The sequence below is a fragment of the Nelumbo lutea genome, chromosome 7 (assembly GCF_056320005.1).
Source record: "Nelumbo lutea isolate HS-2025 chromosome 7, American lotus-T2T, whole genome shotgun sequence".
Classification (NCBI taxonomy): Eukaryota; Viridiplantae; Streptophyta; class Magnoliopsida; order Proteales; family Nelumbonaceae; genus Nelumbo; species Nelumbo lutea.
Window position 1 is genome coordinate 24,615,338 of NC_142690.1, and position 144,179 is coordinate 24,759,516.

The window sequence follows — 144,179 nt, forward strand, 5'->3', positions numbered from 1 at the left end:
TTATTTTTTATTTTTATCTAAAGAAAATCAAAACTATTAATTGTAGTTTGTAAATTGGTGGGTCCAACTATCGTCTACATCATGGGTGACTAATGATTAGAGATTCTATTAGATCTCAAATGTGGTAGATTAAGAGATTAAGAGAGAGTTAGCTACGAGTGCTCACGTTTTGGTTAACCGAATTGTGGGCTTTTTCTTTTCAAACGGAACCAGTGACATTGGTTTTTGAAAATCGATAACTGAAACCAAAGCGAAGTCGATCAATTAGAAATATATATATAATATTATATTAATAATAATAAATAATATATATTTATAATATATAATACATACATATATATTTATATATAATATATAGATAATATAAAATATATACATGAAAAATATATAATATATATAATGTATATAAATATAGTATACTGGTTGGTTCGGTTAACCACCGGTTTTTTATATTGGTTAACCGAAATCAAACCATTCCTTTGGTTTTTCCAAACCGAACCAATTGTTTCACTTAACTGGAATTTTCAGTTTGATTTTATCTTTTGGTTCGATTTTTTCAGTTTTTCTTGCTCACCCCTAGTTAGTGCATCAAGGTTATTATATTTAGTAAGAGAAGGTAAAGATATGTTTGGGTTAAAAGAGAAATTATAAGGGATTTTTTTTGTTTAAATTGTTTCATTTTATTCATAACCAGTTAAATAACCAATTCTTCTTGAATCTAAGGGGATAACTAGTATGCTTTAATTCTACCAAAAAAATAATGTGCTTTAAATTTTTTGTTTCAACTTTATTGTATCAAAAATTTATTTCAACTTCTATGTCATTTATATGAGACCGATGCCTTAATAATTTGAGGTGTGAGGTATTCACCTCACCATACTAGAGAGGCAATAGCCTCTTTATATGTTAGTAAGGCGCTTGAGACTAGGGCCACGTTTGGGAGTGTTTTTTCAATAGGTTTTGTGTTCTTATCACAAAAATCAAAAGTCAATTTAAAACTTGTATAGTGAAAGAGATATAAATGCAATTCAGATCTCCTGCCCACAAGAATCCTATCTACACCTAACCACATGACACTACAACTGTATATTGGGAACATCTCTCCATGAATGGTAACATGTAAACACAGGAAATGTTCTCAATGTGCAGTTGTAATTAGACGTGGGTAGGAGATCTGAATTCCTCTAAATGAGCTTCTATTATATATATTAAAGGAAGGTCTTGAGGCAACAACCCCCATCCTTTAGATGCTGGTATTGTAAAATTTCAATAAATAGAATCTTAAAAGAGGTTAAACTCTCACTTTTAAAAAAGTCTATCTACTCACAAAAAAGTGATAACTCCACTCTCTTAAAATTCACACGCTTAGCATTATAATCCCTAAAAAGTGGCTACTTCAGATATTATGGTAGTAGCTAAATTTTATTCAAGCACAACCATTTCAAGACTATCGATTGAACAAATAATTTAACTTAAAGATATTCAAAATATTAAATGGATAGAAAAAATAAATAAAATTCATAAAAATGACTAAGAAAATATTATTTAATACAAATGGTGTGAGTTTCATTCTTTTAGATGAAATAGTTTATTAATTGCAAACTAAATTTAACTCTTTTTTTTGGAAGCGTGACCTAATTTAGTTTAAAATTTTATCAAATAAATAGTAAATGCCAATTAAAGTGGATTGCTACTTACAAATAAGACCTCATTTAATCTCTTAAAGCATATTGAAAACAACATAAATTAATAGTGATTTTCAAACAACATAGGTCAGAATAAATTGTCTATTACAAAGATGTAAGACCCATGTTAATTTTTCAAATTAAATGATATTGTAGTTGCCCCTTAGTATGGAGTCATTCTCTAGATAAAACATGGTAAGTCTCTTGAATCAAATAAAAAGCCTAACCTAAATGTCTAATATAAATAATTTAAAATTTTGAAATAATTCAGATTAATGGTCCCATGCTCAGCATGGGGTGGTTCCTAGTTCTATAATTAAAAGTGGTCATTTGATAAAAAGAAAAAAAGAAAAAACTCCATTTACATTTACAAGAAGAAATTTTAACTTATTTCACCTCAGAGGCCAAAGCCTGAGTCTAATGCCTCTCCTTGAAGCCTTTTAAAACCATGGCATTAATAACTAACTTGGTATTGGTTTCACAAGGTATCAACTGGCTAGTTGGTAAGGTCTCCAAATGGTTGCAATGAAGACCAGATCAAATCCCATCTGCACCATGGTTCAGGTGGTTGTGGGTTTTGAGAGCCTTCAGATTTTGAGTTAACATAGGCTCCCAATAGCCATTGCAATCGTGCATTGGCAACATCGATCTCCCTTTTTCCATCACGGTGAGATGATATTCATGTACTGCTGCAATGGCTGTTGGGACTGGTTGTTATGACCCTGCGTTGGGACCAGATTGGGACTCCCAGATACCGCAATAGATAGATAGAAATCACCAGAAAAATAGAAACAAATATTTTTTTGTCTTTATTTTTGCAGTTTAGAGGAATTGCAATGCAATAACGACCTCGGTCTAGGATCTCTTACTTATACATACCCACAAAACACTATATCCATGTATCGGGAACATCTCCCCATGCATTATAACATGTAAGAGCATGAGATGTTCTCCATGTGTGGCAACAAGTCATGCATTTAGAACGATTCTTGTTTATTTCATGATGTGGAGAGGAATCATTAATGCATCACGTCTCAAACACCTAAAAATGGAAACTAATAAAAGCAATCTCTCAATGGTAGCAAGTGGCTTGAATTATGTGGAAGGTGGGGGTGAGCAAACGGTATTTATTTGGTTAAAAATCGAATCGAATAAATCAAAATTTTAAATGAAAAACTGAATTGAAAATTTGAAATTTTGGTTCAATTTTTTGTTATTTCAGTTAAAATCGAATTTCAACACTATATATATTTTAGAAAAAATTCTCAATTAGTACCCTATACTTTGGGCCTAGTGCCACTTTGGTCCTCAAACTTTAAAATGTCACAATTCACGAGTACCCAAACTTTTAAAACGTGACAATTCATTACCTGCTGTTAACTAGCTATTAATCAGCCGTTAAGCTGCATTTGAAAAAGACATAAATGCCCTTCAAGTGTTACTTAATTTTCTTTATCAACAATCTAAACATTGACAAAAACTTAACAGTCCCAAATCCTTGCCTTTTTCATTCAAGAAAGTTGGGTCATGTTTGAGTGGGCATTCTAGTGACCCCAACTTTCTTGAATAGAAGTGGCAAGGATCTGATTTTTGTCAATGTTTGGATGGTTGATAAAGAAAATTAGATGACACTTGAAGGGTATCTGTGTCTTTTTCAAATGCCACTTAACGATTAGTTAACAACGGGTACTAAATTGTCATGTTTTGAAAATTTGGGTATTGAATTGTCACATTTTAAAGTTTGAGGACCAAAGTGGTAGTAGACCCAAAGTAAAGGGTACTAATTGGGAATTTTCCCTATATTTTAATATATATTATAGTGTATATTTTAATATAATATTATATGTTAAAAATATATACTATACAATGTATATAATAAATTATATATTTTAATACATAATATAATACAATATAATATATTTTATACATATTATATATGCATTATATGTTAATATATATATAATAGATAATAAAGTTTGGCTAATTCATTTTTTTCGGTTAACCGAATTTCTAAACCTGAAAACCGAACTGAAATACCCAAAAACCAAAAAACTGAACCAAAAAAAAATCGAGACCGAAATTTTTGGTTTGGTTTTTCGGTTTTAACTGAATAATGCTCACCTCACAAATACGTCCCATTGTGCATTGGGAACATCTCCCATACTTATGAGGTCATTATGAGGCGCCCTGTGTGAGGAGTAGATCCAATTCAATGTCCACAAGCACTTGAGAAAATTCTCTCTAGAGAGGAATTGATTATTTAGGGCTATCAATGGGTCGGGTTAGGTCTATGTCAGAAAAGATTCGGACCTAGTCCATTCCAACTAGGGGTGTCAATTGGATTGGATTTGGTCCAATTCAATCCAGTCCAATGTGAATTCATTATAAACGGACCAGGTCCAATCTAATCAAATGAATGTTTTGGACCAATTTAGATCAATCCAATTAAATGTATTGACCGTCCAATCCGTTCAAATTCATTTTGATTTAGATTGCTTTCAATCCAAACCCAATCCATTAACACATATTCTTATCTTATATCAATAGACTAGATATTGGCTTAATCCAAACCAATCCAATATAAATTTGTTATGGACAGATCAGGTCCAATCTAATCTAATAAATATTTTGGACTGGATTGGTCCAATCCAATATATCTTATTAGTTCATCCAATCCGTCCAAATTAATTTTAGACTGGACGGGGTCAATCCAAAACCGTCCATTGACACCCTTAATTCCGACTCGATAAGTAAATGTCTAGAATCAATTTCGAGTTTCGACCGTATATGTTTGTTAAATGGATACATTTGAACATTATAATAAGATAATATTATAAATATGTCATGAGAAAAATATGGATCAGATTAAGGGTATCTTTGTAAACATAATTATACGGATAATCTGTTTGGGCCTTAACCGGTTTGTAACAATCAAAACCGATCCTGACCCAATTATAAATTAGGATATATAATGTAGACTGAGACCTTATATAATTGGAGCTTCATTTGGCTTTTACCTGGTCAGACGAATGCCTCTTAGCAACACTTGATTTAAAAATAAAAAAATATTATTTATTTTTGCAATTTAAACTTTAAATTTTAATACCTAAATCCTAAATTCTTCTTTTTTTTTTTTTTTTATTATTTGGTGATACACACCACTAATAAATTCCTCTCTAAAGTCGGTGCTTGTAAGAATTAAATCCACATTTATGCTAGAGCGAACCATCTAACATACCAACTGAGTCACCCTCAGTTGGCCCTAAAGCTTAAATTCAAAGGCACTGTTTGTAAATGCTTAATTTTAAACACTCATGGTAAAAAAAAATGCTTATTTTAGGTTTGGGTTACACCAATATGCGCTTATATGTGTTTGGGAAATAAGTCAGAATAAGCACTTTTTAGAAAATAAGCCTATTTTGCTTTTGCAAGAGAAATTTATGATTCAGTCCACAGAAATTTTTATGAATTTTTTTTTCGTTTTATTTACCACCTCCACGGCTCTACCTATGGTTCACTACCCCCCTCTTGAATTCATTCCTCCACTGGTCAATGTTCAACCGTACAAGCCAATAGAAGTTTATGAGATGGACTGAACAATAAAATTCCCTTTTTTCAAACACCTTTTTGAAAAAGAGCAATTGCTTATTGCACTTCTAACCCATCTTGGCCTACCATTTAATTTTCAAAATACCTATACAAGCCCATTTGAAAGAAGTAATTTTCCATGAAACACTCATAAGTCAGGATAAACACTTATTAATAAGCACTCATCCTATAAGTATTTATTTATCTAATAAGCACTTCCAGAAAGGGGTTAAATCCTAAACGCTAAACTCTAAAATTAACTACGAAAAGCATTTAATCAGATGTATCTTGGACCAGGTTCAATTCAAAACTTTTTTCATATAACTGGGTCGGATGGGATTTTTTTTTTTTTTATCAGCCAATTCAATGAAGGGTTTATGTCTGTTGTGTTTTTTTGGCCGAATGAAATTAGATTCTTATTTCCAAGTGTCAAAGCTGGAATAGCCATTCCCCATTCCCTCAAATGAGAGAGCCATTCTTCTAGGAATGGGACTCAGAATTCCATTCCGTCCAACCAAATGACTGGAATTGGAATTCAAATTCTAGACCCCTATTCCCATGAACATAGGGGTGCAAATGGATCAGATTATGACCTGATCCTATTTTTGTCAGATTTGGATAATCCTTTGTTGGTTTTTTTATCAGATCGGATAACAGAATCCAATTGAAAATCGGGTTGAATTCAAATCACTCATATCCAATCCAAAAGGATCTGGTCCAATCTGACCTATATATATGTTTATTAATATATTTATTTATAAATATGTTTATATTATATTTTTTGTATTTTTTATAAAAAACATATATATATTAATATATATGATGGAAATAATTGAAAAAAAAACTATGTATATTTTTTGTTTTTAAACTGTTTTTTTTTTCTTTTAATAATTTATTAAATTTGTCAAAATTTGAATTGGACCAGATCAGATTCAGATATCTAACATCCTTAATGGATTCAAAGTCAACTAACCATTTGTGAGATCTGATTGTACCACCCTGATTCTAATCTGATTTGACCCGATTGCATCCCTAATGAACCAAACTGACCCTAAAATATTTATTATGGTAGTTGAATCCGTAAAGTTCATCGGAACAATTGTTGATATTAACTCCTCACAATTCTGCAAGTTTTACTTGACTGAATAAAACTTTGTTTTGGGAGCTGCACCCTATTGGTGTAATTCGTAAGAGAGGAAAAATTGTGATGAGAGAGAAGGTAGAAACGATAAATATAGGATTGCAACTTGACCGGGCCCCAATTGAGCCCAACAGGGCTCAATCCATCCCAAGCTTTTGCAGGTTGGACTTGGATTTTTGGGCTTTAGGATGGGCCTGGGCCTGAATACTCAGGGAAGATCCAGCCTATGTTAGTTTAGTTAGAACGGTGAATATGCCTAGGGCAAGTTTAAAAAGGCAGTCTTCTGTTCTTTCTATTCTACTTGTATCTGATGCGTTCTTCACTGCAAACAATGCTAAGCAAGAGGATAAGAGAATCTCAAAAAAAAAAAAAAAAGTTTAAGTTAAAACATAGATTTTCTCTTATGTCCCATCTTTTGTTTGTAGACGATATGTATATTTTCTTGAAAGGCATTCCAAAGGAAAGTGATACACGTGTACAAGTTCTTAGGCATTATGAAAAAGCCTCAAGACAAATAAAAAAAGTAAAATCAACTTTTAAAAGCCAGAATCATCTTTCAACTCGAACATTCATGGCAAAATCTATTAATGGATATTCAATTTTATGAAGGTGAAGAGAATAAATAAGACAAGTGCCTCTTTGGGTGGAAGAGAAAAAATCCTTGTAAGTAGGGGTGAATACAATCAAGTTATTCACAAGTTATTGGAGTTTTATATAAAATAAGAAATAATATATATATATATATATATAGATATATATACATTATATTTATTTTTATTTTTATATATAAAAAAGCTCGTGAACTGAATAGGCTTGGCTTACTATCAAGCTTGAGCTGAACTTAGCTCAAACATATGAACTTGTTTAAATCGAGCTTGAGCACAAACTCAAGGTTTATGTTTTTTTTACCAAGTCGAGTTCGAATAATCTAATATTATGCTCATATCCACCCTATAAGTAAGGAGGTGTTAATCAAATCAATGCTTCTAACATTAGTGGTATTTGTGTAAGCACACACATATGCACATATACAAATAAGTATTAACCATATATATGATATAGTATCCACCCAAAGAAATTTTGGAGTGCAAAGGCACACAAGCAAGGCATATTTTGAAGTATGTGCCCTACTAAACTCAGCCGTAGTTTTAAAAGGTGCATACTTTTTTAAATATATTCTTTTGTTATTTTTTGTGGGCTGCTATGTGTTTTACAAATTTGTAATGGTTTATCAACTTTTAGATTATCAAAAAAAAAAAAAAAAGTTAAATATATCCTTTATGTATTAACATTTCAACAAAATATACTTATCAAAAATTCTATTAAACGATAGTCCTGTAAAGTCTTTATGAGAAATGAGCCAAGAGCACAATAAACTTTTGACTCTTCCATTAATGTTTCTTATGTGTTAAAAGTGTTTTTAAGGGTCCATTTGTTTGCGGTACAAATGTTGAATCAGGGTATTTACATACCCCGGTTTGTATTTGTGAGCGCTTGTTTGATATGTAAAAAAGTAATGATTATCAGATTAAAAATGTATTCTCCGACACTTTTGTACTCTGAAAAGAGAATATACCTAGTTTTTAGATACAAATTTGTGTTCTTTTGAAAATCAACTTTTAAAACAAACTTAAGGCATTGGAGCATAAGATAGTTGGAGCATTTAATGATGGACCCACACTTTGCACTGATTTCAAACAAACAAGATGAGTGCCAAAAAAATTTAAAATGTAAACCATATTTGCATTTATGAACCAAAAAAAGGATAAATATGCAGCGTACATATACGTTTACATTGCAACCAAACACAGCCTCAATATATGGACCTTTCTTTGAGACCACACACACCAACAAATGGCCAAAGGTATTAGATAATAGAAAGTAAGTGGAGTTTGAGGGAATCTGCTCACTTGAATAGTTTATGAGTTCAGTGTATTGTATTTGAAGTTTGTTGTATATTAAATTGTATAATAAGAGTATAAACTAGTGGTTAGATGTGTTTTGAGTTGCAACAAACTTCTTCTCTCTCTCTCTCCAATAACAATGCGATCGATCTAGATGACTTGCCATTTCCATCATAGTTGAGTGTAGGTTACAACTAACATTCTCCAAGGCTATATTCCCCTTTTCAACGGCTTGTCAATAGTTAGGCGCTTCTAAAGAGTCCGCCGGACTGGCTGGAAATAAAATCAGAATTCACATATGCGCCCCAATACTTGGATGGAAGATTTCACACACTACACTTAAGAGTGTCTATTAGGTGCCTGTTTGAGAGGGCTTTCACGCAGTGGCTTCTGGCTTTGCAAGGTGGGCCCACATGGAAAGCCTAAAATCTATGTTTGGACAAAAAACCAGAAAGCTGGAATACAGTTTCATTTGAGTAAAAAATTGAGGTTTAGGTGAAGCTAGTTATAGCTTCTTCAATAAGGTTTAATCAATGTAGCTCAATCAAAGCTGAAGCCCTCCCAAATGGTCTCTAAGGTTGTGTGATACCATTGCTGTTTTTACATGAAACGTTTTAGGTTGATCAATACAAACTGGTGAAAAATAAGTATTGTCACATCATATATGAGTCATTATTGGCGTATATAGTTGAAATGTTATATTGATGTTTCAGGTAGAAACACCAATTTTGGGTTGATCTATGTAATAAGAAGAAATGGTGATAAAGAGTCGCTTTGCTTAATTCCTTTCAAACTCTTAAATTCCGTGAAGAGAGCCATTAATAGAGATGAAGAAAGATGGAGAGGTAAAAGGTACCTTTATCTAGCTCCACTTTGTACCAAAATTCAATCTTGTTAATATATAAACCAAATTTTTCCAAATTGATATGGTCATAGGCTTCTCTATATCAACTTTACATAACATCCCTATTCTCCTGCTTCTAAATCTCATGTTTAGCAATTAAAATACCATCAAGAATCATTTCACAAACACCCCTTGACAGTTGAGACTTAGAAATCACCAACCTCAATCTATTTCATTCTTCTAGTTAGAACCTTTGGAGGTGATTTTACACACTTCCAATTAAATTAATAGGATGGGAATCCTTGGTATTAACTATTCTAACTTGCACTATTCCTAAGATTAAAAATGTAAAATGTTTAATATTGCATTGACTACTTGAACAAACATAATCATTAGGGTTGGTACCACTATGAATGGCATGCAAATCAGTTAAAAAAGAATACAAGTAAAGATAATAGAGTATGCTCAACAAGACAAATAATCAATCACAAAGAGAGCAATAATAGAGATATCAAGATTTATGTAAAAATAAATAAAAAAACTTCAATATGGGAGTAAAAATCACAAGACCAAAGTCTAAATGTCTTCCACTATCAATGAGAATACTGGGGTACAATAGTCTCTTTATCAACAATTAGAGGCATTTGCATCAAGAGATATAAACTTTCTTGGATAATACAAACAAATTTTCTAACAAGTGGATTAAAGAGAACAATATAGAAAAATTCTGATCGTTTAAACCCAATAGGAACTCTAAAGCAGAATGCTAAACATAATAATGATAAAAGCAAAAGCAGAACAAAGATAATGAGAACTCCCCTACATTTTTGTATTCTTCCTCCTTTTAGTTAAACCTATAGGAGGTTTTCAGATATCATCTTTAATCCGATTTCTTTTGTCTTGACTGGATCAAGATATCAAGATATGTTTTCAATAAAAAGAAAGGTGAAATACTATGAGAAAACAATACTACATCTTAATCAACTTTTTAGATCAAGAAGTGCCTTTGAACTCAATAAGCTATGAATATCATACCTACTTATCTAGACCAGTAATATATAAGTCTTAAGTCCATAACAAACCAAACAGATTCCTCCATGTTCTGATGATTAAACATATATGAACAAAATAATTTCAAGCCAACAAAATCTACACAATTCATCTTGATTGTTGTCAAGAGAATATCTGAGTGCAATAAGAAATGGTAGCAACTAGAGAAAATACGAATCACTAAATTGAGATAAGGGAAAACATTAAACATGTCGGGAGATGAACACCCATCAGAACCATCTACATTTGTTGATTAGTCTGAATATATTAACAGCAATTTAATTGAAAGATGTAACAGAATAACTAAAGTTGATTAGTCTGAATATATTAACAGGATTGTTGTTCATCATATTAAAGTTGAACTAAGAGCTTCCAAACTACAGGTCGCCAAAAAGGAAGATCCCATATTTCAATTTTAAGGAAAGACTTAATTAGAACTTCTCTTGTTTAAGAGCAAATCATCTAAAGTACCTATGCTGCATTTTCATTTTAGGGCAAGGAGAGAATGAGAGAATAGACTTTCCAACTATAAACTAAAATGCAAAGAGAATTGCACCTAGAACAATCATACACAACACCAATTAAAAAGGCAATCACACATAAAAATTGTTGAATATCAGGATTACAAACATGAGAACAGAGGTTCAAGTCTGAGAGCGGTCACTTTGTGAGAGAGAGAGAGAGAGAGAGAGAGACATAGTTTAGGTTCACATCCAGTCCATCCAACATCCCAAGGCCCTAGATCACGGGGTAATGACTCTTTTGACAACCATACCTAATATTGCGTTTAACCAATTAATACCCACTAAAATGAAGAGTGGACAATAAATTTAAGAACATCAATATCAACTGATGGTGGCCCAGTTGGTGAGGTCTTTGGCTGGCTGTAGCAGATACTAGGGATCAATTCCTGCTGCCACCAGTCCAACAAAGCTAAAAAAAATTTAAGAACATAAATGATTGGGATATTAAGAGAAAAAAGCATAAAGCAGAAATCTCCCTAGATCCATAAGCCCAGTCTTTCTAGAACATAGAAATTCATACTTAAGAATCTTCAATGCTATTAGGATCACAGAACATAAAACAACCACCCCCGCCATAATTTCAGTCATAGTGTTCTATATCTACATTTCCAGACCTTTCTTACTGCAGAAAACTGGCAAGAATTGCTTTACCTTGACCCTGACTTTCAAAATTCCAAGTATGCAGCATACCCTGATTGAAACTTGACTTGCTCCATTCCAATAATACCTAGAAATTTATCTGACAAATCAAGTTGACAGACTACGTAGTTGAGGATATCAACTTTGTAGCTAAAATAAAATCAGGTTTCATGAGCTGAATATACCTAACCAAAAACACAAGGGTTATCCACAAAATTTAACTCCTCATAAGTCTAATGAAACAGTTCAAAGGCCAAAACACAAAGGTTATCCACAATGAAGAACCACAACAAGAACTGATGTCAATTTTTGTGTTTAACTCAACACTAACATCAAGCAGCTCATAAATATATTGCTTATACTTTCCTATCCAGCATAAGCAATAGCAGGGGAAGAAAATAGATGGAAAAGCCCTGCTTTCTTTCATCAGGTTCTTTAAGTATAGATTATTTTAACTCCTACAAAAAAGCAATAACGCCTCTAAAATACCTTTCTGAACAAAACCCACACAAATGAGTCATTCTTTCCTAAAAGAAGTATCATCTGTAAAGGAATATGCCAAACATATCCCAACATAAAGAACAGAAGAGAAAAGGAGAGAAGGAAAATTAAGAAGGGGAAAGAAAAAGCGAACCAGAAAAGATCTACTGATAGTTCTGCACGAAAAAACATCACTTTTCATAAACTTACAGGAAATCAGGCAAACTTATTACGCATCCTTCAATGAAAACCAACTCTACATTTAGCTCTCCTTTCCCTGAAAGTTAACAAAAGAAAGAGAAGACAAGCCAAATTACTTAGACGCAGACTGACTGCTCTGTAAATCCTCACTCCCCTGTATCAACTTCACCTTCTCTTCCGCCAACTCCCCCTCCTGCGTTGAAACCACAGCCTTCCCCTCCTGAACTTTCTGTGATCCCGTCAACCTCGCCAAGATCACAAATGAAGCACCTCCGAGAAGATTATTTAAACACCTCAAAACCACCACCGAAGCCTTAAATCCCAAAGATGGCAGCCCCTTCTCCAGCAGAAACTCAACCCCGTTCAAAGTTTGATACCTGAGGTTACTGCTCAGACCCATATGAATTGCCCAAGTAATAGCATTCAACACCGTGGGCGGAGGCTTATTCGGCGTCTCGAAATTGGGATCCATCTTCTTCCTCATCTTAATCAGCCCAGTTGAAATCGCAGTGCCCACGAGCCCCGCAGCAAACCCAACTGCAGCAAACAGAGTTCCTTTATACACAAACGTCCCAAACCGATCGAGAACACTGTATGCTCCTGATTCAAACATGTGGCTCTTCGGACAGCTCGCGAAGATCGCAGGGAGATTCACCGATGACGCAGCCGCCGTTGGGGCTAAAAGATACATAAGAATGAAGTTTACTATCGATCCGACGACAAGAGTCGAGAAGACAAAGTCGAGCTCGTTGAGTCCGAAATTAGGACGAGTCGCCATGTCTCCAAGAACGTTTGCACTAACGCCGATCAATTCCTCCATCAGAACCTTGAACGGAAACTGTGGATCAGCCGCAACCCGTGATCTCCATCCGTTCAAGAACAACCCTAGAATTCCTATACCTGACGATGACGATGAAGATCGATCCTCGGAATCTCCACCACCACTATGGTCGGAACTCCACCCGTCATTGCCGCCACCGCCGGTTCCACGGCCTTTTCCGCCGGCTCCATTGCCTCCATCATTGGAAAGTTCGAATTTTCCGGCGGAGCTGGGGCTAGAAGCTCTGGTTTGGAGAAGAGAGAGAGATATATTCAAAGGGGAGGGAGAGGAGACAGAGAAATGTGCAGGGAGAGAGAGCGCCGAAGAACGGATGTTTTGGCTGGTAAGATGTCGGCTTCCGGCGAGATCATATTGATTATGTAGAGGAAAGTATCGGAGTTGGGCCACTGTCGCCATGTTTTCCGGCGAGAGAACGAGATTCAACTGAAATTTCAGTCAGTCCTCCACGTTCGATTTTGTTGCATAAAGAAGCTCTTGAACCAACCTACCAAGTCAGTTAGACAAGAAATATCCACCATCAGATTTGATGACTTTCAAATCTTACGTAGAAAACTTTGACTTTACTTAATCTTTTATCTCATGTGTCGTTGTTGGTATCTGTACTTTTCGACAACGAGATGAAACAGATGAAGTTATGATATAACGTTAGAGGATATATAATAATAATATAAAGTCGAATCCCTAGCATACAAAATATATCGTTAAATTGGAATCTTTCTTTGGTTACCATGCTACACGGATTTGAGTTGAGGCACATTTACAATTGTTTGGACGGTCTAGATTGAGCATCTCTCTTATATGAGGAGGATCAGGATACGGAACCACCATCCGTTGAGCCCACAGTGAAGGGGACTGTTTATTGGGTTCTGATCATTTGATACTCTCCACGTGGCAATTTATGAGAGTGTCTGATAGATGCGGACGGTACTGTATCCCAGACCCAAGCCATCCCATGACTGAAGTTGAAAAACGCAAATTTGTTGAGACGGGATCTGCTCCTGACATGCACGTCCGCCGTGTATTGAGAACATCTGTTGTGAATAATAATTCATAAGTACGGGAAATGTTTCAAATGCATGATAGAGTGTATATGTTAGGCGGCTGTGAGGCGCCAGGTGTAAAGATCACATCCGGTCTCAAATCTGTTTGGTTGAAAGGAAAGAGGTGGGTGGTTTGTTCATTGTTGAGGGCTTGTTTGGATTTATTCGTCCACCAACCCACGAAAACCAGGACCCGCCATCCAATACTACTCTTTTTGGCCGTTCCGGAGAATTTGAGCATGAGAGAAGCCCAGACCCGTTGTTGTCGACCCAGTGATCTGGCTGGTTGAACCATCACCTGAGCCGGTTAGACTTTTTTTTTGCTTTTCGTATTTTTAAGCCAGTTCTATTATTGATAACAGTAAATCTCATTTGTGAAATCAATTATGTTTAATATGATGAATATTTAATTAGGGATGGCAATTCTTCGACCACGTGTCGGGGTTGGAGATTGCCTTGCCGGGAACCTATTCCTCTCTAACCCTGATTAAAATAATATTTAAGTATTTTTATTTTTTAAAAAGATATATTAAAATAATATTTTTATTTAATTTTTTAAATAAATAAGTCTATTTTCTACAAAAAATTAATTTAAAAACTTTAGGTATTTGGGTTCTCGATGGGGAATTCATCACTTTTAAGGATCATAGAAGATCAGGGTCAATGATGGAGACTTCTTTCAAAGTTGGGATTGGGGATGTGGAGTACGGCCCTAATCCAAAGGCCCAAACATGCTCTATTACACATGCTCTATTACCTTTCCTATATTTAATATAAAAAACATATTCGGTTTTTTCTGCTTGTTTTATCATTTTTATGTAGATTTATCTTTTTATTTTTTTATTATTTTATTTATAACATACCATGTTATGCCAATTGGATTCCCTCCCCATAAAACTCTGCACGCGTTGTCGGTCAAAATCGACTAAGGGCAATACTATCAATTCGCTCCCAAGCTGAGGTATGGTTGAGTAGTCTAAGGCCTGGACAAGGGCTGGTAGGATGGTCCTACGAGGATCAAAGAAGATAATCGTTAGAGGCCTCAGGTTGGTACTCGAGGCGAAGACTCCAACAGTCAAGTTAGTTCAGGTGCAGTGCAAGGTGGACGAGGCCTAAGGTGTAAACACTCAGACAATGCCACAAAGGAGATTAAGAGTTCTCAAGTTCTTATTCTTGATACTAAGTTCCAGTCCCTTTACCTTGAGAGGGTTGGCTCCTATTTATGCTTGAGGCCGCCTGGAGGTAGGTGAGCTCGGACGGTCTGAATACAGTTCGTACGTGGGGGGCACAGTCATTAGAGGTTACCAAGTGCGATCGTGTCATTGATTCCAGAATGAACACCAAAGCACCGCCGTCTAACATGCACAGGCCCGCTATTGGGCAAGGCCATGTGCACCTACATCAGCACGCATCCTTAAACACTTGCATCCACCCACATATTGGGAATATCTCTTATACATGTTTGTTAAATTCAGTTCCCAATGTGTGAGTGAATGCCCATGCTTTCAAGGTACATTTAGGTTGTTTCAAGAAAAAAATAGGGAAAGTCAAGGAAATCTATACAGGGTCTATGCATTTACACTATGTTTGATTTGAAGGAAAGAGTAGGAAAAGGAAGGGAAACGAGGGAAATTTATACAAGATTTGTAAAGGCTTTCCTTCCTTTCATTTCCTTTCCTTACTTTTTCCTTCAAAGGGTCATATTCTAAGCCTCCTCCAACCCCCAAAATAAATTAAAAATAAAATTGAAATTGTTTATTTTCTGCTCCCTATCTCATCATTTTCTTGTTCAACGTGCCCCCCCCCCCCAAAAAAAAAAAAAGGAAAATTCCCGACTCCACCATTGTTGTTGCACATCAAGAATATCTCCCATACTTGTATGTTACATTTTATGATGAGATGATTCTGGCATGCTATCAGTGTGTTAGAACTCGTTACTCATGAGAAGATGTTACTAATGAGTTCTTAAAAAATAAGGTATTTAAGGCATAATGGAAATTGGAATCTTCTAGAACACTCATTCTGCAAGTATGGGCATTCAACCATACATTGGAAACATTTTTCTATCAAGGGCCTTTCATTTTTTAGATTTTGAGAGGGGGAAAGTTCCTATTGACCAAAATAACCATGTTTTTTTTTTTAGATTTATGTGGGATTTACAGAAAAATTATTTTTCCAAAGTATCACTTACCTGTCTCCAAGCATGTGAATAACTAACTTTCCCACTTAGGGTGCAAGTTGCCAACACTTTGATGGGATAAAATTACCCCTTTTAATAATGGCCTTTATGACTAAAATTGTCATTATCCTATTTACTTAAGAAATAAAAGAACATGGGTAATGCAGTTACTCATATTAGATAAATGCATTTATATGGATAACTAGCTTCCTAAAGTGAATGTAGCCTAAATTTAACATACATACATGAGAGATATTCTTAATGTACAACTGAATTCCGAATGCATAGAGCTTTTGCTTGTAGGAGATATGGGCTCATTTAAGGGTGCTCCCTTGTAAGTAGGGGTGCAAATGGATCGGTCCGATCCGAGAGCCGATCCTATTTGGCCAAATTTGGACCACCCCTGCTCGAATCTTCATATCGGATAATAGGATCCGATTAGAAATCGGATTGGATTCAAATCACCCACTATCTGATGTGATATATATTATATATTTATAAATATAAATATATAATAATATATATGTTATTTATTTATATATTTTATATTATATTTTTATAAATTTATTATATTATTTATTTTTTATAAAAAGCATGTATATATATGATGAAAAATAATTAATAAATACTTTTTTTTGTTTTTACTTTATTTAAATTAGTATATTTTATTTTTCTTTTAATAAATTATTAATTTATAAAGAAAATAAGTTGAGTCAAAACAGATCAAAATATCCAACTTATTGATAAGATTTGAATTCAAGTCGAACCCTATCAAATCCGAGCGAATCTGATATAAACGATATCAAATTGAATTCGAATATACATTGATTCAAATCCTATCCTATCCGCTTGCATCCCTACTTGGTGCTATGGATGAAGGAATATTGTACTTGCATGTCAACTTTTGATCACACCTCTATCACGAGCGCGAGGATGAGAAAACTCTATCAACGAATCTTTTCTAATTAATTTAGCCACATGGAAGATTCTTTGGCCGATTGGGATTGTTGGCTGAACCCAACGTGTCAAATAGAAAATTCCTTCCAATCAAAACCACAACACACTTAAATTCATAATATAATGCTATTACCTAAATATTTATAATGGTGGAAATAGTAAAGAAGTGGTGTGAATCAATAAGCAATAAGATATATAAAAACTATATTCTAATGTCAATTCAATTTCATCAAAACAATAAAAAATGTTCCAAAACATCTTTGTTGAACTTTTGAGAAGGGAAATAAGAAACATCAACTTGGGACGTATCCATTCGACTTTGACCTTCATCATGATTATTTTGGACCAATCCTATATTACCATTGTGCTCTATAAAGACCCATATGTTTTGTTAAATTATAAATACTTGAATTACTTTGTACCACTTGAGACCATATTTTCTTTGGTCTTCCGTGATCTTTTAGGTTATGTTGGTTTGAAGGAAAAGGTAGGAAAAAGAAAGGAAAGAAAGGGAAACAGTACAAACCTTATATAAGTTTCTCTACCTTTTTCTTCAAACCAAACACAGCCTTAGAATCTTTTAGTTGCACCAATTCACTCATGCTAGTGCAGTTATTGGTTGTGAACATCTTAGTTGACTTTCTTTCGTCTTGTCACTAATTAAAAACCCATTCTTCTCAACATCCTTTTTTTTTTTTACTCCACTCATTTTTTTGAATATGAATATTGCTTAGTGCTTTATTCCATATGTCAAAGCTTAATCTTATAAATATCTTATGAACATTTAGAGATTTTTTCTTAAGTTATTTGATTGAAGATAATAAATCCAATTTCACAATCCTTGAATTTTGCAAAAAAAATCAATTTACTACTGACCTATGCCTATTTCTAAATTATGTATTTTATTTTCATTATTAATAAAAATAATTTGATTACATAAATGTGTCTAATTTTTCTACATTTTTTTTTGTAATTTTTCATATTTATATCTATTTTAAAAATTTTATTATCTAAGTATGACTTCGTAGATTGATCAATATGATTTGAATGGTTGAATTGCTTAATCACCACTTGGATAAAGAATGATTTTATTTTTTAGTCAATTTTAAAATTATATGGATTTGTAATGTTAAAAATATTGACATAGATATCATTAGTAGCATTTATTAGTGAAAAATAACTTTAAAATATATGATTTAATAAGATAAAATGGGATTTAATATCTTAAGTATAAGACTTAATTGGAGGAGATTAAATGAGACATAGTTTTCATGGCGCCAAGGAAAGGCTAGGCAACACGAGGGCACCTTGTCACCTAGTCGCTTAGGCAAGCGCCTAGGCAATGGATTTCTTTTGAGTAAAAACGTGTATCCTAGGGTAGTTCCCTATGTTCCATATCATATTTCCTTCATAAATATCCATAATAAAAAAAAAATACTATATAAACAAACAATGAATATTTTAATTTAAAAATGTCTATTTTATAATTATAACCTAAAAAAATTAAGAATGTAAAAGTTTTTATAACATGCTATAGAAAACTACTTGGCAATTAGGTGAGGCAAGCCTCCAAGGGCATCTTGTCACCTAGGCATCGCCTTGACAACTATGAAATGAGGTGGGAAGTAATAATTGAAGTTACATTTTGAATTCTTGCAATTAGAGATGGATTAAATTCACAAATATGGATATTTTACTAGTCATTAAAGCTGACATTAAAGATATAATAAAATGAATTTTATACCATTTCTCAAACAAATAAATAAAGGGTAATTTTAGTCCAAAAAAAAAACTATTGCATTACATTCACACTTTTCTATATAGTATAGATTATTGTCATTGTTTATTTCTTCAATAAGAGGTTTCCCAAACATCCAATTATCTTGCCAAAATTTGATTATTCTTCCATTCCCTACTAACCAACAAATTCCTTTTTTAATAAGATCTTGGGCAAAGAGAATGCCTCTCCATGCCCAAGAGATACTCTAATCTTGACATCCCAAAAACTATCTCTTCAAGTATTTATCCTTCATAACCTTAACCATAGGTTTTCCTCCTCACTTAAGATTTTCCATCCAAGTTTTGTTAGATTTGCCTCATTTACCCAAAGAACCTCTCTATCTTTTGGGGGGTACAAGCCTTATCTCATTTCAGGAGATGGATAGGCTTTTTCTCACTTAAGTTTGACCATAAAAATTCTCTTTGGAGTTCGTTAAGATCTTCTATGGCATTTCTTGGAATTCTAAATAATCTCATGGTATAATTAGGCACCATATTTGTAGTAGAATCGGTCAAAGTTAACCTTTCCACTAAGGATAAAGTATTATTTTTCCAATTTGCACATCTTGGGAGCTAGGGGTGAGCAAAAAAAAACCGAAAAACTGAATCGATCGAAATCAAACCGAAAAATTGGTTAACCGAACCAGTCAGTTTAGTTTCAGTTCGGTGTTTTTAAAAAATCAAAGGTACCAGTTCAGTTTCGGTTAACTAATATAAAAAATGACGGTTAACTAAACTGACAAATATACATATATTTCTATATATTTTATATATATTTATGTATATTATATATACTTTATATATTATAAATTAATAAATATGCATTATATAAAAATATATATATATATATATATTTATAATATATTATATATTATTTAAAATATAATATTTAATATATATCAATTATTTTTATTATATATTTATATATATTTTTATAATATATATTGTAAAAACTAAAAAACCAAAAAACCGACAAACCAAATTGGTCAACTGGTTAACCGACTGATTTTGGTCCCGTTCCTATTACCGGTTTTCTAAAAACCGGTAATATCAGTTCGGTTCAAGAAAACACCCCACGATTCAATTATATTGACAAATGTACCCTTAGCGACTCTTGTTGCAGACTTGCAATTATGGGTGCACCCAAATAGCTTTTTGGGTTAGCCTCCAAAGGAATTCTAAGCATTTTAGAGATGAGCTTTTTTACGTATCGTGAAAAGGAATTGCTTTGTTGTGTTGTTAGATGAAACAAGTTGGAGACCCATTCATGGCCACCCACATGCAACTTTTCAACCATCGAGAGGAGCCATTGATCATCACTTGTAAAATGTAGATTAACATTAAGATTGAGATGCTAAGGTTGATCATCAGTTGAAAAAGGTAGCCAACGATCATCACTTGAAAAATATAGATTAATAGGGAAATTGAGACGCTAAGGTTGATCATCAGTTGGAAAAGATAGATTGAAACAAGATTGAAATGCTAGGATGACCCTGGTACATTGTTGTCGAACCATCACTATAGCAAAATGGTCTTTATCCGAGTCAATAGATTGGGTATATACTTCGCCTAGTCTCTTTTTATTGTTAATTAAGGTACTTAAATCAAATTACTATTGATTTAATGTTAGGCTATTATAAATTATAATTAACACTAAATCAATAATTTAACTAACAGCAATTCGTCAAACAATAAATTAATAGAAACTAACAATATATCAAACAACAATTTAATTATTAGTAAATCAGTAAATTATTAATTTTCGTAATTTATCAAACAATGGTTTTTGTAATTTAGGTAATTTATTTATTGTTGTTATTCTTGTAAAGTAATTTTTGTAATTAATTTACCAAAAATTAATTTAGGCACATTAATTAATTAATTAATTTACCAAAAATTGAACTAATAAATGTATAATTTTGCTAATTTTGGTAACTTTGGTAATTTCATAGAAATTAATTAACAATAATTTAGTGGTAATTAATTATGGTAATTTTGTTGAAAATTATTAACTATAGAATTAAGAATTAACAATAATTAGATTATCACAAACCAGTAATTTATCAATAAATTATTAATTTTTGTAATTTATGACAATAACTTTAGTATTTTGGAAAAATATTAATTTGATATAAATTAATAATTTGCATGGCATATCAAAAATAATTTAGATAATTTTGGGAAATTAATTTGTGTAGTTATTTTGGTAATTTTGTAATTAATTTACTGATCTTTTTGGTAATTTAATTTAACAGAAATTATTAATTTAGCAAAAATTAAAGTAACAGAACTTTGATAAATTAATTTTGGACATTTTGGTGAGTTTGCATATTAATTATTGTTACATTAGTAATTTTTGAAAAATTTCCGGTGCGTCATATCATTTACATTTCCATTTAATCTTTCTTTTTCGTTTTTTATTTCCATTTAATCTCTTCTGTCATCATATTGGATTCCAGGGGGGCCCACTAGTTTGAAAATGAAGCAACTTTATACTTTAACATAAATTTTAAATTATTTTACTAAATACTCATATTTTTCTGTCCCAAAGTGGAATTAGATTTTAAAAGACACATTCTCGTGCAAAGTTAAAGAGTGTCTAAAGTGGGATCATAGCCAAAAAAACTTGACCTAAAAAGTACTTTTCCCTTTCTTCTATTATAAAATTTCTAATATCATTATTAATTTATTAAAATATGCCCTTTTTAAATATTTTCCCCCTTTCCTCACAGTCATCAATCCATCTTTTTTTTTTATTTTTTTGATAATTAGCAATCATCCATCTCCATTAAAGACTCGTCCTTAAACAAGCCCAATCATAAGAATGTTCCAACTTAGGCTAGGATATTCATATTGCTAAATTAGATTGAGACATTTCAAATTTATAATTATAGGCATATTGCTAAATTAATAGAAAACATGCTTCAGCACACTAGAATTGTTCTTAATAAAAAATTTACCCAAAATAATCGAATTCTCCATGTGCACTGCCCAAGCCACCCACTTGCTACGAACATTAAAGTTATAAAAAGAATGTTGTCAGTCACTAACACATTTCTCAGATTCGAAATTTTGGTTCCACTCATCCAGAAAATTTCCATTCTAAATTACTGGAATAGCTGCCTGAATCCTCCCTCACACTTATCATTGTACATTTGTACCGAACCGAAATTGCTAAAATTTGGTCATCTTCAATTCCTCAGCAATATCTTAATCCTAAAAATTTTCTTCAAAATCAACAGATATTTAATTGTTCTCTTAAATCATTACTCTGCAACTCAGCATTGATCCAACATAAAAAGATTATTTCCCTTTTCATATATTCACCTGTAAATTACATAAACTCAGAGACACCCAAAATCCATCCTTCAGTGAAAACCCACTCAAACCCAGTGTCTCATTCCCAATTTAGTTTTCAAAAGAAGGAAAAAATAAAAAATAAAAAGCACACATTTTACTTTTCTACTCTAGAGATGGGTAGCAAAGAAGACTAACCAGATCACTTACAACCAGACTGACTGCTGCTCTGCAAATCCTCACTCTCCTCGATTAACCTTACTTTCTCCTCAGCCAAACCAGCTTCCTTGGTTGTCTCCACACTCTTCCCTTCTTCGACCTTCTGTGACCCCGTCAGCCTCGCCAACAACACAAACGAAAACCCTCCAAGGACATTGTTCAAACACCTCAAAACCAGCACCGACGCCTTAAATCCCGACGGCGGCAGACCCTTCGCCAGCAGGAACTCAATCCCGTTCAAGGTCTGATACCTGAAATTACTGCTAACACCCATATGAATCGCCCAAGTAATAGCATTCAGCACGGTCGGAGGGGGCTTATTCGGCGTCTCAAAGTTGGGATCCATCTTCTTCCTCATCTTAATCAACCCATTCGAAATCGCAGTCCCCACGAGCCCCGCCGCGAACCCAACTGCAGCAAACAGAACCCCTTTGTACACAAACGTCCCAAACCGATCGAGCACGCTGTACGCTCCTGATTCAAACATGTGGCTTGTCGGGCAGCTTGCGAAAATCGCAGGGAGGCTGGGCGAAGACGAAGCCACCGTAGGAGCTAAAAGATACATAAGGACGAAGTTCAGAATCGATCCGACGACGAGAGTCGAGAACACAAAATCGAGCTCGTTAAGTCCGAAATTAGGGCGAGACGCCATGTCCCCGAGAACGCACGCGCTAACCCCAACTATTTCCTCCATCAAAACCTTGAAGGGGAACTGAGGGTCTGCGGCTACCCTTGACCTCCATCCGTTCAAGAAAAGCCCTAGAATTCCTAAACCTGAAGATGACGATGACGATCGATCCTCAGAATCCCCGCTACCACTATGACCAGAATTCCACCCGTCATTGCCACCGCCACCTGTTCCGCGGCCGGATCCACTGCCTCCATTGCCTCCGGCATCGGAAAGGTCGAACTTTCCGAGGGAGCTCGTGTCAGAAGCTCTGGTTTTCGGAAACGAGGAAGATAGATTTGAAGGGGAGGTAGAGGGGGAAGAGAAATGAACAGGAAAAGACGCCGCCGGAAAACGGGGATTTGGAGATACAACATGACGGTTTCCGGGGAAATTGTAATGGTTAGAGAGAGGAGAGTATCGAAGTTGAGCCACCGTCGCCATGTTTTGAGTTCAGACTACAGTGAGAGAGTTTTTCCACCAGTTCTCTGCACTAAAAAGCATTTTGCTTTATAGATTCCAAGCGTTGCTCATCAGAGGGAACTAGGGTTGAGCTATGATGTACTGTACAACATTATTCCGTAGATCTTTGACTCTGATGTTAGATTGGAATCTCTAGTTTTTAGATATTTAAGATGAATTTTGATTGCACATTTCATTTGTTTATGGTTTGTAATTTGTATGTTCTATCTATCACTCTGCAGGGCAGTGGAACTGGATCGTGCCCCACCAAATTAAGATAGGTGGATCGTGACCCACCTATGCTTTATGGACAGTTTGATAACCGCCGAAGAGACCAAAAAATAAATAATTTTCTTTTTTTCCTTTTTCCTTTTTTCTGTTTTTTTTTTTTTGTGTGTGTATATGCGCTTTGAGAGGCTTATAACCTAAAGATGAGCACAATACATGCTGGCTACATTTATGTTAGCCGCAAATAAGGAATATTTACGAAATAAAGTATAAAATATGTTCTCAATGAGGGAGAATGACCAATCAGCCCATATTACCGTTATATCCGAATTCCTCGAAAGTAAAAATCATAAAATTTAGGGAGAATGACCAATCAGCCCATATTAGAATTTTATAGCCTGTAGGAGAATGTATGATTCCAAATTCATGGATAAGATATGATTTATAAGGGAGAGAGGGCTAATAGTAGGGGGGTGGAATTCAGAATTCTTCATCGGGTGTATCTGTACTTCTCCATAAAATTTATTCTATTAGTAGAGCGGCTTCTAAGTAGATATCACAATAATGTACCCATTTTATATACTGATGATTCTTTTGAATTCTTTTGACCCAGTTACAGGTCACGCAGGACGTGGGTGCATCTTCTAACATGCCAATGAACAATTCATTTATGCAGAAGGCAGACCCTGTTGGGCCATCAGTAGCTACGATGCTGAAATACGAGCCCTTCTGACTGCTACAATTGCATCTTTTGGTCTATACAGAGTACAGAGTTGGTTGAATTTGCCAACACATGAAAACACTGGATAGGGCAGCTGCATAGGAGCTGCCTAAGAAGATTATACTCCTACTTAACTTAGTTAAATTTGAATCCCTAGCATACATACCCTTGGTTTGTGAGCCAAAATAGGCCACGTCAATAGTAGGGAAACCTAGGTATAGCATCGAGAAAAGGACTCAACACTATGTATATCTATGAAATGTGTAAGGCATGATATTACTCATTTGAATTAAAGAAATGTAATATTTTTACAAGCATGCATGCACCTAGGCTGCATTTTGAAACGATGCAAATAAGTGTCAATGCAATTATGTAGTGTAAAACGGTTCATATAAATTGCAAAGTTAGGTTAGTTTTGCATTGACAAATTTACCTTTTTACCAAATAGACTTTTAGCTATAATGGATACAAACACCAATTCCAATAAAACATATGTCTTTTTTTTTAACAATAGACTTTATTATTATTATTATTATTATTAATGTGCTAATGTTAATTGATATAACCGTTTCCAGTCACGTACCAATTTTTGTGGTGTATCAAATTTTTTGGCTAAGTACCTCGTCATTTGACCTGGTGGTGAAGTGCCTTGGTGATGAGCTACTTGGTGGCGAACTCCCTAGTGGAAAACTGCCTAATGGCAAGCTCCCTGGTGGAGAGCTACTTGGTGGTGAACTCCCTGGTGGAGAACTGCCTAGTGGCGAACTCCCTGGTGGAGAGTTGCTTGGTGGCGAACTCCCTGGTGGAGAAATGCCTGGTGGTGAGCTCCCTGGTGGAGAACTGCCTGGTGGCGAACTCCCTGGTGGAGAGTTGCTTGGTGGCGAACTCCCTGGTGGAGAACTACCTGGTGGCGAGCTACTTGGTGGCGAATTCCCTAGTGGATAACTACCTTAGTGGACTTGTCATTTGACCTGCTCCTAGGCGGCCTGCAACTAAGAGGATGGTGGAGTTCCCTGGTGCAGCGTAACTCGACCGCCCTCTGCATGAGGTGATCTCATCTCCTTTGTAGGTGGCGAGAGCTGAGGGACCTGCGAGAACTGAATCAAAGGACCCGGGGGTGTTTACCCGGCGGGGACTCTCCGATGCCTAAGTTAGCATTCTGACTACAGAGAGCTTGGAGAGAAATGAGAGAGCTAGAGAGCAGGGGTTACCATCCTTTTTCATCCTCCCTCCCCTTTGGGGGCTGAGGTCTTTATATACTGGAGTCCTCGCGGGTTAGGTGGGTGAAAAGCCTTCAAACGGTAAGACTCATCACATCCCGTCAGAACCGGGGTACAGTGGTGAACTCCTCAAGGTCGTTAGGCTGGCGCTTGTGTTAGGCGGCCAGGTCGGCGCTTGGGCCAGGTTGTCAGGTCGGCAGATTGGTGTCTGGGCCAGGTTGTCAGGCAGGAGATCTTCCTACGATACGCCAAACTACTCTTCTGTACCGAGCTACCCTATAAGTTGTGAGCAGCCCTGGGGAGCTATGTCGAGCTCCTTGGGCTATGCCAAGATGCTTGTGGCGAGCTCTGTCGAGCTGCCTGACTCCTTGGCAAACTCTTTGGTGAACTACCGAGCTCCTTGGTGAGCTACTGAGCTCGTGGGGTATGCATGCCGAGTTATCGGTGGGCGTCTTATGGGCGACTAGGTCGGCCAGGTCGGATCATGTACCAAGCTGAATTTGCCAACACATGAAAACACTGGATAGAGCAGCTGCATAGGAGCTGCCTAAGAAGATTAATACCTTCTTTTGAAGTTATATATTTTGTACATATACCTAGATGCTACAATCAAGCAATTCATATTTTTTGCTTATATATTCTGTAAGGGCCAACTAAAAGTATCTTATAGCAACTCGGCCCCGAACCATGTAAGTTTTTCAATATCATATAATGATATGCCCTATTTTTCTTTGATAAAAAAAGATTGGTATAGAGCGACTTCTAAGTAGATATAAGATTGAGGACCGTGATCATATTTTACTCACAACCTCTTCATGGGTGGGTAGTCCGAAGACCTGGCTCGGCCCGTTATATTTTGGATTTGGACAAAACTTCATGCTCATGGGCTTGGGTTCGGGCTTTAAATACTAAGTTTGGTCATTTTTTGGGCTGGATCGGGCCTTCTCAAATAAGTCCAGCCCAGTTCCGAGCCCGATCCAATACTATTACATATAATAAAAAAGCATTTATATTATATATTTATTTTTTAAATTATTAATAAATATTAAATTTTTATTATGAAAAATAAATTAGTTTAATAAATTATTAAATTATTACTAAATTAATATAATATTATTTTGTAAAAGTACATTAAAAATAAGACATTTATTGATAAAGATGCAAATACCGGCCCGGCCCGGCCCATGAGCAGGTCTACTCACAACCACTTCAATGTGTATTAGGAATGTCTCCTTAATTATATGTTTTTATTCACATTGATATATTTTCAATGGATAGCTACAATTGGCTGTGAGCACGGTGCCAGCAGGTCTTGTGAGGACATCCAAAGCATTTGTCAATAATGGTAAGTGAAAATCCTAAGAGGCCTAATTACATCTCAAAATAGTTCGTAAGAAACTCAATCAAAGGTTGAACCCTCCAAAGTAGGGGTGATCATGGGTTGGGCCAAGCAGGGCCCTAGTCGGGCATAATAGCAATGAAAAGGGCTTTAAGTTAGGCCTGGGCCCAGCCCATACCCCGGCCCTAGATTGCAAGCCAAAATCTGGCCCTACATGGGCCCAAGTTGGTTTATTTTGGATATTTTTGTGCCTCTTGTTAGAGTATTCTAACAAAAGGGGTCTACTTACAACTGTGTCAAAAAGTTCAAGAGAGATGATTGCAATTACCAAACTCCAAGGTAAGTTTTAGCAACAGTTAGAAACTTCGGAGGAGGTTTCAACAATTTATCCTAAAGTTTATGCTTTGGTAATTATATTACATTATTATTGCTATACTTGATCTCTTTTGTATAAAATCTAGATAGTGTGTTGATTTCAAACATTGGAAATGTTTGTATTGTTTCAAGTCATTGAGTGAAGCAAGAGCCAAGATCTAAAGATCCACTTGCTTCTTGGTCTTTGAAATGTCAAATTAGGAAAGTTCCCAAAAATCTTAGAGCTTCCTTGTAAGAATGAGAACATATCCCCATCATTGTCTAGGATCACACGAATTTATAAATGTTTGTTTCACATGAACTCTATTAATATTGATATTTGGATAAACATTCAACTAAATCATTATAAACTTATGGCTAAGAATGTTTTTGCAAATTGATCATTTACTATATGAAATTGTTAAGCTCATGCTATGAGCATAGTTTTCAAGGTGCCAAGGCAAGACTAGGCGACAGGGGGGCTCCCAGTCACCTAGGTGATAGATTTTTTTTTAAGTCAAAACATGTATCCTAGAGTAGTTCCCTAGGTTCCATAATCATATTTCCTTGATAAATATATATAATTTTTATAAGAAAAGTATAAACTTTATGTTAAAATATAGAAAATCAACATGTTCCAACATAGTCATGAGAAGAAAAAGAAGACAGAAAAGAAATTTTGAAAAATATAGGGGCTGAACCCTTATTTCTGTTATAGGAAAAGAAGAAAAGAAAAAGGTGGAAGAAGAAGAAAAAAAATAGTATATAAAAACACAAAATTAGTAAAAAAAAAGAAGAAAACGTGTTTATTAGACAACATTTTATATTCTTTCTTACTTATTGGTTTAGGTTTTGAAGTCTTTGAAGGTTCAATACAGTATTTAACAATGTTTGTGTTGATTAAACCCTAACAAATAAGAAAATAACAAAAAAGGAATTAGTATATAAACACACAAAATGAATATTTTAGTTTAAAAATGTCTATTTTATAATTATAACTTCAAAAAAATAAGAATATAAAAGTTTGTTATAAAATGCTATAGAAAACTGATTTACAATTAGATGAGGTGAGACTCCAAAGGTACTTTGTCGCTAAGGCACCGCCTTGACAACTATGGCTATGAGCAACAAAGTTAGTCCCATATAATGAAAACTTCAACCATATATGGCTCATTGATATGTGAGAATACTAGAAGTTATAAAGCTAGGGTAGACTCTAGTAGGAAAATACCTTATAGGAGTTGTCCCCACTTGAAATATAGAGTTCAACTTGGATCAAAAGGTTAGTGTGTGTCACAAATAAGTTTGAAACTTCAAAAACCCTATAAGAGTTACTATTCCAACTTGAAATGGTTGCATGAGAAGTTCTATCCTTCCTAAGCTATCCATGATAAAGCAATGACTGACTTGTATTGTTAAAACCTACAAAGGAGTTATCATGAAAAAACGCATGAATGAGTTATCAATATGTCTGCATGCAAATCTAACCACCTTTTGGGACATTTGTACTGAAATGAAATTTGTTGAGCTCAAACTTTAATCACCCAAATCTAGTCCCATTTGACAAAAGGTTAAACCTCAGCCTTAGTCTCTAAAACATAATGGTTATTGATTCCAAAATGTTCATCTAGGAGGCTCGGAAGCTAGGTAGCCTAGCTATTAATAATAATCTTGGTATAGGAAAATTCTTGCCTCCATTAATATATAGTCATGTTTCATTGTTGAATTCACAATCTTAGAATTGTGAATAAAATAGGATACCTCACAAGTAGGAAAACCTAAGCAGAATTAGTATTATACTCCTACTTAACTTAGTTAAATTTGAATCCCTATCCTACATACCCTTGGTTTGTGAGCCAAAATAGGCCACGTCAATAGTAGGGAAACCTAGGTATAGCATCGAGAAAAGGACTCAACACTATGTATATCTATGAAATGGGTAAGGCATGATATTACTCATTTGAATTAAAGAAATGTAATATTTTTACAAGCATGCATGCACCTAGGCTGCATTTTGAAACGTGTCAATGCAATTATGTAGTGTAAAACGGTTCATATAAATTGCAAAGTTAGGTTAGTTTTGCATTGACAAATTTACCTTCTTACCAAATAGACTTTTAGTTATAATGGATACAAACTCCAATTCCAATAAAACATATGTCTTTTTTTTAACAATAGACTTTATTATTATTATTATTATTATTATTATTATTATTATTATTATCATTATTATTATTATCATTATTATTATTATTATTATTATTATCATTATTATTATTATTATTATTATTGTTATTAATGTGCCAATGTTAATTGATATAACCGTTTCCAGTCACGTACCAATTTTTGTGGTGTATCAATTTTTTTGGCTAAGTACCTCGTCATTTGACCTTGTGGTGAAGTGCTTTGGTGATGAGCTACTTGGTGGCGAACTCCCCGGTGGAGAACTGCCTAGTGGCAAGCTCCCTGGTGGTGAACTCCCTGGTGGAGAACTGCCTAGTGGCGAACTCCCTGGTGGAGAGTTTCTTGGTGGCGAACTCCCTGGTGAACTACTTGGTGGCGAACTCCCTGGTGGAAAACTGCTTGGTGGTGAGCTCCCTGGTGGAGAACTGCCTGGTGGCGAACTCCCTGGTGGAGAGTTGCTTGGTGGCGAACTGCCTGGTGGCGAACTCCCTGGTGGAGAGTTGCTTGGTGGCGAACTCCCTGGTGGAGAACTACCTGGTGGAGAGCTACTTGGTGGCGAATTCCCTGGTGGATAACTATCTTAGTGGACTTGTCATTTGACCTGCTCCTAGGCGGCCTGCAACTCAGAGGATGGTGGAGTTCCCTGGTGCAGCGTAACTCGACTGCCCTCTGCATGAGATGATCTCCTCTCCTTTGTAGGTGGCAGGAGCTGAGGGACTTGCGAGAACTGAATCAGAGGACCCGGGGGTGTTTACCCGGCGAGGACTCTCCGATGCCTAAGTTAGCATTCTGACTACAGAGAGCTTGGAGAGAAATGAGAGAGCTAGAGATCAGGGGTTACCATCGTTTTTCATCCTCCCTCCCCTTTGGGGGCTGAGGTCTTTATATACTGGAGTCCTCGCAGGTTAGGTGGGTGAAAAGCCTTCAAACGGTAAGACTCATCACATCCCGTCAGAACCGGGGTACAGTGGTGAACTCCTCGAGGTCGTCAGGCTGGCGCTTGTGTTAGGCGGCCAGGTCGGCGCCTGGGCCAAGTTGTCAGGTCGGCAGGTCGGTGTCTGGACCAGGTTGTCAGGCAGGAGATCTTCATACGATACGCCAAACTACTCTTCTGTACCGAGCTACCCTACAAGTGGTGAGCTGCTCGGGGGAGCTATGTCGAGCTCCTTGGGCTATGCCAAGATGTTTGTTGCGAGCTCTGTCGAGCTGCCTGACTCCTTGGCAAACTCTTTGGTGAGTTACCGAGCTCCTTGGTGAGCTACTGAGCTCGTGGGGTATGCATGCCGAGTTATCGGTGGGCGTCTTATGGGCGGCTAGGTCGGACAGGTCGGATCATGTGCCAGGCTGATCCAGGTCGGCCTGGTCGCGCAGGCCATGCCAGGCAGCGCGCAGGCCATGTGCAGGCCGCCCGTAGGCTGCGTACAGGTCGCGCCAGGTCATGCCAAGCCGGTGCCCAGGTAGGACCAACTTGATAAATTGTTGCCTAGGTGTCTCCTAATTGTCACGATGTACCACGTGTCGCAATTTCAGTGGAGGGTCAAATCTGCCTTCATCATTGTTAATGTTAGTGAACTTCCAACGGTGAAGCGATGCTCAGATTTGTTTAGTTCTTGTCAGAGAAGTTAATCAGTCCAGTTGAAAGTGACATTCTTTTCGGTTCAAATGTTCATAGAAGATGGAATAGATCATATATTCTTGATACTCACATGCTAATTGGAAGATCATTGTATAGAAATTCAAGAACAAGCTGCATAGTTGGAAATACAAACTGTGATAATTAAAAGTCTACTAGAAGCCATTCATAAATATTTCTTAGCCATTTCTTTCATTACAAAGGATTTTTGGTGGGGTTGCATCTAAAAAGAACAATTATATTTATTTAACGGGTCAGGACTCCACGATGACTCTAAGGCTCAATTTGGATAGAATTGCCAAAAGAAAATTATATTAGGCGGTCGTAAGCTTGTTGCATATCCAATTTTAATATCATAAATAAATTTTGGATATATTTCTTAAATTACCCTCATGGTTAGAAATAGCAACGGGGCGGGGATCACATTCCCCATCCCCGAGACTGACCCTCAACTCCACCCCATCCCTTTCCCCGATCCCGATGGAGAAAGGAGTCCCCCCTCCATCCCTGACCCAACGGGGATGAATTCCCCATCGGAGACCCGAATCCCTAACGATATATATGTGCACATTGGGAGTCTTAGACAGAGAGATTGAGACTAAGAGAGAGAGGGAGAGAGAGAGGGGGGAGAGAGAGAGAGAGAGGAACGTTGCGAGAGTTGGGGTTGACAACGAGAGAGAGTCCGATGGTGATCGACGACGGTAGAGTGGCGACAACGACTCTTCTTTGAATAGCTATTCTCTGTCACTCGAGTATATCCTTTGTCCGATGTCCGACGAGCAAGTGGCAACAGTGACGAGACAACAGTCGATGACCAACAACGAAGACGAAGGAAGAGTGGAAGACGAAGGTTCAAAGACAAAGTCGCCAGTGAAGGTTCAGAGACAGAGTTCTCTCTTCTCCCTGTCGAAGTGTTTTGTGTTTTACTATCGAGGGTTTTAGTGTTTTACTATTTTTTGTTTTAATATTTTAAAAAACGAATTATAATTATTATACTTATATAATATAATATATATGTATATATATATATATATATATATAATATTAATCGGGGACGAGTCGGGGAGCCTGGGTACCTGTTGGGGATGGGGAAAATTGCCACCTCTACTCATGGTTTAGCTAATTGATTAAATGTACCCTTACTCTTTGAAATTTGACTAACACTACCCCTATTATTTTTAACAATTGACTAACTCTACCACCATTACCGTTAACATCCATTAATATTCTGTCAAAACCTCTCTTTTTCTCTTTCCTTTATCTTCCTCCCACATTCTCTATCAACACCAAATTGCCGGGGACCTATTGCACCGTATCCGTACTGTATAAAAGAACAAAAAAACAAAAAAAAAAAAAATTTAAAGCATTTTTCAATCTTTTCACAGTCAAGAACCAAAAAAATAAAACAAAGAAAAAAGAATTAAAGCCAATCTCTATTGTTTTCTACTGATATCTTTCAAATATTTTATTCACAGAAGTATCTATTAATCCTTCTCTTTCGGTGGGGTTTCTTCTTCGACCAACCATCTTTGACCATTTGCTTGATCATCTCAAATTGAAGGGCGACAGCCTCATCGAACTTGAAGTGCTCTCCGTAGAGCTCCTCATAATGAACTTTCCGGCTTCACCCTCTTTATTCTTCAATAGTGGGGGTGCTCTGTTGAAGAAGCAGAGAACAAGTGAACCGAATAGGGGCATCGACGGCAGCAACCTAAGTGGTATGAGCGAATTGAACAGGGGCGACGGCAGCGACAACCCCCTCTGAATTCCGATCTCTCTTTCTCTCTCTTCTTCCTCTGGGCGACGGGAATGGCAACCCCCTATGAATTCCAATTTATCTTTTTCTCTCTTTTTCCTCTTGGTGACGACAGTGACAACCCCCTCTGAACTCCGATCTCTCTTTCTCTCTCTCTTCTTCCTTTGGGCGACGGCAGTGGCAACCCCCTATGAACTCTGATTTCTCTTTTTCCTCTGGGCGACGGCAGCGGCAACCCCCAACGAACTCTGATATCTCTTTTTCCTCTTGGCGACGACGGTGGTGGCTACCCCTCTAAACTCTGATCTTTCTTACTCTCTCTCTCTTCTTCCTATAAGCGACGGTGGCGACAACCTCCTCTGAACTCTGATCTCTCTCTTCTTCCTATGGGCGACGATGGTGGTACTGCCCTGTAACTCCACCCAGCGGTAGAATCACCTGATCATTCTCCCCTCTTCTTTCCTGTTCCTCTCTCTATTCTCATATGTTCCGTCTCCCCTTTCCAATTGAAACTGACCATCCAAGTTGCAACAACAGCTCTTGATTTCATCGTTGACCAGTCGACCGAGGAGGCCACTTATGTTCGATTGTTAGGGGCTTGAGATAGGAAAAAGACTTGAGAGATTCCGCCAGACTTAAGACTGTCTTCGCGGTCTTGTTGTATGGTCGTCTTTGAACTCTGTATTTTTTAAGCCATAGGGCCCTGGATGCCATTGCAAAACTGAATATTTTGAATCATAAAAGGGTAGTTTAGGCGTTTTGCATGAGTTTTGATGGAAGCTAACGTTTAGAATAGAGTAAATTAATTATGAGAAACAGTAAGGATAGCGTCATTCAATTTTGAAACAATAAAGGTATAATTAGTCAATTAACAAACCAAACGTAATTTAAAAAATTTACCGATAAATTTTTAGTTTTGCTTTGTTTTGTTTGTACTTTTGAGAAAGTGGAGCGCCTCATAATGTTATCCGAGATCATCATGTTAGTGGGCCCAATTTGGAAAGCATCTTCCTTAATTTCTTCGGTGACAGGGGGGAGTCAAGAAAAAATAACTGATATGAGTAAAAACTTGCTGTTAATATGGGGGAAAAATTTTCATAATTATCAATTGCTTTTGATGAAAATAAATATTTAAAAAAGGATTTGGTAATATCTTGATGGTCACACCAATATCTTGTTTCCAAACAAGAATTAGACCTCCTGCAATTCCATCTGCTTCAACTGCCAGAGTAAGCAAAGTCCCAACGTAGGAGATACCCATTATTTCTTATTGAGGCAATTTTTATTTTTATTAGGCTGTGTTTGGAAATGATGCAAATAAGTGTGAATGTAAATATGTAGAGTATAAAACTGTTTGTAAAAAATTATAAAATTAGATTAGTTTTACCGATAAATTTATCTTTTTTCCAAATAAACTGTTAGCTGTAATGGATGAAAACACAAATTCCAATAAAACATATGTTTTTTTTTTATCAAAAACCCACTTTAATGCAAATGTACTTTTTTATTGATGTACTTTTACATCTTATTATCATGTAAATATGTACCAAAAAATATGTTTTTTGTCATTAGTCAATGCATAAATGTAATGTTACTAAACCAGAATTGCATCATTTCCAAACGCAGCCTTAAAAAAATAAGAAACGGGGGTATGAGAGTTTAACTGGTCCCACAGGGCCCGAATTGCAGAGTTTAACTTGCAACCAAGGATACACACCTCTTTATGTGGAAGTGTATCACTAATGCTCTTTCGGTAATTAAGAAGGAATTAATTTGACGAAGCTCTAGAATTAGGGGAGCTCATTTGGGTTTGGAAATAGAACCTAATAGGCATGTTGATATTAATGATTATACTTAATATATATTCATTTTGGTTAATTCAACTTTCGATTTGGTTTGTTGAATTTTTTCTCAAACCAAACTGACTTGCATTAATTTTGGTATTCAATTTGGTTCCATTCGATTTTTGGTTTGATAATAAAAAATTTGAACACCTGCAACTACAATAAAGGTTGAATGCAATTTATGCCATCATAAGAAGAATCAATTGATCATCTTTTTTGTAGGTGTCTTGAAGTTCGACAGATTTACTTTTGTTTACCATTAAATTTAAGGTTATGTTTGGTTTGAAGGAAAAAGTAGGAGAAGGAAGAGAAAGATAGTACGAGATTTCTACAAATCTTGTACTAGTTTCCCCATCTTTTCCTTTATTTCCGTATCTTTCTCTTCCTTTCTCTTGTCTCACGGGATAGAAGTTGATGATCCTTCAAACAAGTTTAATTTATTTATTTTTGCTCTTTAGAAGTCAATATGTCAAATTGTCGACTGATTTTTTAACACCTTTCCTTCATTTTGAGCCTTTTATAGTTATTAATAGAGAGATGGGACATAGGAGAGATTAGGGGAGAAACGACTGAAAAAATAAGAGGTTGAAAGGCAAAATAAACAATGAACTTGAAGAATCGAGCTAGGGTTTCTTTTAAAAAGAAGAGGAAAAGATAAATGGGAGAGGGAAATACCGAAGTAGCAAATTATCTTTTAGTTTTCTAAAACACCAAACAGGATTCAGCTTGGTTTCTTTTATGAGCATCCTAGAGCCTTAGTTTCATCGTGTCATTGTGGAGGGTGATGCGCCAGCGTTGGCAGACTATCAAGTGGTTTAGTGCCAAGATCTCTTTAAATCTCATATTGTCTATATATTGTCATGGGAATGAATTGCCTTTTTGTTATAAAAATGGGAAAATTCTTAATTAGTACCCTGTATTTTGGGTCTAGTGTCATTTTGGTCTTCAAACTTTAAAATGTGACAATTCAGTACTTGAATTTTCAAAATGTAACAATGTAGTATTTGCCATTAAATGGCTGTTAAGTGACGTTTGAAAAAACACAAATAACCTTCGAATATCATTTAATTTTCTTTATCAATCATCCATATATTGACAAAAAATTAAGAGTCTCAAATTATTGCCTATTCCATTCAAAAAAGTTGGGCCCAACTTTCTTGGGTGGAATAGGTAAGGATTTAGGACTCTTATTTTTATCAATGTTTAGGTGGTCGATAAAGAAAATTAAATGACACTTGAAGGGATTGGAGCGAAAAAATAACATTTGAAGGGTATTTGTGTCTTTTTCAAATGTCACTTAACGGTAAATTAACATCTAATTAAAGACTGGATTGTCACCATTTGAAAATTCGGATACTGAATTAATGCATTTTAAAATTCAGGGACTAAAGTGGCGTTAGGCCCAAAATACAGGAGAATAATCGGGAATTTTCCCAAAAAAAATCCCGATCGGGTCAGGCACAAGACATGGTCACATGCTTGGCCCGGGCCCGACCCGCATTTCGTGCTAGCTTGATGCGGGTTGGTCCGGGCCGGGTTTAACAGAAATACAACTGGGCAAGGCGGGTCCCCGCTGGCGCTAGTACAAGTTAAACTAGGGTTGTAAAATCTCAACTAGTATATATACGTTACAACCCTAACAACACTTCGTCATCTTAGAGGAGACGGTGGCATTGTTCGCCTCCGGCCAATGGCAACATTGTTCTGTTCTCCTACTCAGATGTCCATGGTGTGTGCGTGCTCCTGAAAGGTTCTCTGCTTCCTCTCTTCTTATCTCTTTTCTTTCCTTTTGTACTTTCCGAGATACAAAGAAAGACGTACGCAAGCTCTAACCTAGAACCTACCTCATCCCCATTCAAATCAAATCCGTGTTTGTGTTTACCATTATTAATTTCCCTTTTTGGTAGCATTTCAGAATTGGAGGAGAGATCAGTTGATGTTTGGGGCACCTACTTTTCCAAATAGACCGGTCTGCTAGACAGAGCCTATTTTGAATCCCAAATAGACCGGTACTATTGGAGGCTGCTAAGCAGAGTTTCTGTCACTAACTTGCCATCTATAAATTGCGATTGTTAGATTAGTGGTGTCCATGGAACCTTTTTTCAAATATTGGTTTTCCTCGCTTCTTCATTTAATAACTGCACTAGGTAGAATGATGAGTTGTGGTAGATGAGGCATCTTCCTCTTGACCTCAATGTAATCTTTGCTTTAGTTAGAACAAAGAAATTGGCGACTGAGAAATCTCATATTGATGTGTAATTTCCGTCGAATGTTTTCGTTGATGGCACCACCCTGGAGATCTGAAGCATGATTGTTATTTTGAATCCAGTTCTTTGATCTCCTATCATCTACCTTCTCTCTGGGAATAATTTCTGTTTTAGATTGATACAAATATTGGGCAAATGATGAATCTCATTTTAATGGGTAATTTGCATCTGAATATTTTCATTGATGCTATCACCTTGGAGATCTGATGCATTTTTTTTTTATTTCAATAATGTTTAATTTCACTAGACTGTAAACATTTTATATTTGTCATTGCTATGGTTTTGTAAAAGAAATTTTTTGTCTTGTTTTCTGGTAAATTGTTGCATCCAAGTTGGGGAGAATGAGATGATTATGTCATTGTTTCCCTATTGGTTTTATGGCCACTATGATGGCAATGTTAGTTTTAGCTCTAGATGATCATTCTATTCGTTCAAAGATGTTTTTTAATGGTTTAGCTCATATTTCCGGCATATACAGAACACTTGTCCTCGGATTTCCTTCTATTTTTTTCTTTTTCATATCTTGTATATTCACTATATTGAATTCAACAAGAGGTTTCATGTTACGTTTGTTGTGTCTGTAATTTTTTTTTTGAAGAGAATAGTAATATTTTTTATATTGGTCTGGATAAGCATATATTTTTTTATAGGTAGTAGTAAATCTAAAAGATTACAAAAGATAAAGGTCCAGTCAGAGAGGTGTGAAAACTAACGGTAACATGCATTATCAAAAAAAAGTTGTCTCATGGGAAGATGTATGAGCCGCTAAATTGTAGGTATCTTTACATCAATCGAGAATTTACATTCTTCATTTTTATCCTTCAACTATTCTTCCCTATTGTCTTCTTAGTTTCTGATTTTGATAGAATCAGCGGTTCGGCAAATGAGGAATCTCATTTTTATGGGTAATTTGCGTCTGAATATATTCGTTGATGCTATCACATTGGAGACCTGATGCATCGTTATTTCAATGAAATTTTTAATTTTTCTCGACTCTTTACTTTTACTATTTGTTATTGCCGGTATTTATTTAAAAGGGCGTATTGTTGGATTTTTGACAAATTCTTCTATCAGTGTTAGTAATAAACTAAGAATGAAATGAAGTTTTGATTTTTTCCCTATTGGATTGATTGCCTATATCATGGAAAATCCAGTATTAGCTCTAGCTCATCATTCTTCATTTTTATCTTTCAATCTTTTCATTCGTAGGGGATTTTTCCTTGATGTAGCTTATTCTTCCTATCGATGAAATCTCTGTTTCGCATAAAATGGAGAATTTGTCAGTTGTGGAGTCTCTTCTTGATGGGTTATTTGTGTCTGAATGTTTTCATTGATGCTACCGCCTTGGAGATCTGAAGGCTGATTGATTCCTTGAATCCACGTGTACTGAACTATTCTCCATTTTTCTCTTTTTTATCTCTATATGATTTTTCTGTTATGGATATAATGAAGTGTTGGGCATATGAGGAATCTCATTTAATGGGTAATTTGCGCCTGAGTATATTCATTGATGCTATCACCTTGGAGATCTGATGCCTCTTTATTTCAATTTTACTTTTCCTTTTTAGATTACTATCATTTGTTTTTTATGTTTGTTGATTTCTTGCTATTTTTTTGTATAGGAGTTGGGGTGAATGAATGATGTGTTTGTTTTTTTATATTTATAAAAAAAATGTGATTGTTTCTTTATGAGTTTGATTGCTTCTAACTTTAACTTCTATTTTAGAGAGAATCAAGATTTGGGTAATTGAAGGATCTCTTTTTAATGTTTAATTGGCTTCTAAAAGTTTTCTTTGGTGCTACCATCTTTGAAAGTTTTCATGTCATTACTTTGGTTTGGTTAAATTAGCTTTTTGGATGGAATCGCAGTGAATGAGATGATGATGTTATCGCTTCCCTATTGGTTTGATTGCCAATATGATTGCAAGACTGGCATGCTCTGGCTGATCATTCATCACTTCTATCTTTCAATATTTTCATTTAAATGGGTGTATTTCCAGTCGGTTAGCTTTTCTCTCTGTTATTCACGCCCATACTTGTTCTACGATCTTCATCTCATTGGTTTTGATTTGGAAATGGTTCTTTTACTAATCCTCTTTTTTGAAGAGAAGAGTTCACATCTCTGTTTTTTGGATCACAAATTTAATGTAAAGAAGCTTAACGCAATTTTATATTTATTTTGTTTTTCCAATTATGTTCTTATCTGAAATGATTTATGTTTTATCCAGTAGAAAGTCCAGGAGTTAATAATGATTAATAATGATTTATGTTCCTCTCACGATGGGAAGAAAACCATGAATATTTTTTCTTTGAGTTAATGGTTTGCCGAACATTGGGGATGTGGAATCTGATTATAACGTGTATTTTGCATCTAAATGTTTTAAATGACGTTGTTACCACTTTTGAGATCTAATGGCGCTTTTAATAGTACGAAGATTTGATTTTACAGGGCTTGCCGAAACAACCTTCTTTGTTAGTTTCTGGTAAATTATTGTATTGCAGTTTGAGGGAATGAATTGATGATGAGATTGTTTCCCTATTGGTTTGATTGCCGATATGATGGCAAAACAGTATTAGCTCTAGCTGATCATTCCCTTCCTATCATTCAATCTTTTCGGTTAATGTGGTTTTTTCTCCATGATTTGATTTATTTTCCTGTGTCCATTTTCGCAGCCACATATGATATATGATATCCGTCTATGTCTATGAAAATATTTCCCTAAGTTTCTCTATTTTTGTATCTTATATATGGGATTTTTTTATCTTGACAAGAGATCTCTTTCTAAGTTTTTTATTGATTTTTTGTTTCTCTAATTGCCTTTTGTGAAGAGCTTAACAAAAAGGAATAATTGTTTTTCTTTTTTCCTTTTATTTCAGTCTCTATTGTTGCAAGTTTTGATCAAACTACTTTTATTTACCCAAGTTCATTTAGAAGAGTTGGGCAAGTGAGGAATCTTTCTAATGGGTAATTTGCGTCTGAATTATTGCAATGATGTTACCAACCTCGAGATCTGATGCCTTTTTGAATAATTAACTCATCTGGCTATTTGTCATTGCTAGAGTTGTTTAAACTTTTCAGTTGATTTTTGACATTTTCTTTTCTTTTATTCGAGTGTGGTTGGGGAGAATGAGATGACGATGAGATTGTTTCCCTATTGGTTTGATTGCCGGTATGATGGCAAAACCAGTATTAGCTCTAGCTGATCGTTCTTCACTTCAGTGCTAGATTTGCTGTAAAGCTTTACAACTATATTCTTTCCTGACTCCATCTTTCTAATCAATATAATTTTTTTAGATTGTTTTTTGTTATTGTGGGCAGCAAGTATACTTCTGTGTTGTGCTCAAAGTATTGCACAACTCATAGCACTTTGATGGTAGGTAATTGTCAAGTTTATGGCTTTTCAAATGGTAGTCCCTAATTCGTGCTGCTCTTCAAGGTTTCTGCATTGTTGATCAATATATTATTATTCTCTTTTACCATTCTCTTTTACCATTTTTTGTCCCATTATTTTTCCCTTATGTGCTGTTATTTTGCTACAAGGAACATTTGACGAGAAAACAGAAAACAGCAACAAATGCGACATCTCATGATTCATTGTATTTAGTCTCTGATGATCTTGATTGATTTACTCTTTGCTGAGTGAATAACAACAACTGATCCCCTTACTACAAGGCATTGGATCTTCTCCCTAATCTTATACCTATTCTTTACCCACTTCTTGTTGGGAACCTTGTGCCTTCTTTCCCCTTAGTACAAGGCCTCTGATGATCTTGTGCTTTCTATCACCGAATTGTGAACCTTGGTTGCTATTATGTTTCTTGCACGACAAAATTGTTTACATGTTACTTGTCTATCAATAGACGTCTCTATTTTTCTCTTAATGTGTTTTTATTTTGCTACACGGATCATCTGATGAGAAAACTGCAACAAAATGACATCTCATGATTTGTTGTATTTAAGTCTCTGATGATCTCTGTTGATTTTCTGTTATATTTCATTTTAAACGATTCAGTATACGGGCGGAGATGAAGAAATGTTATTGGTCCGTGTTTCTGAATAAACTGTGACCGAGAAACCATTCCTACTTCTGATCTCCAGCAGATCTAAGACAAACTTTTCCTATTTTTGAAAAATTTCTATTTTTGAATTGAATTCCGAAGAGTACATAAACGTGGCTCGACAATAGCAAGCCTGAATGTGCCATTATACACTATTATGAGTATTTCAATTGACTTGGAACTAACTATTATTAGAGTTGCTTTTATGTGTTATTTATCATAGTAAGTTTTCTTAAAAGTTGCCGTGGTAATCTTCCTTTTATTTTGCTACAAGGATCAAGTGATGAGAAAACTGCAACAATATGACATCTCATGATTCATTTTATTTAAATCTCTGATGATCTTTGTGTTTGATTTACTTTTATTTTATTTATTCTATGATATGATTGCTAAACTAATTGATTTGCGGGGCGAGATGATGAGTTCTTATTGGTCCGTGTTTCTGAATTTACTGTGACTGAGAAACCATTCCAACTTCTGATCTCCAGCCAGATCTATAAGAAATAAGTTTATTATTTCTGAAAAGTTTCCCTTTTTAGTATTGAAGATTCAAGAGAACATAAATGTGGCCGTGAGGAATGCAAAACTGAATTTGGCAATACATTCTATTTTTTTCTGACTAACTTCATTGGCAGAGAACTAAATATTATGTGAGCTGCTTCTATGTGATATATTATTAATGAAAGGTTTCTTCTTAGTTTTTACGGTAAGCTTTCTTTTATTTTGCTACGGTTGATCTGATTAGAAAATTTTTAACCATAGGATATTTTATTTATTTTTTGATTTGATTTTTAAACAAATAAATTTGCGGGCGGACATGATGAAGTCTTTTTGGTCCGTGTTTCTGAATTAAATTTGACTGAGAAACCTTTCCAACTTCTGATCTCCTGCTGATCTAAAACGAACTTTTCGTATTTCTGAAAAAATTCTTGCATTTCTAGTATTTTGGGCTTAAGAGGACAAATTTCTGGCTCAATGATTGCAAGCCTTAATTTGGCAGTATACGCTATTCTGAGTATTTCAATTGGCTGATAACTAATTATTATGAGAGCTGCTTCTGTGTGATGTATAATCTCCCTTTTTTGATTTGTTCTGTTCAACTTTTTGTTATTTTCCTCTGCGGTGATGAAACGTGAAACACTTAGCATGTCAGACTTCTGAGATTTTTTTGTCAAAAAATCCATGAGAAAATTTAGTTTCTGATCATAGATTGGCAATGGAATGTTTCGTTAATGTGGTTATGTTAATCTTCTCTTTTTGTTTGGATGTTCTTATTATTTTCCTCTGTGGTGATGAAATATGAAATTCTTCGCATGTCAGACTTCAGAGATTTTTTCCCTAAAATCCATGAGAAGAGAATTCATTTTCTGAACGGAGATTGATCAATATTTTCTGCTAGGAGAATAAAATCTATCCCGTCTCATGGTTAATGCGAGATTTGTTGGCATTTTGTCCTTGTTTCATTGTGTAATTTCCGTTACAGCAGGTATTCTACCCACAATATCTTCCCACATCTAACAGACAAACCTCGTCTGCATATGAATGAAAAAGGAGATAGACCCATTGCCGAGATTTGTCCCGTGTGTAGCAGAATTGAACCCCATATCTTTGCCATATGATTACACTCTTTTGGCATCGTTTTTCAGATACGTGTGCGTGCGTGAGAAAGTGTAGTGAGGAAGAGTCAGGTATTTCGCTGTCAAAGAAAGTGAGAAAAAGAGAGAGACGAGAGTTGAGGAGAATCATTTGTATTTGAAGCGACCAGTTCATATTTTCATATAAAATATTTCTGCTTTTCCATAGTTTAAGATCTGTTTCTTTTGGCATTTTTATTCATGGAACTCATTTAACAGGAGAAAGTGGATAATATAATGATTACATGATCACCATTTTACAATTGCATTGATGGGTAGCTCTTGGATCACTTATTTTCAAATTTTCTAATCAACGGAGCGATACCTGATTGGCTGATGCCTGATTGAATATTTAAAAGTCAAGAAAGGTAATTAAAATTGGAAATAGAGAAAATCTTTCCAACTTGGAAACTTGTGCCCTGTTTAATTTTTAGGAATAGGGGTCTAAAGTCAGATTCAGAATTGGCTATTCTGGAATGGCATTCACCCCCTTAATGGCTATTCCCTGAATTAAATCCCATTTCTGCTGTTTTCAATTCTCATTCTTATTCCTGTCTGAACCAAATAAACTATGGGAATGGGAGGATTTTGATTCTAATTATGATTGCGAACCAAAAGTGACTTTGTATTACTCTACAGGACTATAAGTCATTGTTTTTTTGTTAAGGTTCCTGGTGAGAGACTTCTCAATTATACAAACATTTTAGGGTGATTGTAATTGAAGTGAATATTGGATTGTTTTGTTCAATTGTTATAGGATAATCATCAATTATATCTCTGGTCTTTTTTGAATTTAAAGCATTTATTTTCTGCAAAACTAATTGCAAGTTCTTATTTTGAATATAAACCATCTTCAGGAGATCATTATCCTTTCTCCACTGCGTTGCATGGGCCTGCCTGCTATTATTTTCCTATCAAGTGCTAGTGTTTTGGACGTGCCTCATTGTCCTAAATTTTCAAAAACATCCATGCCTTGAACCCCTTCCCCGACATCCCTTAGCTGCTTGGTTTTCTCATTCACACAAACACTACACAACCAAAATTTTGGTACGAGGGCAGGGAAGACAATTTATCTAGAAGGGTTACCCTGTAATAAAAGTGTGGGGCACAAAAATGTTAGTCATTAAAGAAAATGCAATTGAAGCTGTGAGGCATAACGCTAATCATGTTTTAAGTCATGTCGAGGTGCTTTCTGAAATTTCCATCTCGAGGTAATGCAACTTGTAAAGTGGTTATGGAATTAATTTCATTCCAAGATAGTCTAAGCCTATTAAAAAATCTAGGCATTTTGTGTCATTACTTGTTTATTAACAAACAAAATTCCCAAAGTGCCAGAATTTGACAATAGCAAACAGGAAAAATGGATTATGGTAAACTAGCAACAAGGAAATATCATGATGATTCTGAACAGTATAAATTGAACAAAACATATTCTAGCAAAACAAACACCCTTAATTAATCTTCAGAACATGGTCTTAATAACCAACAACCACACATTTCTCAAAATAGCCCACATAAGCCAATAGAACCATTGAAACAAAGAGCAAAACATGTTCCACACAAGCCCTATTGTTTTGCCACCAAACAAAGTTTCCCCATACCAATAAACAAAAAAAAGAAAGGGATGGTTTCAATACCTCAAAATCCCTTTGAATATAGAGCAAACTGGACATTTTAATGTCATATAATGAAAGAATATACTACTCTAGGTATCATTTGGCACCATTTAATTATTATTATTATTATTATTATTATTATTATTATTATTATTATTATTATTAACATGTATAGAAAGTAAAATCTGCCCCAATTTGAAAGATGGGAGGTGAGGATAAACAAAGCAATATGTTGACCATTCAATCATAATATGAAAAGAGTATGATAAATATAAAGATGAAAGGATATAATTGATATTGTAGAGACATTTAGTTGGGTTCTTGTTTTGGTAAGAGAGATGAATAATAATATTACTAAAAGAACATGGTCAGATTATAGAGCATTATCAAATAGAGAGACATGGGAAAGAGGACATAGTCATTCGCACAAGCATTTATCACTTGGGAAAATGTTCAAATAGAAAGATAGATAAAACAATCGATTGCTAAGAACGAAACAATATCTAATGTAAACCATATCACCCTATCAGTTTGAACTTGCAGATTAACACTTATTTGGTTCTGGCTTCAGAATTTGCCCCTTTCTTGATGTCTTTCGAGTGTCCACAAATTGGTGCTATGAGTGGAAGATATTGGAAGATAGCATACGTATTGAATAAAATCCTCTTTTTTTCTTGGTAAAGGTGAGCTACACAAGCCTGGGGGTAGTTCTTCCCAAAAAATTGCACCAACAAATAAACTCAAGAGGCCTAAGAAGCATTAGGACAGAATTGCTAGTTGGAGAATCTGAGTCGAGAGCTTGTTTCGCCAACCAATCAGCTGCTTGGTTAGTTTCATGAAAGGCATGAGAGAAAATCGCACTATAATCCAACAACTCCACCACTCTGAAGCATTCATCATTGATAGTCTGAAGTCTCCAAGGCGGGTTAAACGTCTTCATGAGGCAGGAAATGACGATGAGCAAGTCACCCTCATTGTAAATGGATTGATCTTTGAAGTTGAAAGCCATATTGAGGGCTTCCCAAGCAGCCCATGCCTCAACAACATTTAGCGATGCGTCCTCAATATGACAAGCTTTCAAATCCAAGACCTCCCCAAGGGAGTTCCTGGCAATACACGCAACAACACAACACCCCTTACTATTACGGGAAGCATCAAAATTGATTTTGATAACACCCGGTTTTGGGTTCCTCCAATAAACTGAGTTCCAAACTTTTTTATTGATTTTGTCCCTAGCTGCGTTGTTACAAATCTCTAGTTGGTTGTAGAAAGATTGAGCTTTATCAATGATCCTGACCTGATTGATGTTTTTGTTATTAAAAATTTTCTCATTTGTAATCTTCCACAAGAACCATAGAATAGTACTTGCTTTTTCTCTACTTAACTGAGTTACATGGCTGTTATTAATGGTCATGTTAGACCACCAACTATTAATAAAGATTTCATTGTCCATTTGGTTCACAGTGTCTTGGCCCACTAGTCTCCAAACCTGTTTTCTAGTCATGCAATTTTTGAAAATGTGATCAATGTTCTCATCATCTCCACAAAAATTACATGCTTCACTTATGTTCATACCCCTTTTCCTAAGGTCTTTGGACGACAGTTTACAATTAAGGAGCAAGACCCCAAATAGTGTTTAGGAAGCTTCTTTGCTGCACTTGCATATTATCCCTAACACAACATTCTTTATACGTTGATCTTATAGTGAAATTCCCCTTAGGGTCGAGTCTCTAAATGACTTCATCTTCTTTTGAATTTGAAGGGATAAAGATCGCTTTAATCTTGCTCCAAATTGGCTTTGGGACCATTTTGCAGATTTGATCTTCCTTCCAAATCATTCTATCATGGTCAATACAGTTACTAACTTTGAGATCTTCATTAACAAGGGTGTCCTCTATCCTAATATCTTTAAGGATGTCATCCCTCACCCATTTGTCATTCCAAAAAATTAATAGATCTCCCATTTCCAATTAACTAGCCAAGGCCTCTCCTGAGTAAATTTCTAGATTTGAGGATTCATCTCCATGCCCAAGAGATCCCCTTTTTATCATTGGCATTCCAAAAGTCTACTTTACTTAGGCATTTATTTTTCACAACTTTAACTCATAAGTTATTCTTTTCAGTGATAACTCCACCCAAGCTTAGCAAGGTTTGTGTCATTCATTCATCTTAGGTTTTTTAGCCCAAGACCACCCTATATCTTAGTTGAACATAGTTTTTTCTAGCTCATGAGGTGTATAGGCTTCCTGTCATTACTGTTTGGCCATAAGAAATTACTTTGGAGTCATGATTTGGGGCATAGAGGTAATCGTGGAATTGAGGAGGGTGACTCTCCCTGCAAGAGAGAGAGAGAGAGAGAGAGAGAGAGAGAGAGAGAGAGAGTACTTTTCTTCCACCCTGCAAGCTTGTTGTAGATTCTTTCCCTTAGTTGGCCAAAAGTCCTCTTTGTCACCCTTTCAAAGATCACTGGAACCTCGATGTAAGAACTTGAGTTTGTCTCAATGGAAATTCTAATGCATCTAGAAAGAATTCTCTGCAATCTATAGGGAATATTCTTTGAAAATCTCAAGGCAAATTTTACAAAATTTGGACACTGGCCAGATGCCAACACAAAATGGTCTAGAATTTCTTTGATTTGGAAACAAGCGGGCATCGAAGTCCTCGCAGAGATGATACAATTGCATTAGCAAATCGAAGGATTGGGATATAAAGTCCACTTCTTGAGACTCTACACCCAATTTGACTTTTGGGTTTGACTGCTTCATACTCAAACTTTTTAGAAAGAGCTTCTGCACATAGCACAAAAATATAGGGAGATAGAGGGTCCCCTTGTTTTATCCCCCTAGTTGGGGTGACACTTCTAGAAGGGGAACCATTGCTAAGAATTTTTTATGAGGTAGACTTGATGCAGGCCATAGTCCAATCCACCCATCTCTTAGGGAATCCAATTTTCAGAAGGACATTTTCAATGACCCATTCCAACCTATAATAAGCTTTTTCCATATCCACTTTATATGCCATAATTCCACTCCATTTTTTCTTCTTCATTGAGTAGATAACCTCATGGGCTATTAAGATATTATCATTGATCGCCAAGGCGCTTTGAAATGGGGATATTATACTATTCAGAAAAGGCTTAATCCTATTAACCAAAATCTTTGATATAATTTTATAAATCACGTCGCACGAGCTTATGGGTCTATAATTGTTCGTCGTCTCTGGATTTTTTGTTTTGGGAATCAAAACTATGAAAGTTTCATTAAAAATAGAGTTCATTTTCCCCGAATGGAAGAAGGCTTTGACAGCCTTTTTGAGGATATTCTCTAGCCGGGTCTGTAACGCTATCTCCATATTCTTCGTGGGAATATCTTGAGGGTTATTTGCGATGATCCTTTGAGCTTCCCCAATCCTATGTAACAAGTCTTCTTTTCTTTTTATGAATATTTCTGAAATGATTTTTTTTTCCAAGTTGTCAGCTCCTTTACCAAATTATTTCTTTCTTTCTTTCTTTTCTTTCTTTTTTTTTTTGATGAAAGTCATACCTCTTGAACCATTAGCTTCAATATTCCAAGCATTGTTTACCATAATTTCGAGGCTCGGGTCACTGCATCACCTGGCCTCAAAACGAAAGGGCCTAGGGCTAGCAAGATTCAGACCCGTTCTGCCTAGTAAAAGAGGGGAGTGATTAGAAACAAGAAAGGGCAGGTTTAATAGGTTAGCATTAGGGAATTCCCTTCTCCATATATCATTAGAGAGAACCTAGTCTAATCGCTCCCACGTTGTGCCGTTCTTCTAAGTATACTGCAGTCCCTGGATATTGATATCAATTAAGTTGCAGTCATTTATCATCTTATTGAAGTCATGGGTTTGATATGGGGTGACCTGCCTCCCCTCCAGTTTGTTCTCACTTGATATGAATGAGTTAAAAATCACCCATTAGAATCCAAGCATCATCATTATTTTCGGCAATGATTCTGATCTATTCCCATAACAAACGCTGATTTGGTTTAGAGGGTGGAGCGTAAATGAACGTGCAAAAAAAGTTTTATTATTTGCAAGATCTTTTATTTGATTGTGCACAAAACGGTCATTTTTAAGAATAATAATGTTAACATCACATTTGCTTTTGTCCCATAATCAGCATAAACCGCCCACAAAACCAATAAGATCAATAATGAAGGATTCATTATACATAGCAAAAGTTCTGATAACATTTCTTGCTCTTACAGGATTCACTCTGATTTCATGCAAAAAAAAAAAAAAAACAAATAGCAAGCTTATGAGTTCTGATGTACTCCAGAATTTGATGATGGATCTGGGTTTTCCTAGCCCCTAACGTTCCAACTGAAGAGCTTCATTTGTCACCGATTTCTATTTCAGGACCCATGCTGTCCTCTCCCTCAAGAGGGTTTAAGTTTTCTTCATTATCTTTCTCATCCAGGAGGTCATCGTTCTGCAGATCCACATCACCAATTTGAACCTCCCAACCTTCATCCCCGATCCCATCGTTAATGCCCGTATCATCCTCGAGGTATCCTGTATCCACATTGTTATTATCCTTGTTCTCCTCTTGGCTTTCTTCTGATTTTTCCTGTTGATGGGAGAAACTTTTCCGAATTCATTGTTGCTTAAACATTGGCACCTTCGGAACTGAAGGAAAAATAGTGGCATGGTTTGTATTAATGATGTTTGTTTTTGTTTGATTTCTTGCCTTTTCCAATCTTTGGTCTTTGCCTCTATGGCAAGGCTCCATTGTTTCTTGTTGTTTGTCCATTGTCTTTCTCTGCCTTTCCCTTCCCTTCAAAACCTTAGTCCCAACATATTGGTTCCTCCTGAGAGTGTTTCTTTTCCTGTTCACTGTGGTCCATTCATCGTCAAAGTTTTTTTGGCTAGCTTTAGGACAGTTAAAGTTCTTATGTCCACGCCAGCCACAGTTGGTACACAAATCTAAAATATTTTCATAAAAAACCTTAACTGGTTGTTCTTCTCCCCCCTGAGGTAAGAGGGATCGACAGAACAAGAGGTCTGTTGAGATTCACTCTCACACAAACTCTGGGGAATTTTGTTTTGGATAACTTGTGCGTGTCATCATCGAGCTTCAGGAATTCCCCAACGTGTCTGAGTATGTACTCAAGGTCGTCCCTCGGCCAGAAATCCAGCTGGATGCCGGGGATTCTGATCCAAACATCTGCAGTTTCGAGTTTTGCCTTTAGAAGCTTTGTATGGCACGATCACAAAATATTTGCCTCTAAACACCCACGGTTCCTCATTCAGAACCCTGTTATAATCAGATTTAGTGGAGAACTTAAGCGAGAAGAAACCGTTACCAATTGTTTGAATGTCTGTTTTACCTTCAAGCTCCCAACAGCTTGCCTTATTAGCAATGGTTCCGATCCACCCCACAGATTGGAGGAGGGAAAGCTGCACGAGCAAAAACGATTAAACCAAAAGGACCATAATAGGAGGCTAAACTTGAAAAACACAGAAAAGCACAAAACAAAAACGGTAATTTGAACTGCTGTGAACGCTTCCTGTGATCTCCAACCTGAGGCACTGAACCTCCTGTGAACGCCATTACTGAAGCTCCACGTGAAAGAGGAGAGGAGACACGAAGGCGAAAAGTCTGGGGAGGGGAATAAAATCCTCTTAACCGAAAGAAATGGCGTCCATGATATCTTCCAATAGAAACAACCTTCTTAATTGTATGGCACTCAGTTTGTTTGTGATACAAACGCAAATATCTACCTTGCAAATACATACAAAATATTACAAAATATCGGGTTTTGTAAACTACATATTTGCATTTGTACTCCTTCCCAACTGAGCCTTATATAATGAACTATTTATTTTATAATAAAATAATAAATAAAATTTTTTAAGTTTTAATTTTTAGGGGAGCTATTTGAGCTTTCTAATTGGGTTAAGCTCAAAAGAACATAGAATGGTCCAAAGTCCTCAAACCGTATTAGAAACCGCACCAAACTATAATAAAATAGTTTGGTTTTCATACCAAAACGGTTTGGTTCAATTTAGAAAGTTCTCAAACCGTAATTTACTAGTTTGGTCTGAGATCTTTTCCAAATCGCACCAAACCGGACTGTGAACACCCTAGTTTTGACAACAGAAATATACACATGCAATGCATGTGCACCCCCACTAGTTATGTCAAATATCAAAATATACCTTGTAACACGTAAATAGAAGCCGCATTTGTTCGCTAATTTAAGACATCTTCCCATGAATAGTAAATACAAGTAGGGGAGAAGCTTCTAATATGTATGTATATTAAATTTATGGGGAGAAGCTTCTAATATGCAACTGGTTTTCCATGCTTTCCGAGTAGATTTTACTTGCAAGAAATCCCCTCACTCTATACATACATGTATGCATATATACATCGGAATTGGGTCAGATGGCCCAAAGCGTCAAATCTAATCCAACCCGAAATTAAATCAGACTCATATATGTTTAAAGTAATTCTTACCCAAACTTCAACTTAGGCTCAACCCAATCCAACTTTCGAATTAGGGTCAGCTAATAGGACCCAAGTTTCACACCTAGCAGTCTCTATTCTAACAAGAAATGGCAATTTATGCTCTTTAATACCCTCCCCATCGTCTAAAATCTTGGGAATTTCATAAATTTGTCTTTTTTCTTTTTTATGATCAATTGAAAGGAAAAACATGGAAATAATGGGGGTTACAGTGAGTGAGTTGCAGGAGGCAGATGTCTGTAAAGCAAGCTTTTGGCCCATGAGATCCTAGAGTAATTTTCAAGATAAAATGCGGTTAAATTGTAATGTAGAGAGAGACATGTCTGTAGTTCTGTACTCCTTGACCCACCCACATGGATTCATATATATATATGAAGCTAATAACCTGTAAAGGCACCGCACCAGTCGATCTTGTAAATATTTGTAACATATAACGTGTATTACTTTGCTTCCAGGCAGCACATGCTTTTGTTTTGTGTTCTTATTTTAGGCTTTGTTTAAGACAAAAATATAGGGAATTAAGCTTTGTAATTATGTAGCAAGAATTCTAAGGAAAAGGGTTCCCTGATCTGCTGTTGAAGGAAGGAGCTTCCTTACTTACATAAACTATAGGGACCCACATATTTCTGTTTATTTACAAGGATCTTGAAGTAATTCTACACCATTCCATGCATCAAATTAAGTAGGAGATCCACTGGGTTAACCACATGTCCATAATCAGATGGACCATTTAGTATTAATTGCTTCTACAACAAATATTAGTTCATTGAAAATTTGATTTTTTAGGGATAATTATATATATATATATATATATATATATATATATATCTTATACATTTATTTATTTGAGAAATTATTTATATATACCATGAATTTTCAAAAACAATTTACACGTGCATTATTAATCGGCTCCATGTATAATGTAAACAGATACCGTTAGTGCACCGTTTAGAACCGTTAATACCTTATTCCAAATATTTTCATATTACCATACGAATATTGCCCCGGATCTATGACAAGAAACTAGAACCCAGAAATGTTTAATCCTAAATCTTAATACAATTGTCTCGTTGATCTTTTTTTTTTTAAGGTAAAATCAGTGTTTTCAACTTAATGCTGACTTGGCTGGAACCATTTGAACCATTTGACCCATTTGACCTGTTCACCGGGTCATGATTTGCAATCTAAATGTGCACGCAAACTTCGGGAGACTATAACTTTGCACTCTGATTTCTGATCGGGGTGATTTTTTTTTTTGGTAATTTTTCAACATCTAGGCATCTCAAGACACTTTTCTCCACTATTTTTTTTTTGCCAAAAAAACCCCCTTTTGGCCTTAAATTATATTTTTGATATTTTTTACAAATAAAAAAATTAAAATTGAATTAAAAAACATAAATTAAATATAAAATAATACATATATTATATTAAACATAATTATATTATTTATTGATAAAATATATGTTTATACATACCTACACACATATATTATATGTAGAACATAATTATTTCTATGTATGTATGTATGTATGTATGAACTTACATATTGCTAAACGGTGGAAACACTGGCCCACAACTTAGAGACAAAAACAGTTCGGCCTGGTTTTTAAAACATTGGGTAAAATATGAGGGTGTTTGGGAAGTCTTTTTAAGGTGTCTTTCTGACTTTTCAAAGTTCGAAACACCTTGTACTGAGCTTTTTCATTTGGCAACCACAAGATAGAAAGCCAAAAAGATAGGCCCCCTAAAAAGCTTGAGAAAGCTGAAAATTGTACAAAATCCAAGCTCGGAAGACCTTTGCACATTGGAATAAGCCAATGTGTAGGTGGGGCCCATAAGTGCTAAATACACATTTGAATGCATTAGTGGGTCCCCCACATGACATTTCCAAGGTGTATTTTCATTTAAATGCTCAACACTTATTTGTTGTGCTTAGACTTGTTCATGGGCTGGGTCGGGCTGGGCTTGGGCCGGACTTTTACTCTTCATTAACACAAATATGTTAGGCCCGAGCCCGAGTCCGGTCCGATCAACGAGCCTACAACTTGGGCCCGAGCCCGACCCGACCAACGGGCCTACAACTTGGGCCCGAGCCAGACCCTAATAAAAATCCCAAAGCCCAAGCCCAAGCCCGAAGCCCGACCTAATAAAAAAAATTAGAAAATTTCCCTATTCAATAATCAATATAAATCAAAATTTATTTATATTAAAAAATATATAAATTCAAAATTTATTTATATTAAAAATAGAATATAAAGAAGGGAAAGAGGATGTGGAGAAGAAGAATTTGGTTGGAAAAAGAAGGGAAAGAGGTGAAAAAAAGAGGGATATTCAACTAGGGTTTTTAGGTTTAGTTATAGGTCGGGCTGGGCTGTTTTGACAAATCCCGAGCTCGGCTCGAATTTATTGCGGGCCGGGCTTTTTGGCCCGAGGTTAAGCCCGCGGGCCTATATACCTGTTCAAGCCCGTTCGGGGGTCGGGCCAGCCCGTCGGGCCACCTGGCCCATGAACAGGTCTAAACTTGAGCTACATGTGTTTCCAAATGATCTTTGGGTATTTTTTCTTAAAAAGGCTTGCCAAAAGACCGTTTGGTTGCAATTTTTTTTAAAGATCTTTCAAAAGCTAAAAAGATTGGAAGACCGTTTGGCAAACATGCTTATCGATTCTTCTTACATAACATATTAAATATTATGTGTGGGACCTAATAATACATTCAAATATACAAATATTACTTGTGGGTCTCACTTACACATTTAGCTATACAAAATATTAAAATGGACCCTACTCATGCATTTTCCTAATAACAATGTACTCTCTATTTACACATTGACAAAATAACAATTAATGTTCTTGTTTCACTAAAAAAATCATTAGGGATTCAAATTTATTTGTTTAATTTTTTTAATGATCTTATTTCTGATACATACTGATTTTGCATGGATTTGGGTGTGGGTACATGGAACTTGGACCCATCGCAATATACACACCAAAAATAAAAAAGAGAAAAATCACGATTGAAATAACCAAACAAAACCAATAACAACAGTCACCTCTGCTTCCAAGTTAAACATGTATAAACATCCAAACTAAAGTTAATAAGTCACGTGCAAAGAATTACCAGGAGGTGAAACTTAGATCCTAAATGATTTGGTGCAACTGATACATTACTAAATGAAAGTAAACAGGGGAAACATGGATATGGATTCACATAAGCAACTGTAATGACTGATGCACTAGCAAGGCAAGGGGCTAAAGGGGATAAGTGTTTTGGGGGACAACAATGTAAATCATGCTTCTAAGAACAATTTAGGGTTAAGTAGCATATGCTATTCTAACTTTTCAATTCCCTTTCCATTTGTAATTAGCATTCGTTCTCCACAATTAATAAAAACTATTTCCCGGCAAAAAAGAAAAAAAAAGATAAAACATTAAAAAGGAAGTTCTATATGATGACCACAATGCAGAAAAATATAACATCAGAACACTCCCCCCCACCCCCACCCCAGCAGTTTAAGCACTTTGGGCAGGGAGATTAAACCACTTGCCAAAACAAAGGGCAGAACATGTCTGGAGTGGATGAGGAACCAGAGAAAACTCTTAGATCATGTGAAGAATGGAGACTAAAAGGAAATCAAGCTTATGAAAAGGGTATTCTAGGAGAAGCAGAGGATTGCTACACAGAAGGGGTGAATTGTATTTCTCCAAATGAGAAGTCCATGGCATGCCTTGAGGCTATGATGCTGTGTTATAGCAACCGTGCTGCAACAAGGATGTCTCTTGGAAGGATGAGAGAGGCACTTGTGGACTGTATGACAGCTATTGCAATAGAGCCTGAATATCTCAAGGTTCAATTCAGAGCTGCAAAATGCTATCTTGAGTTGTACAAGTGACTGATAGTCTGCAGAAAGTTGTACAAGTGGCTGATGGATGCAGAAAGGGCACTAGAACTAATCTCCCAGGGTCTTTCCATAAGTCGTCACTCTGATAAATTAATTGAAATGAAAGCAAAGGCTCTATTGAGGATGCAAAAGTATGAAGATGATATTCAACTGGTGAGCAGACTCTTGATTAACTAGAGAAAACTTCTAACCCAGTAGCCTCTGGTGACATAAACAGCTCAACCATCTCTCCTGCGAGGCTGTGGAGGTGGCGCCTAATCTCGAAGTCATACTTTTATTTGGGAAAGCTTGAGGAAGCTCTTAATTTACCTCAGAAGCAAGAACAAGCAGGTTTTATATTGTGCGTGAGCTACTAAGGCGCAAGGCTGCAGGAAATGAAGCATTTAAATCAGGAAGGTATTCAGATGCAGTTAGGCATTACACTTTGCTATATCGGGGAACGACACCTCACATCCTTTGGCAGCAATCTGTATTTGCAATAGTTCATACGATCCAATAACAGGAGCAACTGGAATAGGTTATGTTATTCTAACAGATAGTTCACCAAACCGCATCAAACGAGTGTTTCTAATATGACTGAATCATTTGCTACGCCAACTATTTTTATTTTATATTTTTCTTTTTTGAGATGTATATATGATTCAGATCACAGAAATTTGAAATGTAAATTGATGAGGGCAGATTTGGCCCTCCGCTGAAATTGTGACACGTGGCACCTCGTGACAACTACGAAAGCACTCAGCCAATAAACTTACGAAGTTGGTGACCCACCTGGGCACCAGTCTGGCCGGCCTAGAGCGACCTGCGCGTGGCCTGATGCGCGCATGTGCGACCTACGCGCGGCACACGCGACCTGCGCGGCGCGCGCGCGGCCTAGCGCGCGGCCTGCGCGAACTGCGTACGGCCTGCGCGAGCTGCGTGCGGCCTACGCGACCTGGCCGACCTGGACCAGCCTAGCACATGATCCGGCCAAGCCGCCCATAAGGTGCCCACCGACAAACCTAGCCTAGACACCGACCCGCCGACTGACACAGGTGCCAGCTTAACGACCTGGTCTAGACACTGACCCGCCGACTGACACAGGCGCCGACCTGACGACCTGGCCTAGACACTGACCCGCCGACTGACGCAGGCGCCCCCCTGACAACCCGACCCAGGCGCCAACCTGGCTGCCTGACACAAGCGCCAGCCTGACGACCTCGAGGAGTTCACCACCGTACCCCGGTTCTGACAGGATGCAATGAGTCTTACCGTTTGGAGGCTTTTCACCCACCTAACCCGCGAGGACTCCGGTATATAAAGACCTCACCCCCCAAAGGGGAGGGGGATGAAAAAAGGGAAGTACCCCCGGGACCTCTGATTCAGTTCTCGCAGGTCCTTCAGTTCCCGCCGCCTACAAAGAGGAGGAAAAGATGGAGTTCTCGGAGGTCCCTCAGCTCCCGCCACCTACAAAGAGGAGGAAAAGATGGAATTCTCGCAAGTCCCTCAGCTCCCGCCACCTACAAAGAGGAGGAAAAGATGAAGTTCTCACAGGTTCCTCAGCTCCCGCTGCCTACAAAGGAAAGAAGACCACCTCATGCTGAGGACAGTCGGATTGCGCCACACCAGGGAGCTCCAGCATTCTCTAAGTCATCGGCCGCCTAGTAGGCAGTTCGCCACTGAGCAGTTCGCCACCAAGCAGTTCGCCACCAGGCAATTCGCCACCAGGTAGTTCGCCACCAGGCAGTTCGCCACCAGGCAGTTCGCCACTGAGCAGCTCGCCACCGGGCAGTTCGCCACCGGGTAGTTCACCACTCGGCAGTTCGCCACCAGGCAGTTCACCACCCGGCAGTTCGCCACCAAGCAGTTCGCCACTAGGCAGTTCGCCACCAGGCAGTTCTCCACCGAGCAGTTCGCTAGTAGGCAGTTCACCACTAAGCAGTTCGCCAGTAGGCAGTTCACCACCAAGTAGCTCATCACTAAGGCACGCCACCACCGGGTCAAATAACGAGGTACTTAGCCAAAAAAATTTACATCACAAAACATTCGTACGTGGCCGAAAACGGTTACATCAATTGGTGCCATCTGTGGGAACATGCTACAAAAAGCTAAGTTCTCATCCTACAAAAGCTAAGTTCTCATTTTGCCAAAGCTAAGTCCTCAATTTTTAGAAATTGAAGCTATCGCTTTATAGTTTACATTTTTTATGAGCTCAGAGACTATGTAGGGAGCTAACAGACTAAGTAGCTCTACCAACCTTACTTTCAATTCAAATAATGCCACATCAGTCCTCTCCGCATGGTCCCCCCTACAAAGATGAGCTCTTCGTGGCTTCCGGGGAGTTGGCGGCCAACTGACTACACAGGCGCCCTTACCGGTCGAGCCTTCCAAGGCTCCCATGTGACCTGACAACCTAAAGTTAGTAGTGCTACCCCCGAAGGTCGAGCCCCTAGTAGCTTCTTGTAGGAGTAGGTGACCGACATTGCGAAGCTGATGCAGGCCAAGCCTACGGGCCACATTACTACTTAAGACCCGGTGGCCTCTCTGGCACGGGCAAAGTCAGAAAAGAGTATACCACTAATCACTCCAAAGCCTACGGGCCACATTACTACTTAAGACCCGATCGCCTCTCCGGCACGGGCAAAGTAAAAAAAGAGTAGACCACTAGTCACTCCAAAGCCTATGGGCCACATTACTACTTAAGACCCGGTCACCTCTCCGGCACGGGCAAAGTTAGAAAAGAATAGACCACTGGTCACTCCCAAAGCCTACGGGCCACATTACTACTTAAGACCCGGTCGCCTCTCCGGCACGGGCAAAGTTAGAAAAGAGTAGACCATTGGTCCGCCACTCCCAAAGCCTAGACACTGACCCGCCGACTGACACAGGCGCCAACTTGACGACCTGGTCTAGACATTGACCCGCCGACTGACACAGGCACCAGCTTGACGACCTGGTCTAGACATTGACCCCCCGACTGACACAGGCGCCGACCTGACGACCTGGCCTAGACACTGACTCGCCGACTGACGCAGGTGCCCCCCTGACAACCCGGCCCAGGCGCCGACCTGGCTGCCTGACACAAGCGCCAGCCTGACGACCTTGAGGAGTTCACCACCATACCCCGGTTCTGACAGGATGCGACGAGTCTTACCGTTTCGAGGCTTTTCACCCACCTAACCCGCGAGGACTCCGGTATATAAAGACCTCACCCCCCAAAGGGGAGGGGGATGGAAAAAGGGAAGTAACCCCTGCTCTCTAGCTCTCTCATATTATCTTCAAAGCTCTCTACAATAAGAGTGCTAACTTAAGCGTCAGAGAGCCCCCGCTGGGAAAATACCCCCGGGACCTCTGATTCAGTTCTCGTAGGTCCTTCAGCTCCCGCCACCTACAAAGAGGAGGAAAAGATGGAGTTCTCGGAGGTCTCTCAGCTCTCGCCACCTACAAAGAGGAGGAAAAGATGGAGTTCTCGCCGGTCCCTCAGCTCCCGCCACCTACAAAGAGGAGGAAAAGATGAAGTTCTCGCAGGTCCCTCACCTCCCGCTGCCTACAAAGGAAAGAAGACCACCTCATGCTGAGGGCAGTTGGATTGCGCCGCACCAGGGAGCTCCAGCATTCTCTAAGTCACCGGCCGCCTAGTAGGCAGTTCGCCACCAAGCAGTTTGCCACAAGGCAGTTCGCTACCAGGCAGTTCACCACTAGGCAATTCGCCACCAGGCAGTTCGCCACCAGGCAGTTCGCCACCGAGCAGCTCGCCACCGGGCAGTTCACCACCAGGAAGTTCACCACCAGGCAATTCGCCACCAGGCAGTTCACCACCAGGCAATTCGCCACTAGGCAGTTCACCACCGAGCAGCTCGCCACCGAGCAGTTCGCCACCGGGCAGTTCACCACCAGGCAGTTCGCCACCAAGCAGTTCGCCACCAGACAGTTCGCCACCAGACAGTTCACCACCAAGCAGTTCGCCACCAGGCAGTTCACCACTAGGCAGTTCGCCACCGAGCAGTTCGCCACCGAGCAGCTCGCCACCGGGCAGTTCGCCACCAGGCAGTTCGCCACCAGGCAGTTCGCCACCAGACAGTTCACCACCAAGCAGTTCACCACCAGGCAGTTCGCCACCAAGCAGTTCACCACCAGGCAGTTCGCCACCAAGCAGTTCGCCACCAAGCAGTTCGCCACCAGACAGTTCGCCACCGGGCAGTTCACCACCAGGCAGTTCGCCCCCAGGCAGTTCTCCACCGCGCAGTTCGCCAGTAGGCAATTCACCACCGAGCAGTTCGTAGGCAGTTCACCACCAAGTAGCTCATCACTAAGGCACGCCACCATCGGGTCAAATAACAAGGTACTTAGCCAAAAAGTTTTACACCACAAAACATTGGTACGTGGCCGAAAACAGTTACATCATAAATAGGCATAAAAAATGTTGATGATAGAACACTAACAAATGTTAAATCCTTACCTGGAGTCTAATGTGTCAATGGAATCCTAAAAAAGAGAGCAATGACAGTTGATTATACCTGAACACGGTGAAGAACAGCTGGTAATTAGCCTCCTACAAGAAAAAATGTCGAAGAAGGGGAAATTCATGGAACGATGAAAAAAATAGATGATTGAAGGAATTAAAAGGAGAAGAACCACTTGTGTCGATGCTTCTCAGTCGCTTGGGGCAAAGTTCCTCTCAGTCACTTTCGAAATTGGAGAACGAAGGATGTTTCGTCGAGTTCGAACTTTTGCTAGATGTAGGTGAAAAGCCCGAATAGACCAAAAGCTTCGGTCGTAGCTTTTCAGATAAAGACCATTTTGGACTTTTTACGGTCTTTTAGATCTTTTGGTTTAATGGGCTTTTATTATCCAAACAAAAAAGACGGTTTTTGATCTTCCGGGCTTCTAAAAGCCCACTAGATCTTTCAAAAAGATTTGCCAAACAGGGCTTAATTCAGACTGTATATATAACTTCACTCATGAGAGTTGGCATTGTAAGCAATCGGATCTAAATGAGATAACAATCAAAGAATAATCAATCATGGGCAAATTGGTTTGGTCTCAAAATGGATTCACAAGTTACTCTATTAATGATCGGCTAACAGGGTTAATCTGACCGAAATGCCCTTACCACGTGGTTAGACTAGATCTCTCTGTTTAGTTAGGGTAAATGTTATATGATTGAAATTAAACATTCGACACTTAATTGTCCACATCCTCCATCATAGTGGAAGATACATGGTAACTGCAGGATTGTGTAAGGAATCTCTCCACTACTTGATTTTGTTGTAGACTTGTAGGGAGCCTGAAGAAGCTTCTCAGAGTTTTTTTGTGATACAATATAAGAATGTTACATGAAAACTCCATGATCTGAAATAGGTTATATTTTTGCTTAATTAACAAGAATTCGCTACCGAAGAATTTATTAAAAGAATGAGAATTACCAAATTTTCCTCTACTGGTATGCTGCCAAAATTAGAGATTGTAAAACAAAAGGATTAAAAAGAGAGTGGGTTAAGAAGTGAGAAAGAAAAACTTATAACTCCAAGATCATACACCTGATCCAACTGTATCAGAAGGAAAAAGAAAGAAACTACAGAAATAAAGAAAGAGAATGTAGAAGAGGACTAAGGAAGATAAACAAAGATTGCCACAATCTTACTTGTTATGGATAGGATTCGAAATTCTGCTGGGTGGTGCTCTTCTTAAGCTTGTTTCCACAGCTTTCTTGGGCTCTTTATTCTTTCCACTCAGCTTTTCTAGATTTACAGAGACTGAAGCTGCAGACAACAGCAATTTCCTTGATTGGATTCTTTCTCTTGGACTCTTGCTTTCACAGGTGGAGAGATAACACAGAGCACATGAGAAGGTGGAAGAGAACCAGAGTTAAAGAGAGAAGCCAAAGCTCTGGAACTGATCTTCATGGCGGCCAGAAGAAAAGAAAATGAAACAGTTGAAAGCTCTGGAACTGGTCTTCATGGCTTAACTGTCGTCTGCTCAAGTGGACCAGGTAAAGAATTCCTTAAGATCAATAGACCAGATAAAGAAATCATGAGAAGGGCTCATCGGAAGGTGGTCTCTGACTCCTGGCTTGATGGATGTCCTCGGAGTGCCTGCTACGCCTCTCGTCATGTTGATGAGTTCGCTATTTGCACCTTGCACCTGGTGGTCAAGATGGATCTGTTTTGCCTAGTGCCGCATTTATTCCTTAGGCTCTTCTAGTTCAAGCGAGCAAATTGGGTTGGTACAAAAAAAAAAAAAAAATTCTGGCATGCACGGCAACTCGCTCTCTAGGCCGGGTGGGCGAATCAGACCGAGCTTATAAGGAAATAAACCACTTACTTCGAGACAAAGGCTTTGCGACAAGCTATTCCCTTCGCCGAACAGACCTCAACTTGGGAGTAGGGGGCAATCGATGAGGGACGATTTGACCCTCCAGTGATGTGATGACGCGTGGCATCTAAAAACAGTCAGACGACATCTCAACAACACGTAAGTAGACCTCGGGAGCACCTCAGATACCTCACATCCACCCTGATGACCTTGGCATCACCTTGGCGTAAGAGGTGACCTGCTTCCGCTGACCTGGCCTGAGATCAACTAGTGACCTACCTGACGTGCTGCACGACCTCCTCGTTCAGTGGGTTATCATCTCCGACTTCCCCATGATCACAACGCCACATTAGAAGAGTCAGTTATCATCCCACCCGCTTTGAACACGATTGGATAGAAACTACCTACTTACACGGAGTCCATATTTGGGCGTAAAACTTCCTTCGAAGCAAACAAACTAGAGATCTCAGATGCGCTTTGTGAGCCTTGCAGCAGCTAGCCTATATAAAGGCATCCCCAATCACGGAAAAGGTACACAAGATTCAACACTAATAGCTCTCTTACTCTCAAACTTTCTAATTCTCACAACTCATCACTAACTTAAGCATCGAAGTGCCTACCTTAGATAAAGGAATCCAAACACTTTAATCTCTTCTTTTGCAGCTCAGCTAGACGATCTATACAGTTCAACGTTTCAGCTGTCAACGAGCAAAGAGCACCAAATTACACAACATTAAGTACCTCTAAGATCTAAAGGCTAGATTGGAGGGTGGTGTTCAATATATGCATAGGCCTGTGTGTAGAGAGGCTAATCAAGAAGAGTTGGACTGGATTGTTTAAGGCTGTGGGCCCTTGCTCTCATTGTTTTGTTTTATAAGCTTTTGTGATTTTTGGGTTCGTGTTATCCCATTAGCACCTCCTAGTTTTATAAAAAAAATAATAAACAAAAGTATAAGCTAATCCAGCTGAATTGAGCTCGGTAAGCTAGCTTTCCACTGCATCAATCACTGAGTACTAAATTTTGTCTTTTGATACGTTTCCACCTCCTTTGAAATGAAATATTTTTCTTTTTTAACAATTTGGTTGCTTCTTAAATTAACAGACAAAGATAAAGCTTTTATTTGTTCCAAAAACAGCTAAGTATGTTTTCCATTTCGTCCTGTTTTCTCTTTTTTTTTTTTTTTTTCTACATAATCATTGAAAATGTGGAATTATTTACTAAATTTAAAACCATAATAATATCACATGGCCAATGTTTGAACCCGGTTGGCTGCTTCTCTCCACTGGTTCACCTGACTTTTGACCTTGAAACCCCATTTGTTCAAAACTTAAATTTTTTTTAAACAAAAACCTTTGAAAAAAGGCTTTCTCTTGCTACTTGGAGTGTTTTATTGACTGAAACTTATCATGTATTTAAAGAGAGAGAGAGAGAGAGGGATAAAAAGAAAAAGACATAATTTAACTTATGCAGTTATGCTCTGTTTGAATGAGCTTTTGCTTTTAAGATTTATACTGTAGAAAACAAAATTAAGCGAAAAAATGATTTTTGTAAGAATTGCTTTCGAAAACATAATAATTTAAAGCCAAACACTTTTAAACCCCAAAACACAAAGTCTAAAACTGAGGCTTTGTACTTATGGGATTTAAAAGAACAAATGCTGGCGCTTATCCAAATGAAACCTTAATTAGGGGTAAGCAAGCAAAACCAAATTGAACTGAAAATTCAACTGAAACCAAACCGGTTGATTCGGTATTTCTAAAAAACCAAAGGTATTGGTTCGGCTTCAATTAACCAATATAAGAAAACAGCGGTTAACCGAACCAACCGGCATACATATATTTTTATATAATTTTATGTAAATATAAAATTAAAAAACCGAAAAACAAAACCTACAATTAACTAAACCAATCAACCGGTTAATTGATCGTCTTCGGTTCGATTTCAAAAGTAAACTAACCGATTCGTGAGCGTCCTTACTTAAAACCCCATTTCTTGAAAACTTAAATGAATCCTGTTTGGACTGCCACATGAGCTTCCTCGTGGAAGGAATTTTGAGTCATCTAGATTTACTTTTTCAAGAAAATCAGTCCTGGAAAACCCCAGATTCAATAGTTCAATTGGGGACCGGATCTGCTCCTCACAATGACCCCACAGGCACATTTCGCCGTGCATTGAAAACGTCTCCCGTACTTGTATGTCATTGTTTATGGAGATATTTTCAGTGCACGCTGGGATGTGCCTGCTGTGAGGTCTTTGTGAGGCACGGTCTGTGGGGAGCACATCCAGTTCGTCCAATTGACGCAAGGATACCATTTGACCAGCAGCTATATTGACAGTTTCATGCGCCATGCATCCTTCAATATACTGGGGATGAGGAAGGGAGGAAAGGGAGATGGTCGATGACATTCCAAATTAATACACTTTAATTAAATTCAAATTGAAGGCGATAACTAAGGCTGTGTTTGTCAAATTTTGTTTTTGAAAACAAAAGCAAACTGTTACATCAGTAAAATCGTATTTTTTAAACAAGATCACATATTGGAAAACTCCCATCCAAACAGCACAATCCCTAGAAAATTCATCACTTCTTTGGCCAAAAATTTGATGAGTTGAAAGTAGGGGTGTCAATGGATCAGTTTTCGGTTGGACTCCGTCCAAATCAAAATTCATTTGAATGAATTGGACGGACCAATAAGATATACTAAATTTGGATGGATTGAACAAACCAATATGACATATTGGATTGGACTTGGTCCATCCATAATGAATTTATATTGGATTGAGCCAATATCTAATCAATTAATAGAAGATAAGAACATAAGTGTCAATGGACCAGATTTTAGTTGAAAACAATCTAAATTAACAGGAATTTCAACAGATTGGACAGTCTCTGGACAATCCAAAATATTCATTAGACTGGATTGGACCAGATCCATTTGTAATGGACTCACATTGGACTGGACCAGATTGGACCAATTCCAGTCCAATTGACACCCCTAGTTGAAAAACATTTTTAATATCCAATGTTTTCTAGTGCTGATGCCTTAACACCTTAATTAGGCTATAAATGTTGCAACCCCAATACACGAGGTGCTATATTATAGCATTATTGTTTGCAAATTCAAGGTGCAACATTATAGAGCCCCAAGCTCAATCTTTAGCCTTGTGTGTATTCATTGTACCATAAAATATGCTTCCATGAAGAAGAATTGATTCAAACTTAATGGCTATATCCATCATTCATTTCTGCTTGCCGCAGTTGAACTTTCAACTTAAGATAAGAATCTTTGAATTTGAATAAACAGTTGAAATGTTGAATAACCTCCAAAACAAGAAAAGCGAAATCCTCTTGATTTATATCATGCAGGCAAAACTGAACCGGAGTTCAACTGTGTTGAACGGTTTGGAAGGAGCGTATAATCCTCTTAATTTCAGAGACATCCACTAAAATGCAAACACGCCAGTATTTGTAATAAATTCAACAACATCAGTTGAATTTCACTGGGGTCAACGACTTCGTCGCAGGTAATGTTTTCTCCCAATAAGCCCAGGCTTCCCTTCTTTTCCCGAGAAAAAACTTTATAAACAGGGGACGGTCCAAGAGCCTCATACATGTTCATCAATCATCATTGAAGCCCTCTGTAAATTCTTTCACCCAAGCTTCAAAATATCTAATCACTTGATAAGCCGGTAGGGGTGTATTGGGCGATAGATTTTTTACTTTTTTATTTTTTTTTTATTTTTTTTAAACTGATTCAGGGGGACCGGTTTAGGGCTCTCCACCAATTTGAACAGATTGGACAATCTCTGGACAATCCAAAATATTCATTAGACTGGATTGGACCAGATCCATTTGTAATGGTGCATATCCGACTCAAGACCCATAATTTAATGGCTCCCATTTGAACAGATCCGACTCAAACCGGCTAGGTCGGTTTGGCCTGTTAGTGGGTCGGTTTCAGTTCTCACCTTAGCTAACCCGACCAGGTCGGGTCGGTTGGGAAAATCCCAAGAAACCGACCCAACCTGACTCGTGAACACCCCTAGCCGGCCGTTCAGATCAAATGGTCGGACTGTTCAAACCGATAACCAGACCCCTGACCAGTTCGATCACCAGTTAGGCTTTAAAAACTATGATTATGGGCACTCTCCCAAAATGGGAGCCATTAAAAAATTATGGGTCTTGAAGAGGTGTGCAAGAAGGCCTAGGTCAATCCTAATCTAGCTTGAAGTGTTGAATCTCGAACATTAACCCTAACCCAACTTGTTGACTTCAAATTGAATTTAGATATAATCATTTTTTAACTTTTTTTGATAAAATGTTCATATTTCTTAGCATATTAAAGTTAATTGATTTTAAATTTTTAATATTATTATATATCAAGGTTTAAAGTATCGAGACATACGTATTAGGTGTTTGGAACACATGCTCCAGATTTTTCTCTAGATTTTTTTTTTTATAGGGTTCTGTCTTATCTTGACCTATCCATAACCAAAACCTGAAATACTAAGGCCCCGTTTGGTTTGTCGGAATAGGCGTCTGGAATCAGAATTAGAATGAGCAATTTCAGTTCTAACTATTTGGTTGGGCAGAATTGAAATCCCATTTTCATTCCTGCTGGAATGGCATTTCCCCATTTGAGGGAATGGTCATTCTCAGCCTCTCTCTTGAAAATGAAATCTCATTCCTGCTGATTTTAATTCTTATTTCCATTCCTCCCTGAACCAAACAGATTATGGGGATGGACCATTCCAATTCCGATTACTAAAAACTTTGATTCTGATTCTAATTTTGATTTCAACTATAAACCAAACAGATACTAATATTTATTGTATCTAAGTATATATCGAGAACAATGCTGTGGTTTTCTGAACCATGTTCTATACGAGCAAAAAAGCACGTGTATAGGTAAAAATAAAAGACTAAAAGGACTAAAAGGCATTTGGATTTTGAAAGATTCTTTTACTATGCATTCAAATTGATTGGATTTACAGATTGAAATTGATATTTTAATAGCTATCATGTGCAGGCTTTGACATTACATGTTGTTATTAAAATATTGATTCTAATTTAACTATTATGGCCAAGATGTGAAGCCAAGGCAAGTTTCAGCATTTAACTAGAGAAGTTTTGCCTTTTAATTATTATTGATATAGAATACATGCATTTATCCTGGATGCTTTCATACATGAACCCGAATTTTCTGCAAAAAAAACTCTGCTCACATAGCATTCAAAGAATATCTCCCATACTTGTACAATAAATTTATGGGGAAGAAGCTCCTAATATGAAGCTGGGTTTCCATGATTTCAGATTATATACAGAATTTTTTATTCTAAAGAATCCTCTTATTACATACATGCATGCATACATATAATGGGATTGTGTCAAATTGCCCAAGGCTAAAGTCTAATCAGATTCAGATAACTGAACAGTAATCCTTGCCCAAACTTCAACTTAGACTTAACTCAATCCATCCAAATTATGCACCTAATAGCAATGTTTTAAAAATCAACCCAGAAGCCGACCCACTTTTCTATTTATAAATAAATAGTATATAATTCTATTATTTATATTTATATTTAATTTATATCATCTTTAACAATTTAAAGTAAAAATAATAATGGGGGTAACAGTGAGTTGCAGGAAGCAGATGTCTGTAAAGCAAGCTTTTGGCTCATGGGATCATATATTATATTTATATAGTAATTTTTAAGATAAGAAGCAAATAAGTTGTTTAAATCAGGATTGATTTTTAACTTTGAAATCTCCAGGAGAGACCAATGTGAAAGCATGTCTGTACTTCTTGTTAAGTGCCTGTGGCCCACCCACATGGTCTCATTCTCATCAAGGTTCATTGATGAGACTTTGCTTCCTGGTAGCACATGCTTCTGTTTTCTTTTTTTTTTTTTTTTTTTCTATTTTTACACTTTACTTAATACAAAAAAATAGGGCATTAAGTTTTGTAATTATGTAGCAAGAATTCTGAGACTGCTTTTGGTTCGAATGAAAACCAAACACAGCATTAAGGAAAAAAAGTTTTTAATCTGTTGTTGAAAAAAAAACAGGAGGAGATCCACTGGGTTAGGCACACGTTCAAACTCAGATGGACCATCTGGTAATTGATTCCAAAAAAAATATTAGTTTATTGGAATTTTGATTTTTTTTTATGTAAAACTTATAAATGTAAGTTTAATTTGTACATGTGGCAAGGTTTTTGGTCTCAAATATTTTCTATAAAATGGAGTGTGGGAAGAAGAATTTTGAGAATACTATTTTCTTTTCTTTTATTTTTGTTAGATTGAACCAAACGACATACTTCATTTCTTTCATACTGTTCTTTCCTTTTTGCTTTAACCAGTACTAAATTCTGCTTTTGGCAAGAAATGAAGCAGACGTTAGTAAAAATATGTTCTGTACCTCATTCAGTATTGGAGGAGTTTTGCATGAGTAATGTTGGGCTGCATCAAAATTTTAGGTTGTGTTTGGTTTGACAGAAAACAAGAAACAAACACAAAGTTGTTAAGATATTTTGTAAATTTTGTTAATAATTTTTCCCCAATTTTCTGTTTCTTATTTCTTATTTTCTATCAAATTGAACAGACTTTGATTTAATATATGTGCATAGAAAAAGTTTATCTTGAACGCATGGAATAATGATTTTCAGATCTAAAAATTACCCATCGTTTGGTGACCCAAAATAAGTTGCCACATGAAAAATTCCAAGGTCGTTTCTACTTCTCTCCAATTACAAAGATGGTGTGAATTTTCCACGTGACAACTTTTATGCTATGTTTGGTTTGAAAGAAAAGGAAGGGAAAGATGGAAAAACTAATACAAGGGTTGTAAAGGTTTCCTTACCTTCCCCCTTCCTTTCCCTACATTTTCCTTCAAACCAAATATAGCCTTAGGGGCAGAGCTAGGATTTTTTTTCTTGAGGGGTGCCAAAAACTAGAAAACATGGATAAGAGGGGCTAAAATATAGGTGAGATTTAAATGAGTGTTGTGGGGATTTTCAAGGCATAGGAGGGGCCATGGCTTTCCTCTACCACCCCTGGCTCTGCCCTTGGCAACCTTGGAAGTCACCATTGATCAAACAAACATGGCTGATGTGGAATTTACATTCCAATATAATCGAAGTAGATTTATAATAATAATAATAATAATAATAATAATAATAATAATAATAATAATAAAAGAAGAAGAAGAAGAAGAAGAAGAAGAAGAAGATGAGGAGGTTTATTAATTTTATCAATCCATGTCCGACATAGGTCCCATCTTATATTTGTCGTTCTCACAATTAATATTAGCTTTTATGCATTAGTTTTTAATAGGATTTTTGGTTCGGACAACCCTTGGGCTTTGCAAAAAATTCCACTTTCGACCTTAAAGAATTAAAATGACCATTTTTTCCCTCAATCTATAATGGAAAGGCCACTTTAAGGCAAAAACAGACGACATTAGAAATGCTGTTGATGAATCCATTAGACAATGAATAAATAAAAACACGCTTATAAGGACTCTCAAGTTTGAATATGACACTTTTGACCCTAAAATTTGGAAAAACCACTTTGGAGTAAAAAAATCTATTATTTAAAAAATAAATTTTATTAATCTTGAAGTAAAGAAATTTATAAAGTTAGAGTTATTAAATTGTCAATAATTAATTTAACAGTAAGTTTAACAACAATTAAAAGTAAATTGTTATTTAAACACTAACTTAATTAGCTCAACTAATAGTAAGATAACAATAAGTTAATTTACTAAATTAACGCAATTAACTTAGTAACTCAATTTGCTTAATTAAACTAATTCACTTAATTACTTTAATTACTTTATTTACTTATCTTAATTTACTTAATCAATTAGTTAGTTCACTTAGTTGATTTTTACTTATTAGTTTAAGGGAGTGTTTAAAAACAAGTGTTTATTCAAATAAGCACTTATTTGCGTTTGGCACCCAACTTTTCTTATTTCATATTTGGCGTCGATAGTCTTTTTCTTTAATAAGCACTTAATAAGCATTTGTGACTATTTTGTCATTCATTTTCTTTCAAATTTTCAAAATATACCATTTGAGGGAACTTTTAAGAAAGTACTTTTATGAAAGTATTTTTATAAAAACACTTTTATAAAAGTACTTTTATAAAAACACTTTTACGAAAGCACTTTTAAGAAAATACTTTTATGAAAGCATTTTTACAAAAGCACTTTTGTAAAAGTACTTTTATGAAAGTACTTTTACGAAAATATTTTACAAAAGTACTTTTATAAAACTTTTATAAAGTGCTTTCATAAAAGTACTTTCATAAAAGTGCTTTTGTAAAAGGACTTTCGTAAAAGTACTTTTGTAAAAATGCTTTCATAAAAGTACTTTTATAAAAGTTCTTTAATAAATGTTCTTTCTTAAAAGCACTTTCATAAAGCTACTTTTATAAAATTGCTTTTATAAATGACTTTCATAAAAATGCTTTAATAAAAGTACATTTTACAAAATTCAACTAGGGATAATTTTATAAGTGGTATTTTAAAATTCAACTAGGGATAATTTTGGAAGAAAAAATTGAATAAGTGCTTACTGCATAAGCACTTAAAAAAACTTGAAATTTGGACTTAAAAATAAGCCCTTATTTTTAAAACAAGCACTTATTTCGGGATTATTTCCTAAGTACCAATAAGTGTTTAATGACCCAAATAAGCATTTATGTTTAAGCATTCCCAAACATGGCCTAATTAGCTAAAATTTTCTAATTGCACTATTTACTTTGATTAATTTACTTAATCAATTCAACTAATTGCATGGTTTTAAAGTCATCATTGATCCAGGTGGTTTAACCATTCGATCCAAGAATTAGTCAGCTGTCCAGTTCTATTTTATACTTGCCCTGGAATTTTCAAAAAAAAAAAAAGCATTGAATTGGTTAGTAAATTGTTGATGTGAATGGTTAAATGACTCAAACCACTTTCGGTTTTCAAATCTATCGTTGGCATGGACGGTCAGACTGCCTGGCCTGAAAATCTGTTAGTAGACAAGTTCTATTTTCTACCCTAAACTGTTCTTTGGCAAAAAATTGTTGAATTGGTCAGTGACTCACTAACCTGGGTGTCAAGTCGTTAATCCGTTTTACTTGAACAACAATTTTTTGGCAGTTTTTTCATCTTTAAATTTTAAATTGCTATAGGCCCATCTATTTAGACAAGAAGATCTAACCATTGACCCAAAAACCAGTGGCCAAAGTGGAGTCATTTTTAGGTCGGTTTTAAAATCTTGCTTAATTGGCTTAATTTAGTTGTTTAGATTTTACTTAATTAACTTAGTTTCTTTAATTAATTTAATTTGCATATTTAATTGCCTAATTTACATAATAGGTTAATTTACTTAATTATCATAATAAGTGTAATTTATTTAATTTACTTAATTAACTTTATACCATCATATATCTTGAAATAATTTATTTAATTAACTTTATTAAAGTCATCTTTTTCAAACTTGAGTAGTGTAATATAAGAATGCTTTTATTATTTTGTTCATTGTCTAACGGATTTGTCAAAAATGACCCTTTATGAGCTACCCACAGAGTGCACCTCACAACACACACGTACATTGGGAACATCTCCCCGTGACACCCAATGCACGCTGAGATATGCGTGTGGGTGTACTGAGTAGGGAGTATATCCGAATTGGTGAGATCTGTTACAAACAAGACATATACACTGAGCTACAACACTGAATCAATGGTGAATACATCAGTCATCCTTTTTTTATATATACAAGATCCAGCAGTATCCTTCAATAGCGTGTTCACTCTTTGGGTTACATAGTCTAGTTTGTAGCAAATCCAAAGTCCAAAGTGCTATAGATTAAGGTGGCATTCGGTAGTGTTGTCGACCCATGAGAGAGATTGGATTCTAAACCACACTACACCACACCATACCACTTTTGATGCATTTGGTCGTGGTGTGATGTGGTTTAAAACATAATATTTCGTAGTTTTGACCATACCATGGTCTTAATATCGAATTCGGGTCTCCTGCCTATGAGAATTTTGTCCACGTCTACCTACAATATACGACCCCCCGTGAATTGGAAACATCTCTCCTTGCATAATACTATGCAGAGAATGAGATATTCTTATGTGTGGCTGCGGTAAATATGGGCAGAGTTTGTGTAAACAGGAGATCCGGCCTCCTTAATATCATCCATGCTTATAACTCATGGTTCAGACCACACTATAGAGATTATAGTCCCATCCTCCTTTGTGATACATCACACATATATGAGAAGCCCTAAGTTTTTTTTACCATTGTAGCAGATGATCTCCAATGCCGTTGTATGTAATTAATAATATTTATCTTTTTAAATTTCACTTTTTACATGTTTACGTATTTCTAGATTAATTTTTTAGTAATTATTTATCATTAGCAATAGTTCTCTTATATATGTGTTTTACATTTTTATATTATTTTTATTTTTTAATAATAAAAATTTTAATTCATATTCTATGTTTTTATTATTTCATAGTAGTCATAGCACATGTTAAATTAATTCATATTATTAACTTGCATTTTTCTTAAAAATGCCAAAAATAAAATATTGCTTTTGATTGACGATATGAATTACCTCACATTGCATATACATATATGAGATAAATGGAATCAAAATACAGGGTGTGGCCTGAACTACACCACACCCTACAGAATGCCTATGTGGGTGCAGTGTGATTCAGGCTACCAAATTTTGACCACAGTAGAGAATGCATAGTATGTGTTTGATTCCCTTTATGCTTATTGAATAAAAGTTTGTAATTTATTTGTTGGTAAAACCGAAAAATGTAATAATTGCAATCACTTATGACAACTAGGTGTCACATCATTATAACAATAAAGATATGCATGACTGTTTGTGTGGAAGTTTTAAAAAATAACTTCCACAAACGGCTGTCATGCACAAAAACCAAAATTCACTTTTTACATTTTCGATGCATGCAGGAGAGCAAGAGAGAAAAAAATGTTGAGATGACACATACGTGGCACCACCAATAAATATTTACTGAATAAATCTAAATGGAACCAAACACCCTCATAATCTGCTATGGCGTGGTGTGTTATCAACTAACCATACCTGTGGTGTGGCTGAGAACATATCACCCAAATTCTCAGCCACACTACAAAACACACCCTAAAGAGGATTTTGTGAAGTGGAGAGATATTAGAAACTCCTGTAAAACTCAAAACTAATTTGCCACCTGGAAGATTTTTTTGGCTATATTTATGTTATGCAACATATCGAGAAGGCCAGGAATCTTTGACGTACCATCTTCTTATTATCTTACATTCATGGAGTACTACATACCCTCAGTACTTCTAATCAAAATGATAGCTTTTAACTAGGAACCAAGTCAAGTATTTGACCAACACATCCAAAGCTTAAGACAGTAGGAAGGCATCAAACCTGACAGTATTACCCTTGGTACTGGATCAATGCCACGTATCAAACCAAGTCGTACAATCTTTAGGACCATGATAACCATTTGACCAAAGGGTCATATTCTGTTCTACCAAAAAAAGGGTCCTATTCTGTAAAAAAAAATTCAAATTCACAACTTTTCTCTGTTGTTTTCTTTCTTTTTTTCTTCGGGTAAAATAACTTATTACAAGGTTTGTAGCATGAATCTTCCCTGAAACATGTCAAGCGTAAAGCCACTGCAAGCCAGGACATAAATGAGAGACAAGTATAGACTATAATTACTTTACTGATGCCATTCTTCATGGCTAAAGTGTTGGCATGTAGCAATTGGATCTAGATGAGATAACAGGGAATGAATTAACAATCAAAGAATCAATCATGCATGGGCAAAATGGCTTGTGCTCATAGGGTTAGTTTGACCCCAGATGTGCTTAAGGTTGAAATTAAATTGTCGACAGTCCATTTCTTTCTTCAAAAACAAATGCCCAAATTTCTTTAGAGCTTCCCCTCTATTTTAATTGCTGTTGATCAAACCAAATATAGCCTAAGAGGGGTGGGGCACAAGGCTGATGTGGACCCGCAGAGATTGTCCACATCATCCATCATAGTGGGAAAATACATGGTAGTTGGGTTGTGTAGGGAAAGCACGCCACTATCTGATTTGGTTGTAGACTTGTAGGGAGCCTTTTCTCATTATCATCCTTGTCTTTAATAATAATAATAATAATAATAATAATAATAATAATAATAATAATAATAATAATAATAATAATAATAATAATAATAATAATAATAAAGTCGAAAGATATAGGAGAAGAAAGCTTTTCAAAGTTTTTTGTGATGCAATAAAGGAATGCTATTTTTGATTAATTAACAAGAATTTCACTACCAAAAAAATTATTAAAAAAATGAGAATTGCCCCATTTTTCAGAAGAAAGTAATTTGTATTCTGATAATTTGTACAGAACTCTGTAAGTACACACCTCTTTCGGATTTCCTCTACTGATATGCTACGAAAACTAGAGCTTGTAAAAGAAAAGGATTAAAAAGAGAGAGTGGGGATAGGAAGTGAGAAAGAAGAACCTATAACTCCAAGATCTAACCTGATCCAACTATATCAGAAGGAGAAAGGAAAAAGATAGAAGCTACAAAAATAAAGAAAGAGAATGTACTGCTCTTTCTTGGTAAGATCTCTTTCCCTTGTTTCAGCTCCTTGTTTGAGATCAAAAGCAAGACAAGATAATTGTTTAAGATAAACAAAGATTGCCACGATCTTACTTGTTCTGGATTGGATTCGAAACGCTGGGTGGTGCTCTTCTTAAGCTTGTTTCCACAGCTTTCTTGGGCTCTTTATTCTTTCCATTCAGCTTTTTTAGATTTACAGAGACTGAAGCTGCAGACAACAGCAATCTCCTCGATTGGATTCTTTCTCTTGGACTCTTGCTTTCATGGTGGAGAGATAACACAGAGCACATGAGAAGGTGGAAGAGAACCAAAGTTAAGAGAGCAGCCAAAGCTCTGGAACTGATCTTCATGGCGGCCAGAAGAAAAGAAAATGAAATCGAAGCAGTTAAAAGGTGGAGTAGATTGAAAGTTGGTCTCTAACAGAGCTCCTTTTAAGGGAATGTGAAGTCTGTCGTTATACGTAGTTACTGCTTAGTTGCCCTATTTAATTTTTTAAGGTATCCTAGACTCTAGAGCTTTGTTTGAACCGTTGGATTAACCGAATTGTTTACTACTTAAGCAGACTTGACTGCCAGTCAAAACCTCTGTATTAGAATGAATAAAAAAAACATTGACCGATTCATTACGATCAATGGACCAGATAAAGAATTCATGAGATGGGCTCATCGGAAGGTGGTCTCTGACTCCATTGCAAGTAAGTCACATGCGTGATCATGTATCTTGTTGTCGTATGAACAGCCTTCATCAGTCGGGGTCGGGGGTTTAATTTATTAATGGAGGAAATAGGAAGAATAATAGGGATTCATATTTGGTTTTGTTTAATGGGGGTTGGAGCTTGGAAGCCGCTGATCATGTGATGCTGATTTGACTAATACATTTCCATCTGACTCTGAAAATATTAAAAATTTAATTCTCATGTGACTGGGCACGTGACACTGAACCCCAAGCTTATTGATTTGTCCTTCCTTTGCTTTCTTAAATCTGCAATTAGTACCTCTAAGTATAGCTAATCCAGCTGAATTTAGCTGTGTAAGTTAGCTTTCCACTGCACCAATCACTCATCAGCTTATGGGGAAATACATCTCTTTTTTCTGTAGTAGTGATTAAGGTACTGAATTTTGTCTTTTGGACACCTTTCCACCTCCTCTGAAATCAAATATTTTTCTTTTTTATCAATTTGGTTGCTTCTTAAATGAATGGAAAAAAGGCAATGCTTTCTGTTTGTTCTAAAAACAGCTAAGTATATATGTTTAATTTCCATTTTTTCCTTCTATTTTTTCCTTTTTTTTCTTATGTAAATATCTATAATGTGAAATTATTTACTAAATTTAAAACCATAATAATAGCATATAGTCAATGTTTGAACCCGGTTGGCTTCTGCCCTCTCCACTGGTTCACTATGACAAAAATGTTGAGAAAAAAATCAGGAGAAAATATTAATGCATCTAGAAAGAAAAGTCATGGCCTGACTTAATTTTGATCTTGAATGAAACTCCATTTCTTGAAAACTTAATTTTTTTTTAAGAAAAAAACTTTCTTTTGCTACTTGGAGTTAAAAAGAGAGAGAGAGAGAGAGAGAGAGAGAGAAAGAAAAAGAAATTTATGCAGTTATGCTCTCTTTGAATAAGCTTTTGCTTTTTAGCTTTAGAATGTGGAAAACAAAATTAAGCGAAAAAATGGTTTTGGTAAGAATTGCTTTCGAAAACATAATACTTAAAGGCGAAAACACCTTTAAACCCTAAAACACAAAGCCTAAATTTGGGACTTTATACTTAGAAAGGATTTTAAAACAGAAATGCTGAAATTTATCCAAATGCAACCTTAATTAGCATGAAAAGAGGGAGGATGTATGATCTCAAACTGGATCCTGTTTGGGCTGCCACATGAGCTTCATCGTGGAAGAATCTTGGGTCATCTAGATTTACATTTTCAAGAAAACCAGTCCTCGGAAAGCCCTTTGTTCAACTGTCCAATTGGCCTAAGTATGGATACCATTTGACCATCCTTCGAGATTTTAGGGGTGGAGAAGGGCGAAAGGGAGATGGTCTATTATATTCCAAATTAATACACTTTGAATTTCAAATTCAAGATGATTAATAAGGCAGTGTTTGTCTATTTATTTGTCCCTCCTTGCTTTCTTAATTGGTACCTCTAAACTTGGCCTAAGTATAGCTAATCCAGCTGAAATTAGCTGGGTAAGCTAACTTTCCACTGCACCAATCACTCATCAGCTATGGACAATTGCATTTCTTTTTTTTCTGTAAGAGTGACCAAGGTGCCAAATTTTCTGTAATGGGCAAAGAGAAAACTTTTATTTGTTCCAAATACAACTAAGAGTCCATTTGGTTTGCGAAAATAGGGGTCTGAAATCGGAATTAGAATGATTCATTCCCATTCCAACCATTGGTTGGGTGAAAGCAGAATCCGTTTCCTATGCCTGGTGGAATAGCATCCCCCATTTGAGGGAATGGCCATTTCCTCCCCTTTTCTTGGGAATGATAACCCATTCTAGTCTATTTCGGCACCTTTCTAGACCAAACAGGTGAAAGGAATAGACCATTCCAATTCCGATTCTAGCCACAAACCAAACGGATCCTAACTATGTTTCTATTTGTTCTATTCTAGTGTGAATTTGTTTGCTAAATTTGAAACCATGATAATGGACTATTAGTGTGGACTGTGGAAAACAAATTAAACCAAACAACGACTTTAGTGTTTAGTAAGAGTTGCTTTTTGAGAACATAATCATCTATAGCTAAAACACCCTTAGACCAAAAACACAAAGCACAAAATTATGACTTTGTGCTTTTGGGACTTAAAAGCACAAATACTAAGCTTATCCAAATGGACCTTAGTTAGTATGGAAAGAAAGGATGTACGATCAAATGGATCTCGTTTGGGCTGCCACATGAGCTTTTCCTCGTGGAAGAATCTTGGGTCTATCTCGATTTACTTTTTCAAGAAGACTAGTCCTCGGAAACCCCAGATTCAATACTTCAACCGTCCAATTGGCCTAATTAAGGATACCATTTGACCAGCTACAGTATTGACAGTTTCATGTGCCCATCCTTCGAGATGTCAGGGATGGAGAACGGAGGAAAGGGAGATGGTCCATGACACTCTAAATTAATACACACTAATTAGATTCAAATTCAAGGTGATTACCAAGGCAGTGTTTGTCAAATTTTTGTTTGCAAAATATATCCCTACTAAATTCATCACTTGTAGCCTTGTGTGTATTCATTACACCATAAAATATGTTTCTATGAAGAAGATCTAATTGATTCAAGCTTAATGGTTATATCCACCATTCATCTCTGCTTGCCACAGTTGAACTTTCAACTTAAAAAATAAGAATCTTTGAATTTGAATACACAGTTGAAATGCTGAATATACTACTTCAGCTCTGTAATACCCAACTCCCAAAACAAGAAAAACAAAATCATCCTCTTCAACAGCTGCTTGTTTTTCCAATATTCAAACTTTCAAAGATGGGCAATGGAACATGGATTTCTGCAACTTGGACTTGGAGCCTTGTTATATGACTCCTACCAGTCTAAATCCCAGAACCTATATAGAAGGGTTTTAGTTAACAGAAAGTAGTGGGCTTTGTTTATTTATGTATGGCTTTCATAACTAGTGAGGTCTCACTTCTGTATTTCTTTGAATGGGTGGACTATATAGCTGTTTTGGGGTAGGGGGATATATACACCCACTGTTCTTATTTGTTTATAGTATAGTTCATCAAAATCACTATAGAAGTTGGAGTTTATTATAGATAATTAATCTTCCAATCCTGCATCTCATCTGCAAAACTGTACCTAAATGAAGAGTTTGGCTTTTATTATAGGCATTGAATTCATTTAAAATCCATGCATGACTCAGAAAAACCAGTTGTTCATCATCCAAGCCTTATCCCAACTTGTAACAATCCCTGCATAAGCTGACACATTGCTTTATCAATTGTGCTTACACATGAATTATTTCTGATTCATAATGTGACAACTGATTGTGTGATTCTTATCTTGCCACGTTGCATTTGAAACGTGTCATTTTTTGCATCCAAACATGTTATAAATTCCAATTGATCACCATTTTTTATTCATCATTATTTGCTCAATTATAACAAAGCACTTTGATGCATCTTAACCCAACCAACTAAGAGAGTGATTGGTGAGTGTGACCCATGAATGGTTCGAATGGTTCATTAGTTTTACTATTTGGGTTGGGTTGATGCATGATTTTTTACCAAGTCAATAGATTTTTACAATCGTACTAAGTTTTGGGGAAAATTAACCCACCATTGCCTCTGGATGATGGGTCAATTGGTCCAACCATTCAGATCGACGATAAGTTGCTAGTATTGGTCTAGAAAGGTAAAAACTATTGTTTTGATGAAAACCCATCAAACAGAAACTTGAGCCATTGAATCATGCAACCTGTTTTACAGACAATATAAGCTTGCAGCTTTCAGAAACATTGATAAAACAACTCAGAGAGTCGTTTGTGCAGTAATTAATCTATCTCTCTCGTTGTTTTTGTGTATTGTATATATAATTTTGAACCGTACATGATAATGATATTGTTATAGGGATTTGAAATTTGAATATAAGGTGGTATAAATTATTTATGGTAATGTGGGTTGGTCATGTGTGTGTTTATCTCTAACACCAACTTAACCCCATTTTCATCCAACAAAGGGTTGAAGATACCATAAGTTTGTCTAGTCCCGAAATAAAGTGCGGATCTAGAAGAGGTATTGTATATGTTGATGATCAGTTTGATCTTGTGATCATGGTAATAGAACTTGAAGAAATATGTTAGCAGAATAGTATCTAACAAAATGGTAACAAAATGGTAATCTAGCTCAATGTGTTTAATATGAGCATCGAGATTAGTTATAAGGAAGGTGTCATAGTAGTAGAACATAGGAGGGCTAGGTGGCATGATTCCTGGACCTGTTCATGGGACGGGTTCGGGTTCAGGTTTTGTCAAAATTTGAATGACCCAACTGAAAACCCGAACTCGAAACAGTGTAAAGTTAAGCACAATAGGTTACCATGAACAGGTCTAATTGACCCCTTGTTTGGTGAGCAGCATTTGAACCCAAATTAGATCTGTCATTGTTGTGGTGAGAATATTTATAACATAAAATAGGCAGAATAGTGTCTATTCATCTGAGAAGGCAGCGAAAGTTCGAATGAGCTGCATGTTTTGAAGTTGAATGCCATGAGTGCTAGTGGACTTCAGATAGTGAAAAAATTGTTTTACAAAAACTGGTACAATGATCAAAGAGGGGTATCGTAAATTGGGAAACTTGTTAATAGAGATAGATAATTATTTGCACCATTAGTATTTAAGCCTTTTTGGCTTTTTTGGGAAGTTACTTATCTAGGTAAATTATTTATCTGGGTAAATATTCCTTAGGAAACATTTATCATGTTTTTTTTTATTTATTTCCATGGTAAATAAAACAATGACCATTTAGCTATAAAAATCCATTATTAAAAGGGACAATTTTGTTCCATCAAGTGTTGGAAACTTCCCTCCCTGGTTCCCCCCTCCCCTCTCCAAGGTGGGAAAATTATTTACCCATCCGAGAGATGGATATCACTTACTTGCATAAGTAATACTCAGAGAAAATAATTTTTCTATAAACCCTACATAAATCTGAAAAAAGAATATAAGTATCTTGGTCAATAGAATTTCCCCCTCTTAAAATACCAAAAACAAATGGGCCCTCAGTGGCAACTGAGCGAGTGAGAGTATGAGACCAGTTGTGATAGAGAAACAAGACGAGGCAGCCCTTGCTGTGGCACAATTCTTAGCCTCGAAAATCTTGATGTTGAATCATTGTTGATCATTAGGTTTTGTAGATACGTGGGTTGGGACTTGGGAGAGATGGGCCCAAGATGCACTACACTGGGCTTCAATGCCCAACAAATAATGTAATGGACTCAAATCATACAAGGGGAAAGGTAAAGCCCAGATGAAATATAATGGGCTGAGTTGCAACTAAGTTGAAGCTTGTGATTAGTAACATCATTAGCATAGACCAGCTGGAATGTTAACAGTTGTCTCATATAGTACATCATCAACGTTACCAGTTTGATGGTAAAAAGCTTGCCTCTTTTTCCAACGGGATTTTCTACCCACCGTGAATGCAGCCACATATCGCCATCTTGTATTGTGAGATGTAGGGTTGTAGTGTAACGTAGGTCGGATGTGGGTAGAGAAAGTGAGTAGGAAATTTGGGTTCCTTTTTCCAATCAATTGCCCTTAAATATTACTTCCCGCAATCTTCCTATTGACTAACACTTGCCACCATAAACCAATCCTAATTGTGTGGGGCAGCCAAGACTAATATTCCTTTAACTTTGCAACAAAAGCAATCTAACGCCAACTGACCATTTGTTATTAGACCATATATGTATCTATAGAATATACTCAGGCCTGAGTTCAAGTCTGGCCTGACCATCGGGCCTAGGTCTTGAGTCCAAATCCGAGCCCGGTCTGAAATTTGAAAATAGATTTTTATTTTTATTAAATAAAAAAATGTTTTGTTTATATTAAAAACCTTCAAAACTCAAAAATAATAAGCATCTCACTATTACTTGGAAAAAAAAAATAGAAGACAACAAAGAAAAAATATTGTGTATATATTTTTTATTAAATAAAATATATTTTTATTATTTAATATATAGTATCATGGTGGGCTTGGGCTTGGGCTGGGCTTTTTTGAGAAAGCCTGAACTCAACAGGAAAAAAGTCGGGCCCAATGCTTTAGGCCCGAGCCTGAGCCCATGGGCCTAAAATTATGAACAAGTCTGACTTATAACGGACCAGGCCAGGCCAGCCTGTCGGGCTACCCGGCCCATGAACAAATCTACTTGCTACTAACTAACCACTTAAATTGCCTCACCAAATCATTTAGATGCAAGAATAACGAAAAATGGAAGACAATCCAATGATCACCAATGTCATTGAATGAACAAAGTTAGGAACTATAAATGATCGGCAAGTAGAGAAAACAAACAAGAAAAAACACAAAACAAAGCACATTAAAGAACTCTAGCTCCCAATACACTTAAAAGCTCCCTCTTTCACTTGTTGCTCACATACTCTCATACTCTCTCTTTTATTGCCGCTCAAGATGCAAAATGATAACTTCCTTCAGAAGATACAATGAAATATATGAGAAATTGCCTAGCGGCTCAAGCCCTTGTCCACCGTACACCACCGTAAAAATTTGCCTTCATGTCCTTCCTCAATATGATTCAGGGCATGTCATGGGTCAGAACTCATAAATCCAAAGTACAGTTGGGGTAGGTGTCAATTCGTAATTGATATCAATTCAGGGATGGGTACGAGTGCATATTACATAGTATGGGCTTTTGACCTTTTGAATGTTTATAGATTTAGAGGGAATTCAGAAACCTGCATTAGGTCTGTCCGTACTTTTCGGCATCATTTTCAGGTAGGATGGACATACTTGCGACCAACACTTAAATCTGTTGAGAATCTGAGGAGCTCTGACAAACGGTGAATCTTTAACTTATGAGGTTGGTTAGCTGATCGCCCGCTAAACCCCTAGCATTCAAATTGCTCCCCAAGTCCTAGAATCCTTCTCTTTTGTTTGCCCTAAGAGCCAAAGAAGAAGACAACTCGCTTCTCTTCTAAAACCACTATCACAACAATGCCAAACCCACTACTACAAGGACTCTTTCCATACAAATTTTGTCACTATCATCAATATTTGATGCACCCCACTGATCAAAGTTGTTGGTTGAGATCCAAATGTGTTTTGATGATATCAAACATGCTTGCGAGTCATTAAATCAAAAAGGGTGAGATTGTCTACTAATGAACCAAATAGTCATTGATGATTTGCAGACAAAAGCTTGCAATAAATTTTTATTTCTAAATTAATAAATTTTATTATGGCCGCCCTTCATCGGAGTAAATTTTGAGGTTAAAAGCTCGCAACAATACATGGGTTTTATTCCTCCCAAACCTAGATCTAATATCATTGGTTGCAAGTGGGCCTATCTTTAAACGTAGCCTGGATGGATCGATAGATTAATTGGTTGCAAAAGGTCAATCTATGAGAGGGACTACTTTGAGACTTAGTCTCGTAGTCAAACCAAGCACTATACGGTTTATCTTTATTAGTATAGCTATTTCTACAAATTGGCTACTTTGGCAATATTCAAAACGCCTTCTTACTTAGGGAACTTGTTTAAGCAATTTTTATAACCCATCCACTCGGGTTAATAGACAAAAATAACCCCCCTCATATTTTCCATTTAAAAGAAGTCCTTCTATGGGCTTAAATAAAGGGTGGATTCGAGCTCAAGTCAAACTGAATATCTAGTTATTTGAGTTTGGTTCGCCAAAATTTTATTAAGCTCGAATTCAAGTTCGAATTAGAGATTTGAGCTCAAATTCAACTCAGCTCTAAAGTTCATATTTTCGAGCTCAGTTCAGCTTGTGTTCGAATGCGACCCAAGCTTCCTATAAAAAATAAAAATCATACATATAAGAAATTATTTTTTATTTAAATAAAAATATTTAAGAATTATATATATAAGTTCTATCGCTTTCAACTCGCAAACCTCACAAACTGAGTTTTATTAGGCTTGAACTTGACTCGAAGCTCAGTTTAGACCGAGCCAAATCAACCTTTTATTTCCATGAGCTTGGTTCTATAAATTAGGACCATTATTACTACAACGAGTGTTTACCAACTATGTAGTTGATTCATCCTTATTTATTAGACACTCCGCCCACTTATTTTCTTAGTTGTCTATGTTGATAATCTTATTATTATTAGGGCCCCAAAAACAAATGATAAATGTGAAACACTCATTGCTTTATTGGGCCATCACTTTGCAATGCATATACCTAGGTCCATTATCATATTTTCCTGGGATTGAAGCATCAATATCTTCCCTCGGGCTTATCTACTTCAACAAAAATATATTGGTGATCTGCTTAAACGTGCCAAATTAGAGGATGCAAAGCTACTATGCAGTTCCATTGCTACCAGCATTCATCCTTTTAAAAATGAAGATGGACATCACTATGCCCAGGATTGCATTCTCTCTTAATAAAGCCTATCAATTCATGTAACAACTGATATCCTCATATTGTTCATTCATTAAGGCTATGTTTGGTTTGAAGGAAAAGGAAGGGAAAGGGAAAGGTATTTTTTTCCTTCAAACCAAACACAGCGTAAATAGATCCTCCGCTATCTCAAACATACAATCTCTTAAGCCATGTTTGGTTTGAAAGAAAAAGTAGGGAAAGGTAGTGAAGTCTATACAAGGTTTGTAGAATTTTCCCTACCTTTTCCTTTCTTTCCCTACGTTTCTCCTTCAAACCAAACATAGCCTTGTGGTCTTATATGGTGTCTAGATCAAGAATTGAATTTGGAAAGTGAAGTATTGCAATTTGCAATTGCTGCTTCTGATCTCTTATGGCTACACTCCTTGTTGAAAGAACTTCATCTGGAACCATAATATAGAGGCCATTCACTTGTTTATGAACCCCATCTTCCACTACTTCATGCAAGCATATTATATTGAATTTGATGTTCACTTTCATACATGATCAACTTGAAAATATCATGCAAAAGGATTCTCTGCTAGCCACTCAAAAGATCTCTAGTTCAAGGTGAACATGGTCTTCCCATGCTTAACTTGAGGGTGGTGTTGGTGAAAAGAAGAATTCCACTTATCAGATCCATGCATGCATGCATAGTCTAAATAACCTATGTGTAACTTCATTGGTTTGGGTAAGGGGTGTAAGTGAGCCGAGCCACTCACGAGCTATTCAGGTTGAAGTAGCTGAATTTGAGTTGAGTCGAGTAGTTGGTCAAGTTGAGTTCAAGCTTCGCAATACCCAATTCAAGTGGATCATAAGCCTAAACAAGCTTATAATAAAATACTATTTTTTAATATATTTGTACTTGTAATATAAATAAACATTGGTTTTTTGATGTTAATACACACATACATATATATTATTAATTTATCTATAATTTTTAATATATTTTTATGTTTAGTATTTTTAATATACTTATTATTAATTTATTTATAAATTTTAATAATAATTTATTTATAATCGGCTTGAGTCAAGCTGCTCAAGTAGCTTGCAAGTAGTTGAATTCGAACCAAATACACGAAACTTGATCAACCTCTTTGTGTTTTCCCTTCTCAAAACAAAAAACAAGGTTAGAGAACATGTTTTTGTTTTTGCTTTTGCTATGTGGAAATTTTGAAAACAAGTGAAAATAAGCAACATTCACATTGTTAAACACCCCTTAATTGTACATTGATCCTCTTTTTTTTTTAAGCACCCATAGACCCAACTCTAAATGGACCAATCTTAATACAACTTTTCCATTAGGCTCTGTTTATTTGTAGTGCAAATGACATTTGCATTAGCTTAAATTCATGAGAATGCATAGGCTGAGTGTAAATTATAGGATTTAATTACTTTGTCTTATTTGTTTTTGTTTGTAAGAAGTAAAATCATGTGATCTGCACCTATGAAAAAGAATCATAAGGTAATAGGAGGATTATTTATTGGGAGTGAAGGAAGAAGCAAGATGATGTAATCCCCATTTTATATGAGGGAAAATTGAGATAGAAGCCTGGAAGAAAGTAGTACAAATTTTGCATTAGTTTTTGAGATGCTATCAATGAGTGCAAATCAGACAAAAAGTATACATTTTGTATAAGAATACAAGCAAATCAGACAAAAAGTATACATTTTGTATAAGAATACAAGCAAATGACAATTACAATCAAATGTATGCAAAACTGGACTGGCTGCAAACTTTGTATTTGGTTTAGATATGCATTCCAAACAAACAGAAACCAGTGTTGTCAAAACAGGGCCCAAACTCTCTCTCTCTCTCTCTCTCTCTCTCTCTCTCTCTCTCTCTCTCTTACACACAGATTCAAACACAAAGCAATGCAAATTAAATCTGACTGTCAGCATAAAAAATTAAACCTGACTCTGTATATTTTAATGTAAATTGACCTAGAATTCCACCATCATCTCCTTTAAAAATTGAACACAATCAGAAGAAAACCCTAAGATCCTATTGAGCATTTTCACGCTTATTAACAAACCACAATCCTCACATTAACAGACACAATCACAAGCACAGATCCCAATCCCTCTCCCCAACCACCACCCACACTCCACAGACTCCCCATATCATGAATAAATTTTAATAGGATATGAGTAAGCAACCGAGGTTGCTGAGCAAGACAACCCACACCCCTCTCCCTCTCCTTCCTCTTCCACTCCCGACGTCCATTCGCCCTCCATTCCTTCCCTATTCTCCAAAATGCCATCCAAATTCATCCCGTTCTCCTTCGAACCACCCTCAAATAGAAGGTCTATGTTGTCCTCAAACCCACAGCCTGTGAACAAATCCGGTAATTCGCTCGGCTTTTCGAGGGCAATTTCGGGAACTGGCAATGGGTTCAGACGCGAATCCATGCACAGGCTCCACTCGTTTTCTTCCATGGGGTCCACCGTCGTGGGCTGATGATGTTGATGACCGGCCGAGATGGTCCACTCCGGCATGGGGATCTGAGGTGAGGCTCCCTTTTGTGGCTCAGCAAAGTACGTGATCACTTCTTGCTGCTGCTGCTGTTGCTGCATTTGTTGGGGGTATCTTATGTAGTGGCTGAGATCAAAGTTGGTCACCGCGTTCAACCCTCTGTACTCTATGGCTGCAATGTCGTATGCTGCCGCTGCTTCCTCTTCCGTACCTATTTTACAACAAAGCATACCGTTAGGCACCGTTTGTTTGCTATGCCAATCTGAACCGGATACGAATTTTGCAGTTCATTAAGTTGCTTCAATTGACAGTGCAAACTTTACACCTAAAAAACTGATACAAAATTTACAGCACTTTCCTTCTAGGATTCAACTCAGCCCATTTGCACTCTTCTGCTTTTACACAAACGGAGCTTTTGCGTCCACATTCTTTGAAACCGACCCGGATGGGTAGGATGAACCGGATGCAATTGACCCATCTTATTTGGCCCAATTTTATGGGCCTCCAAGCACGCAGACGCACAGTCGCGCACATGACTGGACTTTGGCCCAGATTTCCCTTTTTTTTCAAACCAAACACAGCCATAGTTTCTATGGTCTAAGGTCAAAGAGATTACGAGCTACACTGAATGAATTTCCAACTGGAAGTTGACGAGAGTGGTGTGTTGTGCGTCCGTGAAGTAAATAGTCCAAGTATGGACAGCTCGGGGGCTGGTCCGTTTTAAATTGGGCCAACCTGGTGAAGATTACAGCCCACAGTGTTCAGATCCGTGGGGCCCACTAAGAAGATCCACCAGAAGTCCAGAGCCAATACAGTTGGATAACCATTGTTTTTTGTATGGCCAGCGTTAAAAAGCCACCCATCTCCATCTGGGCTGGTTCAGGCCTTCAGGGAAGAGAAAGTATTATACAAATGGAAATGTTGAAATTATCCATTCCAAGCTTGTGCTTTGTCAGGTAGTGGGGCCCTCTGTGGGGCTCACTGATTGTACAGTCAAGATCATCCTGAGAGTCTGAAACAGAGAGAAAAACGACACGAGAGAAAAAATTTCCCCTTCAAATCTGATTTTGGTTAGTAGGATGAGTGAGGCAAGGAATGCTGGTAGATTGGAATCTTCCTAGGGGCCCACACCTTGTACTGCCTATGTGATGTGCCATAATAACCCCGTCTGACAGAAACATAATAATGGTCGGAAATTCCCCATTCCCCAGGCCCGAGCAAGCGAGCGTGGGGCCCTGGCAGCCCTAGTAACTCAAGTTTGATTCGTCTACAGTTCTACTCGTAGTACTAGGCCTATCACAATACACCACAGCTATTGGCTGAGTATCCAGTTCCCCGTAGAGGTTCTGACACTGAGAAATCGTAATACTAGTTTGTAGTTTCTTAATTTTGTTGACCACTAGAACAGGGAGTCAGGGACCCAGCGTCGAAATGTAGGCCCACAGATTGACGGACCCTCACCCTACAAAAATCTCGGCCGTCCGATCAATTTTTGGTTATCCTTATATCCAGCTCATACGAGCATGTGCCCCCACTGGATCCAGAACGTTCTCCGCCACAGTTGCATGTAATTGGTAACCATGGTTCGGAGCACGTTTGCATGTGCACGTGCACCCCGCAATGCCCCAGTCACATGATCTCCGCCGGAACCATCCCAGATCCCACTACACGACAAATATGTTCTCCGCCGGAAAAGTAACGCATATTCCGGCCCGTTCTGACACTCAACGCAGACATCACCCCCAACTCCCCAGAGAGAGAGAGAGAGAGAGAGAGAGAGAGAGAGAGAGAGATTACTGTAAGTTCCCAAGTAGAGATATTTGTTCCCGAAAACGCGGCCGATCCTTGCTTCCCACCGTCCGTTATGATGGTGCCTGTGAACACGGCGATGTGTCAGAAACCGGTAGCCGGAAAATCCAGAAATCTTATTATTTTAAACTACTATTCGAAGATTTTACCTAGCAACACCTCTATATTTAGAAACTCCTCTGGCAAAGCCACTGCTTCTTCGCCTCAGACTAGCTAAATATTCTTCCTTTGAGACACTCTGCATTGCTTCAAGCTCTTCTGCGTATGTCTTCAACTGCATTAAACCCAGAAAAAATTAAGGTAAAACAGACATAAAAATTGGAAAATTAGATAATTTAAAGAGATGATTCTATAAAAGAATGGAGAAATACCGGAAAATTCAAGATTGTATCAGGTCCCCAATACTTAAGCGCAGCGAGATCGTAGGTATGAGCAGCAGCTTCTTCATCATCGTAAGCTCCTGCATTGGTTCAACCACCATGCATTTCAAAACAGAGAGGGAGAAATGGAGGAGCATGCTAACATGCGCCAATGGGGTACATGTTAGAAAAGAAAGCCCTCTCAGTGAGGACTGAGGACTGAGGAAAAGGAAGAGAGAGCTCAGGCTGTAGGAATAAACTTACCCAAATAAACTACGCAGCGACAAAAACGGAAGCAGAGCGTTGGAATTGCAGAGATCACAGAAATAAAAATAATGTCATCAGAGATCAAAGATTAAAAAGAAAAAAGAAGACAGAAAGAGAAAACAATTATTAAAGAAGATCGCGGTCTGCTTTCTCTCTCACCTTGTCTTCCTTTCTTGTTTTGAATCGGATTCCAGGAGTTCTTGTCCCAGAGATGGGCTTCATACCTCCCAGTCCATCTGTGTCTGATGAACATTGAGAAACAAACAACATGCAGAGACATTTAGCGGAAACCCAGATGAAAAGAAGCCAGAAATCAATCGGAGATAATGAAAAAGAAGCCATTTTTGTGGGAATTATTAGTGTACCTGGTGACTCCTCTGTAAATGGAGCTTCTCCTGCCTGAGCAGTTAGAATACTGAGGTTTCTGTACATTCTTCCGAAGGTGTCTGGTCTTGCTTTTAGCTCGCTCGATAGGAGGAGCAGGAGGAGGCTGGGTTGATGAAGCTGAGGATGAGCACGAAGAAGAAGGTGACCTCTTCATTTGGGTTCTGTTGCTTTTTAACTGAAATAAGGTTCTCTCTGTGTGGGGTGTTAAATAAAGAGGGGGAGGTTATCTGTTTTTGGTATCTTTGCTCTTTTTGGTTGCCTAACTTGTGGTTTACCAAAAACCAGAAAAAAAGAGAGGAGAGAGAGAGAGAGAGAGTGAGAGAAGAGAGTTAAACTTTATATTGACGATTAAGGAGGGCTTAACCCTGGGTTGAGGCTTGAAAGAGTTAATTATTAACCCTGAGTTCATTAACAGAGCAACACTTGGTCGCTTATGGTTTAGAGGCTTTGGACATGCTTGCGATGGGGTTCTCAGTCCCTCTTCTCTACTGGCCTCCCTTGTTTGTTAATCTTAAACTTTTCTCTCTCTACCCATCTCTCTTTCTCTCTCCATCAATTTCTAATTTCTATAATTCTTTTGATAAATTCTCAATTTCTATATCTTTCTATAGTATATAATACCAATATTTAACTTATAAAAATGTAATAATTACAGATAAGTTAATTAACATGTATAATTAGTTCTTTGTAATCCACAATTAAACTGAGGTAGGGAATGCAGTGCAGATGGAGAGAATAAATTGAAAAAAGAGAGAAACTGTTAATGGTTTAGCCACGTGGCAAGCATGCAAGTTTTACCATGGAATTCAACCTGACCAAGTAATCATAACCGTCAAAAAGGGATGAAATTAGCCATCTGATTGGCGCCAGGTGTCTTGACCCATCCAAGGCATCTGATGTTCCTTCAGCTTTCTTGTTTTACAGGGTTTAAATGGAGAGAGACGTTTGATGGGACCCAGCCATCAAATGATAAAGATTTTGGTTGACATAACATTACATGGTGGAGCATTCACTGACAGTTAAAATACCCATCACGGGTCTGGAATCTGGATTGCTAGAGCCTAGGTGCCTAGTTTGGCATAAATGGACCAATAAAAATCCGGTTTTCTTTTTTCTGTTGTTTAAAAACTAGCCTTGCTTGATTGATACAAGTGACAAGTTGTCAACTGACAAACAGATCTTAATTTGTATAGTGACAAAAGCTTTGCATTGCAATCCTCCTATGAATGGCTACTATCTACACTCCTTCTCCACCTCTGCAGATAGTCTGATTTGTATTACACATTTTCCTTGTGTATTAATGCTGTTCTTTAATGTTGGTTGGCTTGATGCAAAAATGTTCTATCAACCGTTTTGGATTGCTATTCACAGTTGTTTATATAATTTGATTTTTTTAAAACAAAAAGAATTACCATATGTATATTATCAATAAATAATATATAATTATGTTTTATGTATATTATATGTATTATTTTATATTTAATTTTTTTATTTATAAAAAATATTAAAATTTATGATTTGATGCCAAAAAAAGGGATTTTTTCGTTAGGCGCCTAGGAATGTATAGATTTCAAAAAGTTACCCAAAATTAAAAAAAAAAAAGATCACCCCAATCAAACATCAGAATGCACAGTTATGACTTACGAAAGCTTGCATGCACTGAGTGTGCAACCTGCGACCCAGTGACTGGATGGACGGTTGAACCAACTGGGGCAAATAATTTTGACCAAATCAACGGTTTTTGACTAACTGACGGATTTAAACAGAACTGAACCCATAATCCTAACTGGTGACGGTTCAAATGGTTCAACCAGCCAAATCAACTAGTTGTGTTTGATTTTGGAAAACAAAATCATATATTGACAAACACCCATATATTTTTTAAAAACATGACTTCATCAAAAGGCAAAGTCTTTTTTTTTTGTGTGTGTTTTTATTTATTTTTTATTTTTTAAATAAATTTGTGTCATGTGTGAATATATTATGTTAATTATAGTCTATAGATGAATGATGATAAGGAGTTTAATCTATACCAAATGGACCCAATTAAGCATGGCATGGTTATTTCTCACCTACGTGCTCGATGAAATTGTTCACCCAGCCCCAATTTCTCTCTTATTTTCTAAAATATGGTAGCTTAGTGATTGAATTAGAGCTTTCATTTTAATAAAACTTCGGGTGTATGTAAAAAATTAACATTTTTCTAATTGAAAACTATATGAGCATTGTTACTTAATTGGGTTGGTTTCCAGAACAATCTGAAAACCAAACACTACTTCTTTCTTCTCTTTTGCAACTAGTATTCAAGTGTTGTTATTAGGGGATCCAGGATTTTCTGTTCGACCCCAAAAACATCTCCAACGCTCTCTGGTAAATAAATATTAGATCTCTTGTAATCGTTATCACGTAGGGGTGTTCATGGTTCAGCTTCAGGAAATCGAACCGGTTCTACTGGTTTTTATCTTTGTCTGACTGAAACCGAACTGATACCATCAGTTAACCGGTTGATTGGTTTTGATTTTTGATTGGTTCGATTCTTCAATTATTTGGTTTTTTATATTTATAATATATATTATAAATAAATATATAATATATTTATAAATAAATAATACATATATTTATATATAATATATAGATAATATGCCACATATATTAAATGTGTATAATATATACATATAAATATATATACCAGTCGGTTCAATTAATCATCGATTTTTTCTAGGCTAACCAAAAACTAAACTGGTCCTTCGGTTTTTCAAAAATATCGAATCAACCGGTTCTGTTTTTTGGTTCAATTCAATTTTTCATTTTCTTATGAGCACCCCTATTATCACGTATGGATTTAAAAAGAACAAAGAAATTAACACTGCTTTAAAACCCTGTCGCCAACGTTCTCTAGTGGCCGAGGAATTGTTCTCATGTGGTCAGCATTTTCTAGTGACTAGGGATGAGTTCTCTTGTTCTAGTGACTGGGGAATTGTTCTCTTATAGTTGGTGAGCAGTGATCAGTTTTCTCATCTCTAGCATTTGAACCAAGTCGGACTGATTTAACCTTGATCTCTGATAGGGGTGCTCACGGTTTAGTTAATCGAACCATGGGGTGTTTTTTTGAATAGAACCAGTACTATCAGATTTTGGAAAACTGGTAATCAAAATTGAATCAAAGTCAGTCGGTTAACCAGTTGACTGGTTCGATTAACCTTCAGTTCGGTTCGTTGATTTTTTGGTTTTTTAATTTTTACAATATATATTATAAAATATATATAAAAAATATAATAAAAATTATAAATATATATTTATATATAATGCATATTTATTAATTTATAATATATAAAAATATATATATAATAAACATAAATATATATAAAATATAGAATATATATATATACCAGTTGGTTCGGTTAACCGATTTTTCAATTCAGTTTTGGTTGATTTGATTTTTTGGTTTTTTTTTTTATCACCCCTAGTCTCGGATACATATGAAGATGCATGGTAAGGAGAGCCTCATGAGATGAAAGGTAAAACAAATACATGAGTAACACCACATTTGTTAACGTTCACATGAATGTACAGTGTTTGTCCCACAATACTCCTAAGGGGGTGTTAGTTTTGGGGATTTTGAGAGGGGGAAAGTTGGTCAATGGAATTGTGAATCCTGTTGACCAAGAAACCTATATTCTTTTATTAGATTTATGTGGGGATCAGAGAAAGTTTATTTTCCTAGATATCATTTACCCCCATCTCCTAGGTGGGTAAATTAACTTTTCCATCTTGGGAAAATTTGCCAACATTTGGATAGGACAAAAATGCTCATTTTGATAATAATTTTTTTTGGTTAAAATATTTATTATTTTATTTACCTAAAAAATAAAAGAATATGAATAAATGCACTTACCCATATAAGTAATTTACCCAAAAAAATAAACGGGGCATAAGTGGAATAATGTGGGCAATGAGAACATTTTGCCTAACACATTCATCCAATTAGGGTGGAGCCCATAAGTTCTCGCAAGGTGCCAATTGATTGGTTGGTTAGTCTTTTGTTTATCGTAGAGCTACATGTATTTCAGTGGGGTCCATAAGTTCATAAAAATCATTAAATATGCATTATTTCAGCCTATTTTAAAAAATTAGACTGGGGTCAATTTGGACTAATAGATTAATTGACTTTTAGACTGATTGAATTATGAATTGGGTGGTTAAAAATGCTAAAAAAACAAATAAATAGTAATTTTCAACATTTTGAAATGCGAAAGGAATGAAAGAATAAAGGGTATTTTGGTCATTACATAGCAATTAAAGACAACGCCATGAATTGTGTTTTCCCTCTCTAAGTGGTGGCATTTTCTAAGTTGTATATGATCCCACTAGAAAATAAATTCCTAATTACGCCATTGCTCTTACTGGTTGTAGTAGAGGCTTGGGATCAAATCCCGCTTACACCAAGGTTAGGGGCATTGGTTGAGGGAAGTAGAGGTGTAAAGTGGGTCATGCCGGGTTGGCATGGCACGACTTGCAGGCGGTTTGTGCAAAGTGTAGGTCATGTCGTGCTGGCCCGCGGGCCGTTACGAGTTATGCCACCTTCCCTAATGAAAAATTTGGGGGTCGACACGGCCCACGACCAAGCCTTAGGCCAGGTCGAACTGTGCATCGGGCCAAAGCTATTTATTTAAAAAAATAAATTTGACAAAAATTTTAAAATTTTAATTTTATATGAATTTTGTGTATACAATTGCTTATATAGACAATAATTAAATAAATTAGTATAATAAAATTTAATAAGTTATGTATTTTATTAATATATTATATAGTATATATTATTATATAATTATAATTTATATAATATATATAATATATATAAATAATATATATGGGTTGTGCTGGCCCACGGGTCGCGGGCAGCATGGCTCGCTTAGTTGTGCCATGTCGGCCCATGGACCTAAAACCCCAGGCCCAACACGACCCACATGATCATGCTGGGCCTGACATGGCTCACGGGCCGTCATGCTGGGCCGGTCCAAGTTCGTGTCAGGTCATACCGGGTCACAGGCGACACGATCCAATTTACACCTCTAGGGGGAAGGCTGCCCCGTTGTGTAAAACCCTATGAACAAAAAAAAGGGAAAAAAATTGTTCTCATATAAAAAATGCCAAAAGTTAAAGGATTTGTGTGTGTGTTCATGGCTTTTTACTGGTAAGACTTCAAGGTAGGGACAAATTAGGGTGCACTAAGGCCAATTAACCAAACCAGTAGAAGATGCAATTTTGGAAGGTCAATCCTACAATATTGTTTTGTAAAAAATGTAAAATGATCATCTCAAAAGCACTAGGGGGTATTAAATATCATGGTGCTATGGAGCCATTTCACCACTACGAGTGCCACATAAGCATTTCGGCTTTATCAAACCATATTCTTATTTGGTTGGGTTAATTAAGATAGTGTTTGGTTTTGTTGCCGTTTATTTGAAAAATAGCACTAGTTCATTGTAAAATGTTTATTAAATAAATGTTTGTCTCAATTTGTCAGAGAACCAATTGTTGAAAAAAGTTTCATTTTAATGTTTTCCTTAACACCAATGTGTTTATTTACTGTTCAACTTATGTGGTGTCTAATGGTATTTAATATCATCTAGCTGTCAAACAACATAAAAAAAACGTTTACCAACTACTTTTCTTGTTTTTCAAGATAAATCCATGCTCTTATTTCATAAACATGTGGGTCCATGACAATATTGATTTTCCCGGGATAAGTGATACCCTTCTCATACCAGTAAGTTGAGCTTCCCAAATAAAGGGTAAATGAAAAACAAAATAAAATGGTAAAAAATGCCCCCACAAAATACATTTATCCGGATAAATTAAACAAAAAACAACATGGGTAAATGTACTTATCCGAGAAAGTAGGTTCTTGAAAAACGAATAAACTAGGTCTTAGAGATACCAACAAGTATCAAAGTATCGATATATATCAGCTAAAATGTATATAATTTTCAAGTTACTGGCACACGATACAGGTGGAATGGCCAAAACTCCATTCACCTATATGGACAATGTATCAGCTTCTTTTTTATTTTTGCTGTTATAAGGCTCTGTTTAGGAAGAGTGCAAATACAAATATGTTCAGTGCAAAACCATGTTTATGGTCCATATTTGTATTTCTAATCCTTATATTTGCATTTGCATTGAACATATTTGTATTTGCACTCATTCGGAAACAGAGTCAAAGAGCAATGCATCAGCTGAGTAAATAGTGTACCAAACTGAATTACAATTTTTTTAGTGCATTCTCTATCTTCACAATTTTGTCATTAATTTCTTTATTTAACTCCTAAAATTATTCTTTCATTAACTCCTATGCTTAAGGAAACTTTTCAAATTCAATGCATTCTCTATACTGAGCCTAAAGAATATCAGCTGTGTAGACAATCTATCAAGCTGAATTTCAATCTTTAATGCATTCTCTATACTCACATTTTCTCTCATTAATTTCCATATTTAACTCCTAAAATTGCTTTCTCATTAACTCCTATGGTTAAGGAAATTTTTCTAATTCAAACTTTCATATGCCATTAAATTATCCTAATTATTATAACCTATATTGTTTTGGGTATAAAACTATAAGAAGATTTGAACCCCTAGGCTATAGATTGGTACACAACAAACCTACCACTACCTCATACTCTAGTTACTTGTATTTTGATCCATAACTTCTACAATTTCTCTTCTTAGTGGATATATGTCAATAAATATTAAAAAGTTAATCATCTAAATTATGTACTATAAATATCGACAGAAATTATTTTTATTTTTTATCCATCAAAAAATTATATTTTGATTTATTTAGAATTGAGATATACTTCCATCATTTTTCAACATTTACCAAGTGTATCCCCATAGTTCACACTTCAAAACTATTAAAGTATAGATTTCTTATGTGCATATAGCTTAGTCATTTAAATTTCATATTTGGTGTTATTAATATTTTATTAGGATTTATTTGAGATTTTCCTAGCATATCCATGCAAATCTTAATTTTTCCATTGTATCTATGACCATCCAAAGTGTATCATGATACAACTCTTAAAATTATTCTCAGATACTCTCTTTGCATTTCCAATACTTTGAACTTTCTAAGTGGCATCATTATATTCTGGTCAAAATTGTTCCTTGAGCAATCGTAACACATCTTCAGGCACTTCCTTCAAAGGCTTGAATGAGATTTCACTGCTTTAACACAATACAACTCCTCATCTTGTTGTCTTGTTTTTCTCTTCAACCTTTATTTTTTGGTCATAGACACTTCAACTAGACCCTTATGAGTAGGAATATTTAGGGTAGCTTCAACCTGAAATGGTTCTTACATAGCTGGTGACATAGGCCTTGCATTTAGAATGCAAAATTTTTAATCCATTGTAGCAAATTTTTGCCTTATAGAAGTGACTCTAGATGTTAGAGAGTATATTTGATCATGGGATCCATCCTTCTATTCTTCATAGCTATGAATTGTTGAAAAATAATAATAAAAAAGGTAAAATGGAACTTATCGGTGATCGCTTTACGAAACCAATTCATAGCAATGTTGCAAAAAAGTTGTTGAGAACTGAAAATTGCATAAAAATGAGGGATGACTCGTGCTATTTGGCCACTCTCATTAAAACCGAATCTCCCTCCAACATGAATCAAATCATCTAACTTGGTATAAACTGCTATAACTATAGGATTCGCCATGTCTTACCGAGGTTTCTCTAACACCTATAAATATGACTTTTTTTTGGTAGATATGGCCTGGATCATTGGCAGCCCGTTGTCAGGGTTTTAAGTTTATGGTTATATACAAATATCATCACAAAGACTACTCTCTACACTAAGGCTGTATTGGGAATGCGGTGGAAAAATCCACCACACCATGTAAAAGTCAGTCGAAGAAAAATTCATTGTGTAAAAGTCCATCAGTTTAAAAGTTTTTGGGGTATTAGACATTTTTGAAGTGAGAATCAATATATATTTACGTCGATAAAATCGATGTATCATTTATATCAATTTAAGATGAAAAGGTCAAACCAAAAAGTTGTTTACATTGATTTTCAATGTAAGCTTTACATCCCAAACAAACAGCTGAAAAAGTGAACTGGGCGTGAAATTTTACACTAGTCCACTTTTACATGAGAAACAAATGCGTGTAAATGCAAACCGACAATGGAAGTTTATGTCAATTCACATTTACACCCCAATCAAATGTAGCCTAAGGGATATTCAGCAACATGATTGGTTTCATTTTTTCGAACATAAAAATCTGCTTCATCAGCAAAATTAATGTATTTTTGCTGATGCTGCAAAAACAAAATCATACATGTCGAACACCCCTCAAATTCAAGAATACAAAATTTCAAATGAAAAAAAGACATTTCAAATCAGTCTAATATTTTTGTAGTTTATCTTCAGCTTGAATTAAATATTAGATAGCTGTATGGTATACTAATTAGCATACAAAACCCCTCTTAAATTTAATTCCTTTTACTTAATAGAAGGGAATAACGGACATACACGCAAGCCACCCAATCTTACAACTCAACAAGTTCACATGCATGTAGCAAATTTCCCACAACCTTTAGATTTACATGAGTAGAAGTAAACACGTGGATTTAAATTTCTATACCACCAAAGCAGAGAAGCAGACTTCCAGACTCTATTCTGTTCTTAAAAATCACTTTATCAAACAACAAGCTCTCAGCTGAAACCTGCAACTTATAGTCATCTGCATCATAGCTGCTTGATCTTGCAATCTGACATTCCCCAGTATCTCTGTGGATTTCTTTCTCAAACTTCTTAACATAATTTCCTATGTCATGGTGAAGACCAAGAGTTTCTGTTGGTTCATGAGCAAATGAGAACCGGAAAGTTCCCATTTGTTCTCTGATACCTGCTAAACTCCCTTGATCATTTCTTGGCTCCTCAGAACTGCTGCCAGCTGTTAAAACAGATACCTCATGACTGGGGGTACATTCAACTTGATTTGCTGATTCCTGCAAGCATATATTTCAAGATTAATAGAAGAGCAATAGAGTTGTCCTCTTTAATTTGGGGTCATGGTTTTGAAATATGGAATGAAAAATCTTCCAACAAGCTTGCCTGAAGTTTCAAACTGTACGAAAATTTCTGTGAACTTACCTGTATCTATACAGATTGTATATCATATAGATTGAAAGCTAATAACTTATTCTATTTCCCATAACTCTCATTTTACAAATTGAATTTCTTCAATGGGGGGGGGGGGGGGAGTATATCTATTATGGGTGGTAGATAAGTTCTCTGGCATTATGATTCAAAAATTAACAGGAGAATTGCTGACAATGAGACCTTAAAACTACACAGATATTGGGGAAAAAGTTATTGAACGATTTTGGTGGAAGATGAATGCTTTGACATCATGTTTCTACAAATAAAAGAAGAATTGTTTACAGGAAGACCCTCAAGGGACACATCCCCATTTTTCTTTTACCTGTTTTCTGTTACAAACAAATGCATATTTATAATAGTTCTAATTTAAATAACTCAAACTTGAATAGAACGTAAAACAGAGGATCATATAAATAACCAAAGAGTTCACCATTTTCTGAGATTGTTTAGGACAGAATAATAAACACCAGTTACTTAAGCGATAGGTACCTTCTTGTGATTGAGATGAACATCGGAACAATAGGTGGTTGAGGCACTTGGACTTCCACATGCAAAAAATCTACCATCACTAACTGAAGAAGTGACAACAGGCGGTGGGTCTTCTGGTGACGAGAAATCAGAACTATCAAATGTTGATATTGATACACACTCATCAAAATAATTCATGGCTTCTTCAGTGAGACGCTTTGAAATCTTTCGACGCTCGATGCTATTCTGTGAGTAATTCATGATTGAAGGGAAGCATGTCAGACTCATACTAGGAGCCAAGAGAAACCATGATAGCTAAGTCAGATATTCCTGGTCTCTGAAGATGCACATATAATATAAGATAAACCCAATAGCTTTCAATTTATTCAAGAATGTGATGACCAAAAGTAAAACTATCAGATAAATATACTTCACTTTGGCCAAATGTTTTCACCACCCAAAATAATGCTACTTAGCAGATGATACTCACATTTAATCAACATGATATTTGAAACATTGGGAAAAAGGGTTGGTTGGATGGTCAAATGGATCGTATGCTTTCCCAAAGTGTACTGGGAAGTATCTTACAAGGCTTGTCTGGAAAAGATAACTGGTTCAGTATACAAGAATATCAAAGCTTACTCTTCTCCTTGGTCGTGATTTATGAATGTTTGGCACCTTAGGATCTGGAAGTATTTCTTTAAGAATTCTACTGAGTTCTTGCCCACGATGTTCCTCAACAGCCAGGTCTTCTCGAAGTTTCCTAGCCCGATCCTGTGACTGCAAGTTGGAAAACAATATCCACTCATGGATACTAATTAAGATTTAAAAAAAGGACCATAGACTAAAATACTCATTTATAAAATATGTATCTCATGTCAAGTTTGGATATTCAATAAAAAGCATCATTCTCATTCATCAAAAAAAAAAAAAGCATTCATTAAAAAAAATAAAAAGCATCATTCTCTAGCAGTCAGTTATGACTTTATGCTACACTATATCAAGTTATTACTATTTTATTCTGTTTTAACATCTCTCTTTTAATATCTATGATGGTTCGACAATTCATATTTGCAAAGTACCGATTTTAGACACGATATTTTTATTTTTCATGAGTATAAGATGTCTTTGTCATGCGAAATCCATATTTTAATTTTCCAATGTTAAATATACATCCACTTATTTGGACACTTTCCTAATATAAATCATTAACAGATATTGTTAGAAAATATAACACATTGCAATTAGATCAACATGCAAACTACGTTGTGTGATTTAATATTCATGCTACAAGTCAATTTATTGCATTGCTTTGTTGTTTGTGTTTCTTTTATTGGATACCAGTAAATGGAATTAGGGATGAAACTTTGGCCGAGGTAGCCCAAACCCAACCTGAACCCAACCCAAAAAATCAGGTCAGGTAGGGCCAGATTGGAGATTAGATTAGGATAAAATATGAACCATGGCTTGACTTTGGGTTGAGACATTGAGCAACCCAGCACAACTTGAACCCAACATGTCTTCATATTTGTACGTAAAAATATTATGTAAATATTTATTTATATATGCACGCAACTATACATCTGTGTGTGCATGTGTGTGCGTGTGTAATAGAATAGTTTAGTGATTTAGTAAGTTTACTCACAAACATAAGGTTAAACAAAAATTGAGGAACATGTAAAACAGAAGAAAGGAGAAGTTGTCGTGTTGGGTTAACTGTGCCAACCCCAGATACCTGGGATGTAGCACCTTTAGTAAGAGTAACAAACCGAAAGGATGAAGGTAAAGGGTTAAATTGGGTGAAGTTAGTTGAAGTACCTGTCATGTGATCAGTTGCTCCAGAGTTAATGACCCATGGAGATGAGGTGGAGAGGAAGCAGGTGGAACCAATACCTGATGTCTGAGCAAGAGTAGCAGTGGAAGCATGAGATGGTGCAGTAGAAGCTATCAAAGGATTGTAATCTTCCTTGGAAATGGCTATAGTTTCACTTTCCAGTCGATTGTTTGGAGCCGACACTTGAGCAGTAATGGACTCTTCACCATGGTAGGACACTTGATTAGCATAACTCCCTTTGTTCTTCAACAGCCTACAATATAAATCTCTACAATATCCAATAGCATGGCCCTCTAACCTACAATGTGTATAGAATCTGGTTGATGTGGTTCTACCACGTCCACAACCACTTCTAGAACCAAGATCACCTCTACCCCCATGCTGTCTATGTTGCCCTCGGCTACCACTTCGTCACCCATAAAAGTACCTCTTCTTCCTCTACCTCCATTTCCAGTAACAGTAAATGCTGCACAATCAATCATAGATGTGCTCTCAGACAGTTTGGCTCTTTGAAGACAAGAAAACACATCCTCCAAATCTGGTAACTCTGGACTACTCAAGTTCTGAGATCAACTGATTCATATTCAGCTTTAATCCCAGATAAAAACTTAGTGACACAAAGTTCCTTCCTCTGCTTTTCTAGAACAGCAATGTCACTAGAGAGTGGTTGGTACATATTCAACTCCTCACAAAGGCCCACCATATCTGCATGGTACTCTTCAAGAGACTTATCACCTTGTTGAAGATTAAAGAATGACTAAAATAACTGATAAATCCAGGTCACATTATTGCTACCTGAATACATTCTTTTTGCTTGGTCCCATATCTGTTTAGTTGTATATAAAATATCAGTGGACTACTAATTTTAAGTTCCATTGAATTCCATAACCAAGTTTTCTATTTGGGCATTTTCTTGAATCCAATCAGAATAGTTGTCACTGTTAGCCGCAGGTTTCTTTTCAGTTATAAACTTCAGCTTCTTTCTAGCCGTAAGGCGTACTTCTACAGATTTAGCCCAAATTGCATAGCTACCACTCCCATTCAGGATTCAGCTTAATATTGGTCATTTGAACATAAATAAAGTATGGTGTAACAACTATAGATTGTTTTGAATCCATATCTTTCACAATAACAGATGTGAAAAACCTAACGAGGGCCTTCACTCAACTCGGAAATTATGAAATCAATAACAATTCAATTCTGAAATAATTCTAGAAAATCACAGATTCACAAACTGAATATTAAGAAGTTTACGCACACCCTTACACCTTTATCTATCACTTTACTGGGTTGATCACTTCACTCCTTCATTCACAGTATCTACTATCACAAGTCACTTCAGTACCTCACCTGTTTTGCTCATTTAATCACTGCTGAATCGATGTCTTCACACAGATTCATCACAGCTCCCTCTTGAAATGATCCCACTAGAGGGTTTTCATCTCACACATCACTTGCACCACCAACTGTGATGGTTAGACCCATCACAGATCACTTAGTAAACAGAAAGTGAGAAAACCCTAGGCCGATCAGGAGAACTAGGGTTTAGTTGGCCACAAAAGTAACTTCTAGAGCAGTTCAAAGGGAATAAGATGGAGTAGAAAGAACGAGAAAGCTCAATCTCCCTGCTCTGATACCATGTAACAGAGCTGTATTAGTATTCAGACCAGGAAGAAGAGAGAGAAGAGATTGATCAAAAAAAAAAAAGAAGAAGAGAGACGAGGGAGAGAAGAGAAAGAGAGATTAGGGCTAAGAGAAAACAGCCAAACCTCTCTTAGAAGAGATGATTAGAGTCTAATCTCTCTAACAAAGTCGGCCCAGCATATATATATATATATATATAAAATAAGTGGATGTTGAATAATGCCCCTGTTTATGATAATTTTAGGACTGGAGTGCCCTTATTATCTTTTGGTAATTACTAGATTACCCTGCCTCCCAAGACTTAACATAAAAACAGTTCTCTCAACACTTGCATGATTGGAAATTTTTTCCATATAATATGATGATTTTGTCCAAAGTTCACAGGTCAGTTGTGGCCCTGTATCACAGAATTTGGGGTCAGAGAGATAATGACTCCTGAAACAGGCATATTTCCCATATCTGTACCTGAATTCATGTAACATCACTTGGAGTTTGATCCTCTTTACACAAGACAATATGTAAAGTGTAAACAATGCTCTGAAATTTTGCCTAATAATAAGCTCAATTATCATTCAAGTATTTCTTAACACTAGAGTTGGACTACAGTCATCACTACACAAATCCTTATACCACTCTATTTCAGTCTGCTGCTAAAAGTTGGAGGTAATGCAAAGTTACCTCCTCAAGCTTTCTAGCATATTCCCTTCTGATGTCTGAAACTAATTCAACTGCATCAGGATTGACCAACTCTGGAGGTATATCAGCAATATTGGTTGTTCCAATAATGGAAGGATTCTTCCTCCTGATAGCCTGGTTTATAAGAAGCATGGAAGAAAAACAGAAAATAAGTAATAAAAAAGTATATATGTACTACCAGAAAATAAACTGAAGTTTATAACTGGATTGATATAATGCATTATGCATCTCCTTAAATAATATCATATGCAAAAGTGTATAATTTGTTTCATATTTCCCTATAACAACAAATTTCCTTGGAAATGCCAACATATTTGAAACTGGAGAAAGAAAAAATAAGTTTTAATTACTAATAATAAAAAATAAAAAATTGAAATAATTTGCCTTGTAAGTTGCATATATTCTTGATTCATATCAGTATTAGATTTTAAATAATATATTTTTTTACTCAACTTGGTGGATACAATTTTAGTGCCAGAAGATTTCAGTCACTTTCACTTCGTATCTTCAAAAAGCATTTTCAATTACTCATCAAAAGAATCTTTCATGAAACCGGAATCATGTATGAGCCTCAGCAGCTTCTTTTTCCATTCTTATTTCTTGTTCTCTTGAAAGATTCTATCAGCATTTTCATCATTCCTGTTTGTAAATTTTGCAGGTTTTTGAGAAGCTCATATCTAGAGGAGTCACAATTAAAGGGAATCTAAATCTGTATATAAGGTCCCACAATATCTCGCTAAAGTATGAAACTTGTTTCTTTAAGAATCAATTGACCATCCACTCAAAGAGTAACTATCAAGTTCCATAACAATGTACTCAGGTTGACTATTCTCTCTATCCTTTAGAGGCAAATCCCCATAAACAAAAGATCATCCTAGGACTTAATTATATCCTTTCCTTGAATCCCATATGACAAAGAAGAAAGACATGGTATGTAGCACTGGTATATTTTCAAAGAGAAGATGAAGTATCTCTTCCTGTCAGCCCTGCTTCCCATGGTTTATGAAATTTAATTGAGATTCTTCTTTACTATCATTTTATGAAGTATCTGTGGAGGAAGAAAGTACAGAATCTTCTGACACCAACTCATTATGAGAAGAAGGATATTCACTCTATTTCCATTAGGGTGGCAGTTCATATCCAATGTAGGCAATTTCAATGTTGTTCCCCATGGTCTTACATGGTTGCATTCAATAGGTATTGGGAGTATGATTGTCAACAGAGTTCAGAATGTGGGGCCAAAGTCTAAGAAGAAGGAAGTTAAAACCCCATATTTCATGTGTCAACCAGCAGGAAAGAGAACAGTAAACCAAGAAGAGATTAGACAAGCAGTTTTATCAGGATTATTGGGATGTGGTGAAAGAAGATTTATTTAAGGTATTTAAGGAGATTGAAGGTTAGCACATAGTCAGCCCTAGAGTCAATGACACCTTCATAGCATTAATCCCTAAGAAGGTAAATGTGAAACACCCTAAAGATTTTAGGCCTATTAGTTTTTTTTTTTTAGTGACTAGTATCTACAAAATTTCAGCTAAGGTGTTTCTTTGAGGAAAAGAGAAGTTCTGCCCTCTTTTTATTAGTCAAGCCCAAGGAGCCTTTGTGCAAGGGAGACAAATAACTGATCAGTTTTTATTAGCCAATGAACGAGTGGAGGAAATAGGAAGTCTGGCCAACAGGGTTTTTTCTGTAAGTTGGACCTAGAAAAGGCTTATGACTTGGTGGATTAGAACTTCCTGGTAGAGGTACTAAGGAGTTGTGATTTTGGAGAAAGGTGGTGTAATTGGGTGAAGGGTTGTGTTAGTTCCTATCATTTTTCAGTGTTGGTCAATAGTGTGGTCAAGGATTTCTTTCTAGTTTGTAGAGGTCTAAGGCAAGGAGACCCTTTATCGCCCTTTATGTTCACCCTTGTAGCTGATATTTTTAGTAGATCAATCACAAAAGCTGATAGGGAAGATGTGATGAAGGGTTTGAGGATAGGCAGGAATAGAGTTCTGATAACCCATCTCCAGTTTGCTAATGACATTATAATTTTCTACGAAGGGGTGATTTGAGTAAGGTGAGCAACCTAAAAGGCTTGATAAAACACTTTGAGAGTTATCCAATTTGAAGATAAAACTTGGATAAAAGTTGTGTTATGGGTATTAATATTGAATCTGTGCAAAGTGTTTAGATTGTCCTACTTCCTGGCCTATGTCATAGGCCTAGGAGAGCTGTTTTTTTACTCCAATTTTTGAAAAGTTTTTTCTATCAAAAAAAAATAAAAGGAAAAGTTTGATCTATCAAAAAAAAATGGAAAAGTTTGAAAAGCGGCTGGTGACTTGAAAAAAGAATTATCTCTCTAGGGGGGTAGAGTAACTTTGTTAAGAGACACTTTAGTTAATTTTTTGATTTATTACCTCTCATTGTTTAGAATTCCTGCTAGGGAGGAGGCCAAGAATCTATAGAGACTGATGGGGGACTTTCTTTGGGAACTAGGGGAAGAGAAAAAGGACCATTTAATAAGGTGGGAATTAGTGTGCAGGAGCAAGAAAGAAGGTGGACTGGGAATAGACAATTTAGTCCTTAAGAATGTACCTCTATTCGGGAAGTGGCTACAGAAATGACCGTTTGAGAGAGAGAGACTTTGGCATGAGGTGATAGCTAGTATTCATGGGTCTTTGGAAAATGGTTGGGATGCTAGAGTATCACATCGGGCTACTTTGTCTACACCTTGGAAAACAATTCGTGGCATTCTTCCTCTTTTTCTGAATTTTGTCAAGTATGATGTTCGCTCTAGTAATTCTGTTTTCTTTTGGGAAGATATTCGGATGGGTAATTCACCTGTCAAGGACCTCTTTCCCTCTCTTTACTCCATTCCTTGTTTAAGAAGAAGGTTGTTTCTAACTTGCTCCACTCTCCTGTCCTCCCTCTGTCTTTAAGTTGGAATTTTGGGTTTTGAAGAGGTTTAAGGGACAATGAACTTGAGTGTGTCTCGGACCTTTTACTTCTTGGTAATGTCTGTTTGGACCCCTCAACTAGATAGTCGGACTTGGATCCCCCATCCAAAAGGTTCCTTCTCCTATGCTTCTTTCTTTAAGACCTTTTGTTCTTTTTCTGGTCAAAGGGTTTTTTTTCGGTTAAGGAGGTTTGGACTAGGCATGTTCCCTCTAAAATTGTGGTGTTTTGCTAGGAGGATTTTTCTTTTTTGGAAAAATTAATACCTTAGACCGTTTGTAGAAGAAAAGGTTTTTTATGTGTTTGCCTCCTTACTGGAGTTTTCTTTGCAAAGCTAATGGTGAGGATTGTTTGCGCTTACTAATATTCTGCTCCTTTGTTGCAACTATTTGGAATTGGATTTTTGCTTTGTTTGGGTGTAGGTGGAACTCACCTACAAATGTAAATCAACTTCCATCCTTTTTTGTGTGGCCCACTAAAAGAGGGAGAAGCATATGGAAATGTATTAGAGCAGCTGCCCTCTGGACAATTTGGGAAAAAAGGAATGCAAGAATTTTTCAAGAAAAAGAAATAAGTCTATTAATTGTCAAAGATTGCATCTTGACAAGAACAATATATTGGTTGAGAGCTATGGATTCCTTCCAATCCTTTTCCTTTGATAAGCTCTGGAGGAGTTGATCAGCTATGGCAGTTGGCACTCCAAGAACGGATAGGGTCTATGCAGAGTGGGTTCCTCCTCCTGACGGAAGTGTAAAGTTGAATTTTAATGGAAGTAGCCAGGGTAACACAAGACCTTATAGAATAGGAGTAGTGAGAGATAAGATTGCAACATTTTAGCCTTATTCTCTGAACCAGTGGGTTTAGGAGGCTATTAGGATGAACTATTAGTAGGTATTCAAATTGCAAATCAGTTGGCTGTGGAAAATCTAATAATTGAAGGAGACTCTAAAGTTGTTGTGGGGTAGCTGGCAGGTTCGGACTCAGTGGTTTGGTGCTATAGGGATCTCTTAAAGAAAGCTAAGTGGTCTTTTCAATTATCAAAAAAAGGAAAAAAAAAAAAAAAGAAAGAAAGCCAAGTGGTTAACAAGAAACATGAATATTAGCTGTCATTGGGTGGGTAAGTCAGCGAGAGTCCGGATCCGCTCCTCACACTGCACACCTCACACCGACCTCACAGTATGTCCTGGCCGCACATCGGGAACATCTCCCATCCTTGAATTTATTATTCATGGGGAGATGTTCCGATTACAGGGTGGGATGTGGCTGTGAAGTCAGTGTAAGGCACGCTATGTGAGGAGCAGATCCCAATACGGTCAGCGAATGCTTTGGCTGATTGTCTTGTCAAACAAGGGGTTAACAGGGAAAATCTGCATTGGGCTGCTTTATAATCTGTTTTCTAGTGTTTAAAATGTAATCTTCTCTTGTAAGGAGAGGCCGCACCTCATGCCTCTCCTTAGGATGCTTGTAATAGTTCTCATATCCTGCTAATAAAATCATACTTCAATTATCAAAAAAAAAAAGAAGTATCAGGCAATATTTATCAATGTTGTAAAGTTTTTCCTTCATCAAACAAAAACGGATTTACTAAAACCTTCTGATGCTGACATGATATGAATTCTGTTGGTGTTCTATCCATTTTCCATGATTTTTTTGTCAGAAATTTCCAGCAACTTTCATGGTACACCCTGTAGCTTGAAGGTTAAAATTTTAGTTTCTTTCAGAAACAGGGAAGTTCCTTTTCTAACTGCTTGTTTACTAATAAAAATGGCATTTACAAATTCAACAGTTCTTACTTTTTGTCAGAAAGTCTATCTCTGTTATGTTGTACGTTTTCAACAGCTACACAATCCACAAACTTGGCAGCTTGGGGTTTTTCATAAACAAATATAAAAATGTCAAGGAAAGTAATACATCTTTCAAGCATGCAAACTTACATTTTCTAGGTCATTTTGAACCTCAGAAATAGCACGTCTCACTTCTGATCGAACAGTTTCATATATACCGCTTGTACCAGCATCACTGGCAGGGTGATCACTCTGGAGAGACTGAGAAACTAAAACAAAGTTAAAATATAACCAAATAAAAAATAAGAGAATTATTATTGATAAAAAAAATAAGAGAATTATCAGGACATATAATTATTCTGTGAAAACAAAAACCATGAAAAGAAAAATTATTAGACAAAACTATCTTACAATTCAGGATTGGAGCTTCACTAAGCCATGTATTGCTATTTGAGTGATTATATCTGAACCAAGGGCAAAGAAACAAAGTATCTACCTTCATCTGTTCAAAAACAGCCTTGATTGTTTTCTCCTCAGCTTCTGAATATGAACGTGTAGAAATTCCATCTTCCCAATTTGGAATCTGTGTAAAAGACAGAAACAAGCAAAAACAAAACCAAAAACGAGAGTCGTTTTTTTTTTATCAGTAAGAATAAAAAAATGAGGATCACTGAATAGCACAAGTCCTTCTATAATTTCCTAAGCAAGAAGGAATCAAGATCTCCAACAAACTTACAATCAAACCATCAGAAGGCTCCAAAAGTGGATGCTGGCTAGACCATGTTTGCATATTCTTTGTTTGATCAGACAATTCAGAAGCATTTGTGATTAAATTATCTTTCTTCTCGATGCTACGACCCAAATTCCCGTTGTTTCTTGTTTTTATACTTGATGATAAATTATAATCTTGTTCCACTTCACTCTGTAAATACAACTAACAACAATTTAATATAGTCATGAACCAGAACTCCGAGACCAGAACTAAGCCAAGATGAAAACTAATAACGAAAGATATATAGAAACAACTATTTGTAGATCAGGAATTTCAATGGAACAGGGAAGGTCAAACCTCAGAGTTCCCATAACGACCCCTTGACACTGACCGTCGGCGTCTTCCCGTGTCTACCCTCGACAAACTTCGACCTACTTCCTTTCGGTTACCGGACGACGTATTCCCATAACCGGAGTTCCTCGAAACCGATCTTCCTCTTCTAGTATCTGAAACATTCGAAGCCGGTCTACCCAATCTGGATGCACTTGAATCGAGTTTGGCGATCCCAATAACATTTTCCGTTTCAGTTGAACCTCTAGGTGGTGATGTGCTGCTCCAGAATAGGGGATTATCTCTTTTATTCAAAAACTCCTCTTTGTCCGTGGATGGCAACTGTGACGAAGAGGGTGTTTCGAGAGAATTTCTCGAGAACGCGCTCACACTTCTGGACCTTCGATGCAGAACTTTCTTACCCAAGTTCTCTGAATTACTTTCTGTCGCAGAAGCTAAGTTGGTGGAAGGAGTTCCCAAGCTTCCTCTCTTAGACGTTGATTTGAAGGCCGAAACCGCCATTAATCGGTTAATCTGGCCAGAAAAAAGGAAAACCCAGAATTTAAACAACCAAAATATCAAATCTAGGCATAACCCAGAAACAAGAAGATGAATGGACCCTACAAACTCGCCAGAAAAACAAAGCACATTGGTGCAACAAAATGTAAATGCCAGAACTAAACACAATTGTAAGGACCCAGTTCAAATTTGATTTTCAATTGCTGGTAAACAGTTCAATCTATATTAAATGACCATTTTGGAATCCAATTTCTTATAGTTTGGTTTACAGTACAAAGAATCAAGAAAGTTGGGCTTTTTTTTTTTCTTGGGTCGAAGCAAAACTAAAATACGAGAAAAGGAAGAGGAAGAAGTAAATGGAAATCCATTGCAAGTGAAGTAAAGCAAATACAATAGAGTGAGAGAATGCAGAAAGCGATTTGGAATATGCAACGTTACCTTTTTGGAATGGAACGATGGTGAGGCGTGGGCTGGGGGCCTGCCGGGGGGCTTGCCGATTTGTTACCACCTACCAGATTTTTCACTTTTTGGCATTATTATTACCTACGGCGTCGTCGCGTTCAACGACCACAGAGCCGTCAGCGGCCACAATTCGGCACTCTCCGGGTCCAGTGCGCAAATGGTCATTTCATGGGTTTTAAAAACGACCCGGTAACCGAATCGGTCAGGGTCTTGTTATCGGGTCGAACGGTCCGACTCTATACTTTGTTTTGCGATAAAAACCCCTATACTATGACCATGAGATAAAAACCCTCTCCAATTAGCATTGAGTTAAAATCCGCCGTTACAATATTTTTTAATCCTCATATTACTCTTGTAATAAGAAAAATACTATTCATTTTCCCCGACCACAGATACACAAACAGTAGCGGAGATAAGGGGAGAGAAAGGGAGATCGGGGATTACTATCGTTGATGTTCTCTGCCTCTGCAATATTTTTCCCTCGCTTTGTTCACTGCGTCTCTGTATTTTTCCTCGGCATCAGATCCGGATTTTTCCTTGACATTGTTTCCAGGAGCAAATCACTTCGTCCCGCGCAGACAATGTCGTTCATACTTCTCCCCTTTCTCTGTCAAATTCAACTTCTGAATCTCCTCTACGTTATCTAAACAAGGATATACTCCGTCATACTCTCCAGACACAGTTGAAATCTCTCAATCTTAAGCTTAACCTTACCTCCTCCGCTGCCGCCACCATTTCCGTCATCCCCCTCCCATCCTGTCGACTCAAATTGCCCAAACTCTTAATCAACTTCGGATCAAATTCACCTACCTCAAATTCCTCCGACATTGTTCCAATCTCATCCAAAATCCCCGTTTTATCCACCACAGCCGGCGGTGGTGGCGGCGGCAATGTCAATGTCAGTAGCAGTGGTGGTGGCAGAGGGGGATTCGTCGTCTCTAAAGTTTGATTGGGTGTGATAGAAGCAAGACTGAACGTTTTGTTGGCGTTGGGAGAAAGAGCCATAGATGGGGTTTGAGCAATAACTGGGTTTTGCTGGCGGGAGTTGAAGAAGATGAGCTGTTGGTACCCATCTGAGTAGTGCCTTCCGAGGTAAAACAGAGCAAAGGAAATGAGAACGAAAGCTGAGACCTTCGTGAAAAACGAAGCTCTCAGGAATTCCGGGATGTTAAAGCCTTTCATGGCTTCATGAACCCTTCTTCCAGAGAATAAGAAGAAGAATTAGAGAGTGCTTGTTCAGAAGAAAGCTCAGAACATTTTCCGATCTATTCCGATCCAAAGTTTTGTTTGTGTGAGAAGAAAACTAAAGCAGAAAAATCTACATTTTTTTCCTCGTTAATATGGCTGTCGAAACTCGAAAGGTGGCGAGCTAGAACTGATCTCGTTATCTGTTGCAGAGACTAGAGAGTACTTTGCACAAGCTCTGTGCGGTGGACTGTGGATGAAACGGGAAATTCCAATAGTGGCAACGATAAAGACGCTGGAAAGCTTTCCACATGTAGAAACCAACCCAACCAGTAGGGCCCACTTAATACTGCGTCCAATTTTAAGCATATCTGACGGTGAAGAGACTTAATATACATAGATTTATTTACGTTCGTACTCTCTCTCCTGAAACTTCATCGCTGCCTCCATGAAAACGACTTCCATCGACACACACATACTCTCTCTCCTCTCATCTTCGCCCATTCTTATTGTCCCGTAAAATCTGCTGCATTTGGGTTTTGGAGCATTCCCGATAGAGGAAGAAGAAGGATTGAGGAAAATGTGGATATGCTGTTCGTGTATGGTGAGTTGGGGAAGGTAAACAGTGTTTTTCTTCCAATTGTGTATGGGGATTGCCAGATTAGATTTTAACGAAAATCCAACCGAAGATGGTTTTTGTCTCACGATCATAATACATAGGGTCTTTGTTGCAAAACAAAGTACAGGAGGGTTTCTGTAATTTACCCTTTTTTTGGTAGAGAAATGGTTATACTAAGGAAAGAAACATAATAGTTACAAAGAGGGCAGTGAGATCATTTCCTAGCCAAAAGGGGATCACGTCTATATAAAAACATATTTCTAATAGTCCTTTTTTTGCAGTAGTGAGTTAGAAAATTAGTCTCCCACCTAGAAAAAGAAAAAGAATAGTCTAAATCTTTACATTCATCGAAGATATCTTTACAAAAAAATAAAGCTTTAGGGAACTTGAGTAGGACTCTTTGAAATTAGAGCATGCACTAGGGATTTGTTATCACTTTCTATCACAAAAGGACCCATGCTAACAGGCTTCGCTAACTTAACTCCTTAAAGACAGTCGTAGGCTTCTGCTTGAAGAGGAGTTGCACCCGAGGGACCATAAGTGCTGGCTTCCAAAAGACCTAGATGTTTTCTGGCCACTACTCCAAAACCTGCTTTTCCTTCACACAAAAAACTGTCATCCACATTTATCTTCAAAACATTTGGCTCAAAAAGGTTGACTTTTCTTCTTCAGGCATTTACAAAGTACCTGGCCATTTTTTCCAGCAAAATCTTCTTCCTCTCCTTCCAAGGCCCTGTTGAGACACAAAAGATTTTTGTAGGGATTAGGCACTTCATTATCAAAGACACATTTATTCCTACTTTTCCAAATAGTCCACAACAATAGATTCCAGTAGTTTAGAAGCTATTCTTTTCTATTCTTCAATTGATTACAAAATTTAATCCATCTAGAGAATCAACTGTTGAAGTCATTTTGAGCAGTTTCTGATTTGTAACCAAGAGTAGAGTTGAAACAAAGGATCTTGGCATGGTCACATTTGAACAAGGCATGCATAATTGATTCTCGTTCTTTTGCACAAATAGAGCAAGAAATGGATTTGATCAAATTTCTATTTGCTAGGTTCACTCTGACAGCTATTGCATTCCATAAACATCTCCAAATGAAATGTTTAATTTTAAGGTATATTTTTAGTTTCCACAGCTCCTTTTAGGTTCCTCTACTTTGAGTGTGGCCTCTATTGGGTGGTTGGGCTGTAGGTAAGAAGTAAGCTGATTTAACAAAGAAGCGCAAATTGTCATTGACTCATTGTCCAGGCCGGTGAAGCCTTGTTGAGGGCAAAATTATTAAAGATATATAATATTTTGTATTATATGTCATATATGTATACATTATATAATATAGAATATTAATCTATATTATATAATATAGGGTAAATTTTTTAAACTACTCTTATGGTTTAGCTAATTGACTAAGTGTACCCTTACTTATTAAAAATCGACAAATATTACCTTTACTGTTTCTGATAATTGACTAATACTTTCCTTACGTGATAAACCATTCAAATGTGTATCATGTGATTGTTATGACTTTCAAAAATATTCAGCTTACCCTTATTATAACTTCCAATACTGGCACCAGCTCTGACGGAATATCTCATTGTCCCCTAACATCTCCGAGACCCGGCATCAAAAGCTAGATATGGATGTTTAGGCAACTACTTGCCGATCTATAAGCATAATTTCTCTACTCTCAGCTCTAGTTTTCTCTGAAAATCAGAATGCCCTGAGAGCTCTGCCTCCGAGCTTGAAACAGGAAGGGAGGAGAATAAATGGCATCAACAACATTCTATCAATGGCCACCACCAGCGTAGCTGTTCTATCACCTTTTGGCTTAAAGCTCTCTAGGAGCTCAAGAAAAATCCCAGAGAAAGAGAGAGAGAGAGTCAAAGAGAGCTTGCTAGAACTAGGAAAGCTAGCACAAGCCCAGACTGGGAACCTACAGAAGATGTCGAAGATGATCGCTGGAAGATGGGTTTCGTCAACATACACAGGACCACAAGGTGTCAACAATGGTGTCAACAGTGAGAGATGAACTGTGGATCCCACTTCACAGATTTCTTTTGATCTATGAATTTTACATTTCTGTTTTTCTATTTTCTATTTTTCTCGTTGAACTTTGTTATTCTTTTTCCTTGTTTTTTATTTGCAATAACCTGTTCATCCATCGCACGGTGGTGTCAACAGTGAGAGATGAATTGTGGATCCCGCTACACAGATTTCTGTATAAAGTTCAACAAGAAATTGGCGAAACAATTGGTGAGATCTGTATACACAGATTTCTGTGTACAGGGGATCCCGCACTGTTCATCAGAACTCTCACTCTTTCTATAAAGTTAAACAATTGTTGTCCAATAAGGAATCCCGGTTGATATATTCAGTAACTACATCAGAAAATTAGAAAGAGGAAAAGATATTGGGGAGAAACAACTAGAATTATTTACTCTGTTTTCTACAGAATTATTGTTGTGTTGGTCTTAAGAAATATACTCAAATTGATGGGTTCCTCTTTCCCATTTTTATTTCTTTTTGGATTATTGAATTGTAGGTCGAAAGGAGCACCGACTTGGTTTATGGGGGAGGCAGCATTGGTTTAATGGGTCTCGTCTCTCAAGCTGTTTATGACGGTGGAAGATAGCTAATTTAATGGAGCTTCTACGTTTGAAAGGTTAGTGTTTTGATGAGTTAGCGTCTCTTTTTCCTTTTCTCTGTTTTATTTTAAAATTTTGAAGAAGAATAAAGGGTAAAATAGTATTTTTAATCTTTATGTTAACGGACACTAACCATAAGGGAAGTATAAGTGAATTGTTAAAAATAATAAGGGTAGCATTAGTCAATTTTCAAACAGTAAGGGTACACTTAGTCAATTAATTAAACTATAAGGGTAGTTTAAGAAATTTACACTATATATATATAGGGAAAACTCCCGATTAGTACTCTAATTTGGGGCTAGTGTCATTTTTGTTTCCGAACTTTAAAATGTTATAATTAAGTACTCGAATTTTAAAACGTGTCAATTTAGTATTTATCATTAATTTGTTATTAACCAATTATTTAGTGGCATTTAAAAAAGATACAAATGCCCTTCGAGTGTCATCTAATTTCTTTTGTCAATCATTTAAATATTAACGAAAAAGTTAACAATCTCAAATCCTTGTTTTTATTTTTTTTATTTAAGAAAGTTGGGGGTATGTCTCAATGGGCATTATGGACCCCAACTTTCTTGAATAAAAGAGGTAAGGATTTTGATAGTGAAAATTAGATGACACTTGAAGCGCATTTGTGTCTTTTTCAAAGGCATTTAATGACAGGTTAACAACTTGTTAGTGGTAGATATTGGATTGACAGGCTTTGAAAGTTCGGTATTGAATTATCACATTTTAAAGTTCAAGAACCAAAGTATCACTAAACACAAAGTACAGGGTACTAAGGTAAAAACATGCCATGGCATGAGCTTTCTCCCTTACCCCAACCCACAACTCTCGACCTCTCTTTATTTTAGCTTTCCTTGCTCCTTCATTAAGCCACCTCATCACTCCCACCCACTTCCCATTTCGGAGTTGTTGTAGGTAGGGGTGAGCAAAAAAAACTGAAAAACTAAATCAACTGAAAAAACCAACCATAGCTGAACTGAAAATTTGGTTAACTGAACTAATCAATTTGGTGTTTTTAAAAAACCAAAGGTACCGGTTCGGTTTTGGTTAACCAATATAGAAAACTGGTGGTTAACCGAACCAACCGGTATAAATATATTTCTATATATTTTATATATATTTATATATATTATAAATTAATAAATATGCATTATATATAAATAAATATTTATGATATATGATATATTATTTATTAATTAAAATATAATAATTTATATATTTATAAATTTTTATTATATATTTATACATATATATTATAAAAATTAAAAAACCGATGAATTAAACCAATGGTTAACCAAACCGATCAATTGGTTAACCGACTGGTTTCGATTTCGGTTTTCCAGATAGTACCAGTTCGGTCCAAGAACAAGCCCCACGACCGAACCGTGAGCACCCCTAGTTGCATGTTAGGAAAACAGGGCCAACTAAGAACTTCAAACTTCTCGGACTCTTTCCCTTCCAAAAGAATCTGACGTCTCTTTCGTATTCCCAGTTCAACTCATCTTTACATCAAAATTTTCTTCGTCCTCCGGTTAGTGTAGAGATTCTGAGACCCGGTTCATGAAGACTCAGAAACCGAAGAATTTTAGCTAGACATTCCCAGAACAAGGGTGGAGCTCTCAGAACACTTTATGCCAAAAGGTTTCTTCTTCCCCTACCAAAATAGCCAGTACCTCAGTGAGTCGAAGCACATTGTAGAGTTTTAGAGACCCGGAGCTCGGCTAGACATTCACAGAATAGGGGCAGAACAGTCATCATGAAAGTCCCTTCTGCATCTCCTCCCAAGTATGTTGTTCGTGTTCTTCTAGGCTTCTAGCGTCATTCCGGCTCGAAAATCCAACCGAAACAGGGGAGCATCTTACCATCTACCGAGTGAAAAACCATTGTATTCCGGCGTGAATAAAATCTGCCGGCATTATTCCGGCGTGAATAATATCTGCCGGCATTATTCCGGCATAAAAACAGGCTGACAATGTGAAAAACCAATACAAATTGGCCCTTGTTTGCGCTACTATGGTTGTTGCATCAAGCGACCATTGTAGCAATATGCGGGTGAAGGAAGAAAGGATTTTTGGGTCGGGTTTTACAGATTCTAACCATCGCAGTTAAACTGGGTCAAGAAGGTGATTTAGGCCCCGTTTGGCCTGTCTTTTCGCGCGGTCCTCGGTCCTTCGGCTGCTTACAAGTAGGAAGATCAAAAATCGGTTTATTCTCATTTAGCACTTGGAAGATATCGACCTCGCGCAAGACCCGAAATGATGCACGAAAAGATGCGCATCTGCCAAACGGTCTTCGGGCTGCCCAGATTTTATGTCAAAAATCTCAATGTATCTATTGACTGTCAGAGCTACGAGAATATCTTCTCAAAAATACTTGCCAAATGGGCACTTATTTGTGAGGTTCTGGATACTCCATCCAAGATCCGACCCAATATTTGCAAAAAAGAGGGGCCCGTGCAATGCATGAGCTGGAGTTAATAATTAGTTTTTAATTAACTTCACTTCACCAACTTCAAATAGTAATTCAATAATTATTTAGCAAGTAATAATTTACTCTCTTAAATAATAATCTATTATTAAATAAATCAATTAACAAAAAATTAATAAACAATCCATTATTTAATAATTTTTGGTAATTAATAAATGTTTAAATTTTCAATGTTTAGCGTAATTTACATTATTCATTGTAATTTAATAAATTTTCATTAAATTTTTACAATAATTATTTATTGATAGAAGATATTACTAATTAGTGTAACATACTATTTTCTATAACAATCATTGAATAATTTAGGGAAACTCTTTAACTAATAATCCATAATTATTTTTTAAATAAATCTGGACCATTTATAAAAATTAGGATGGTGATAATGTTTCGTCAAAAGCCTGGCTTTTACTTTTCATTTTTACCCTTTATCATGTTTTTTATTTTAAAACTTGATTTTCACTTTTCGTTTTTACCTTTTATATTATTATGCTTTTTTATTTTTCCAATTTTATTTAATTAATGGTTAACACTTGTAATTGGATAATCTTTGTACCATACTAAAAAATTTCTATACCATACTAAAAAATGAGAATGCTGCAATTGGTTTGGTCAAAACACCATAATTTTACTTTCCAACTTTACCCTCAACTTTCTATTTTCCCCATTGTATATATTGTCATTGCAAAATAATTATGAAGAACATAAAATGAAGAAAACAATATAAATTACAAAAAAAAAACAAAGGAATAGATAGAAAATTTACAAAAAATATAGAAAATCAAAGAAATTTCTATACCATACCATACTAAAAAATGAGAATGTTGCAATTGGTTTGGTCAAAACACCCTGATTTTACTTCCCAAGTTTACCCTCAACTTTATATTCTTTCCATTGTATATATGTCACTGCAAAATCATTATTAAAAAACACATAAAATGAAGAAAATAATAAAATTACAAAAAATAGAGAAACAGAGAGAAAATTTACAAAAAATATAAAAAATCATAAAAATTGAAGAAAAAAATAAATTACAAAAAAGAAAGAAAAACCATAAATTATAGAAAAATGAACAAAAATTGTAGAATAAAATAAAAATTTATATCTACTACCATATATAAAAATGAGAATGATCTAATTAGTGTGGTCAAAAGATCCTAATTTTTCATACTAATTCTACCCCTTAGTTTTTTTGTTATTTTGACATTCCAATTTTATATAAGGGTGCATGATAGTTGTTGGCAAAACAAAAAAAAAAAAAAAAAAAAAATTGTCTTTTCTAAAAAAAATTGGGTGGGTTAGGTACTTAGGTTTGAGTTAAGCTTCAACCCAACCCACCTGACCCATCAATCCACTAATGGCCCATTTTGGGTTCAACCCAAACTTACCATAACCCAAACCATTAATTTTTCACATAATACATAAATTCTAGAAAAATATAACTATAAAAATACATAATATATAAATAAAGATATAAAATGTAGAAAATAACATAAATTAAAGAAAAAATAAAAATTACAAAATAATTATAAAAACACAAAAATGAAAAAAAAATATTATAAATTACAAAAAAGCAAAAAATATGCAAAAAAAATTACAAAAAATGTAGAAAATCATAAAAATTGATGAAAAATAACAAAAATTTACAGAAAAAAATGAAAATATAGAAAATTCATTCCATGGGCCCTAGACATGTTTGCCAATTAGTCTTAGGTCTTATAAGGGCATTTGACCACTAGGACTGTATGTTATCATGTGTGCAGTTGTTAGGTAAGGCTTACAACTCATGTCCTCACTCCTTTGTCATATGCAACACTGTGACACATTATGAATTGTTCGATTATTTTATTCTTGGACAAATGTGTAGAGGTGCTCAACATGCATAGAAGGTGTTTGCATACATGTTACTTTAGTGGTTGGTTGATAAATTTTGCTTCCAATGAATTTCTTTATCTTCTCTTAGTTATAAAGTAAGAAGAAAATGTTTTTTATGCTTAAATGTAAGTTATTTAATTGTCATCTTAGATAATGAGTTCTGCTATTCAATGGTTACTTGTGTAAATTAACATAATAGCTTTGTTTACTTCTAACCATTAATATTAATTATTTTCATAGGCTTTTAGGTTATTACAAAACAGGAGATCGGTTAAGAGCGGCATCTCCTATTCTTCATAAATTGTGTTTCATTGGGATGAATTGTATTTATATATAATGTTGTTGAATGCAATTTTATCATTGATTTGGTGCATTAATGTTTCAATTTGATGCATTTTCAACTAACATTTTATGCATATTATAATATTTAAACCTTTGGCATTTTGTGAGGATAGTCTTTTTTATGTATTATACAACTGTCTTAGGACTTAAACTGTATGTAAACTTTCATCTATGCCTGAGATATAAAAGTATAATCATACATCACCATCAATATCAAATACCCCGTGCATCACACAGGCTATTCCACTAGTAATAATTAAAAAATTAGGAAAACTAACCTACGAAAAAATTTTTACTGTTATTAGGAAAGAAATTTTTAGACTGTTGTTGTAAGTTGGAGGGCTTATTTTTAAAGTTCACCATATTTGTTGCGGGTGAAGAGATATCGGTGGTAATAATATTTTGTTCCAACCATGGTTCATGGTTTAGAATCAAACCAAGTACATCATCAATATCAAGGTTTTCTATGTCAGACTGGTTTGTAATGGTTGTTACAGTCGATTCATACGCTGGTCCTAGACCAGATAGGATGTAAAGGACTAAATCACTGTTTGAAATTGTTTCAGCAGCTGTAGAAAGATTGTCAACTATGATCCTAGCTTTCCTAACATATTTAGAAATATTTAAGCTTCCTTTCTTCAGGCTTTGTAATAATTAGCAAAATATTTAGAGAAAGCATTCCACACCTTCTGTCTGTGATGCGAAAAGCCAACTCAAGGCCAGTTCATCCTAACTATATGTAGGATTGGCAATCTTTTGGCTAGGACTAACAGAGCCTGGAATTTAATTGGAAGGTGCAGCAAGCTGAACCATCTACAATACCCATCAGGCGATTTGTGTACAGAACAGGTAAGAGTTGTGCTCTCTAGAGAAGTAATTCTCACTTGTTAGTTTAATGGAAAGAAAATAGGACATGTTTGATAAGTGGGGAGGAACACTCGAAGAGGTGATTGAATTTGAGGTTCCTGAAGTGTTGGAGGTCTGAGAAGTTGAGGTCAAATCAGTGTCTGTTTGGCATAATGGTGCTCCATGAAACATCAATATGTTTGTAACTGTTTTTTCATAAAAAACAATGCTCTAAGCCATGCCTTGAAAATCAAGAAGACGTGGTTTGAAGCAATGCCAAATTCAACATTTTCTCATATTGGAGCTCGTTGCTACTAATATAGACATGATGTGGCAGTGACATAGACTTCCTATAATAGGTACCAGTGCTGTATATGGAGCACTGGTACCAAACAGAAGGTATTGTTGTTGCTCCAGAAAATGTCCTACCTAGCAGCAACTTTCCAAACCCAAAAAGAAAAAAAGAAAAAAAATACACCATTTTCTCCGAAAACGGTGCTTCCAACCCACAAATGAGAAAACGGTGTTGTATTTGCAGCACCGATGCCAAACATATACTTAGTTGCCATGATAAATTTGACTCTGATGTCAAGATAAGAAAATAACAGAGAAAGAGAGAGTAGAACTGGATAACATGTCTATTTAGGATGATGAGGCTCACCTGAACTCAATATATTTATAATTAGAGAGTCCAAGAATTTTACACTTGTATTAAGAGATAGGTATGGCAGATAACAAGATAACTACAAGGGGTGTTGTGGGCAGAGTTCTTGTGGGCAGGAGATCCGAATTCGTGTTATAGCTATACAAATAAGTAAGAGTAATCCAAAACCAACTTAAAGATTCCAGGTCCAGGAGTCGTGCATCAAGTGCGACAGATATCTCCAACAATAATTGCTAAAAGTTTAGGAAAATTAAATTAGGAAGTTGATATATCGGAAATTGTTTCATAATTATTTAAGTAACAATCCATTATTATCATTTCAATAAATAATTATTAAATAATTTATGAAAATTATTAGTTGTAAATAATTTAGGCTTAAAAAGTAAATAATTTATGTTAATTCACGTTAATTAATTGTTAATGTAAATATATAATTTACTATACATTACCGCTAATCAAAAGCAATTTCAATAATTTTTGGAAATTATCATAGAATGTTGTAATTTATTGTTATTTAATTTACTGTTAGTTAATTAGTTATAAAAAATTATTTTAATTGTAGGGATGGAAATTTTACTACCCCATAATTCCCCGAACCCAATGGCAAATTAGTAAAATATTCGTAGAATTCATATTGTTTTTAAAAATATCTCTGAGTTTTCCTCATATTCTTATAATATTAGGATCCCATAATTCCATTTATAAAATACCCCAAAGTTGTCACAATCCAATTCCTAAAATGTCCCTAATTTCCCATAATCCTATTTGTAAAATATCCACAAATTAGATTATTTTTAGTTGGTTGCCTCAATGTGGGGAAAATTTGGGGAATTCCAATCTCTGATGGGGAATGGGTGTCATGCCCGGAACCCGCCCCGCCAACGGGGATGGGGTAGAGTGTCTTGACTACGGGGGTGTGGAACAAGGAGGGGTGTCCTGTCGGCCCCGCTAGAAAGTTTATTTAAAATGTATTAAATAATTATTAAAAATTATTGAAATATTTTGGAAATTTTAGGAAAATTTATTACATTTGATAGATTTTGAAAGACTATTGAAAAATTTTATAGTTTTCATTGTAAATATTGAAACTTGTTAAAGATAAATGAGTATGGGAAAGGGAAAACTATAATTTAAACCAACAATTACACAAATTATTAAGATAAATTAGTATAATATTGGAAAGAATAAATTATTGATTAGTTTATATTAGAAAGTATAAGATAAATTAGTATAATTCTGTAAGTAAACCATTTAAAAAATAAATTTGAATAAAATTTCAAAATTACAAAAATATAACAAATTTTCCAAAATTTTCATAAAATTATATTTTTTAAAATTAAAGATAATTTAGTATACTTTTAGAAATTTACCATGTGGCTGATAATCAATATCTCCTTTTGATCATTTTTGTCATCAAATTGAATATTGGGCTGACAAGGAGTGGGTGCCTTGCCTTGAACCCACCTAACACTAGGGACGAGGCACGAAAAATTTAAGGATTCCTTATCCTTCATGAGTGGGTGCCTTGCCCCGAACTCGCTCAACACTAAGAGTGAGGCAAGGAAATTCAAGGATTCCCTGTTCCTAACGAGGAGTGGGTGCCTTGCTCTGAACCTACCAGACATTAGGGATGGGGTAGGGATAGGGATGTGGTGACTCACCCCATTGCCATTCCTATATAATTGTTAATTATTAGTGAAATTAATAAAAATGTTAGCTTTTGTAATTATTTTTATTTATTTAAAGTCAATCAAAGTTTCATTTAAAACTAATGAAAATAATAACAATTATTAAAATTACTACAAATGATTGATAAAGTTAAATTTATTAAAAAATATTTATTCATATTAAATATAATTAACAATAATTATTCTTTGTAAATCAACATTAAATGAAAAAGGTAATTATTAAAATTTTAAATATTAAGAATAAATTTGAATATTTTTAGTTAATTAACAATAAATTTTGAATATTAATTTATCAATTAATTAATAATAAATAAAAATATTTAATCTTTTAAATTTTCTTGTACATTGCACGGATCCCTGCTAGTTTTATATATAAAATATAAAATAATATGTGCTTCGACCTGGCTTAACTTGAAGTATTGGGCCCAAGCCCAAGTCGAGTCTAAAAACAAAATATAGCTCCCAAGTCCAAAATTTTTGGGTCAGGTTGAGCCTCTAAAATGTATGATCCAATTTACTTTTTAAGAATACATCACAAGGTGAGGTATGATCCAATTTTTGGGTCAGGTTAGTGACTCCGTGAGGTTCGGCCTGGAGTTGCTGAGGGACAATAAAGTGTCTTGTTTGAAACTGCCAAGGTTGGGGCCGCGCTTGGCAATTTGGTCATTGAGGGAATGCTTCAGTGTTCATCGCCCTTCCCTTAACAAAATAGGCATTTCTAATTTTGATTTCAGGGCATTTCGATTCTAATTCCAATTCTGATCCTAATCGTTAATTAAACAAACCCTTACACTTAGGGGTGCAATTTGGCTGGGACCTGTTCGAGTCTGAACCGGTTCAATTCGGAATTTTACACAAGCTGAGCTTGGATTTTCGTTCTTCGAATTGGGCTTGGGCCTAAGAAGTTGGATTTTTAAATAAGAAGTTGAAGTTTAATTAACCATTAGATGAAAATGGAAAATGGCAGTTTTAATCCCAATATCCATTCAAATAAATTTAATCAAAAGAACTAAAACAAAATGCCATTGTTGCCCCTAGTAAAACATGGACAGTCACTCTATTTTAATTTTCTCTATTTGGTCAATTTTGTTTTCTATACGAAAAAAAAGTGTTAGGGGTACTTTTGGAATAAACAACCATAAATGCATACCCTTGAACATTTTCCACTTAGCTTAGGGATACTTTTGGAATAAACAACCATAGGTCCATGCCCTTGAACATTTTCCACTTAATTTAAGTGATCACGTTACTATTTTCAGTTGGCAAAATAAATATTTCTTGATGAAAGGTCAATTAAGTAAATAGGTGCAAACTAGAAGGTGTGTTTTAGTAAAATGCAAAATATAGGATAGGTTTAAGTAAATCTATGAAACAATAGGGGTGTTCTAGTAAATGACCCTTTAAATAAAAAGATGGGTAAATTACATATAGGTACCCTATACTTTGGGTTTAGTGACAAATAGGTACCCTGAACTTTCAATTGATATATTTAAGTACCTTGAACTCTCAAAGATAGACACTTGGGTCCATTCGTTAGTATTCCGTCAATTTAACATTATGTAATGCCAAAACTACCCTTCTATCGATTAAACTTATACGGTATGATTAATACTGAATAAGCTATTCGGTCAGGGTAATAAAGTGTTGCAATTGAAAGTACAAGATACCCATCTATCACTAATCACTACGAGTTCACATCTCCGTCCCACAACACATCCCTGCCATGTATTGAAAACATCTCCCAATGATAATACCAGAATCAATAATGTCATCATCAGAAGATGTTCTCAATACATGGTAAGGATGTGTTGTCGGGCGGAGATGTGAACTCAGTCACTACCCCAAAGTACAGGTACCAGATACCCATTTGTCACTTGTCACTACCCCCCAAAGTATAGGGCACTTATATGTAATTTACCCTAAAAAGATAGCCAAACGGCCCAAGCAGCACAAACAAAAGCTTCCACGGTTGGCTACTAGCATGTTTTCCATTTCAAAAAGTGGCTAACATTAAGGCTCATTTTGGAAAAATTACAAATATAAAATACAGTGTGCAAATACATACAAAATAAAACATTTTGTATTCTACATATACATTCCAAACTGACCCAACACAAACCTATTTACATTTACATTTTTACACCATATCCCCTACACTTTCTCCTTCACATCCATTCAAAATTCAATATGACTTGTGTCCAATCACATGTATATTCTCATCTGATGAATGGGTATCTATTTATACACGTACAACGGGACACTTGGCACAAACTTAATGTAAATATAGGTCAAAGAGAGATCATAGGGCCGAAACGAGCTTATCATGATTCATGAAGTGAGAGATCAAAGCTCCAAGCTTTGAGGCAAAGACTCGTTCAAATTGAGCACGAAATTGCTGTTAAAACAATGCCATTGTCTTCCAAATCCGTAGATGCATTTCACAAAATGCCCAAAGATTCAACCATTCATGGTGATTCAGTTTCGTGTTTTGCTGCTGAAGTAGATCCACCCTCGTTGAAATCCCCTGCAAAAATCCTTAAATTTCTCCTGTTCTTCCTCCTTTATTCTTTCCTATTCTGACACCATTAATTCATCGTAAAAATTTCACATCCCCCTTTACACTCTCTCTCTCTCTCTCTCTCTCTCTCTCTCTCTCTCTCTCAAAACTAACAGATGTCAGAAAGTGAAATCCCTGAAACCACCGGCAATGAACCTGAATCCTCGTCCGGCAACTCCACTAATTCAAAAATCCAATCAGCGATTGAAAGCCTCATTTCCATCGTTGATAACATCCCTCCTTCCCTTTCCTCCTCCGAGAACCCAGCCATTTCCCTTCTTCACGACCCCGACCTCGCACGGAAGATCTCATCCCACCTCCGACAGCCCAACTCCGGCGCTGGTGACAACCACCTTTGCCGATGGCTCTACGACACTTTCCAATCCTCAGACCCCACCCTCCAACTCGTCGTACTTAGATTTCTACCCATCATCGCCGGAGTTTACCTCTCTAGAGTCGTTCTGCGTGTGCCTCTGGCCGGATTCGAGGCTGTACTACTAGCCATATACGCCCATGAAACCACGTCTCGAGGTGGCCAAGCGCTAACAGTCAACGTCCCGGATCTCTCCCACTCAAGTATCTATCACGAAACCAAGGTGACCACCAAGAACAATGCAACTGGGATAAATTTAGCCATTTTCTCTCCAAGTTTGGAACCCCATGGCACAGTCAGATCTACTAAGAGAGCTCGAATTGTTGGAGTGGCCTTGGAGTTGTATTACAGTAAAATTTCACACATGCCCATTGGCTCAAAGATGGATTTCTGTGAGTTCTGTGTGGCTTGGGCTGGTCAGGATGGAGATATGTACAAGGATGATCAGAAGGATCCTTCTGAACAGAGTAAACCACAGAGCAAGCATGGAGAAGACAAGGGAGGGAGAAGAATTCCTCTGCCATGGGAGTTACTGCAACCAGCTCTGAGGGTTTTGGGTCACTGTCTCATGGGTCCCAATGATTCAAAGGAACTGAAGGAAGCTGCATCTGCTGCTTCTAGGAGTTTGTACGCCAGGGCGTTGCATGATGTCAACCCTCAAGCCATTCTAGCCACTGGAAGTCTTCTTAGACTGGGGAAGCTGGCAATGGCGGATTCAACAGACAAAACGGACCCCACCGAAATCCCAGATTTAAACAACCCCATTATCACCATCTAATGATTCTTCCAGTTTTCTGGTTCAGTGGATTATCCTTTCCCAATAATTCTATTGCAGTGTAACTTGATTTTCAACAATATGCAAAATTCATGTTAGTTTTTCTTCATTCTGAAAAAGATCAAAAAAAAAAAAATCAGTTTGCTGTGAATTTAGGGTTTTTATCATAAGATACATGTAAATGCTTTGGTCAAAAAATAGGTTTTCCCAAGACAAAACATTCAACCTGTCATGGTGGGTCTGATGTCTTTCAATAGATATGGTTTCCTGCAGATTATTTACATAGACAAATTTATGGTATGTGCTATTTATTTCTCCCTGCCGCTTTTTTCTGCAAAATTCAATCCCTGGACTAGAGAGATTCAGGTTGCTCCCTAATCCCCTAGACCCCTACATATATAGATTTCTATAAAACTTCACATCTGAAAGAGAATAAAAAAGAAAAAAAGCTAGAGGTAGAAAGTAGAAACTGATAATTGTTTCATCATGCCGAAAGCAAAATTTATTCAGATAATCAAACATGCATCTTCTTCCTAAAACAAATTTCAACACAAACAAGAAGACTGGCATACAAATCCTCAAAATGTAAGTCTGAGCACTACACACTTTTGGTTGGACTGAACACTGCAATTGTAATGAAGAAGCTGAGACTTCTTGAGATAGAGAAGTTCTAGAATTAATGCCTCCATGGTTTTATCTAAGGGGTCCTCAAATCTCAAAAGAAGAGAAAAGTTGCCACACTTGATAAGACAACAAGGGAAACAAGAGTGAAGTCTCCAAGAATGCTAGGAGAGCCGCTGCTGTGCTTTGTTAGAGAAGATCCTTCCTCCAGCGATGGTGCAACTGTTAACATTCAGAAGTAGAGATCAAATAATAGTTCGAAGGATAAAAAACTATGAAGTGATATGCATCTTCTTGACAGGTAAGAATGTTTACTAGCATTTCTTCTTAGCTTGTATACAAAATGGAGAATGGAAGGAAGGGTTTCTTAAACAAATGATAATCTTTTGTTGATTATAGTCTTTCTATTAGCTAGTGCTATTGATATGTTACAAGTTAAGGGGTCTAGAAAAGAAGCGGGGATCGCATTGAGAATATCTTCCATACATGTATATGTTAAATTCATGGAGAGATGTTCTTGATGTGAGGTTGGACACCCATGCTTTCAAAGTAGATTGATTGAGGCAGTTAAAAATGATTTGAGGACTTGTAATTTAACAATGGACAAGGCACTTAACATAGCAAGATGGAAGAACAGGATTTTAATGTAACTGATTATTAGGTGCCGTTTGGTAAGTCTTTTTTGAAAGATCTTCCGAGAGATCTGACAGCCAAAAGATGTAGTGGGCTTTTGCATAGCTTGGCAGTCCATAGACCGTTTGGTTGGAGGCGTATCACAAAAACGAGACGAAAAAAGTGGAAAAGCTCCATTTGGAGCTTTCCAAAAATAGCTTGAAACAGGCTTCCCATGTCTTTTTGGGATGGAGTCTTTCAACAGTTAGATCTTCTCCCAACCAAATGAGAAAAGACAAAAATGCAGCTGCCGGGCTTCTAAGCAGCCGACAGCCCACACTGAAAGATGCACCAAACGGGGATTAGTTGAGAGTTCTTTCCACAGCTGGCCAAGACCCAGGAAATTAATGGCTGGTCAGCAGAGCAAGAAACCTTATCAGAGTTTAGTCTTGAGTCAAGTTGGCCCAATCTGAGAAACACACCTGGGTCATTAATTCCATGATTTTTCCCTGTTTGGGTTGATGCTTTGGGTGGCCTGACTCTGTCCTAACCCAATGATAGCCTAACTGACCCTCTTTAACATATACAGGCACTATTGTTTGCTGTGTAAATATGTATTTAATAAGTTTTCTCTTTTCTAAATTGCACTCCACAACCAAAAGAAAATTTTTGGAGTTCAAAGTATCAGCAAGAGAACCCTCAAGCTATGCCAATCCAACCAGAGTGAACAAGGGTATCTAGACTGAATGGTAGACTATCATGTCTAATAAATGACAACTTTCCTGCTTTAAACTGCAGTTAGCAATTAATAAATAAAAAGCAATTACAAAAAATTTAGAACTTCTGTTTGCATTTTTGAAAATCATGATTTATAGGGTAAAGATGAAACAACATGCTATGCAACATAAAGAGAATGAAGAAACAGTTATAAATTACGTTTGGTTTGATAGAAAATGAGAGAGAAACAGAAATTTGTGAGAATTCATAAGAATTTTGACAAATTTCTTTGAAAACGTTCACTCAATCTTCTGTTTCTCTCTTATTTTCAATCGAACCAAACACTGTTTTTGTTTAACATTTATAACCTTCTATACTTAAATAAAATAATATGTTCACTTGATTTACATACATATTAATTTATACTTTACTATTTAATTTTCATATATTCTAGTTTCGTTTTTTTTTTTAGTATAACCACTTAATTTGTGCAAGAATAAAAAAAAAAAAAACAAAAAGTGCCAAATTTTAGGTTCACATCTAGTACTCCACCCCTCTCAACACTCAAATAGCTAGGACCAACATTATACTTAATGCCTTTCACATTATATATCTATATCTATCTATCTATCTATCTATCTATCTATATATCTATCTATATCTCTATATATATAATATTAACTAATTTATACTTTTTAAAATGAATATTTTTATCATATGCAACTTTATTGGTGCTGAAGGACTTGTATGGTTAAAAAGAGATTGCAAATTTGTTTGAAAACCAAATTTTCTTTGGACTTCTAAAATTATTGTTACTACTACTACTATTATTATTATTATTATTATTATTATTATATTTACTTTTCTTCTTTTCCATTTTAATAGGTTGTCTAGATGAAGTATGTGTCTCACCAATCTATATCTATATTCATACTATATTACTATTAAAAGTACAAATGAAAATGTGAAACTTACATTTGATTAAAATACTCCTATTTTTGAATTTGGTCCCTCTCTAATTGTAAAGTGAGAAAATGTAATTTGAACTACTACTTTTTACATTATTTAATTCCCTTTCATTAAGTCTTATATTTAAAGTATTAACTACTGTCATCTTTCATTGAATCCTATTCTTGACAAAAGTGCCCTTATCTTTTCAATTGGCCCCTCACTAATTGTGAGGTTAGAGATTGTATTTTGAATTACTTCTTTTTACCTCATTCAATTCCTTCTCATTAAATCTTAAATATATTTAAGGTATTAATTCTCATTCTCTCTCACTAAATTCTATATTTAAGTTATTTTTCTCTCACTAATATATTCTATCATTTTTTGCTTTAAATAAATTTTGTTAATTATATCTATATCCAATACTTCTAGCAATATCAAGCTCATATTTTAAATTGATCAAAAAATGACACCATTCTTCCATCCTTGCAGTGGGTAAGTAATTCAACCATCCAAGTCAAATGGATCAACCCATGATGATATATTAAAAAATATTTTTTTAAAATAACAAGAAATACAAAAAATACAAAAAAAAATGTAAAAAACCAAGCACATATCTAAGATTTTATATTAATCATATTAAAGAAAAATACATATAGTAAACAATAATTGTTTTAATTGACGTTGGAAATGAAATAAAAAATTTAAAACTAGCCCAAAAATGAAATTGTTTTCCTACTTGGTGGTAGTTCAACAATTCAACCTTCTAGGTCAAATGTGCCAACCCTTGATGCCATAATTAAATAATAATTAAAAAAAAAAGATAAAAACATAAAAAATGAAAAAATTACAAAAAATTACTAATATATTATATTAGTCATATTAAATAAAAATAAGTGTGATGCACAAGATTGTTTTAAAAAAAAAAAGATAAAACCACAAAAATGAAAAAATGCATAAATTTTGCTAAAACATTTGGGGACATCTATAATATTGTATATTCATTATATTAAACAAAAACAAGAGTGATATCTAATTTAGTCTTTTTCTAATTGTGTGGGCAGAAAGTGTAATTAATTTGAACTATTACTTTTAACCTCATTCAGATCCCTTTCATTAAGTATATATCTAAGGTATTAACTCTCTCTCTCTCTCTCTCTCTCTCTCTCTCTCTCTCTCTTTCTTCATATATCTGATGTTGTCGATGATTGGCTGTAGTTTGTTGTGGGTAGAGTTATTATGGCTAGGAGATTTGATCTTCTGAACCAATGGGAACATTGCTTACATCCATTTGAAAATGCTCTTGGTTTTAGATTCAGTAAATATGAAGAAAAACACGGGTTTTTTTTTTTTTGTTGTAAGAAAATAATACTTTTCAAACCATTTCTGGGACCCTTCTAATCAAGCTTTACCCAGTCTTAGTTTATGATCAAATTGAGACATCTCTCATATGTTATAAAGCTGCTTTTTCTTTGACACGAAACGGTTAGAAAACGAAGATTTTGCCTTCAATAATTAATACTATAGCTGATATTTTCATTTTGAAAACATTTCCACCTTGTACACCAAAACAAACAAATGAACAATGGTGTCATAATTTAACCCTTCTCATGTTATAACCATAGGCTATGTTTGGTTTGAAGACAATAAGGTAGAAACAGAAGGTTGCGGGAAGTTCGTAAGGATTTTCACATAATCTGTTGAGAACTTACCCTCAATTTTCTGTTTCTCTTATTTCAACCAAACCAAACACAGCTAAAAGGAGAGTTGTAAGTTCTAATTTTCATTTTTTTTGGGTCTTCTAACTCCATGGATCATAATATTGAATAGTTATGTAGTTTTGTAACTTTTGTTGTATCCAAAAGCAAATTTTAGAAATAAGAAGACTAAAAGAAGATGAATTATTTACCAGTTGCATTGGCACCATCGCTTGTTATAGGGCTGATAGTTGGGGCCCTAGGCACTGCAAATAAAAGAAAGGAATAGCAATAGTTGGTAAAAACAACTATGATCTAAAAGCATATATAAGAGAAAAGAAAACTTAAAGAAGATGAATTATTTACCAGTTGCAGTAGGAGCTTTGCTTGGTCTATGTATGCCAGTTGGGACTCCGGGTGCTGAAAAAAAAAAAAGGAATGACAATAAGTGGACAATAACTCCATTTATTTGCTTGAATAATTTTCAAGATCAAAGCTTAAAGTAATATATAGAATTCTTTTGAACCAAACAGTTAAATAGTGGTCAAAAGTTTCATCAGAACTCTTTCAAAGCTCTCGAAATGAAGCATGAACCGGATGGTCTAAGACATTTGATTTGCTTTTCTTAAGCGGATCCATCTAATGATGGGTCTTTTCTGAATACTTGCCATGTACAAGATTTGGGGGCCTCACATGAGTCTGGATCTTCTGACCATAAGAACCCTGCCCACGTCTGCCCACATAACATCTCAGCCACACATGGAAAACATCTCATCCTCCTACAAAGTATTATGCATGGAGGAGATGTGCCCAATGCACGGGGTAGTGTATTGTGGGTAGACATGGGCAGAGTTCTTGCGCCTTGCAAATTAATGCAAGTCAAAGAGTAGACTATTGATCATACACAGACATTCTCTCTCTCTCTCTCTCTCTCTCTCTCTCTCTCTCTCTCTCTCTCTCTCTCTCTCTCTATATATATATATATATATATATATATATATCATTTTCTTAGTGATAGTGATTGGATGAGACTGAAATTTATCACTACAAACATGGGGTTCTATCTGCTTGAGTTTTTCATTAGAATCACAAGATTCCACTTGTTCATTAAGACTATATTTGGTTTGAAGGAAAAGGGAGGGAAAGGAAGGAAAAGATAGGGAAACCAATACAAGGTTTGTAAAGGTTTCCCTACCTTTCCCTTCAAACCAAACATAGCCTAACAGGCCCCTTAAGCAGAATGAGCAGGACTAAACATTTTGGGCCTAATAAGAGCAAATCAAGAAGATACAAAGCCTTTGGTGAAAATCCCAAAACCTAATCATGGAAGACAAATAGAGAATATCCAACAATTTGTGCATAACCACATGTAAAATGAAGTGAAAATTCATTTTGACATGTTTAGTAGGGGCATGGAAAATAGGATGAATATCAAGATATATTGCCCCATGCCAATATTGTCAAAATGAACTAGTGGTGGTTAAAAAGACTTCAAGCTTAATAATTCAAGGAGAAGAGATTGCAACCAAATAATCTTAGTGGTAACATTTAGAAAGTGCTCAAAATTCAAAATTCAGCTTCAATACTTAAGCGTGCAACCACGGATTGTCTATAACTAAGGATGTCAATGGACCGGTTTTGGATTGGACCCCGTCTAGTCCAAAATCAATTTGGATGGATTGGATGGACCATAAAACATATTGGATTGAGCCAATCTGGTCCAAAATATTTATTAAATTGGATTGGACCTGGTCTGTCCATAACAAATTTATATTGGATTGTGTTGGATTAAGCCAATATTTGGCCCATTGATATAAGATAAGAATATATGTGTTAATGGATTGGGTTTGGGTTGAAACCAATCTAAATCAAAATGAATTTGAACAGATTGGATGGTCTAGACATTGAATTGGACCAGTCCAAATTGGTCCAAAACATTCATTGGATTGGATTGGACTTGGTCCATTTATAATGATTTCACATTGGACTAGATCAGATTAGACCAAATCCAGTCCAATTGTCACCCCTATCTATAACCATTTAATAGAACAAGGTTAAGACCAAGAACCAAAGCTACTAGTGGACCAACAGCCATCTAGATAGTTAACCCAGTCAAAATCAAAAAACACAATCACATGGAATGGGAGCCCATCACTTGTGTTCTTGAGATAGCGCACTGGGAGAGGCAAGCAATGAAGGAATTTAGGTTAGTAGTAGAAATCCCTGCATTTAAGATATCAACAACACAAACTAAAATAAACATCACCATTGAATCCCATCTATATATAAATTGACTATCTTGGAGTCATTAAAACCCAAGTTTAAGAAATTAGAATGGAATCAGAAAAAATGAACATAAAGTGCTTGTTTCAAGCTATATAATGACTTACGAAAGTAAACATGATGAGAAAATGAGGATCAACGATTTCTTGTGGATGGATCTTATGTACTTTTTCATTGAGACCCCCATTTAGGCCCTATTTGGTTTGCAGGAATAGGGATCTGGAATTAGAATCGGAATGGGCTATTCCAATTCTTGTTAGAGAATATCAACCTATTCAAGGACCTTATTTAACAGTTTAAGCTTTTAGGCTGAATGGTTCTTTGAAAGGGTATCAGAACCACTTTGACCAAGTGTTTAGTGTCGATTCTCATTATCTCCATTAAATTTAAATAAGTTTCATTACAATGTATAGATGGGCTTGTGCTTGTTCACGCTTCAAGCCCAATGGGCTTTCATGTGAAGCAATTGAACCTTCAAAATCCACCACTTTGACATAACAATGTTGACACCACATAGTTGGAGCCAAGAGACTATGCCCCATTGTTAACCAAGGCGTGAACTTTTGATAGTGTAGAGCTTGTGGTAGGGGATGAGAGGCAGGAGGGTAAGAGCACAAGCACAATGAACGCTTTCTCAACATGCAAATTACCATAGGATGGACTGAAGTATAAGAGACTTGAGCTGCTTTAGTGCCATGCTAAACCTCTTGAAGAGGATGTGCTTTCATAGTCAAAGGGGGCAGAATACGAAATGAGGGGGTAGAATCCCAAAAATTAAATAAAACTAAATCAAGTGGAAACTAAGGCCTGTTCATTTTTCGAGAAGTTACTTACCTGCTAAATGCAGTTATTTGGCAAGTGTTTGGAAATATTTATTCAGCTAAGTGCATTTACCATGTTTTTTTATTTCTTAGATAAATAAGATAATGACTATTTTAGCAATAAAAAGTCATTATTAAAAGCAGAAATTTTATCCCATCCAAGTGTTAGCAACTTCCCCTCCTAGTGGGAAAATTATTTATTCACATGGGAGATAGGTATCACTTAGGAAAATGAATTATCCGTAGATTCCACATAAATTTGAAAAAAGAACATGTATATCTTGATCAATAGGAACCAAAATTCTATTGACCAACTTTTCCCATCTCAAAATCAGAAAAAAGAAAAAAAAAAAAAAAACTAGGTGCCATGAGATTTAAAAATAAATAAAAAGAGAAGTTACCAACTTTTTGTATGCTTCACAAATCAAACCATAGCAACCTTCTGAACTATTCATAATGAAGGGTGACCCAGTTGACAATTGTTGATGCCATCTAGTACTTAGATGCCACTCGTTCTCCAATCAAAGTTTGGACACCACACACCATTCACATTATTCTAATTAGAGACACCTAACACCTAACTGAAGTTGGTATACACCTTCATGGGTTCAAGCTAAACCTCCATTTCTAACGCGCTATCCTTAATTTCAAAATTATAATTAGGGTCATTTATCTCTTGTAAACTGTAACACAGATAAGAGATTTTTCGATATTGTTGTAACATGATATTAATTCAAAGAAAATAACCATCTGTGATGAGGATATGGTTAATTTACAAATATGAACCATTACCTAGCTAGGCACACTTGATCAGGACTGTTGTAATCTGATATGAAAAACATTGCAATGCACTATATATTTGAAATTGCTAATGGAATATGTCACTAAAGCTGTCTTTGGTTGTAGTGTTAATTTATTTGCCCTAATGTAAAATCATGGCAGTGCAAATGATTTTAGTGCAAATTATGATTTATTTTTATTTTAATTTTTATCTTATTTTATTTGGTTATAGTACCAATGAAGTAAAGTAAGATTTGAAGCAAACTATAATAACATTCAAAATAAAATTAAATCAGAATTTGCATTATTTTCATTTGCACTTCTATACATTTGTACTATTACAAATAAAATTACACTGCAACCAAACATAGCTTAAGCATCACTAGTGACTACAGCTGCTACTATTAACCCATGCCACATGTATGTATTGGTCAGTGTGTGGTTCCACTTTAAGACCCAATTTCCTCACAACATCCTCAGAGATTATGTTACTACAGCTGCTACTATTAATCATCATGATACAAAAAGTTGTCCTTTGGCATTGTATACATTTCTGAAAAATACTACTATGTTTATAGTATTCATTCCCAAGAACTGACTAGCCTGTAGTAGGGGTGTCAACGGCTTGGATTCCGCATGGGTTTGCCTCTATTCTAACCCGACCTTCCAGCACTCCAACTTAAACTTGACTTGACCTGGCTTAAAAATATATGATAACCAATCGACCCGGGTTTAACCCAATTTCGACCCGACTTAACCTGTATAACTTTAAATGTATTTTTTAACACATTTTGAAGACCTAAAATACATTAATTTAAATAAAAGAAATTATTTTATGGATTCTAAGATGTTATTTTTTCCATTTAAAAAAAGAAGAAAATCAAGATCAACATATAAATAAATTATAAACTTTAAGCTTATGCAAGGTATCATGACCCAATGGGACGGATCAACTAAAACCCAAACCTGACCCAAACCTAATTCGGGTCAAAGAATCAAAACCCTAACCCGATCCTAAACCAAATAAACTTGACCCTAACCCGACCCTATGGGATTGGATCAAGGCAGACTTACCATTTAACCCGACCCATTGACATCCCTACCCTGCATTATATAAAGGTCAAAATACCATACATAAATCTTCATCATCTTCATAAATAATTTCCTCTATTGAATCAAATTCAGGTCCTATAACTTCATTTTCAATAGCATTATTCTCTAGAGAATTAGTAAGGGCTACTACTTTGTTTAGGCAATGAGAAGTGACCAAATCCTTTGCAACAAAAGCATTTTATATCCTTCGTAAAGTTAGCCACAGATGAATGACTTGTACTACTTTGATTAACTGTAGACGCAAATGGCTTACTTGGACAGGCTGAGATAGGAATAGAATCTTTATTAGAACCATGCTGTACTTGAATTGAATAGAACCTTTATTGTGACCCGCATCATGATTCACTCCGAATCAAGTTGAGAATAATCCGAAGGCAAAATTTTATAGTGGCTTGTGGTGGAAGCTTAAGGTGGTATGGATCCAATCCATATTCGGCTTTTGAGTCCAACACGAATATGACAAGTTATGTAGTTTTGGGTTTTCTCTATTATGTATCTTTTGGCTTTAGAGTGAAGTCAAGAGGTTTTGGGTGTTTTAAGGTTTAGGGCTTCTGTTAGAGAGGTTGTGCATAACTTTGTAACTACCATTTTTGTTTTTATAGTAGATTTTTGCTCCTCTGCCCGTGGACATGGGCTATAAGCCTGTAAATCTGTGTATTTTCCATTCTTTACTTCTCTTTATCACTGTTTTCTCTCTATTTTATTTTGCCATTTGAATCTTTGTTTCAAGGTTTTGCACAACAAAGTGGAAGATGCAAACACTGTTAATAGTTTCCAAGCATGAAGCGATGCTTTAGAACTTGCTTCATGACTTCCCACGTCCTTAGTTCAAATGCAGATCTTCTCATGACTTCAATATGTTTAATCCACCAAATACTTCCATTTCTTTCATCTTTTCTTCAGCAAAAAATGTTTTCTTGCCTTCTGCCATGTTGTACCCAAGGTTCAAAGTATTTACACGTATTGGCCCATATTTAACCGATACGTATCATGCTGATAGCTTCCCAATACACCTCTACAGGGGTTGTATTGGGTCAGATCATGGTTCAGAGGGTAACTGAGACTTAAACCGACCCCTCTGAACTGGTTTTGAAAAAAAATAAATAAAACATAAAAAAAGCACCAATACAAGCTTCTGAGCTATGTATCCAGTCTTTAAAAATCCAAGAGATGCATCACAAAACCTATTCATGGGAAGTGTTTTAAAAGGCGTGGGAGGCGTACCCCTAGAGGCGCGCTTCCAGGTGAGGCGCTACCTAAGGTGTATGCCAGAGGCGCTGACACCTCTGAGGCATATGCCTCTTGCGCTTTTTTCATGAGGCGTGCTAGAGGCATACACCTCATGTGCCTCATGCACATATTATATAAAAAGACAGAAAAAAAAGGAAAAAGAAAAGGAAAAGAAAGGAAAGGGAAGGGAAAGAAAAAGAAAGAGAAGAAAAAAAGAGAAAATGAAAGAAGAAGAAAGGAAATGGAAGGAAAGAAAAAATAAGAGGAAAGAAAGTGGTTTTCCCCTGCCCCTTCGGCTGGGGGGCTTCACCCCCAAACCTCCTGCCCCCTTTTTGATGCAGCCCAATTTGTTTTTTTTTTTTTTTTTTTGAGTTAGGGGGGTCTTGGCCCCCGCTTCGACAAGACCCTCACTTTCAACTAATGTTATGCATCTTTATTCTTCTTAATATAAAAGATTTTTATTAAAAAAAAAAAAGAGATCCCCCCTTACTCTTCATCCTCCTCCTAACCTCTCTCCTCTTAAGGAGGCATAAGACTCCTTGTGTTCGGGAAGCTTATGCCTCTTGCGTTCTGAACTACGCCTCACACCTCTAGGTAGTAGAATAGCTCGCGTCACGCCTCCGCGTTTTACAACATTGCTCATGGGCTAAGCTTAGGCTTAGTGGTGGTTTGATCTCAAACATTGGGGAGAGCTCAAACTCACCCTTAGGATAGGCCCATAAGGAACTTGGTCATCAAGATCACACCATACCAAGCCTCAGCCATTGAGGTGAGGCTGCAGACTACCATGTGAGTGTTAGGAGTGATCAGGGTTGAGTCAGGTTGGGCTCATGTTGTGCGTAGCACCTATGATAAGATTATAATTTAGGCCCGAGCCTGGGCTAACCCCAACCTTGGGCTTGAAATATGAACTATTGACATTTGAGTCTATAAAACTAAATAATAAAATTTTAAATATTTATTTCTGGTAAATAAAAGTTTATCAATGCAAAAGAATAAAGTAAGGGCAGGTGACTTGACCTTCAAAGGTACATCAGGAGCAAGTTTTCTCTAAAACCACTCAATAAATTAAGAAAATTAAAAAAAAAAAATTAAGAAGTATGTCGGGGTGATAACCATCATTGATTTAGTATGGGGAGAAAGAAAATTTTCCTTTCATCACCATCCTTATACAACATCTCATCTTCCTAATGACTTCCATCATCTTCAACTTCACATTCCTTCTCAGATTCTATACCGGAATTTCATCGAACAACATTTCCGCATTCTTGTGAGACATATCTAGATCCTGCATGGAATGAGATATCTAGTTCATGGTTATTTCTTTTGTAGTATGTATTGCACACCTTTTCAAGTAAAACATCAAACACCTTTTGCTTGAAAACTTTTTCTTGCTCCAAGGGTTCTTCTATAAAGCTAACTGCACTGGGTCTGAAACCTCTCCTTCTCTCCTTCTACTCCTTGTTAGTTTCTTATCATCACCAAAATCCTTTACAAGGACTGGAGACCTAGAAACAATATTCTCCCTTCAATCACCATGATCTTCCACCTCATGTGAATCACCCAAGTTTTCGTTCCTAACAATCATTCTGCCTGTCATCTAAAAGATCTACTTAAATTTCTTCACAATTGTCCTTGCATCCAACTCTTCAACTAGCTTTGAAGTGCTTGGATCCTGCGCTTTCTCACTTGTTCGGTTCGATTCGGTTTTAAAAACCTTGGTGCCATTAACTCTTACAAGAGTTGACATGTGTGTTAACTCATGAATATATGTAATATCTATTGAAGTATTTATAATAAACATTTATCATATATAATATTATGTTATAAACATAATATTATATAATATAAATATTTTATATGCATGCATATATAATATTATGGGCCAAGCCTAAATACAAAATCTAGGTCAAAGCCCAAAAATTTTCAAGTTGGGCCAAGTTGAAAATGATCACCCCTAGTGTGTGTATAGGACACACTAATATGATTTAGTTGAGTTGATTCACAAAAGGACTTCTTATCATTGTTAGTTTCATGAACACTTAGATGTAAAGTCTTTTTTACGTCTTTTGACCAAAGGAATTCCAAGGTTATAGAGTTATAATCAATCTCACTTTGATAAATCAAGATGATGGCTATTGAAGAGTTATAATCAATCCCTATGACTTATGGGATAGCATCCTAGGGTTTTGTCCTATAGTGTCCTGATTGAATTAGGAATCCCTAATATGCCCCAAGTGATCATATGTTAGCAAGTAGCAACTACCTTGAAGGAATTTCAAAGCAAGAAATTGAGTGTTAGGAGATTTTCTATTCAAACTATTACTCTTGGTTAAACTTCATATGATGACGATTGGTCCAAATAACGACTGTACACATGGTATCTCAATTATATTTGGACAAAATTATAATTTTGCTTTGCATAAAAGAGCCAATCTAATAATTTCTAAGATTTAATAAGGACTTAGCTATAAATTATGTTAAACCTCTTTGTCAGTTTAGGAAGTCTTTTTAGCCTTGACCACAGGTTGGAGAGTGCTTAGAAGACTCCAATCCAATAGCCAAATAAAGTATTAGGGGTGGATTCGAGCTGACTATTCGGCTCGGTTTGCCAAGATAGTATGAGTCTCGAGTTTGAGTACGCGCTCAGTTCGAGCTAAAAACTTGATTTTGAGTTCGGCTCAAGTCAAAAGCTCATAAGTTCAAGCTTTGGGTCAAATGCTTTATAAAAGTAAAAAAAATAATTTTTTATTTGATATTTAAAATATTAATAATTATAATAATTAGTTGTTATTATTATATATAGAAATAAAAATATTATATATGATTATATATATGTATATGTAGAAGTTCGATTAGGCTCATGAGCTGAGCTTTATTAGGCTCGAGCTCAGCTCAAAGCTCGATTTAAACCAAGCCGAGCTGAGCTTTTCACGAACCGAACTCGAATAGCTCATGAAAAATTCAGCTCGTTGCCACAACGTCCTTAAGAATAGTAAGATTTCACACTCCCTTAAAAATTTGCTTCTCTTGATATATGATATATTAGAGAGCTTAGAAGAGTGCAATTTGACTAACCCTCTGAGGTGAATTCAATTTGCACTTTCTTGTCCCAACAAATCCGGAATTAAGTGTTGAAAAGATACAAAGTAAAGGAGTAGGGTAACTTCCATTATAGGAATTGATTTGGCCAATTGCATCCAGCAGTAAAGTAGATTTTCATCAAACAATTTAAATTGGACATGATAAACAAGCTTCTATATGTATGAAATAATGTAAAAACTAAAAATAATCAAATACACTATGGAGATCCTAGGTTTATAATGAAACCGACTTTTCATTTTCACTTTCATGTTTACCTATAGGTATCTCTAAATATGGCTCTGATACTTTCAAATATGGATCTAATATCTCAAGATTTAGCTTCAATTCCAAACTGATGTAGGATAAGGTAATGACCCTACTAATTTGAGATATGGGGATCGATGGGTTCATAGGGTGAATGAGAGGCTATAGGTAATTAAAGATGAAGAATGTGAATGGAAAAGCAAGTAGAATGCTAGTTGTCCACCAAAGAATTAGCAAGAACTTACAAGGAAAGAGATGCACTCCTATTGTTAGGGTAAGCAACAAAGAGTGAGATCTCTTGAAAGAGAAAAAAAAAAAAAACAAGAGGGAGAGAGACCCTATTTTGCATCCATCTTTACTCCTATGGCTTCATTTGGATCCAGTGTAAAACGTTATCAGTGTAAAAGTATACCTACGACATTTTACACTGAACCGTATGTATAGGTGATTGTTACATTTTGAAAATCGTGATAAAAAAGTGTAAAGTTTTGCATCGATAAAATCAATGTAGTATTTACATTGATTATTGATGTAAAACTTTATACTTGATGAGGTTTTACATCGATTCACGATGTAAAACTCCACATCCAAACGCCAATAAATCTAAACCAGAGTGGAGTTTTACGTTAATCATAATTACACCCTCCTTCCAAACGTCTACAAAATCAAACTAATGTAAATTTTACTTCCGTTCTTGATTTACATCGCATCCAAATGCAGCCTAAATAATCAAATACTACCCCCACATGTCTAGTCCTCTAACGATTGAGATCTCTCTAAAGATACAATCTTTGAAAGGTGGTGAACCTATTGTTTTTTGGTGAAGCAAAGATCAATCATTCAACAATCCCTATTCTCTATGCTCATTGGGAAGTATGCCTAGGCCTTCTTTGATGGAAATTTGAGAGTTTCTAGTTGGTACCTTTAGGCTCGAAAAGAGTGTAGTTATCACATCATTGGGGATGAAATTCTCAAGAGGTCCAGAAGTCCATCTAATGAAAATTCTCAAGAGGTTGTCTGAGGAAAGGATGTACGCCTGGGTTTGGTCAATTCTCTATAAATCCTTGTGTGTTATACTTTATTATAGTGGATGTACTTGCTTATTTACTTTGCTAATTGCATCATACTGCATTACACACACCTTCCACTCCATCAAGTTTTGCATTCAAAGTTTTAGAAAGCATTAGTTGGGGGAAAAGATAATAACATCATCTAGGCAACACCCCTTGTAAAGATAATAACATCATCCGCATAAAGGACATGAAATACAATCCCATTCCTCTCCACTAGTTTGTGCAAACTATGACTAAAAACCTCTTTAACAAGAACAAATAAATATAGGGAGAGGGATCTCCTTGCCTTAGACCTTTGAAAAACTTAAACAAACCACTAATGACACCTTTTACCAAGACAAAGAACCAACAATTATTAATAGTTTTCATAACTAAATCCACCCATCACTAGCAAAAGTCAAACTTTAACAAAACCTTCTAGATAAAGCCCCAATATAATTTGTCCTAGGCTTTCACCATATCTAACTTCAGAACAATGTTATTACTAGCAATCTTCTTGTCAATCATGGTTTTCAAAACCGGACCGGACTGGACGATTGGACTATAAAAATCAAGCCCAAAACCGTTATTTCTTCAAAAAACATTGATTTGGTCAATAAACCCCTGGCCCGAGCAGTCAAACCATCCAATGGTTTTGGTTGTTTTTTATTTATTTTTATTTATTTTATTTATTTGTTTTTTTTTTTTTGTCAGAATGGGTCGTTCGTTCAATTCAAACAGTCAAACCATTCGACCTAAGAACTGGACCCCTAACCAGAGTTGTCCGGTTTGATTTTAAAAACCTTGTTGTCAATATCGAAGGATACTTACTAAACATAGGAAATATTATCCAAAATACTTATACTTCCAAAATACTTCCTAAGCACAACCTAAAAGATCATCCAAACCCAAAAAACACTAAGATTGTTAGCATTTGGTCAGACCTAGAAAGAACATGCACTTCCAAGCCATCCATAAAAAAAATAGATTTTATTGTTAAGTAAAATGTTACTATGAAAACCTTTAGAATTGACCTTCTAGCAATAGATTGCAACCTATGGACATTAGCCATTGGCTCTACCACAACTATCATAAAAAGGAGGTAGGTTTACCATGGCTTGACTGGGCTCTACCACAACTATCATAAAAAGGAGGTAGGTTTACCTTGGCTTGACTGAGCTCTACTACCTCGATCTATTCTGAATCCTCCTTCCTCTTATTATTATTATTATTTTTTGTTTTGTCACAACCCTTCACCACCCGTTGAAAGCCATCACTATCTATCAATACCTCTCACTATTTGGTTGCTCCATCTCCATCAATCCCAATGTCGAAGACTACAACCATTGATGATTCTCCCCTAGGTCCAAACCTAATACTTCTAGCCTCTCATGGAAAAGGTTACTTGAGTTAAAAATCTGATCAAACCCTGCCTTGTCTTGGCATAGATCATCTAAACTTGGAGGCACTCTCTAAAATTTGACCATCCAATGAAGAGGAGGTTCCACATTGATTAACAACCTCTATGTCTTCAATGAGAAGCTCTTTGTCCAAAAGCTCATCCTCCTTAACGAGATTGTGGTATCAATGACTAGTGGTTCCAGTTGCATCCAAGGTTCAAAATATTGTTACCTATCGGGGCCTTTCCGATACATCTTTACAGGGATGTATCGGATCAAACCATGGTCCAGAGGGTAGCCAAAATTTAAACTGATCCCTCTAAATCGGTTTAAAAATAAATAAATAAAACACAAAAAGGCACTGATACAGGCCGATACACCCTACGAGGGGGAATGGGAGAGCATTAGAAACAGGGGGAGGCTTTGAGACTTCTTTTGCATCCCCATTCCATGTCAGTAGCTTGGACAGAACCAGATCACTATGGATTTGGCTTGAGCTTTTAGCTTGCACTCTTCCCCTTCATGACTATGTTTGAAACAATTAGCGCAAGATCTAGGAAAGTTCGCATACTCTATTTTCTACCGAAACCCCTCCTTACCCATCTGAGAATCCAAATTCCAAACTTCACTTGGGTTTGCTTTTAATGAATCAATTTCAATGCACACCTTCGTTGTTGTTGTAGTCAAAGTTAGCTTGGAAGTTGTTAAATTCACCTTAGGCTCAGTTTGGAAAAAGTCCTAAGGTAAGGGTTTTGTCACCGCCGCTACCACTGATCCAAAGAGGGACTTCTTTCTTGGCTTCCAAAGGTTCAAACTGATATAACCAAGTTCATGCTGCTACAGATTAACTTTGTTGAGCCCCAAAGAACGTCCTTCCCCAATCCCCATTGTATGACCCTTGATGGTAAAATAATGAGGATAGAGTTCAAGAAATTGGAGTTACTTAGAAGACTGAACATGTTCTATGTTCAAACCCAAGCAATTACTAAATTGGACTTGCGTAGAACCAGAAAAATGGGATCTTGTTTAAAGATTATTTGTAGTTGTAGGTAGCCCCAAAATCAAAACTTATACCACTAAAGGTGTAGATAGAGAAGAAGCACGGAAAGCCTATTACATGTGAAAATTGTCTTGTTTCCTATGGTAAGATTTATCAAATTGATACCAACAAGTATCAAGTGGATTGGACAAGAGAAAAGCTGGCAAATAACGGAAGAAATGTTCCAAGAGTTGTACCTATATGTAAAAGCCATAACCACAAAGGTCCACAACTAGGGGTGTCAATTGGACTGAATTTGGTCAAATTCGATCCAGTCCAATGTGAGTCCATTATAAATGGATCAGGTCCAATTCAATCTAATGAATGTTTTGGGCCAATTTGGACCGGTCCAATTCAATGTCTGGACCATCCAATTCATTTTGATTTAGATTGGTTTTAACCTAAACCTGGTCCATTGACACATGTATTCTATCTTATGTCAATGGACCAGATATTGGCTTAGTCCAACCCAATCCAATATAAATTTAGTAGGAACAGACCAGGTCCAATCCAATCTAGTAAATATTTTGGACCGAATTGGTCCAATCCAATATGTCTTGTTGGTCCATGCAACCCATCCAAATTGATTTTCGACTGGACAGGGTCCCATCCAAAACCAGTCCATTGACACCCTTAACCACAACCACCAAAGCCCCTTATGGTTTCTATTGTTACTAGTTTAAGACAACCTTAAGGAACGAGTATTGTTGTTGGCTAAGTTTGCTATTGAAGTGGGAGATCCATAGAGCCATGATGGTGCTATTGCAACCTGATTTCACAACTTGATAATTACAAGTGAAGATCATCAACTGTGAGGTTGTCGGTCTCAACCGTAGTAATGATAGAGGTGACAAAGTATTCGTATATTTTAAACCGAGTCCAGAATGTAAAGAAGATCATTGGAAGCAATAGGTTTCTAGACATACTCATTGATTGACTGAACCTTTTTTCATAGTTTGCAACTGAAATCGAAGTTGTAGAATATGGGCACAAGATGGGGAATCATAGGAGCATTGTTATGGCATTCCAAATTGCAATGGAAGGAGACCAACCATCCGTAATACCCACACTTACAATGGGAGATGATATCAGCTAGCTCAAGCTCAGTTAGTCAATATATATATATATTCCAGCCATCATAGGCCAGATTGAGGATGAACCTTGTAAAATCAAATGGGATTAGGGATCTATGACCTATCTCTCAAAGGATATGGAAGGGAGAAAAAAAACCATGCATACCAGATGCTACAACTCCCACTGGTTAGCAAATAGGATGATGAAATAGGCAAAAGAGAGGAGTGTGGAATACTGTTCACCATAGCAGCGAGAATGTGCAGTTTCATCATCTTAATTTTAGGGTCCGTTTCGTCCATAATCTGAACAGGAATGAGAATCAAATTCTTCCAGAATTGGAATTAGAATGATTTATTCCTATAATCTGTTTGGTTAATAGAAGAATTAGAATGAGAATTGAAATAAGCTAGAATGGGATTTCATTCCCAAGGAAGGGGGAGGGAATGATTATTCCCTCAAATAGGAGAATGTCATTCCACCAGGAATGGAAATGAGATTCCGATTCTTCTCAATCAAACATTTGGAATAAAAATGGACCATTTCGATTCCAATTCCACACCCCTATTTTCCGCAAACCAAATGGCCCTTCCCTTTAGGGTTATTAAATCATGAATGATAGACACCCTAAACTTATCACGGAATCAGATCACTCCCATCAAATAAAATAACTTTACCCTGCTTTTGGTTTGATAGAAAATGAGGGAGAGAGATTCTTCAAGAATTCCCCTCAA

General features: G+C 36.2%; 5 protein-coding genes, 1 long non-coding RNA gene, 17 other non-coding genes and 2 pseudogenes across 26 annotated transcripts in view; 20 read left to right on the top strand and 5 right to left on the bottom strand.

Moving 5' to 3' along the window:
* Nucleotides 1-11,997: 11,997 nt before the first annotated feature.
* LOC148845712 (protein RETICULATA-RELATED 3, chloroplastic pseudogene) lies at nucleotides 11,998-13,438 on the bottom strand (annotated as a pseudogene). The gene has a single exon (XR_016102246.1). The product of XR_016102246.1 is annotated as a protein RETICULATA-RELATED 3, chloroplastic pseudogene (transcript).
* Nucleotides 13,439-22,136: 8,698 nt separating this feature from the next.
* Nucleotides 22,137-23,633, bottom strand: LOC148845713 (protein RETICULATA-RELATED 3, chloroplastic-like). The gene has a single exon (XM_088955403.1). It carries the CDS (start codon nucleotides 23,477-23,479, stop codon nucleotides 22,352-22,354), a length of 1,128 nt encoding a protein of 375 aa, XP_088811529.1. The 5' UTR covers nucleotides 23,480-23,633; the 3' UTR covers nucleotides 22,137-22,351.
* Nucleotides 23,634-36,425: 12,792 nt separating this feature from the next.
* Nucleotides 36,426-37,104, top strand: LOC148845714 (uncharacterized). The gene is made up of 2 exons (XR_016102621.1): nucleotides 36,426-36,526; nucleotides 36,692-37,104. It is a non-coding gene; the product is annotated as an uncharacterized LOC148845714 (long non-coding RNA).
* A 65-nt stretch (nucleotides 37,105-37,169) lies between these two features.
* Nucleotides 37,170-37,258, top strand: LOC148845715 (small nucleolar RNA Z101). Its single transcript, XR_016102722.1, has one exon. It is a non-coding gene; the product is annotated as a small nucleolar RNA Z101 (small nucleolar RNA).
* Nucleotides 37,259-37,382: 124 nt separating this feature from the next.
* On the top strand, nucleotides 37,383-37,467 carry LOC148845716 (small nucleolar RNA Z102/R77). Its single transcript, XR_016102729.1, has one exon. It is a non-coding gene; the product is annotated as a small nucleolar RNA Z102/R77 (small nucleolar RNA).
* Nucleotides 37,468-37,918: 451 nt separating this feature from the next.
* On the top strand, nucleotides 37,919-38,007 carry LOC148845717 (small nucleolar RNA Z101). The gene has a single exon (XR_016102725.1). It is a non-coding gene; the product is annotated as a small nucleolar RNA Z101 (small nucleolar RNA).
* Nucleotides 38,008-38,134: 127 nt separating this feature from the next.
* Nucleotides 38,135-38,219, top strand: LOC148845718 (small nucleolar RNA Z102/R77). Its single transcript, XR_016102730.1, has one exon. It is a non-coding gene; the product is annotated as a small nucleolar RNA Z102/R77 (small nucleolar RNA).
* Nucleotides 38,220-38,318: 99 nt separating this feature from the next.
* On the top strand, nucleotides 38,319-38,407 carry LOC148845719 (small nucleolar RNA Z101). Its single transcript, XR_016102726.1, has one exon. It is a non-coding gene; the product is annotated as a small nucleolar RNA Z101 (small nucleolar RNA).
* An 89-nt stretch (nucleotides 38,408-38,496) lies between these two features.
* Nucleotides 38,497-38,584, top strand: LOC148845720 (small nucleolar RNA Z101). The gene has a single exon (XR_016102723.1). It is a non-coding gene; the product is annotated as a small nucleolar RNA Z101 (small nucleolar RNA).
* A 329-nt stretch (nucleotides 38,585-38,913) lies between these two features.
* On the top strand, nucleotides 38,914-38,996 carry LOC148845721 (small nucleolar RNA Z102/R77). The gene has a single exon (XR_016102732.1). It is a non-coding gene; the product is annotated as a small nucleolar RNA Z102/R77 (small nucleolar RNA).
* A 556-nt stretch (nucleotides 38,997-39,552) lies between these two features.
* Nucleotides 39,553-39,636, top strand: LOC148845722 (small nucleolar RNA Z102/R77). The gene has a single exon (XR_016102727.1). It is a non-coding gene; the product is annotated as a small nucleolar RNA Z102/R77 (small nucleolar RNA).
* A 343-nt stretch (nucleotides 39,637-39,979) lies between these two features.
* LOC148845723 (small nucleolar RNA Z101) lies at nucleotides 39,980-40,066 on the top strand. Its single transcript, XR_016102724.1, has one exon. It is a non-coding gene; the product is annotated as a small nucleolar RNA Z101 (small nucleolar RNA).
* Nucleotides 40,067-40,168: 102 nt separating this feature from the next.
* LOC148845724 (small nucleolar RNA Z102/R77) lies at nucleotides 40,169-40,253 on the top strand. Its single transcript, XR_016102728.1, has one exon. It is a non-coding gene; the product is annotated as a small nucleolar RNA Z102/R77 (small nucleolar RNA).
* A 693-nt stretch (nucleotides 40,254-40,946) lies between these two features.
* LOC148845725 (small nucleolar RNA Z199) lies at nucleotides 40,947-41,016 on the top strand. Its single transcript, XR_016102713.1, has one exon. It is a non-coding gene; the product is annotated as a small nucleolar RNA Z199 (small nucleolar RNA).
* A 359-nt stretch (nucleotides 41,017-41,375) lies between these two features.
* On the top strand, nucleotides 41,376-41,445 carry LOC148845726 (small nucleolar RNA Z199). Its single transcript, XR_016102712.1, has one exon. It is a non-coding gene; the product is annotated as a small nucleolar RNA Z199 (small nucleolar RNA).
* A 67-nt stretch (nucleotides 41,446-41,512) lies between these two features.
* LOC148845727 (small nucleolar RNA SNORD18) lies at nucleotides 41,513-41,587 on the top strand. The gene has a single exon (XR_016102757.1). It is a non-coding gene; the product is annotated as a small nucleolar RNA SNORD18 (small nucleolar RNA).
* A 329-nt stretch (nucleotides 41,588-41,916) lies between these two features.
* LOC148845728 (small nucleolar RNA U18) lies at nucleotides 41,917-41,990 on the top strand. Its single transcript, XR_016102733.1, has one exon. It is a non-coding gene; the product is annotated as a small nucleolar RNA U18 (small nucleolar RNA).
* Nucleotides 41,991-42,071: 81 nt separating this feature from the next.
* LOC148845729 (small nucleolar RNA U54) lies at nucleotides 42,072-42,155 on the top strand. The gene has a single exon (XR_016102711.1). It is a non-coding gene; the product is annotated as a small nucleolar RNA U54 (small nucleolar RNA).
* A 61-nt stretch (nucleotides 42,156-42,216) lies between these two features.
* LOC148845730 (small nucleolar RNA R64/Z200 family) lies at nucleotides 42,217-42,312 on the top strand. Its single transcript, XR_016102739.1, has one exon. It is a non-coding gene; the product is annotated as a small nucleolar RNA R64/Z200 family (small nucleolar RNA).
* A 71-nt stretch (nucleotides 42,313-42,383) lies between these two features.
* Nucleotides 42,384-42,480, top strand: LOC148845731 (small nucleolar RNA R64/Z200 family). The gene has a single exon (XR_016102738.1). It is a non-coding gene; the product is annotated as a small nucleolar RNA R64/Z200 family (small nucleolar RNA).
* An 11,928-nt stretch (nucleotides 42,481-54,408) lies between these two features.
* LOC148845732 (dnaJ homolog subfamily C member 7 homolog) lies at nucleotides 54,409-55,320 on the top strand (annotated as a pseudogene).
* Nucleotides 55,321-84,511: 29,191 nt separating this feature from the next.
* On the bottom strand, nucleotides 84,512-88,594 carry LOC148845733 (ethylene-responsive transcription factor WRI1-like). Its single transcript, XM_088953313.1, has 7 exons — nucleotides 88,074-88,594; nucleotides 87,868-87,950; nucleotides 87,706-87,714; nucleotides 87,454-87,542; nucleotides 87,232-87,356; nucleotides 87,071-87,147; nucleotides 84,512-85,484 (listed from the first exon to the last, which is right to left on the bottom strand). The coding sequence occupies exons 1-7, from the start codon at nucleotides 88,247-88,249 to the stop codon at nucleotides 84,922-84,924; spliced, it is 1,122 nt and encodes a 373-aa protein (XP_088809439.1). The 5' UTR covers nucleotides 88,250-88,594; the 3' UTR covers nucleotides 84,512-84,921.
* Nucleotides 88,595-96,479: 7,885 nt separating this feature from the next.
* Nucleotides 96,480-109,219, bottom strand: LOC148845734 (uncharacterized). Of its 3 annotated transcripts, none has more exons than XM_088956118.1 (9): nucleotides 109,100-109,219; nucleotides 107,702-108,208; nucleotides 107,369-107,566; nucleotides 107,129-107,215; nucleotides 106,783-106,893; nucleotides 101,897-102,028; nucleotides 98,383-98,520; nucleotides 97,762-97,986; nucleotides 96,480-97,118 (listed from the first exon to the last, which is right to left on the bottom strand). In XM_088956118.1, the coding sequence occupies exons 2-9, from the start codon at nucleotides 108,194-108,196 to the stop codon at nucleotides 96,738-96,740; spliced, it is 1,767 nt and encodes a 588-aa protein (XP_088812244.1). In that variant the 5' UTR covers nucleotides 108,197-108,208; nucleotides 109,100-109,219; the 3' UTR covers nucleotides 96,480-96,737. The 3 variants fall into 3 exon arrangements, with proteins under 3 accessions (XP_088812244.1, XP_088812245.1, XP_088812243.1); XM_088956119.1 differs by lacking the exon at nucleotides 109,100-109,219 and adding an exon at nucleotides 108,632-108,808 and having other exon boundaries at nucleotides 107,369-107,554; XM_088956117.1 differs by lacking the exon at nucleotides 109,100-109,219 and adding an exon at nucleotides 108,632-108,803.
* A 14,063-nt stretch (nucleotides 109,220-123,282) lies between these two features.
* LOC148845735 (hyccin) lies at nucleotides 123,283-124,940 on the top strand. The gene has a single exon (XM_088954352.1). It carries the CDS (start codon nucleotides 123,682-123,684, stop codon nucleotides 124,714-124,716), a length of 1,035 nt encoding a protein of 344 aa, XP_088810478.1. The 5' UTR covers nucleotides 123,283-123,681; the 3' UTR covers nucleotides 124,717-124,940.
* A 229-nt stretch (nucleotides 124,941-125,169) lies between these two features.
* LOC148845736 (non-specific lipid transfer protein GPI-anchored 2-like) overlaps nucleotides 125,170-144,179 on the bottom strand; it is a 29,904-nt gene continuing 10,894 nt past the window's right edge. The window contains exons 3-5 of the mRNA XM_088954353.1: nucleotides 129,675-129,728; nucleotides 129,521-129,574; nucleotides 125,170-125,556 (exon numbers count right to left, since the gene is read on the bottom strand). Of these exons, the coding sequence (XP_088810479.1) occupies nucleotides 125,429-125,556; nucleotides 129,521-129,574; nucleotides 129,675-129,728 (236 nt within the window). The 3' untranslated portion in view covers nucleotides 125,170-125,428. The remainder of the gene's footprint in view (nucleotides 125,557-129,520; nucleotides 129,575-129,674; nucleotides 129,729-144,179) is intronic.

What these genes read in the sequence shown, in the direction of transcription:
- LOC148845713 (XM_088955403.1), bottom strand. Translation starts at nt 23,479, where the DNA reads ATGGCGACGGTGGCTCAACTTCGATACTCTCCTCTCTCTAACCATTAC.
- LOC148845733 (XM_088953313.1), bottom strand. Translation starts at nt 88,249, where the DNA reads ATGAAGAGGTCACCTTCTTCTTCGTGCTCATCCTCAGCTTCATCAACC. An exon ending in ATACAATCTTGAATTTTCCG is followed by an intron (nt 87,357 to 87,453) that starts GTATTTCTCCAT and finishes GGTTTAATGCAG; the next exon opens with TTGAAGACATACGCAGAAGA. An exon ending in TCTCTACTTGGGAACTTACA is followed by an intron (nt 85,485 to 87,070) that starts GTAATCTCTCTC and finishes GTTGTAAAATAG; the next exon opens with GTACGGAAGAGGAAGCAGCG.
- LOC148845734 (XM_088956118.1), bottom strand. Translation starts at nt 108,196, where the DNA reads ATGGCGGTTTCGGCCTTCAAATCAACGTCTAAGAGAGGAAGCTTGGGA. An exon ending in ATGCTAGAAAGCTTGAGGAG is followed by an intron (nt 98,521 to 101,896) that starts GTAACTTTGCAT and finishes TCCAACTTGCAG; the next exon opens with TCACAGGATCGGGCTAGGAA. An exon ending in AATCACGACCAAGGAGAAGA is followed by an intron (nt 97,987 to 98,382) that starts GTAAGCTTTGAT and finishes AATTACTCACAG; the next exon opens with AATAGCATCGAGCGTCGAAA.
- LOC148845735 (XM_088954352.1), top strand. Translation starts at nt 123,682, where the DNA reads ATGTCAGAAAGTGAAATCCCTGAAACCACCGGCAATGAACCTGAATCC.